Source organism: Bicyclus anynana, chromosome 24 (genome assembly GCF_947172395.1).
Source record: "Bicyclus anynana chromosome 24, ilBicAnyn1.1, whole genome shotgun sequence".
NCBI classification, from domain to species: domain Eukaryota; kingdom Metazoa; phylum Arthropoda; class Insecta; order Lepidoptera; family Nymphalidae; genus Bicyclus; species Bicyclus anynana.
Window position 1 is genome coordinate 3,400,579 of NC_069106.1, and position 123,843 is coordinate 3,524,421.

A 123,843-nucleotide genomic window follows, 5' to 3' on the forward strand; every position below is an offset into this window, starting at 1 on the left:
CCTAGGCGACGCCCCATGGTTTCACCCGTGTAGTACCCATTCCAGAAAGAATACAGGGATAAATAAGCCTATGACAATCACAAATTATGTGGCTTTCTACTAATGAAAAGAATTTTCAAAATCAGTTAAAAAGATCCCAAAATTAACCCCTCTATCAATAGGTACAAATGTTACCTCTTTATGATATATGTAAAGATAGATAGATATATATCATAGATAATTAATAGATATAAATATAAGAATAGACAACTCCTGAGGTTCGAGACTAAAAAATTAAAAAATATATTTTTAGGGTACCTCCCTTATAAGTAAAGTGAAAGATATGAGTCTTTTACAAACACTTTTCAAAATAGGGATCCGTTTGTAAAATATTAAGCTTTTAGAAATTACTATTTAAAGAGTCGACCAACTGCAGGTTGAAAAAAACGCAATTGAAAATCGATAATTGCATAGTAATTCCGTTGGTAATTAAAAAGATAAAGTCAGTAAGAAAACTCGTGTCAGCTTAGAAAGCTGAAATTTGGTATGGATATGTATATTATTTACGTCTACAAAATAAATGTAAGGAAAATTTAAAAAATAAAAAATTTCGTTCCGAAATGCAAAGTGAGGGTAAATTTTTTATCGTCTATCCAATGGTGTGGGGTATCGTTATCGATATTTTTATGCACTACTGATGGGATTAAGGTTCTAACTTAATCTACGGAACACTGTGCGTGGCCTGACACGCACTTGACCATTTTTTTTATATTACAGATTAATAATTACCATGTATTGGTTACTTACACCATAATGACACCAACACTTGCTTTTGCAAACCAGAAAATTTTAATAACATTATTATGAAAGAAATGTATAAAACCCACGAAAATTTTACAACACAACAACTATTAGTGCATTTTGTTTTATATATTTTAGTTACCGCTTGACTGATAAAGATTAAATTACAATATTTAACTGTGTGATAATAATAATTATGAATTCGTATCGCTTGTTTGGAGGGCGACGAACAATTGTTACTGTTGCTTTGTTTTGAGTAAATGGTGGGGGGGGGGCATCCACACGTGTTTAAATGTCATTATTTTCATCATTATCATTATCAGTATAATTAAGGCTGCCCCTCCACCTGAGCGGAGCGAGGGCACGCACCGCTTCCCCGCACGTGATTCCCCGCTCCGTTTACCGGTTTTCCACCAGAGCAAAGCGAGGGAGCGTAGCGGAGAAACAGACTAATGCGGAGCAAAGTGAGAAAGTAATGCGAAGCGGAGTTGGAGACTACCTTCTCCGCTTCCCCGCACGTGATTCCCCGCTCCGCTTACCGGTTTTCCACCAGAGCGAAGCGAGGGAGCGTAGCGGAGAAACAGACTAATGCAGAGCGAGGCTGCGGAGCAATGTGGGAAAGTAATGCGAAGCGGAGTTGCAGACTACCTTCTCCGCTTCCCCGCACGTGATTCCCCGGTTCCCTTACCGGTTTTCCACCAGAGCGAAGCGAGGGAGCGTAGCGGAGAAACAGACTAATGCGGAGCGAGGCTGCGGAGCAAAGTGAGAAAGTAATGCGAAGCGGAGTTGCAGACTATCTTCTCCGCTTCCCCGCACGTGATTCCCCGCTCCGCTTACTGGTTTTCCACCAGAGCGAAGCGAGGGAGCGTAGCGGAGAAACAGACTAATGCGGAGCGAGGCTGCGGAGCAAAGTGAGAAAGTAATGCGAAGCGGAGTTGCAGACTACCTTCTCCGCTTCCCCGCACGTGATTCCCCGGTTCCCTTACCGGTTTTCCACCAGAGCGAAGCGAGGGAGTGTAGCGGAGAAACTGACTTATGCGGAGCGGAGTTGCGTCACAGAAAACATATGTACAAGGTTCGTACTGTGTCTGTCTACCGAAGCGGAGCGAGGCTGCGGAGAAAGCAATGCGAAGCGGAGTTGCAGACTATCTTCTCCGCTTCCTCGCACGTGATTCCCCGCTCCGCTTACCGGTTTTATATAAATTTTTAAACTAGCTCGCAAGTACCTGTTTACTTAAGAGGAACAGAGATTTCAAAGGTGACTTACGGGCGAGTGTGCTTAGATATGTTTGATGAAAATCATTTGAGCCGTTTAAAAGTTGTGGGGGGTGAAAGTGGGGAAGAACAACCGAATGTCTGCAAATATACTCGAGTGGGGTTTAAATGAAAGCGCACTAAAGAATATTGATGACTTGATCGAGAGTGTAATTAATAATTTCATGACACACAGGGGTTTTTCAAAATATTTAATTTTGTATAAGTAAAACCTACACCTAACTTCCTAAATTATATAACTACCAATCGACGATCGACCAAGTAATGATTATTGCTAGCTCTTAACTAAAGTCAGCCATTGACGGTCAATTATTCTCACTTTTCTGCAGCGCAAACGGTAGCGAAGACGTTTCATAAGTCGAGCCGTCATGTACGCAGCGACCAATACACGATCAGTTATAGTCGTGGGTGCTGCAGAAACGTGAGAATAATTAATCGTCAATGGCGAGCATTAAGGAGAACCCGCGGATGACGTAATTCAATGTAGGCCGATGCTGACCTTGCGCCTCGTGCAGATGGTACCATGCGCGAGGTTTGTAGACCAACTTTTATACTGCAGCTTCAGAGTTATGGCTAAACGTAACAAATCTATAAATAAACTAGCTGACGCCGCGCGGTTTCACTCGCGTGAAACCGCGCGGCGTTTTCGCGTTCGCGCGTTCTCGTTCCCGTAGGAATACGGGGATAATATATAGCCTATTGCCTTCCTCGATAAATGGGCTATCTAACACTGAAAGAATTTTTCAAATCGGACCAGTAGTTCCTGAGATTAGCGCGTTCAATCAAACAAACAAACTCTTCAGCTTTATATTATTAGTATAGATTATTTAATGATTCACATGTAAATGCTTTGCAATTCGCCCAAAATTCCTCAGTGCCTGAAGACGAGTCTTCGAACAGTGCGTGTTGCCAGTGATGACTTACGGATCCGAAACCTGGTCGCTGTGGCCCTCATAAAAAGGCTTAAAGTCACTCAGCGGGTGATGGAGCGAGCTATGCTTGGAGTTTCTCTGCGTGATCGAATCAGAAATGAGGAGATCTGCAGACGAACCAAAGTCACTGATATAGCTCAGCGTTTCGCGAAGCTGAAGTGGCAATGGGCAGGCCATATAGTTCGTAGATACGATGGACGTTGGGGTCCCAAGGTGCTGGAATGGCGACCCCGCACCGGAAAACACAGTGTTGGTCGACCCCCCACTAGGATATCAAGGCGTTGCAGGGAGCCGCTGGATGCTGGCTGCTCGAGATCAATATGCTTGGAGGTCCATGGAAGAGGCATATGTCCAGCAGTGGACGTCTATCGGCGGATAAGGTAAGGTAATTTAATGTACCTAATTTGTAAGAAATAAGTATACCATTATAGAGAATAAAGCACATTACTATGCTGTGTATAAGTGGTCTACCATCCGTATTGAATGTAACAGAATAATTACCAAAGAATTTATATATTCTTATTCAGTAATAATTACATTAAATGGGTATTTTAAAATGTAAAAAATATAATATAATATGTATCTTATGAGAACCTGTTCTTTTTATATCTTGCAGGTAGGCATCGTATTCAATATATCATTTTACAAAGCAGACTTATTTTATTTTAATTTTTTTTTTAAGTCCTTGACTTACTTTTGTATCAACTCAATTAATGTTCTTCGAAATAATATTATAGGTATAGTCGCATGCAATCCTTATGATGTCTTCGAAATAAGGTGCGGGTGAAAAAAAAAATTTAACCGACTTCAAAGATGCAGAAAAAATTCTAGAAAGCTCTTCCTAATAGACAAACACTCTAGTTTTTGGTTGTCTATTAGGAAAATCTTAACGCTACAGAGGTAGACCATACTCTAGATGGAACGATGATATGAAAAAAAATGCAGGCCCACAATGGCTACAAATCGCTAATGACCGGAATAAATGGAAATCTTTGGATTTTATCTGAGGGGGGTTCCAGCAAAATAGAGGTTTTTCTAAATAAATACCAAAAAAATGCATACTAATTTTTTTTTTTTAATAAGTAGGTCATTCTCACAAAATTGTATTTATGTACTGGAAATAAAAGGCGTTTTTATTTTTTTTCTTTAAGAAAATCTTCATAAAATATAAAAACTATTAAAATCTACTTTTTAATTAGTTTTGTAAACTATATTTTTAAGTATTTTAAAAACTTAAGTAACATGTGCAGGTCAATAAATAAATGAGAGATTATCAACAAAACTAGTTTTATTTATTAAATAAATAAATAGGTACCAAAAATATTTTAACCCTAAGCAATATTACTTATTCAAACATTCCTGAATCTCCAACAAGCTTTTCCCTTTGGTTTCCAAAACGAAAAATATCGTAAAAACCATGGCGCCAAGGCACGTGGTACCGAATATCCAGAACGCTATGTAATCTATGGTGTCCAATACAGAGCCAAATGCCGTGGTGATTATAAACCCCGCTAACCATGAGCCTGTTAGCGCGGCGGCAGATCCTTTACTCCTGACGTTAGTAGTAAATAACTCCCCGATAAGAGTGTTGGGTATTATACCCAGGCCTGAAACATAAGTATAAAATAAGTCCTATTGACGCGTTTTCGACTGAATTTCCCTACTTAAGTCTATCTATCTATATCTATCATCATCATCATGATCATATCAGCCGATGGACGTCCACTGCAGGACATAGGCCTTTTGTAGGGACTTCCAAACATCACGAGATAGTTTATACCCTTTTTAATTCTAATAGGATTTAAAAAGAATACAAAGAATCAAAATATCGTACCTCACGTACGTACAATTATTTAGATTGTAGTCGTACAATGTTTCTAGTACCTAACTAATATATACATACTGGCCTTTCTGATGGTGCACGTCGATTCTCTTTCTACAAACGCTAACGCTTCGTAAACTAACAAAATGTATGGCAACGACATTCACTATCGACAGCTCAGCTATCGGATCAGCTGTCATTCCCATGCTGTTAGTTTTCGAAGCATTAGCGTTCGTAGAAAGAGAATCGACGTGCCACATGTCTACAAGGCCTGTCAACCTCACAAATTTACCACGGCTTAAACTTCATTATTGCCTTCATCATATCAGCCGATGGACGTCCACTGTAGGACATAGACCTTTTGTATGGACATTCAAACATCACGATACTGAGCCGCATGCATCCAGCGAATCCCTGCGACTCGCTTGATGTCGTCAGTCCACCTGTTGGGGGGTCGGCCAACACTGCGCTTACTAGTGCGGGGTCCCATTCCAGCACTTTGGGACCCCAATGTCCATCAGCTCTTCGAACTATGTGCCCCGCCCATTGCCACTTCAGCTTCGCAACTCGTTGAGCTATGTCGGTGACTTTGATTCTTCTGCGGATCTCCTCATTTCTGATTCGATCACGCAGTGATACTCCGAACATAACTCATTCCATCGCTCGCTGTGTGACTGAGCCTTCTTATGAGGCCCATAGTTAGCGACCAAGTCTCGGAACCATAGGTCATCACTGGCAACACGCATTGTTCGATGATTGATCTCAGGAACTACTGGTCCGATTTGAAAAATTATCTCAGTTTTAGATAGCCCATTTATCGAGGAAGGCTATAAGATATATATTATCCTCGTTTTCTTACGGGACTAACACTACGCTTTCTAGTGTGGGGATAACCCGCGTGCCCAGCGTGGTCAGTACCAGGCAAACCTTTTCCGATACATTGACTTTCTTTAATTTTCTCGTGGATAAAGTAACAGCGCTAGTATTTTTATTTATTGAACTAACTTACCAAAATCATATCCAATGAAAAACAATATAAGTGCTGCAAGCGGGAACCACTTTATACTACTCGCTACTATGTTCCCTGAACGGTGCAAATAGAAGTACAATCCAAGTAAATACTGTAACAAATTATACCATTCATTAGTAAATTTTTCCAAATTTTTAGCCAAACTTAGACGAAAAAAGCACAATCATGTAAAAAATTTCACTTAAAAATTGGCCAATTTTGCTTTGACAGTTTTAGAACTATTTGTAAAGAAATTTATACCTAAAGGCCTCTAAATATAGTCCCATCCAATATTCAATAAAATCTCAAATGTAGAGCAAATTCAACTTTAAGGATTGAATTTAAGGTTGAATTTGCAAATGTGACTACTTGAATAGAGTGCCAAGGAGTTGTGTTTGGCATTTATGGTTACGTAGGTCCACAAGGAACTCTTATAATTACTAATGTAATTTTTGTTAGAGTCAAGTGTCTAACCCCCCCCCCCCCCCCCATCTACTGGCTAAACGGTTGTTTACGTGAAAAAAATCATGCAAGTAGGATACATAATGAAATTCCAACGACCAACTTAAAAAACGAAATTGGAATCGAAAATTGCATACTAATTCCGTTGTTAATTAAAAAGATAAAGTTGTCAGGACGATAACTCAGAGTCTGTTTAAACTAGAAAGATGAGATTTGGTAAGGGTCTGTATATTAATTACGCCTATTAAACATTAAAAATAGAGTGGTATAAAGAAAATTAAGAAAAAAAAAATTTGGGGTTCCTTCCCTACATGCAAAGTGAGGATGAATTTTTTATCGTCTATCCTATAGTGTGGGGTATCGTTATCGGTATTTTTGTGCATTACATAAAGGATTAAAGTGCTAACTTTATCTACGGAACCCTACACTGCGCGTGGCCCGATAACACTTGGCCGGTTTTTTTTATCTTTCTAGTTTACTTAGAGCAAGTCCACACGGCGCGTTGCGTCGACGCAACGCTGACGCTCCGTCGTTTTACATACTAATAATCATAGTTGTCACACGATGCACTGCGTCGACGCAACGCTCACACAACTAAACTGCAATCGAGCGTAGCGACGACGCAACGCGCCCTGTAAACTGGCTTTTAGGTCTGTTTATTTTTTTATTTTTTTTTCTTTACAAGTTAGCCCTTGACTACAATCTCACCTGATGGTAAGTGATGATGCAGTCTAAGATGGAAGCGGGCTAACTTGTTAGGTGGATGAAAATCCACACTCCTTTCGGTTTCTACACGGCATTGTACTGGAACGCTAAATCGCTTGGCGGTACGTCTTTGTCGGTAGAGTGGTAGCCAGGGCCGAAGCCTCCCACCAGCCAGACCTGGACAAATCAAGAAAATCTCAATCTGCCCAGCCGAGGATCGAACCCAGGACCTTGTAAATCCACCGCGCATACCACTGCGCCACTGAGGCCGTCAAAACTTACCATTGCCAAAGAGCATATTGCACAAGATACAACCATCAAAGGCTTCCGTCCCGACCTTTCAACCAATGCAGGACTTATCAAACTCCCGGTTATTTGAAATGCTGTTATAATTAACATAGACAAATTTGACTCTGTGGTCGAGCCAGCCATTTCGAAAATGGTTCCAGCAAAGAATATAACCACCATAACGCCGCTGCAATGTTGTAATATGTTCATAATAAGAACAATTATCAAAGCCTTTCTATTCCCTCGTACTGTGAAAAGTTCGAGCCAATCTTTTGTTGCTGTGGTTTCTTGGAATAGTTTTTTGGATGCCATTATGGTTTCTATGTCCTCACTTCTGCCTAGTTCGTTTAATATTTTCGTTACAGCTTCATCTTTTCCTGAAATATACAATAAGTGTTTGTTAAGTTTTTGTATTTCATTAATACTTTTTATATAATTCTATCATCATTAAAATTAAATTGAATTACTTATGTATGTGTAGTATATGTCAACAGCCTAGACTGTCAATAGATGAGTCTATAAATACAAGCCTCGGACAAGAGAGGGAGTTAGTTGCACTTTGGTGCTACAGCAGTACGTACCACGAGGTACTAAGTAGATACAGTGTTCAACCAACTGGATGTGATAACCCGAGTGATCAACCGATCACCCAGAGAGTGTGTGCAAACACTACAGTATGTACTTCTTTATTTTGTTCTTAACTTTTCTTTCTATCATTTATTTATGTCCTTTTTAAAATTTTAACAATGTCAATTTAAATATAATACAAAACACGTTATTTTCACTTCATCATATCACGTGTCTCAAACGGCGAAGGAGAAAAAAAACGAGGAAACCTGAGAATTTTCTTAATTCTTTATGTGTGTAAAGTCTGACAATTCACATTGAGCCAGCGTGGTGGATTTAGCCCAACTACTCTCATTCTGAGTTTTGAAATGATAATTTATGTTTGATTAAAATGCCCCCTCCTCGGGTTGGCGGGTTTTTATTTTTTAAATTAGCAAAAGTTAATTAAAAAAGAAGAGTGTGTGTAATGTACACGCACACACTAGTTACTTACTTAATCACTAATTAGTTCACTCAATTAATTACTTTCACTTAATTTTGTACTGTCTCTACTTAGTGCCCTATTGCTATCGCTGTAATACTAGACTGAGTCCGGCTGTCACGAGAGGCTTGTATTTATAGACTAGTCAATGCAATAGTTGGTATATTGACATCGTGTTCGTCACGTGTCACAGACTGTATCCTGCTGATGGAATATTGATAACATCCGGTAACAATACTGAATTCTTTGAATGAATGACATGCAGTCCTATATACTGTCCTATGTGCTTTGGATTTTCCAAATTTTTCAAATTACTCTATTTAAATTACCGCAAAAACTTACGAATAACTCACGCACCTTTCAAAATGTAAAATATTGGAGATTCAGGTATAAAAAGTGTTGCCAGAGTAAATACGGCAGATAGTACCATAGCGACGTAGTTGGTGGCGGGATATAAAAGGAAATAACCAGCGGTGTACAGAATCACTGCACCGCACGTCTGAGTTAGACCCATCAACGTTAGCAGAATACCTCTGATGTTTGTTGACCTGTGAAAGAAAACATCGATGTTTATTTTTTTACTGTGTTACGTTAAATATTGTAAACTAGCGGACGCCCGCGACTTCGTCCGCGTGGAATTTAGTTTTTCACAAATCCCACGGAAACCATGCTTTATTCCGGGATAAAAAGTAGTCTATGTGTTAATCCAGACTATAATATATCTTAATACCAATTTTCAGCTAATTCGGTTCAGTAGTTGAGGCGTGAAAGAGTAACAAACATTCTTATCATGAAAAGCATCAGTTTTCACAAATCTCGGGAAACCATGGACTTTTTCGGGATAAAAAGTAGCTTGTGTGTTAATCCAGAGTAAAATTTATAATAGTATGGTCAATAATCACACAATATAGAACGCTCTAAAGCTAACTTTTTAGCAATAGTAAGCGTGTCCTCATATATGCAGATGTACGCTAATGTGTTTCCATTATAAGAAAATAGACTTTAATATCGGTTATATAAAGTAAACTTTAGTTTGTATATGTAGTTTCTATAGCACTAGCCTTGCCACTAAACAACTTCAAATTTTAGGTGATTCGGTTCAGTAGCCAAGGCATGAAAGAGTAACTAACATTTATACCATCAAAATCATCAAGTTTTTGCAAATCTCGGGAATCCGTGGATTTTTTCGGGACAAAAAGTAGTCTATGTGTTAATCTATATTATAATCTATTTCCCTTCTAAATTTCAGCCAAATCGCTTTAGTAGTAGCGGCGTTAAAGAGTAAAAAACATCCATACAAAGTTTCGCGTTTATAACACTCGCGGACGCTCGCGACTTCGTCCGCGTGGTATTTAGTTTTTCACAAATCCCTCGGAAACCATGGTTTATTCCGGGATAAAAAGTAGTCTATGTGTTAATCTATATTATAATCTATTTCCCTTCTAAATTTCAGCCAAATCGCTTTAGTAGTAGCGGCGTTAAAGAGTAACAAACATCCAAACAACTATCCAAATGTACATACATTAATACAAACTCACTACACAGCCTCAGTAGCTCAACGGTAAGAGTGGTTGGACTCATCACCGAGGGGTGGTGGTTCAATCCTCACCCCGTTGGCCTATTGTCGTAGCCACTCCTAATACAGTCTTTCCCGACTGGGAATATTGGTCATATTATAAAAAAAATAGCAAGTATTCTTTAAAAAAAAAAAGAAAATTAGTAGGATTACGATTATTAGGATACTAGCTGACGTCGCGCGGTTTCACCCGCGTGGTTCCCGTTCCCGTAGGAATACAGGGATAATATAGCCTATAGCCTTCCTCGATGAATGAGCTATCTAACACTGAAAGAATTTTTCAAATCGGACCAGTAGTTCCAGAGATTAGCGCGTTCAATCAAACAAACAAACTTTATAATATTAGTATAGATTACGATAAACAATGACATACTAACGCAATTTCTCCAATGTACACCACATTCATAACACCCACGATGCCTATCCCAAAGCCGCTCAGTATTCTACCGCATAGCAACATGGCGAGGTTATTGGTCGTCGCCAAAATTATATATGCTATGATGAGTATAACCCCGCCGGCAAACAGACATGGCTTCCGACCTTTGATGTTTGACAGCCATCCCACTACATACGGACCTGGAAAATCAGAAAATTCAATGTTTAATCACATGATGAAGAGAAAAAAAACGTCATCCGCATAAACAAATTTTTTATATTTTTTTTTATAATTTGTATTTCAAGATTTATACTAACAACAATTACGTAAATTGATATCAGACAGATCTTGATCACGTGATCTGTCGATAACAAATGTCATTCCCATACATTTTTCTAGTTTTCGAAGCGTTAGCGATCGTAGAAATAGAGTCGACGTGCCACTTGGTTACAGGGGCTGGTTGGTCCAATGGTTAGCAGATTTAAATCCCTTTATCTCCGAAACTATTGATCGCAGATCCTGTTACTTTTATAAAATTACTTTACTATTAGCATACTCCTAATTTAGCCTCAATAGCTCAACGGTTAGAGTCGTCGGACTTATAGTCGAGGGATGGTGGTTCGATCCCCGCCCCGTTGGTCTATTGTCGTACCCACTCCTAATAGTGTTTCCCGACTAGTTGGAGGGAAATAGGAATATTGGTCATATTTAAAAAAGATATGGCAAATATTCTTTAAAAAAAAACCTGTCATCATCCCTATTGTGCGTGATGGGTCTTTAACTCCATATACCCTCTCCTTTAAAAAAGAGGCCTGTCATTGTAGAGGGCCGTTAAGCTGATAATTATGATGAACCAGCGGACGCCCGCGACTTCATCCGCGGTTTAGTTTTTCACAAATCCCTCGGGAACCATGAAATTTTCCAGAATAAAAAGTAGTCTAAATGTTAATCCAGACTATAATCTATCTCTACTTCAAATTTCAGGTCATTCGGTTCAGTAGCCGAGGTGTGAAAGAGTAACAGACATTCATACCATCAAAATCATCAGGTTTTCGCAAATCTCGAGAATCCATTGTTTTTTTTCGGTATAAAAAGTAGCTTAGGCGTTAATCAGTAGTTGGGGCATTAAAGAGTAACAAACATCCAAACATACAACATTTCGCGTTTATAATATTAGTAGTATTACCTGGTATACATCCAACATATAACAAGGAAGCAATTAGAGAAAGCTGCGCATCTTTTAACGGTTCACTAAGTGGTGAGTGGTCACGATCTTGAAGCTTGGGTAGTGTGACGCCTGACCAGGCAACTGTGAAGCCTAAAACTAATTGTCCTATATACACTGAAAAAAAATTAAAATACTTTAATACTTTCTTTTTAAGGTTCAAAATAAATCAAAAATTTTATTTATAGTTGTTATTTCAACAGTCTTTTATTTATTAGCATTATTTGCCTCATAAACATTACATTGTCACATACATAGTCTACAGTCCCTTGAAGCTGTGAAAAAATATACAAGGGGTTAAAAAGACCCATTATATACGAGGTATTTTTAGGGCACGAGCCGTAAGGCGAGGGTCGCCTAAATAGAAACCGAGTTTATAATGGGTTTAGCCCCGCGTGTTACACTATACTTTTCACTACTATTGCGAGAAAATAAAATAATTCAATCCAGTATTTAATGTTAAAATTTTTTTAGCAAACGCAGCTAGCAACTCAATAAAAATCAAATAAACAAAAAATACGCATTATTTTAGTATGATTAAACTATTTAAGAATTAAACCTTTGTTAAGTTAATGCGCACGGGTTATACATCCCAAATTAAACGAGTTATCGCATGAAAAAAAACCTACTTGTATGTGAATAAAAGAAGTCGACCTTGTTGAATGTTGTACAACAACAACAACAGTGCAAAAATGTGTTCAAAACACATACATTATACACCTACGAGTATAAGTAATGATGACTAACTGACAACAATGCATTTTACTTATATTTTTATTGCGGCTAAGGGCTCCCACACACGGGCCACTGGCCACAACCACAAACGCCGCTACCGGCATATTTATTTAAATTTAAAAAACACAAGGATTTTATTTCAATTAAAATAATTGAACAAATCTAACTAAATAAAAAGAAATGAATAAAATTATAACCCAAATGTTTGAGTTAAATCAAGATGGTGCCCATATAGCAACTATGACATGACTATTGACAGCAAACGTCAAAACGACCACTGTGTTGAAAATGGCATAAATCTACCATTACTACCCATATCAGTGTTGCATTTCTAGGGAGAGAATGAATATATTTCAAAAGAATTAAAGTAAATTCGTATATCTGTATAATTGAAAACATTAAAAATTGTATTTTCTTTTATTTCTGCCAGGGTGCAATGATTGATCCTTCGATCGATCCTTACAATCGTTGCTGCTCGCTTCTTGTGGCCCTCACCGGCCCCTAAATGCCAACACAAAATACCGCCACACGCCACTCGCGCGATCATGATACTGCATGTAAGGCTTAAAACCGCAGCCACAAGTGTCGACCACCGGCCACAAGTGGCTGTCGCGCGCTTCAGCTACTTTTGTGGCCACTTCTTGCTTCCTGTAGCGGCGTTTGTGGCTGTGGCTCGTGTGCGGCGACTCTTACTTGTAATTTTTACTGCGACTAACACGTAATACCTAATTTATATTTCTGCGGATAATGTCTACCTAATACCTAATTGATATTTCTGCATATAATAGTTTCCTGTTACATTTGCATATGGCATTCATTTTCTTTGTTTTTTGGGATTACATATATAATTTATTAGATGCAATGAAATACATAAGAACAAAATAAACAAAAAGTCTTTACAAATTACTAAATTTTAATGTTTATAAAGAAAATATTTACAAAAAATACACGCAATCTAATAGTTCACTTATTAGTAGAGATGGGCCGAGTACTCGGTTGATACTCGGTACTCGGCGTACTCGGCGGATTTTTTGATACTCGTACTCGGCCGAATAACTCGGTGGGTGAATGCCGAGTAAACTTTGTTTAAGAAAAGCATTATTTAGGTAGATATAATTTAAATAAACAGTGTTAATCAAAAAGTATTTATTAGTAATTTAGAAAATCCTTTAAAATCTCGATTAAATTTAAATAAAATTAAAATGTTTTTTTCATTTAAAAGAGCAACTGTTGAGTTTTTCGCCCTCTCTTCTTAACAAGAGACTGCGCCTTCCTAGCTGGTGGTAGAGTCACTACAAATAGTCAAACTTGACGTTTCAAAAGTGCTCGTAAACTAAGCCTACTTGAAATAAACAATTTTTTACGCGCGAAATAGAAATTTGATTGAACCGAGCTACTCGGCCGAGTACTCGGTTGAAAAAAAATTTAACCGAGTAAAACTCGGTACTCGTTACTCGGCAAAAGTGTTACTCGGCGCATCTCTACTTATTAGTAAGATCCCAATTCACTGGCACTATTCGCCCTCTGGATTTCAAGGCTCCTATCACAGCATGTTAAGCTATTATAGAGTTTTAAGTATTGTGGCTTTGCCAGGTAACAGGTTTCGCGTAGGAAGAGTACCTATTCAAAAAATTCAAAATTCAAAATTCATTTATTTCAAGTAGGCTCAGTTTACAAGCACTTTTGACACGTCAGTTGACTATTTGTAAAGATTCTACCACCGGTTCGGAAGGCAGGTTCTGCTGAGAAGATACCGGCAAGAAACTCAACAGTTGCTCTTTTGAAAAAGTCATACAGTATTACAATTTACATTTGATAACAATTAAATTACAATTTCTTATAGTTTTATTTCCTGTGTGAAGGTGGAAGCTGATCCAATGGCCTCCAAGCACCTTTGTCTTTAAGGAACTCATCAATAGTGTAGTAACCTCGACTAAGTAAATGTTTTTTAACACATTGCTTAAAGTTGTGCATTGGCAAGTCCATCACAGTCTTGGGGATCTTGTTATAGAAGAGTACACCCAAACCCACAAAAGGTTTTTTAACTCTTTGGAGACGATATGCAGAAATAACTAACTTATGCCCGTGTCTAGTAAGACGTGGGTTTAAATCTCCTTTTCGTTTGTACAAATTAATATTTTGTCTTACATAAACTATATTGTTATATATATACTGACAGGCTACTGTTAAAATGCCTATATATCTACAGTATCGTGTTAGAAGGAGAGATATAGAGATTACTTTGATATTATACTCTATCAAGTTGCAAGAACTTCGTTAGAGAATAGCGTCATGATGATGATGATGATTATGATAATTATGATATAAATTACTTACAACATGTAACAATAAGCACCTGACGCTTCCATCCGGTTATTTTAATGAAATTAAGCTTCATAATATATCTGTAACAAGTATATTTATTAATTAACCTACGAATTATTTACAGACATGTTGTTAGTTTTGGGAACTCCATATGTGTTACTGTTTTGTTTTCATAAATAACTGAATGTACTGAATATTTGGAACCCACATAACTTTAAATTTTAGTTTATAACCATTAAATCATGACGTAACTTGACGTTTTAAAAGTACTTGTAAACGAAGCCTAATTTAAATAAATTAACTTTGATTTGATTTGATTATACTTTAGTGATTGTGTAAAAAGACGTATTGGAAAATGCAAAAAATTATGTACCATACTGAGATACAGATAATAATTCTATGGATCGACTGTGCAGATGCCGGGTCTATCTGAGAAAACTCCGAGACTTGTTACTTTGTTACTTGTTACATAACACTTTTTTTTTCTATTCTTTACAAGTTAGCCCTTGACTACAATCTCACCTGATGGTAAGTGATGATGTAATCTAAGATGGATGAAAATCCACACTCCTTTCGGTTTCGGTACGTCTTTGTCGGTAGAGTGGTAACTAGCCACGGCCAAAGCCTTCCACCAGACCTGGACCAATTAAGAAAACCTCAATCGGCCCAGCCGGGAATCGAACCCAGATAATACTTCCCCTTCCCTGTTCGTGTTGTTCTCCTGCCCAGCCAAGTTTGATACGGTGCTACTATTAAAGTTTTGGGATACCCTTTCTTATGAAGAACTTCTTGGTCAAGGCCTTCAAACAGATTATAGAAATATTTTGGTATGCCTTTCGCAACCACTTCTACCGAATACAAATTAAACACTCAGCCATTTTTCGTTAATTCATTTAGGTTACAGTATCCATGGACATGACCTCTGCCTCCGATTCCGGAGGGTGTGGGTCCGAATCCGGTTCGGGGCATGCACCTCCAACTTTTCAGTTGTGTGCATTTTAAGAAATTAAATATCACGTGTATCAAACGGTGAAGGAAAACATCGTGAGGAAACCTGCATACCAGAGAATTTTCTCAATTCTCTGCGTGTGTGAAGTCTGCCAATACGCATTGGGCCAGCGTGGTGGACTATTGGCCTAACCCTTCTCATTCTAAGAGGAGACTGGAACTCAGCAGTGACCGAATATGGGTTGATAACGACGAACGAATCCATGTATTGTTATTTTATTAAACAACTAGCAGAACCTCGCGGTTTCATCCGCGTAGTTCCCGTTCCCGTAGGAAAACGTGGATAAAATATAGCCTATATCACTCGGGGATAGTGTAGCTTCTCAACAGTGAAAGATTTATTCAAATCGGTTCAGTAGTTTCAGAGCCTATTCATTGCAAACTTTATAATATTAATATAGATAAAAAGACTCGTAAGGAGTAATGACAAATCCAAGTAATCCAGGTTACATCTCTAGGGCGGGCGGGCGGGCGGACTTAGTGATGGTGGCAACCAAAAACACAACAACCGAGTGTTACCGCACAACCAATCGCCAAAAGAGGAGAAACATCACATCTTGCATCGCATAGCAACCATGGACACTTCGCCAAGAGTGGAAATCAATGTAAACTTTCAAGCCCTATTTCACCACTTCAGGGGTTGAATTTTAAAAATTTTTGAATCCCATTTTATTTCGTATTTGTTTCATGACTTATGAACAAATTTTTAAAACTCTAACTCTAAAAATGAAGGACTTTCCATACAAACTTTCAACCCCTATTTCACCTCTTTTTCATTTTATTTTCGCAATAAAAAGTATCCTATAACCTTCTCCGTATTATGGTTGTAAACCGTGCCAAATTTCATTTGATTTCATTCAGCGTGATGCCCGAATAACAAAAAAACACGGACAGACAGACAGACAAAATCGAAAAAAAAATATTTTTAGCTTCAGTATCGATTATATAAACCCAACAAAAATTTTCAAATTATCTTCAATGTACAGAATGTACAGAATTCGTATTATAAGTATAGATTCTAGATGGTGCTGGCGTCTTTTATGTCACACTAAAGATTGTTGTTACAAATGGTATAAGTAAAATCTCAAATTGGAAATTAATGTATAGAATTTGACTAGTTTTATTATAAGTACAGATAATAATGTAAAGTCTTATTATTAGAGAAAGAACACGTGGAGCTTAAGCTAAGCTTATTTTTTGCGCAAAAGATTAGCCTGACTGTCCAGCGCGGAAATGCAGCCAGTATTATTACCACCATTCCACGAGAGCCTGATTTGTATAGCTTTTAGAATAAATTACCTTAATTTCCTTAATGTATTCTTTAGCTAACCAAGCCTAATAACTATACAAATCATGTCCACGTGGAATGGTGGCAAGAAGATTAGCTAGCTTTGGCATTGGACAGCCAGGCTTTTATTATTTTTTTTTTATTCTTTACTAGTAAGCCCTTAACTACAATCTCACCTGATGGTAAGTGATGATGCAGTCTAAGATGGAAGCGGGCTAACTTGTTAGGAGGAGGATGAAAATCCACACTCCTTTCGGTTTCTACACGACATCGTACTGGAACGCTAAATCGCTTGCCGGTACGTCTTTGTCGGTAGAGTAGTAACTAGCCACGGCCGAAGCCTCCCACCAGCCAGACCTGGACCAATTAAGAAAACCTCAATCGGCTCAGCCGGGGATCGAACCCAGGACCTCCGTCTTGTAAATCCACCGCGCATACCACTGCACCACGGAGGCTGATATATAGAATTAATACATACATTGACTCCTACAAGTGAGACAAAATCTAAAGACACACCACAGGAAATCCGTTAAATATATAGGTACCTACAAGAACGACCAAAAGCATTAAACCTACATTTATACACGGAAAACATATCCCTTGTCTGGGTATTTAATTATCCATACACAGCAGCGGCGAAGGGTCCAAACAAGCCGATTCCCGCAAGGTTCATCATCATCATCATCACATCAGCCAATGGACGTCCACTGCAGGACATAGGCCTTTTGTAGGGACTTCCAAACATCACGATACTGAGCCACCTGCATCCAGCGAATGTCTGCGACTCGCTTGATGTCGTCAGTCCACCTGGTGGGGGTCGACCAATACTGCGCTTATTAGTGCGGGGTCGCCATTCCAGCACTTTAGGACCCCAATGTCTATCGGCTCTTCGAACTATGTGCCCCAACGCCTATTGCCACTTCAGTTGAGCGTTGAGCTATGTCAGTGACTTTGGTTCTTCTGCGGATCTCCTCACTTCTGATTCGATCACGCAGAGATACTCCTAACATAGCTCATTCCATCGCCCGCTGTGTGACTCTGAGCTTCTTATGAGGCCCATAGTTAGCGACCAAGTCTCGGAACCACAGGTCATCACTGGCAACACGCACTGTTCAAAGACTTTTGTCTTCAGGCACTGAGGAATTTCCTATTTTGGATCAAAATGATTTCCTTTTCTTTAAATCGTTTATTAATCACGCAAAAAGGTATAACAATTTTCTGAAGGTCAAGAACTGGTTGTCCTAGCTAGATTTTATGGATCTGTGTTAGGAATAACCAGGCCTCTCCCCCGGATTAATTACAATTATAGCAAAAAAGTGTGAGAGAATTTTAAAGAAAAATAATAACAAAAAACAATGTCTTTGTGGCGGCTTACCTTCATCAAAATTCCATCCTTCGCCACTGACACAGACACGAATAGTATTTAAACAGAAAGAATCAACTCTTATGTAATGCCGTAGGTACTTAATAAGACTAAAAGAGGATATGGGTCTTACAATTATGATAACAGTATCTACGAGTAATACTTAATCTTTAGCTATTGTCAATAAGACTCGGTTTACATAGATAACGTGGCTAAATCTCGGTGATATTTGTACATGACTTTATGACCGAGTGGTCCAAGGTTTGATTCCTTCATGTCTAATTTATTTCATTATTATATATTTTAAAATGTTCATATTACATTTTGAGCCGTTTTGAGAGCCGTGATAGCCCAATGGATATGACCTCTGCCTCCGATTCCGGAGGGTTCGAATCCGGTCCGGGGCATGCACCTCCAACTTTTCAGTTGTGTGCATTTTAAGAAATTAAATATCACGTGTCTCAAACGGTGAAGGAAAACATCGTGAGGAAACCTGCACACCAGAGAATTTCTTAATTCTCTGCGTGTGTGAAGTCTGCCAATCCGCATTGGGCCAGCGTGGTGAACTATTGGCCTAACCCCTCTCATACTGATCCGATTTCAAAAATTCTTTCACCAGTAGAAAGCTACGTTATTGAGGAGTGCTATAGGTTATATTTTATATAGGTATCGTATAAATTAGCAGAGTTATCATAGTTTTTGTCATACAGGTCAGACCGAAATTCATCATAAACAGACTTATTCGCATGCGCTGCCTTATTCATTGTGTAAAATTGAAATCAATGTATGGAGGCTTTATGTACCTTTAAAAGTTCTACAAAAAAGTCCGCGACACCATATATCTATCTTCTATATTATAGCAGATATAGTACCTTTAGTGTTTTAAATAATATAAATTTTATATACTTAGGTTTACGTCATTATTTATACTACTAAACTGAAATACTTATCAAAATAAATTATTTAATAATTACAAGGATATTATGGAGTTAAGATTGGGCTGGGGGTAGGGTAGGGAAGGGGTAGGGTAGGGTAGGGTAGGGATAGTTGAAAGTTTACATCGAGTTTCACGCGGACGAAGTCGCGGGCGTCCGCTAGTTATTATATATTCATGATGAACTTCCGCAAAGTAACGCCTGCTTCTATCCAATACAAAAATAAATTTGAAAGTGATCATAAGGCAGCACATACGATATTATTTTTGACTTTTAAGTTTATTTTTGTGATTTTGAAGGAAGTTAAATATTTTTGTTAAACTGATTTTATTTTTCTGTTTTAAGTGTGTCCTAGTCTGTCTATAGTGAGCGAAAGCGACACAGTACGGGGAATATCATTATTTTCATTTTAGCACAAAATTACTTAACCGATTTTCATGAAAATGAAATGGGACCAATCTGGAAGTAACTTGGACTGGACTTTCAAACAAAAAAATATATTTTTTAAATTGGTTAGGAAATGACGAAGTTAAGAGGTAACAAACATTAAATTGAAAATTTAAAAAAAAAATACGTGTGCAAAAAACTTCGCAACTATAATTATTTATTTATTTTAGTTTTAGTTTTAGTATTTGTTGGAGTATTTCTGACTCAGTCCTGAACTCTTTCACCATAGCATACGACATTTTATTCAAATTAAGTACTTTTCGAAAAAAAATATTTAAATTTTTGGCTGGTGGCTTCGGCCGAGGCTAGTTAACACCTTACCGGCAAAGAAATGCCGCCAAGCGATTTAGCGTTCCGGTACGATGCCGTGTAGAAAACGAAAGGGGAAATTTTCATCCTCCTCCTAACAAGTTAGCCCGCTTCCGTCTTAGACTGCATCATCATTTACCATCAGGTGAGATTGTAGTCGTGATAGCCCAGTGGATATGACCTCTGCCTCCGATTCCGGAGGGTGTGGGTTCGAATCCAGTCCGGGGCATGCACCTCCAACTTTTCAGTTGTGTGCATTTTAAGAAATTAAATATCACGTGTCTCAATCGGTGAAGGAAAACATCGTGAGGAAACCTGCATACCAGAGAATTATCTTAATTCTCTGCGTGTGTGAAGTCTGTCAATCCGCATTGGGCCAGCGTGGTGGACTATTGGCCTAACCCCTCTCATTCTGAGAGGAGACTCGAGCTCAGCAGTGAGCCAAATATGGGTTGATGACGACGAGATTGTAGTCAAGGGCTAATTTGTAAAGAAAAAAAAGTCATAAACAGTGTGGGAAAAAATAAAATAATAGCAGGAAAAATGAGGCATTGGAGACCTCTATGACGCAGTTGGTAGTGCTGTGGTAATCAACAGACAACTTCTGGGTTCGATTCCCAGCTCGGGTCAGTTTTTTTTTTATTCTCTACAAGTTAGCAATTGCCTACAATCTCCCTTTTTTGAAGTCGGTTAAAAACTAAATTAAACAATGGCAAAACTTAATTACTAAACATCGTAAGAATGAGGATCCTACAGAAGTCCCTGTTGAATTGAATTAAATGCCCCCCCCCCCCCCCCCCAGCTACAGCTATCTTCTATATCTATATCTATATATATTTGTATCTATACTAATAATTAAACTGGTCGAATTTTGTACATTTATTCGCAATTTGAGATTTTACGTATACCATTTGTAACACCAAACGTTACCGTGGCATAGAGCACTACTAGCGCCATCTAGAATCTATACTTATAATACGAATTCTGCACATTTTGTACATTGAAGATATTTTGAATTTTTTTGTTGTGGGGCATCATGTAGTCGATACTGAAGCTAAAAATATTTTTTTTGATATTTTGTCTGTCTGTCCGTGTCTTTTTGTTATTCGGGCCTCACGCTGAAACTACTGAATAAATTTAAATGAAACTTGGCACGTTTTAGGACCATAATACGGAGATAAGATACTTTTTATTGCGAAAATAAAATTAGAAGGGGGTGAAATAAGGGTTGAAAGTTTGTATGGAAAGTCCTTCATTTATAGAATTACGGTTTAAAAAATTTGTTCGTAAATCATGAAACAAATACGAAATATAATGGGATTCAAAAATTTTTAAAATTCAAACTCTAAAGTGGTGAAATAGGGCTTGAAAATTTACATTGATATCCACGCGGACGAAGTCGCGGGTGTCCGCTAGTATAATAATATAATTAACTTATAACTTAAGAACCCCGTAAAGGTTCGAAACGTAAGTAAAGCCGTTTTTAACCGACTTCAAAAAGGAGGAGGTTCTCAATTCGGTCGGTATTTTTTTTTTTATGTATGTACACCGATTACTCAAAGACGCCTGGACCGATTTCAAAAGTTCTTTTTTTGTTTGAAACGGTATAGTCCCCATTTGGTCCCATTGCCATCATGTCAAGATCTGATGATGTAATCCTGGAGAAATTGAGGGGAACTTTAGAAAATTATATGAGTGTCTAGTGTGTTCGTAAACTTTTCCATTAAGTACTTTTAAGCACTACAATTTTATGAAGGTTTAAAATCGATCTGATGATGGAGCCATAAAACAGACGAGGGAACTCCTCGGCGATTTACAGCAGTGACCTTGTGTTTAGGATTGATTAATTTGTATTGATGAGAACTTTCACATAGATAGGTTGAATAGATAGGTAGATGAGTTGTGTCTTTTATTAGGGGTCTGATGTATTCGTTTGAAATGAAATTTTACACTAAAAAATGGAAAAATAATAAAAATTTTAATTAAAAAAATACAACCGATGCACATGAAAATGCTGATCAGCAGGTAGAACATATTATGATGTTATTTTTCGCTTTTTAGTTTAGTGGATACGTTTTTAGGTTTTCAAGTCGGTTGTATTTTTTTATTAAATTTTTTATTATTCTGTATCACTATAATGAAAAACACTCACTGTAGTTTAAATTACAAGCAATTATTACAAAAAACTACACAGAAAAAACTCACGTTTTTTAAGTCTGTTTAATCAAATTATTTTCAAAATTATTGAATCGTTAAAACACTATCAGCTTTGGTTTCTCATTACAACATACTGTATTATTTAATTACAACTCAAAAACACTTTCAATGTTAAATGTTATGTATTTTCCTCGCCATATTACCTACTTGCATATACAAGACACGTGCACTGACTGACATCATTTATGTAAGTATTATACTCCAAAATTACAGACTTCCTTCATAAAGGTGCTGATAGACTTGTACATTCACTTGTAATGAACATTCGTGCGAATGTTACATTACAGGGAAATACGAGAACATATTAGCGAACATTCTATCGAGCGATCTGGCGAGCATTCTAGCGAGCAGTGTGCCTAGTGGGAGTTATGTGGAATTGAAACAGTTGTGCAGTAGTGCCACTAGATGGCGCTGTTTCAATTTCTTAGAAATTCATATTTACGTTAACGTGAACGTCACAGTATCAAACTGCCACTAGGCCCTCAGATTTAGACGAAACAGATTAGATTGCCAACATCGTCTATTTTTCTTTTTCTTTTTTTTAACATAACCAATAAGTAAAATACCTTCATGAAGAATATCTTTTGACGAGCCTCGAAAAGAGTGTTCGCTAGAATTCTCAAGATGTTCGTAGCAATATTTGGCTCTATGCTTGGCTCGTCTTGTTGTTCAGTTCGACTAATATAATAAAAATTTTAATAAAAAAATACAACCGACTTCAAAACCTAAAAACGTACCTACTAAACTGAAAAGGGAAAATAACATCATAATATGTTTTACTTGCTGATCAGTATGAAGGCGGTGCTAAGCCGGTGATGTATTAATTCAAGCCATGTAAGAATAACTCATACATTTAGATTTTGCAGACAGTGTTGTCTTCCTCAGGTCCTGTCAGAAATGGCTTAAATTAAGAGAACACCGGCTAAGCACCGCCTTCATACTGATCAGCAAGTAAAAAATATTATGATGTTATTTTCCCTTTTTAGTTTAGTGGGTACGTTTTTAGGTTTTGAAGTCGGTTGTATTTTTTTATTAAAATTTTTATTATTTTTTCATTTTTAGTGTAAAATTTCATCTCAAACAAATACGTCAGACCCCTAATGACAGTCACAACCCATCTTGGTACAAAATTCTCAGAAATTCAAAAAATCAAGCCCAAGCACAAGGTAGCTACGGTAAACCGCTAAGGGGTTCCCTTAATTGACCTTGGTTTTCATCATCAGACCCCTAATAACAGACACAACTCATCTAGGTAGAAAGTTCTCAGCAATACGAATTAATCAAGGCCAAATACAAGGTAGTTACTGTAAACTGTTAAGGAGTTCCCTTAATTGTCCTTGGTCTTCATCACCAAACCCCTAAATGAGAGTCACGACCTATCTATGTGGAAAGTTCTCATTAATACAAATTAATCAAGCCCAAACACAAGGTAACTGCTGTAAATCGCCGAGGAGTTCCTTCGTCTGTTTTATGGCTTCATCATCAGATCGATTTTAAACCTTCATGAAATTGTAGTGCTTAAAAGTACTAAATGGAAAAATTTACGAACACACTAGACACCCATACAATTTTCGAAAGTTCTTCTCAATTTCTCCAGGATTCCATCATCAGATCTTGACATGATGGCAATGGGACCAAATGGGGACTATACCGTTTCAAACAATAAAAGAATTTTTGAAATCGGTCCAGGCGTCTTTGAGTAATCGGTGTACATACATAAAAAAAAAAAAAAAAACAAAACAAAAAAATACCGACCGAATTGAGAACCTCCTCCTTTTTGAAGTCGGTTAAAAACGGCGAATGCTCGATGTTCAATTACAAGTGAATGCTCAAGTCTGTCAGCACCTTTACATTCTGAGTGTTTTTAATTTAGCTGAATTATACTTATACTTGTGAGAGACGTGATATGTGTATGTGATTGGACGTACGTTCGAATCCGGGGCATGCACCTCCAACTGTGCAAGTGCATTTTTAGTAATTAAATATCACGTGTCTCAAACTTATAACTCACGTAATAACTGTTGGAGTATTCCAACTCAGTCACAAACTTTTTCAAGATAGAATATGACATTTAATTTAAAGTACTTTTGAAGAAAAAATATTTAAATTAATAATTTCATTGCGTCATACATTAGTTTAACATGTGTCAATCATACAGTGTGGGATAATTTAAATAATAGCAGGAAAGTTAAGGCATTGAAGACCTCTCTGACGCAGTTGGTAGTCCTGTGGTAATCAACAAAGAAGTACTAAGTTCGATTTCAAGCTCGGGGTAGTTTAAGATTACATCATTTCAAAATTGACTCATTTTTGTCATTGTCTGGTCTAGTGGTAGGCTTCGGCCGTGGCTAGTTACAGCCCTACCGCCAATGATGTACAGCCAAGCGATTTAATCCGGGTTAATCTCTGGAACGTATTAACCGGTTTTAATAAGCCATTCATTAGAAAATAGAGGGAGTTACTAACTAACATACTACTACACCTGATTCGTGAAAAAAGTGAATTATACGCGGACAAAGTCGTGGGCGTCCACTAGTCTTAATAAAACCTAAATTAAACTATAAAAAAAAGCAAATTCTCAAGATGTTCGTAGCAATATTTGGCTCTATGCTTGGCTCGGCTCGTTGTTCGGTTCGACAAATATAAAAACGGCGAATGCTCGATGTTCGTTTACAAGTGAATGCTCAAGTCTGTCAGCACCTTTACATCCTAAGTGTTTTTAATTTAGCTGAATTATACTTATACTTGTGAGAGACATGATAAGTGGATGTGATCGGGCGACGGGCGTACGTTCGAATCCGGGGCATGCACCTTCAACTTTTCATATGCATTTTAAGAAATTAAATACCACGTGTCTTAAACGGAGAAAAAAAACATCATGAGAACACCTGCATGTCTGAGAATTTTTTTAATTATATACGTGTGTGAAGTCCGCCAATCCGCATTTGGACAGCGTGGTGGACTAAGGCCTAACCCCTCTCATTCTGAGAAGAGACTCGTGCTCAATAATAAGCCGAATATGGGTTGTGATGTGGTCCAGTGGTAAGTCAATCAGTTATTTTGATTTTAACACAAAATGTGACAATTAAATGGGGCTAATGATACAAGATCCTCTATTATACAGATGGTATTAACATTCATTATTTATGTTATTGTCGAGGAGAGAGATCAGTGTCAGTTGGTATAAATAAGAGTGTATTTGATGACTGGAGCTTAATTGTTTGTTAGGCAGCGTAGACACCGTCACGCTGCCAGACGCGTTAGTGATTTTGTGCAATAATGTTTTGTGTTGTAATTATTGTTTATCATTAATTGTTTTATGTGGAATATGGGTTCTTAATGATGATGGTGATGAGATCCAGGATTCGTCATCGAGATACTATCTCGGGAAGAGAAAAATAGCGGTAGCGGAAAAAATTATAACGCAGTCTTTCGTTCTATCATAACGAGACAGAGACGATTTTTACGATTTCATCACGATTTTTTTACGATTATTTACGATTTACAGTCGACAATTATGTCTCTCTTGTCACGAGATACCTCGCTGCTGCATCCTGCTGCTTAAGATAATCAATAAATAAAAAAAAACAATCATCAAACTGTATTTATTCAATAAATAATAAATTATTATTAATAACTATCTACTTAACTTGAAAATATTGAACCTTGCTCACGAGATTACCGCCACGTGGAATGTTGAGTCAACTATCATTTATTATAAAAGTTGTTTCAGGCAATCAACAAACATCTTAACACGTTCGCTGCGGTACGAGGTCAATTGACCTCGTACTTTAAATTCTTAAAGTATTTAATAAATGAGATTTTAGCAAGTTCAAGAGTTACGAGGTCGATGGACCTCGTAGCGCACAAGGGGAAACTATAGAAAAATCAGTGCCGCAGCGAACGTATTAAGAAGATTTCACTTAACTGTTGGATCAAGAGTCGGATACAGAAGGCAGTGATTCTTGAGACGGTGCGTTTTGTGAGGAGGTTCCTCACTCTGGAGCCCTGACCACCGGTTGCTCTCTTGAGTGCCCACTCAAATGTCCCGCAGCGGGGGGTTTTTTATAAATTTTTAGATCACATTTGCTCGTAAAGTATCGCTTATTTCACCAATTTCAATATCGTAATGTATCACATTACGTAATGTAATACCTTTATCATCCGTCTAATAACGAACGGTAATTTTAAATCTTGGCAAAGAGTTTTTATGTCAGAAAAGTGCTCTATATTTTATGAATAAAATTATCTCTGTGAAATTAAATTATAATAAAAAAAAATTTAATTCTTTCATTTTAACAATTTTGACAATAAATGTCAACCATTTATCTCTAACAGAAACACGAATATATTAATTTACTTAATTAGTAATACTGGCTGTTTTTGGTGCATTTGTCTAAAAAAACAAACGCTGGTGGACGCACTTTGTTATTTGTGCAAAAATAACAAGCTTATCAAAATGTCATCATATGGAAAACAGGCAAAGATGCAAATAAAATTTCAGAAGGTGTGTTCAAAGTGTGTTTCCTCGCAAATGTGTTATAAAACGTCGTATGACATACGTGCGCTTAGATAATTACAGCCTCTGCTTCCTTACTAAAGCTCTTGCCAAGGCTCAAGCTTACAATATCGCCTCAGCTGTCATTTTCAACTTACAGCACTTAATAATTAAGTATTAATAATAGTGTTTTCACGGCTCATACGGCACGAGCCGTGATAGCCCAGTGGATATGACCTCTGCCTCTGATTCCGGAGGGTGTGGGTTCGAATCCGTTCGGGGCTTGCACCTCCAACTTTTCAGTTGTGTGCATTTTAATAAATTAAATATCACGTGTCTCAATCGGTGAAGGAAAACATCGTGAGGAAACCTGCATACCAGAGAATTATCTTAATTCTCTGCGTGTGTGAAGTCTGCCAATCCGCATTGGGCCAGCGTGGTGGACTATTGGCCTAACCCCTCTCATTCTGAGAGGAGACTCGAGCTCAGCAGTGAGCCGAATATGGGTTGATGACGTAATAGTGTTTTGTATTATATTTTGTACAAAATGACATATAAATAAATGATAGAAAAACTATCTACTTAAAAGTTCTTGAATCTCTAACAAACTCTTCCCCTTAGTTTCGGGGACATAGAATATAGTAAACACACATGCGCAAGCGCATACAATGGCGAAGAACCAGAAGGCAGAGTGTCCCCCAACGGTATCCAACACCATCCCGAAGACAGTGTTCACGATGAACCCGAAAACCCATGCGATACTAAACGAGAGGGTAGAACCGTTGCTTCTAACATTCGGCGTGAACAATTCACCGATTATTATGTGTGGGATTATGCCGTAACCTGAAATGAAATAACTATAAATGAATCTACTTAACTGTATTTCATTTCATTAAGTATTTAACACAGATTAATCAATAATATACATAGCGTACGGAATAGCGTACGGGGACGGTGTCGTACCCGTCACGGATACGAAATTCAAAAACGAATACGTTATCTTGTCAGTACGATACGAACCGTCGCATCAGCAATTTCTTATAATAATTAAGAAAAATGGCGTCATTTTAAATATTTTAAAAACTGTTCTCAAAAACTAAATAAATAAGATGGAGTATTTTTTATTTGTTATTATTGATAATTATATTAATTTACGTAATTGTTGTTATTGTTAATTTAAAAAAATAGAAATTATGAAAAAAATATGTATATGCAGATGTCACGGAGACGCGTGACATTTGTTTTTTTTTTTGTGAGTTGCACTGGCTTCAGCGCGCAGTTTTTAAAGACTCTCTGGTTACTCTGTGGTAATTAATTATCTATGTCCGATGATAACTAAAGTCACTGATATAGCTCAGCGAGTCGCGAAGCTGAAGTGTCAATGGGCCACATAGTTCGAAGAGCCGATGGACGTTGGAGTCCCAAGGTGCTGGAATGGCGACCCCGTACATGAAAACGCAGTGTTGGTCGACCCCCACTAGGTGGACCGAGGATATCAGGCGGGTTGCAGGGAGCCGCTGGATGCTGGCGGCTCGAGATCGTTGTGCTTGGAGGTCCATGCAAGAGGCCTATGTCCAGCAGTGGACATCTATCGGCGGATAAGGTAAGGTAAGGTACCAATTAAGAATCAAGGAACAATTTAACTTACCGAAGTTATAACTGATGAAATATACAACTAGGACAACAAGCGGCAACCATTTGAGATTGTCGATTACTGGACTTTCTAACTCGTTCAAATAAAAGTACAAGCCCAGAACAAACTGAAAGGGAAAGGAAGCAAATATTAACATTTTAAATGGAAGAACTTTTACTGAGAAAGTTCAGAGAAATATTTTATCCGAAATGTACTTAATTGTTGAAAATGATAAAAACAATTAATTAACATACTAATTACACTATGGCCTAAGCTAAGATCCCCAGCAAGGTCATTAATTACCCTTAAGAGTTATTCTAGTATTTCCACGGGCTTAATATTTAGGCTTCGTTTGTTTATTCAATAGAAAGCTAAATAAAGTAAAATAAATAATCGATCAGGATTTTAGGCAACTTTTTATCACGGAAAAGTCCATGGTTCCCGCAAGATTTGATTTTTGATTTGATTTGGCGTCCGCTATTAAATATAATCTTTTTAACTAAAAAATCTAAAAGCAAAAAGTAACATAGTTTAATATGTGAGAGCGGGTTCAAAAAACAAAATGAACTTTTAGATCCTGTTTGGCATAGCACCGCCCTCGAACAGATCAACAGACAGGATCGGTTCAAATCAAATTAAATCAAATTTAATTAATAGGTCCTATTATGTAAACAACCAATAGTATTAGCTTAAAATAATGATAAATAATAATAAATAAATAAAAATAAAATAAATAAATAAACGCTACATACCATACTAATACAACAAGCAACGCAAGATAGAGACAATATCCTTTTCCTCCCAGTCCTCTCAACAAAAAATGGGGTAATAATACTCCCCAATAACTGAAATCCCACAATAATAATCATAGATATATTCGATGGTATAGAAGATTCTGCCATTTCAAATATCGAAGCCGAAAAATAAACCACAGACAACAGTCCACTGCAGTTTTGTAATACATTAATAGTAGCAGCAATAAACAATGCTTTTCTGTTAGTTTTCATGTCAAAGAGTTCTTTCCAGTCTTGTTTATTACTTCTCTCTGTATATTCTTGTTTAGATTCTAATATTTTATCGACGTCATCTGCTCTGCCCAAGTCTTGCAATACTTCTGTTGCTTTGTCATCATTACCTGGAAGAATAATTTAAATTGTACTTTTTTTTTGAGAAAGAATACAATAAGGAACTTAAGCTAACTTATCCTAATAACTATACAAATCATGTCCACTGGAATGGTGGATATATTATATTCTGTGGATAATCTAAGCGATGTGTTTGTTAGTCTGTGTAAAAATTACACGTGTGTGTATTGTGTCAAATTTATAGTTGTGTGTTGTGTATGAACACATAATATATTTAATGGTATTAAATATTTTCTATGTATGAGTTTACCTCGTCCCCCTCAAAAAAGGACAGACTTTTTTGTTGATGAATTTGGGTGTGAAACAGGTCCATAGTCTAAACAGTCAAAGGTTGAGAATGATGATAATGAAAGAAAATTTCTATTTCTTACCTTTGATAATATAAAAAATAGGAGATTCCGGTAATAGCAAAGTACCCAACGCAAAGACTATTGATAAAACTAACCCAGCAGAAGTTGTATAGAAGTATGACAGAAAGGATCCTATGGAGAACAGAAGCAAAGAGCCCATGGTCATAAATATACCAATCGCTGTCAGAAGAACACCTCTTATGTGGGTAGAACTGTGGAAAAAAACAGTTTTAGTAATAACTAGCGGACGCCCGCGACTTCGTCCGCGTAGAACTCAATGTAAACGTGGAACTCCTATTTCACCACTTTGGGGTCGAATTTTAAAAATTCTTGAATCACAGTAGATTTTGTATTATTTTATATTATTTAAATAAATTTTTAAAACTGTAACTGTAAAAATTAAGAACTTTCTATACAAACTTTCAACCCCTATTTCACCTCCTTTTTTATTTTATTTTTGCAATAAAAAGTATCCTATAACCTTCTCTGCATTATCGTCTGAAACTGTGCCAAGTTTCATTTGAATTCATTCAGTAGTTTCAGCGTAATGCCCGGTCAGCAAAACTTCGTACAGACAGACAGACAAAAAATAAAAACATAAATATTGCCTTAAGTATCGATTATATAATGACCACCATTAAAAAAATTCAAAAATGTTCAATGTACAGAATTTGACCTGTTACAGCTTTTATATAAGTAGACTAGCTGACGCCGCGCGGTTTCACCCGCGTGGTTGCCGTTCCCGTAGGTATATGGGGATAATATATAGCCTACAGCCTTCCTGGATAAATGGGCTATCTAACACTGAAAGAATTTTTCAAATCGAACCAGTAGGTCCTGAGATTAGCGCGTTCAATCAAACAAACAAACTCTTCAGCTTTATAATATTAGTATAGATATATAGATTTTAAGCAGAATATGGTCAACCTTAGGCCCTTAAATATCAAGTAAGGTCGTATTTAGACTTTCCTCAATATCGTACTTGAAGGTGAAGAAACTTGAAAGACCATAATTATTTTTATAGTAAGACTAGCGGACGCCCGCGATTCGTGCGCGTGGAATTTAGTTTTTCACAAATCCCTCGGGAACCATGGATTTTTCCGGGATAAAAAGTATCCTATGAATTAATCCAAGCTTTATTATATCTTAATACCAAATTTCAGCTAATTCGGCTCAGTAGTTAAGGCGTGAAAGAGTAACAAACATTCATATCATCAAAATCATCAGTTTTCGCAAATCTCGGGAAACCATGGAATTTTTCGGGATAAAAAGCCTATGTGTTAATCCAGAGTGAAATCTATTTCCATTCCAAATTTCAGCTAAATCGCTTCAGTAGTAGCGGCGTTAAAGAGTAACAAACATCCAAACAAACTTTCTGGTTTATAATATTTGTAGGATACGATAGAATATGATATGAGATGAATAACGTAAAGGCCTTAGACCACATAAGTAGCTAAATCTAGTAAAACAGACGTTAAACGAATAGACTTTTGACGGCCTCCGTGGCGCAGTGGTATGCGCGGTGGATTTACAAGACGGAGGTCCTGGGTTCGATCCCCGGCTGGGCCGATTGAGGTTTTCTTAATTGGTCCAGGTCTGGCTGGTAGAAGGCAAAGACATACCGCCAAGCGATTTAGCGTTCCGGTACGATGTGTAGAAACCGAAAGTAGTGTGGATTTCATCCTACTCCTAACAAATTAGTCCGCTTACATCTAAGATTGCATCATCACTTACCATCAGGTGAGTAACTTGTAGAGAATAAAAAAAAAGAAACTTACGCAGGGTGAGATTATAGTGAAGGGCTAACTTGTATAGAATAAAAAATACCGAAAAACAATAAATCCGCCTCTCTGCTTATCTTATCTTATGTTATGTTAAGTTAAGTTAAGTTAAGTTTTACTTTATAGTTACAACACCCTCACAGGGTTCCATTTGTAATAATTATGACATTTTATTTATGACATGTGGAAATGTAACTTAAATGAATAAATAAATAAAAAACTTACGCAATTTCACCGATGTAAACGACAACCATAACGTTAATAATGCCCCCAGAGAAGCCCAGTAGCAATCTCCCACAGCACAGCATTGCTATGTTCTGTGCAGCAGTCAGCACAGCTGAACCCATTATCGCTAGAACGCCTCCAGCTATTAAGCATGGCTTCCTTCCTACTGAGTTCGATAACCAACCACATGCGTATGGACCTGAAAAAGACGTTTTTTTTTATTATCTACAAGTTAGCCCTTGACTACAATCTCACCTGATGGTAAGTGATGATGCAGTCTAAGATGGAAGCGGGCTAACTTGTTAGGAGGATGAAAATCCACACCCCTTTTCGGTTTCTATACATCGTACCGGAACGCTAAATCGCTTGGCGGTACGTCTTTGTCGGTAGAGTGGTAACTAGTCAGACCGTGAGCAATTAAGACAATCTCAATCGGCCCAGCCGGGGATCGAACCCAGGACCTCCGTTTTGTAAATGCACCGTGCATACCACTGCGCCACGGAGGCCGTCAAAATTATCGTTATTATTAACTGACTTATTAGTCGTTATTAACTGACTTCAAAGCGTATGTTTCTTTTTTGTTTGGTACCTCATAACTACGTCATTCATTAACCAACTAGCGGACGCCGGCGACTTCGTCAGCGTGGAATTCAGTTTTTCACAAATCCCGCGGGAACCACGGATTTTTCCGGGATGGAAAGTAGCCTATGTGTTGATTCAGAGTGAAATCAATTTCCATTCCAAATTTCAGCCAAATCGCTATAGTAGTAGCGGCTTTATAGAGTTACAAACATCCAAAATACATTCAAACATCCATACAACCTTCGCGTTTATAATATTAGTAGGATTGCTTTGTTGGTCCCGTTAAGCGGAAGACGGTGCTATACCAAATAGGTTTTTAAAGTTGATTTTGTGTTTATCCCGAAAAAATCCATGGATTCCCGAGATTGGCGAAAACTGATGATTTTGATGTTATGAATGTTTGTTACTCTTTCACGCCTCAACTACTGGACCGAATTAGCTGAAATTTGGTATTAAGATATATTATAGCCTGGATTAACACACAGACTACTTTTTATCCCGGCAAAATCCATGGCTCCCGAGGGATTTGTGAAAAACTAAAGTCGCGGGGGTCCGCTAGTTAGCAATAATTTGTACCTGGTATGAATCCCAGCAGTGAAAGCGTGGCAACGAATGACAATTCTGTTTCCGTCAACTTATACGGGACGGGGGACTGTTCAGGGTCCCGCAGTTTAGGTAGGATGGGCCCCGGCCAACCACCAGAAAAACCAACTATCGCCTGCCCAAGATACACTGTAATACAAAAAAGCGAATGTGAAAAGTGGATTTTCATCCTCCTCCTAACAAGTTAGCCCGCTTCCATCTGAGATTGCATCATCAGTTACCATCAGGTGAGATTGTAGTCAAGGACTAACTTGTAGAGAATAAAGTTAGCCCTTGACTACAATCTCACCTGATGGTTAGATGATGATTAGAGAATTAAAAAAAAAGGTTGGATACCTTTGTGGACTTGAGTAGACAAGAGGAGTGTTAACTACCTTTTAAAAGACACCCTTCACCTAATGTAAGCTTTCAACCCCTGAAACTGAACCATTAAAATGAATGACTTTCCATACAAACTTTGAACCCCTATTTTATCCCCTTCTCTTTTTATTTTATGGATAAAAAGTAGCCTATGTTCTGCTCCAAGGTCCAATTTATCATAATACCAAAATTCAGTCAGACAGACAGAAAGACAGACTTAGTTTCGCATTATTAGTAGATAAATAAATGTAGATTATCACAATAATACTTACATATACATGATATAAGAACTTGTCTTTTAATGCCAGTAATTTGAAACATCATTATTCCCTCCTTATTAACAGCTAACAAGACTGTAAAGATAATTAATTAATGCATTAAAATGCACCTGATACCTAAAACAATGCCTCAAAGTCACACAATTTGCATACATAACAAAAACACATATCTGTTACAAAAGATAATAACTTAAGTGATGTTATGTAGTTTTTTATTATTTATTTATTTATTTATTTATTATTCAACAAACAACACATTTAAATTAAGCCTAAACATAGTGCAACACAAACCACAGTTGGTTTTAGTGTGCACTGGTTATTATTATTGCATAATACAATATTTAGGAACAAACAGAACATTATTAACAAACAGAAGAGGATAAATACCAAGAATAAAAGATAGAGATATATATAGATATAAATATAGATATTTAGATTATTATAGAAAGTTAAAACTAAAAGGTTTATAAAATTATACCACACACCAAAAGCACTATTTTAGTGTCTGCCATATCTATACTAATATTATAAAGCTGAATAGTTTGTTTGATTGAACGCGCTAATCTCAGGAACTACTGGTCCGATTCGAAAAATTATTTCAGTGTTAGATATTCCATTTATCGAGGAAGGCTATGTCCTCTGCCTTCGATTCCGGAGGGTGTGGGTCCGGGACATGCACCTCCAACTTTTCAGTTGTGTGCATTTTAAGAAATTAAATATCACGTGACTCAAACGGTGAAGAAAACATCGTGAGAAAACCTGCAAATGATAATTTCTTAATTATCTGCGTGTGTGTAGTCTGCTAATCCGCATTGGGCCAGCTTGGTGGACTATTGGCCTAACCCCTCTCATTCTGAGAGGAGACTCGAGCTCAGCAGTGAGCCGAATATAGATTGATAACGAATGTCATATACTTACTGCTTTTTTACCCATATTCCACCACTTGCACGAGAATGTTGTAAAAAATAAATTATCTAAATACTTTTTGTAATGAAGTGTGCGTGTTACGAGCGAATAACAGACTGAATATCAAATCCATTCTATCTTTAATAGAAAGAGATGAGTAAATGCCTCTTTATAGTAGAGGAGCCCGGGATGCTAAAGTTGCAGTTACTTGCGCGTCATTGGGACCGATTACATTTGATAGATTAAATTATAGGAAGAATAAATGGTTATTTACTTTTTTCGCTTTTAGCGATGGAAAAAAAATAACTACAGACTTTAAAAGCAATTTTCATTACTTTGGCTTACTGAAATTGCCAGAAAAGTTTAGCGATTAATTAGAAGGTTATTTACCTCTAAATAAGTAAAAAATTAATCACGCTCGTAATTTGTGAACTAAAAAATAAGTATAAAAATATAATAAACTTTGGAACCCTCCCATTTCATTACGTTACGCTCAAATCGTCAGATTTTCGAAATGTGCAGTTTTTAGCTATCATCTCACCTTATTTTAATCTGAAGTGTTGGTTGAGTATTTTTGAAGTTAGTTTTTTTTTGTTACCCTAAACGTACCCACGTACAATATTAAGGGCTCATACTTGGTGGAGGTACTCAACGACGTGCAAGGTATACTCCCCTATGTTCATCTGCCGTGCTCGAGTAACTGCAAAAATCCCCTCTTCAGCTCCCCTACTATAATTTATATATGACAGATTAGATATGAGATAAAATTTGAATTCTTCTAATCTTATCAAACTTGCGTCTTAACAATAATAGTTTTTGTTAAAACCACGTTAAGCTATAATATACGACTCTTGCAACTTCATACGCGTCAAATTCTGATTTATGACATTTAGCCGCCATTCGCACGAGAGTTTTTTTTATAATAATCATTTATTTGCAAGAATTATTGTTCTTTACAATATTCAACTAAATTAATAGTTTGCAAGTATGAAAATCCGCAGCCCTTTTCGGTTTCTACACGACATCGCACCGGAACGCTAAATCGCTTGGCGGTACGTCTTTGCCTAAAAATAGCTACGGCCGAAGTCTCCAGCTAGCTGGTGACTATTGGCTAAATGGTCAAAATAGTGTGGTTTATTTTATTTATAAAAAATTTCAAAAAGCACTTTTCAACATTTCCACCTCCCTATCAAATGCTTATCTTGGAAAAACCTGTAACACATCATTTATTTATACTCGGTAGCTGAAATTCCAGTTTTCATATTAGTACCTTCAAAAACAAAAACATTCATGCAAAACAAACAAAAAGTATTAGGGTAACAAAGGAGTAATGGGGATGATGACTAGGTTTGAATATATTGATTTTATATGATACATTCGAGTAAATGAGGTCAATGTTAAATAATTTATACATAAAAAGCAAAGATTGTCTGGATATTTTCAAAATAAATAAGTTTATAAAATTTCATAATCTATTAAAAATCTTTTATCGTTATTAGATGAAAATTCATACAGTTTTAGCTTCCTTACATTAAATGTGACACTTTTTAATATGTGAACTATAAACATAAACGCACAAATAACAAAGATATTAGTAATTTTGTTTGAACACCCATACAAATCTAACGATCATTAATTGCTTACGACGTCATAAGTTCGTACCATTTTGTATGGAGCGGGTTTCAGGGATCCGCGGCAGCGCCGCAAATCTGACCCTTTAAATCCCCGTAGCTCCTAAAGTAATGATCGCAGATACCCTGTTACTTTTATAAAATTGCTTTACTATTAGCATACTCTTTAATTTATATACAATTTAAAAAAAACTGTTAGGAATGTTCCTATTAGGAAGGTTAAATATACAATGTTTTTATTTTTTATAAGTATAATTTATTAATCTATATTTAATTTTAAACAATAATTCCGTTTTTACGGAGATTCCCTGACCGCACAACTTTTAAACATTTTAAAGTTTAGTAGGTACTATGTTTTTTTAAGTTTTTATTAACGCTTTCTTCTTTCCAAGTAACCCAAATTATCTGCCCAATACTTCCTGTATTTCATTCAAGTTCTTGCCCTTAGTTTCCGGTACGTATCGGTACGTGAAGCAGAAGGCCGCCACGCATGACGCGGAGAAGGTCCAAAAAGTGACGTCACCACCCAGAAGTTTGACCATGCTCCCGAACCCGGTGGCTACGCCAAAACCGATGAGCCAAGCGGTCGTCATGGCAACGGCTGAGCCGGTACTCCTCGCGTTTCCTCTGAACATCTCCCCAACTAGCGCACTGGGCATTGTGCCGAAGCCTATAAGAAAGTAGAAGTAATTATTATTAACTAGCGGACGCCCGCGACTTCGTCTGCGTGGAAATTAGTTTTTCACAAATCCCGCGGGAACTATTGATTTTTTCGGGATTAAAAGTAGCCTATGTGTTATCCAGAGTAAAATCTATTTCCGTTCCAAATTTCAGTCAAATCGGTTCAGTAGTTGCAGCGTTAATGAGTAACAAACATCCAAACATACAAACTTTTGCGTTTAAAATATAAGTAGGACTAGCTTATTACGCCGCGAGGCTTCACCCGCGTTGTTTCCGTTCCCGTGGGAATATGAGGGTAATATATAGCCAATAGCCTTTTTTTTATTCTTTACAAGTTAGCTCTTGACTACAATCTCATTTGATGGTAAGTGATGATGTAATGAAGAGTAAGTAAGATAAAAGCGGGCTAACTTGGTAGGAGGAGGATGAAATTCCACACCCCTTTCAGTTTCTACACGACATCATACCGGAACGCTAAATCGCTTGGCGGTACGTCTTTGTCGGTAGGGTGGTAACTAGCCACGGCCGAAGCCTCCCATCTGGCTGGACCAACAAGGCTGAATAAACTTACCAATCTCGTAAAAGAAGAAGTACATAATAAGTGCTGCTAGAGGCAGCCATCCAACTTCAGATAGCACTTTGCTCTCGATTCTCGATAGATAAAAATATGTACCAAGCGTTGACTGAAACCAACATAATCATACAAAACTAGTATAATATAATAATAACATAAAATTGAAAATTTTGAAAAACCCCCGAATGTCATAAAATTATTGATTACACTCTCAATCAGGTCATCAATATTCTCTTTCAGTGCGCTTTCATTTGAAACTCCGCTCGAGTAAATTTGCAGACATTCGGTTATTTTTTACCCGACTGCGTAAGAAGGAGGGTAATGTTTTTCTAACGTATGTATGTGTGGGTGTATGTATGTCCATACAGCCCAAACGGCTGGACCGTTTATCATATGAGGTGTCATTGAGTTTGTCACATTATTGTGGTGGTGATGGAGCTATATAAATTTTCAAAATGGCGCCTATAAGTGGAAAAAGTGTGAGGGTGGGTAAGGTTTTTTTATCTTTTACTAACAATATGGTTATCAAATGAAAGGTCTCAAAAAGCCCATTTCAAAAATATATACATTATATTATGTATACATTGCTGTTTTAACAGAAATTATCAAAAAGTGTACCTATTATATTGGGCCCATCGAAGTACTAACAAAAATGTATTTTAGTCAGGAATGACATTGTCTGTACTTAAATATATTTAAAACTAGCGGACGCCCGCGACTTTGTCCGCGTGAAACTCGACGTAAACTTTCAACTACCCCTCCCTACCCCTATAATACTTTCTTACGGGCAAAGAATGAAATACCAATGTTTGTCACCGCATGCGGCAAACATAAAGAAATTAGTCAAGTTCTGACTAATTTCTTTATGTTTGCCGCATGCGTATTTCCAAGATCGTTTTAATCATTCTCCTTTATTTTCATTATACTTTCCACAAAAATCTTTATTAGATCCCATTTCTCACTTGATTCCAACATTATAGTAACTTGACACCTGGCTCGAATGATGTTTGTTCTGTGTGTTTTATTGTGTAGCCATGTGTCAAGTTAATACGCACGTGTTATAAATCTGTGTTGACTGGGATCGCACTCTCTAACTGTCACTCACCAAACTGACAGCACATAGAGCGGTTGACACGAGCAGAAGCATCTTCCTACCCGCTCTCTCAACGACAAACGGGGCCACGCAACTCGACAATAGTCTTGTAGTACCAATTATAATAGTTGCCAAGTCGGGTCTGAAAATTAAAGGTCAAAATCAAAAATCATTTATTTCAAGTAGGCTCAGTTTACAAGCACTTTTGACACGTCAGTTGACTATTTGTAAAGATTCTACCACCGGTTCGGAAGGCAGGTTCTGCTGAGAAGAAACCAGCAAGAAACTCAACAGTTGCTCTTTTTAAAAAATCATACAGTATTATAATTTACAATTTATGACAACATTACTTATAGTTTAACTTTTTGTGTGAAGGTGGAAGCTGATCCAATGGCCTCCAAGCGCTTTTATCTATATGGAACTTATTAATATTGTAATAATCTCGACTAAGTAAACGTTTTTTAACACATTGCTTAAAGCTATGCATTGGCAGGTCCATCACAGGTAAATTAATATCATCTATTCGCTACCGTAGCTAGCAAGGCAGGGGGGCAACTAACCCCCCTGCCCTAGCTACGCGACTATGTGTGTGTGTGCCCAGCATCTGAGCTCGTTTTCCTCAGAAAATGACAGATAACTTTGCTCGTGAATTTGGGTGCGATACTTTAGGGATGTTATTAAAATTTTATATAAATTAAGAGTATGCTAATAGTAAAGCAATTTTGTAAAAGGAACAGGGTATCTGCGACCATTACTTTCGGAGCTACAGGGATTTAAAGGATCAGATTTGCGGCGCTGCCGCGGATCCCTGAAAAACGCCCCATACAAAATGGCACGAACTAATGACGTCGTAGGTAATGTAATGATCGTTAGATTTGTATGTGCGTTCAAACAAAATTACTAATATCTTTGTTATTTGTGCGTTTATGTTTATAGTTCACATATTAAAAAGTGTCACATTTAATGTAAGGAAGCTAAAACTGTTTATATTTTCATCTAATTACGATAAAAGATTTTAATAGATTTTGAAATTTTATAAACTTATTTACTTTGCAAATATCCAGACAATCTTTGCTTTTTATGTATAAATTAGTTAACATTGACCTTATTTACCCGAATGTATCATAAAAATCAATATATTCAAACCTATTTATCATCCCCAATCTCCCATTAATGGCCTGGCCCTTTATTGGGCCGTTAAAATAGGCTGATGATGATGATAAATGATGATACCTGATAGAAGAACCAGCGATTTGAAAAATGGTAGTTGCAAAAAACAACACAGCTGCCACTCCACTGGTTTGTTGCAAAGTGCACAAAGTCAATGTTATAAACAAAGACTTTCTATTCGCCTTCACTGTAAATATCTTGATCCATGCCTTCCAACTGTTAGCCTCGGTAGGTTTGGTGCCTTTGACAGAGTCGAAAACGTTCTCCAAATCGTCCAGTCTTCCTAATAATCGCAACGTGTTTTTGGCTTCTGTTTGTTTCCCTAGGGAGGAAAGTTTACTTTTTAGAACAATAAATCAATGCCACATGGTGTTTTATTATATTTTTTTTTTTATTCTTTACAAGTTAGCCCTTGACTACAATCTCACCTTATGGTAAGTGATGATGCAGTCTAAGATGGAAGCAGGCTAACTTGTTAGGAGGAGGATGAAAATCCACACCCCTTTCGGTTTCTACACGGCATCGTACCGGAACGCTAAATCGCTTGGCGGTACGTCTTTGCCGGTATATATTGGGCCATTTAGTCGAAGTACAAAAAAAAACTCCGAATTATGTCATCCAACTGATGACGAAAAGGCTGCAAACATCACTTTTTGCACAAAGGATAAGTCTGGATACCCATCGCGGTATTGTCACACTAATATTATAAAGGCGAAAGTTTGTGTGTAAGTGTGTAAGTATGCTACTGAAGCGATTTGTCTGAAATTTGGAATGGAAATAGATTTTACTCTGGATTAACACAACATTACTTTTCATTACTTTTCATCACGGAAAAATGCATGGTTCCCGCAGGATTTGTGAAAAACTGAATTCCGCGCGGGCGAAGTCGCGAATTTCAACTTTGTATAGCTATTAGGACAAATAAACCCAAGTTTCTTATTGTATAAAAACTACTGTAGTTCAGTTATAGGTAATAAATCGTGGGCCTTACTTTTGGTAAATCATATTAAGAGCCGTGATAACCCAGTGGATATGACCTCTGCCTCCGATTCCGGAGGGTGTGATTTCGAATCCGGCCCGGGGCATGCACCTCCAACTTCTCAGTTGTGTAGGTACATTTTAAGAAATTAAATATCACATATCTAAGAAAATACATCGTAAGGAAACCTGTATACTAGAGAACTTTCTTAATTCTCTACGTCTGAAGTCTACCAATCCGCATTGGGCCAGCGTGGTGGACTATTGGTATAACCCCTCTCATTCTGAGAGGAGACTCGAGCTCAGTAGTTGTAGGATATATGTTGATAATGATAATGATGAAATTATATTAATTATAAACCAACCCTTAATAGCGTAATAAACTGGTGACTCTGGTATAAAATATATACCAATAACGTGAATAATGTTGATCATTAGTACTACGTAACCAGTGCCAGCATACGACAGTACGGAACCAGATATATAAGCCGCTAGAGTGCCAGTTATGCCCACAATCGACGTAGATGTCAAAAGTATGCCGCGAATGCGTGTTGATCTGTAAGCAAAAATAAAAAAAATACATAAAATTGAAAATTTTGAAAATCCCCCGAAGGTCATGAAATTATTAATAAGTCCCCGCCTCGTCTCAAGTTGTTGAGAATTTTCTTAATTCTCTACGTTGAGCTAGCGTGTTGGATATTAGCCAAACATCTCATTCTGTGAGGAGACTCGTGCTCAACACTGAGCCGAATATGGTTTGTTAATCATCATCATTATCATCAGCCTATGGACATCCACTATATAGGCCTTTTGTAGGGACATAACATAGCTCGTTCCATCGCCCGCTGTGTGACTCTGAGCCTTCTTATGAGGCCCATAGTTAGCGACCAAGTCTTATACGAAGCCCATAGTAAGAACCATAGGCATCACTGGCAACACGCACTGTTCGAAGACTTATTTGTCTTCAGGCACTGAGGAATTTCACGCGAAAAGATGTCGCGAAGTTTCCCTAATGTAGCCCAGTCGAGTTGGATTCGACGGTTTACCTCTTTCTCAAAATTGTACCTACCTGACTGGATCATATGTCCTAGGTATATGTATTCGTCTACAATTTAGAGAGTTCTCAACTATAACTGGGTGGAGCGATACATGAGCATTTCACATTATTTTTGTTTTGGCCTTGTTCATTTTCAGGCCCACCTGTTGAGAAACTCTGCTGAGGTCTGGGTCTGGGTCTGGGTTTGTTAATGATGATATTTTATTCAGTGTGAACACACCTTTACTTTGTAAGTACAGCTCCTGTAGTTTGAAATCAAGAAAAACTATTCCAATTCCGTATTTCAAAATTGGAACATGATTGTTCGTGATAGCCCTGGGGGTAGAAATGAATTGCGTTCAACAAAAGTTTTTGGAACTTATTTCCTACCGAATTTTTCCTCAATATTTCAAACTTGACTTGACTGTGAGATTAAAAAAGTTCCACTCGCGATGCCCTGCACGTTCGTAATGTTACTTGTATCGTGTTTGCTAAAGGTGGGGTTTCAATTGCAAGTACTTGATGACTTACGGTGGAATTGAAATAGTCGTAGTAGGGGGCCCCTAAGGGGATTATTCAGCCGCTATGTGTCGAATTCAACCCCTACGCGTTTCATAGACAAAAGAAACCCCTCATTTGACAGGAGCTGGCGGCTGACTGCTGAATTACCGATATTTGTCAGCCAAACCATCCCCTGGCATTTTTTTTGTTGTTATTCGTGATTTATTTATTAGAAAGTGGACGTTCGGATCGTTATAAGTGAAGTTATAAACAGCGAGTTATATCAGTGCCCAAGATATATATTCGCAATTGCGTAAACCCAGTATAATACTATGGCGATATGGAATGTACGAAAGATTCTCATAGTAGGCATAATATGCCTCTGTTTGATGAAGAATGAACTCAGAAGACCAAGAGAGGAATACCAATACCGCTAGTATTATACATTCTAGCAGCACTTCGATTCTATGAAACGGGATGTTATCAGGTACGTACCTTTCTTCATTATCAATAATTTTTTGTTCATGAAGACGCCGCGCGGTTTCACCCTGTGTGGTTCCCATTTCCGTAAGAATATGGGGATAAAATATAGCCTATAGAGCTCGGGGATAGTGTAGCTTCCCAACAGTGAAAGAATTTTTTAAATTGGTTCAGTAGTTCCAGAGCCTATTCAAAACATACAAACAAACAAATCTTTCCTGTTTCTATTATTAGTAAAGATAAATTAGGAGTAGATATAAAACCAATTAGCCCAGTGGGTATGACCTCTGCCTTTGATTATGATGGTGTAGGTTCCCAACAGTGATAGAATCTTTCAAATCAGTTCAGTAATTACAGATCCTATTCAAAACAAACAAACAAATTTTTCCTGTTTATAATATTAGTATAGATAAATTAGGAGTAGGTCAAAATCCATATAGCCCAGTAGATATGACCTCTGCCTTCTATTCGGAGGGTGTAGGTTCAAATGCTGTCTGAAACATGCACCTCCAAATCATTTCAGTTATGTGCATTTTATGAATTTAAATGTATATTACATGTCTCATACGGTGAAGGAAAAACATTGTCTCTACATGTGTGAAGTCTGCCAATTCACATTGTGCCAGCGTGGTGGACCTTATCCCTCTCATTCTGAGAGGAGACTCATGCTTAATATACTCATGATGAAGAATTTAATTAGTTTGTTTGTTTGTAATCTAACCTATATAAATGTTAGGTATACCTATCTAGTTTTGATTTAGGAAATATATAACCTACATAAATGTAACTAACATAATGTTTATTTTCAGACTGTAGGTGCAGTCCATCAAGCATTCTATGAAATAACAGAAATGCCAAAAGTCAAGCTGTATTGATGTCACGCATAGGTATACATATAAACAATCCCGGAGGACCCTATACACAGATTTAAAGAAACCGGCTATCATGGCAGGCAATAGTAGTGATGAGCTCTGAGAATACTGTTTTACCAAGAACACTGAGAATACTTTGGTCCTTGAAAATCTGAGTTTTCAGATCACCCTCATAATTGGAAGACCCTCATACCTTGAAAAGTCAGCAGCATTTAATATCGAAGTAGTAGGAGTGAGTGCAGTGTATTGTAAGGTTGTCACTCACTCTGAAGTCCATAACAATAGAAAATATATACAAATCTTAATTGAATGAATGATGGAAAATAAAAATTTATTGATTTACATCTTTAATAAAGATAATTATTAAATGTTTACTTCTGCATTTTTCATTTAAGTCTGGCCCTATAAAAATATACAATAATAACAATAAGTTATATGTAAATTATGTATTTATTGTTGTTATTAATTAAACTTTGTATCAAAAGGATATAGGTTTGATTTTAGAATTGCAATAAGTGTGTGTGGTTCATTATTATCAGCCCATTACCAGGCCCAGCTTACCTACTAAATACATATATAATATTATGTGATCTAAAGCTTTGTGAAACACAATTTTACCACTATTCCTAAGGATAAGCTACACTTATATTTATTTACTGCACTTACTATAAATTGTATAAAAAATACAGCATAATAGTACCTACTTGTAATTATTTCAGGTAATTATAGGTGGTTTTGAGTAAAATAAACAAATTTCTTCTGACAATATTTTTTTTATTTCAAGTAGGATTCCACATTACAAAAGTATGAAATATCAAACTACTTATATAGTAAATAGTATGCTTGAGATTTCTCTGCGTGATCGAATCACAAATGAGGATATCCGCAGACAAACCAAAGTCACTGACATAGGTAGCACAGCGAGTCGTGAAGCTGAAGTGGCAATGGGCAGGCCACATAGTTCGAAGAGCCGATGAAATCGCAGTGTTGGTTGAACCCCCACTAGGTGGACCGAGGGCATCAAGCGGGTTGCAGGGAGCCGCTGGACGCTGGCGGCTCAAGACCGTTGTGTTTGAAAGTCCATGCAAGACGGCTATGTCCAGCAGTGGACGTTCATCGGCTGATAATTTTGATTATGATTATGTTCGTCCACATATCTTCAATATTTTTCTAACAACTCCTTCTTGTGAGAAAGAAACTTTTTGATAAAATTGATCTATTGTACTCTTGAACGAATTAAATTTTACTATGATAAATAAAAACAAAAAATAAATGAAAATATTAGAAAATAGAAACTCAATTATTTTGTAAAATGTCAAAGAATTAACAAAATACGTCTCTCTGTGGTTCTGTCACAGAATTTTCAAAGATCTAATGTAAAATCATAGACAACATTTGCTTGAAACGCCAGTCACCTAGGGGCTCTCTAGTAGTTTGTTTATGAAATACAATGAAGGATGATTCAATAGTCAGCCCCTGGGTGAATACTGAATATTGGTTTGTGGGGGATTGTTCACTTCACGACTATGAATTCCACTGTTAGTTTTCTAAAAGTTCCACACTAGAGCGAAAGAGTAAGCTTCACGAAACATCACATTAAAGAGATCGCTACTAAGCGATAGCCTTTTGTGTTCTGCTTCTTCTTATATTTCTGTTTTACTTGTTTTTTTTTAATTATTGTGGTGTACACATACAGAGTATTAAATAAATAAATAAATAAAAAAAATACCTACTTTGTAAATAAAAATTATGTTAATTTTAAGGATTCTATACCTCACAAATAAAAACAACGGTACCCTCTTAGAATAATTTTGTTGTCCTTCTGTCTGTCTGTCCGAACGTTTGTCATGAACCCTGTATGAAACCTAGGGTAACGCATAATCGTATTTATTTTCTAATGACATATTAATTATAAATATTTAGTATTTTCTAATGATATTGTCACGTTCAACTATCGTCAGTAAACCGACTTTACAGACAATCGATTTTTTTTAAAGAATGTTTGCCATATCTTTTAACAAATTTTCCTGTTCCCCTTCAATTAGTCGGAAAAGACTGAGGTTAGGAGTGGATACAGCAATAGTCTAGCTCGCGGTGATCGAACCACGACCTCTCGGTTATATTTTAATAGTCTTTTCACTCTTTACAGACTTTTCGACTATTAGGTGAGAAACGGGAACATTGGTCGTACTCGTTTTAAAGAAAAAGATATGATACTCTTTTTAAAGAAAGAAAAGAGCTAAAAAAAAACTATTATTTTACGATCACGCAATTTCCCCAACGTGGGCAAGATTGCTAACTGTCACCATTCCCATCCCGATGTCACTTATGATGCGCAGCGCGTAAACAGTGGTCACGTTCGCGTCACTACGACGAGGATGATTGCCGTCAAATTGAGCAATCCTCCGAGGGACAATGGCTTCCTACCTTTTTATATGTATAAGCAGTAAGTAACTATACAGACAGACATAACTAAGCAACATTTTGCAAGGAACACGTCTCATAATTTAAATAACCGGAACGCAGCAATGCTTCTTGACAACAAAAATTAATAATTAATTAACTCTTTGTCAAGCCCTGTCACAAAGAGCTATGAAAACTATATTTCACACTCACGCAATTTCTCCAACGTAGACAAGATTGCTGACTGTCACCATTCCCATTCCGATGCCACTTATTATGCGGAGCGCGTAAACAGTGGTCACGTTCCGCGTCACCACGACGAGGATGATTGCTGTCAAATTGAGCAATCCTCCGAGGAACAAACATGGCTTCCTGCCTATGATATTGGAGAGGTAACTCGGTATGTATGGACCTAAAAAATTTAAATTATTTTTAACTGTCACCTAAACCCATTCATTTACTATGCTTGTGCGTTTTCAAAGCAAAAGTTGTGACGTCACACATATATATAGGGTGACAAATTGCGTTCAGTCACAAGTCCAGGTGACAAGTAAAAATTAATATTTAGGTGACACCAATATTTTTTACTAGAGATGCGGCACTAGCGCACCAAAATTGAGGCGGACAAATGTGGAAAATTGACTTCATTTCATTTAGTCGCTTAATAAACTATAATTTAAACACATAATACCTAAATATCATCTACAATGTTGGGTTGTGTGTTCATGAACCGTAAAAACTATATTATATACATAAATATATACCTAATGGAATTAAAGACAAAATTGTGCATAAGGTGTAGCTAAATTCGGATCACTTTGTTCGGTGATTTTGTAGGGACGTAACCTATCTATAGAATAAAATTATCATTGGGTGACACAGAATAGGATTTTAATAATACTATTTGAGAACCCTTACAATGCCTTATATTATATTTAAAAGGCTTTTAAATAATACTTATTTTCAATTCAGGTAAGACGACAAAAAGCTTTATTGCACACAAAACAAACGATTACAAATAGAAGAAAGCAAATAAGAAAAAGAAATACATGTGTACAATGTACATGCAAAGGCTGCCTTATCGCTTAAAACAATTGTTATTAAAATGAACTTAAGATGTCTTATTTTCTAAATTTTTAAAAGTATCTAAACACATTGTTTTGATGCAATTCATACAAAAGTCTATAATCAAAAAATATTTTTGTACCTTTAAATATAAGCAAATATTTTTCGAGTTAGTAAGTTAATGAGATCAAATTAACTTACCGATTATAGCACCTACATAGAGTAGTGAACCAATCCAGGAAGCTTCTAAATCTGTCACTACATTCGGCAAAGGCGTTTGGTGTGAATCTTGCAGCTTTGGTATGATGGGCGCTGACCATCCAACGCTGTATCCGTCGATAAATTGGCCAATATTCACTGAAATCACTCTTAATATCAAAAAGGCACAGATTGAAAAATAGCCAGATAGAGCCATTGCAAATACATACAAAAATGAATACATTCTGGAGTCATTACGACATCGCGTTGCATCAGTAATTTTCAATATTATTCACGAAAAATGGCTTGTTATGTTTTTAATAATTGTAAAAACGTTTACGAAATCTAAAAAATAAGATAGAGTACTTTTTATAGGTAATTATTGATTCATCATATCAGCCGATGGACGTCCACTGCAGGACATAGGCCTTTTGTAGCGACTTCCAAACATCACGATACTGAACCGTCTGCATCCAGCGAATCCCTGCTTGATGTCGTCAGTCCACCTGATGGGGGGTCGACCAACACTGCGTTTTCGAAAAAGATTGTTTGAACATCAATGTTGTTATTTAAAAAAATTATTACTCACCACAGGCTACAATAAGAATTTGCGCGCGTAAATTCATTATCAATTTTTAAAAATAAACACTACTCAGGGTAGATTATTTATAAGAGTTTTATTTTAAAAATAGAACGTAACTTTTTTTTTCAGACTTAGTTTAAAAATAGAATCAAGTACAAAAAGATACTATTTTGCTAGTAAAAGATACTATTGTATATCTAGTACAATGGCTTTCGATATCTTTTGTCAGTAAGTTTTAATTATTCGATACTTTTTTTTTATTTTACCAGAACGTACAATGGATAGTGGTCAAATGATGAAATGACCAGTATTTTTATTGTGCCTACTATAATATTGCTATAGACACCCCAATGGCGTAAACTTATCACGAATGACATAGGTTCCGTAGTATGTCAAAAGTGTAGTATTGATTAAGGTTTGAAACTCATTACAACGTCTTGGACACTCACGCGCTCCGTTTCGCCTCCAAGCGTTCACTATTGTATGTACAATTGTACAGTCCACAATAGGGATGATGACTAGGTTTCAATATATTGATTTTTATGATACATTTAGGTAAATAAGGTCAATGTTAATTAATTTATACATAAAAAGCAAAGATTATCTGGATGTTTGCAAAATAAATAAGATTAGAAATATAATTTTTTTTTTTTTAATTCTTTACAAGTTAGCCCTTGACTACAATCTCACCTAAGTGATGATGCAATCTAAGATGGAACCGGGCTAACTAGTTAGGAGGAGGATGAAAATTCACACTCCTTTCGGTTTCTACACGGCATCGTACCGGAACGCTAAATCGCTTGGCGGTACTTCTTTGGCGGTAGGGTGGTAACCTGCCACGGCCAAAGCCTCCCACCAGCGAGACCTGGACCAATAAAGTAAACCTCAATCGGCCCAGCCGGGGTTCGAACCCAGGACCTCCGTCTTGTAAATCCACCGCGCATTCCACTGCGCCACGGAGGTTGTCAAATAAATCTATTAAAAATTATTTATCTTAATTTGATGAAAATTCATACAGTTTTAGCTTCCCTAGATTAAATGTGACATTTTTCAATAAATGAACTATAAACATAAACAAACAAATAACAAAGATATTAGTAATTTTGTTTGACCGCCCATACAAATCTAAAGATCATTATGACCTACGACGTCATCAAATCGTACCATTTTGTATGGGGCGCTTTTCAGGGATCCGTGGCAGTGCCGCAAATCTGACCCTTTAAATCCCTGTAGCTCCGAAAGTAATGATCGCAGATACCCTGTTCCTTTTACAAAATAGCTTTACTATTAGCATACTCTTAATTTATATAAAATTTAAAAAACTGTCATCATCCCTAACGTTAACGTTCTTACGCCACTTCGTTTGTTCCGAGAGCTTGAAATCTTTTTAAGCAAAAAATATAATTGAGATTTTTTTTTTTCTAAACAACCTTTAGAAAATCTTTGCTCTTCTCTGCTATTTTGCAAAAAAAAATATTCCGACTGGCTTACCTAATTTTTTCTTAAATATGTAATTTAATATAAACTTTAAGTTATAAAAACTTCAAATTGTCTCAAGGTAAATATGCAAATCAAATTTTACTATTCCCTAGCCAGCTCTCCCTTTCTTAGGGTAGCATATAAGAGGTAAATAACAGGTTTTAACTTACTACATAAATACCTACCTAAACATTTCCACCAGCTATCTGGTGGGAGGCTTCGATTGTGGCTAGTTACCACCCTACCGGCAAAGACTTACCGCCAAGCAACTTAGCGTTCCGGTACGATGTCGTGAACAAACCGAAAGGGGTTTTCCTCCAACTCCTAACAAGTTAGCCCGCTTCCATCTTAGATTGCATCATCACTTACCATCAGGTAAGATAAAGGCCTAACTTGTAAAGAATAAAAAAAAATTGAGGAACTCTAAAAACGTGTTCAGTAATTATTTTGTGATAATAATCTAAAAACAATGCAAACCTGGCTAAAGTTATTATATTGACCTTTAATTTATATTCAGTTAAATTGTTTTTCTTTGCAAATGTTGTAAAATAACTAAGGATATTTTTAAATTTCTGACCTTTAGTCAGTAGGCAGTTCATTTATTAACAGCTAAAATACATAACGTCTACACAACGGTTGATACATAAGTATAAAATATAGATAAGTATAAGTATTAAATACGTATAGACACTAGAAGAATTTCACGTTCAGTACTCAACTTTTTGAAATCGGTTAAAAAATACGAATTAAAACACGAAGGAAAAACGAAACTCCTTCTTGAAAAATATGAGAAAATTGCAATACTTGAGAAAAAATAAAACAGCACATATTTTACATCAACTTTACTAACTCAAATATCCTGTATCTCTAGATAGAGAGTTTTTTAGTATTTTGGAGCCCCTTTCGTCTCCGGCACGTAGAAGAGTGTGAAGAGGACACAACGCACGAGCAGCCGAAGATCCAAAACATGACGTCATCGCCCAAGCTCTCCACCATGGTGGTGATGCCAAGGGGACACGATTTCTCATAATACGCCGTGACAAATTAAAAATTTATAAAATGTGCTGTAGACCACACAACTCAAGTAAAACTTCTTTCAAAAATAAAAAAACAAAGCGCTATCTATAAGCCCCAGGCATAACTGCATCGCTACAGGTTCTTGAAATGTACAAAAAGGGTTTGTTTCAAAGTTCTCTAAGAACGCCATCTACCGGTAGTTTAAAAAAACAAATACTGTGTCACTATGCCTGTAGATGGCACCATGCATCAAAGCCTTACCCGATCACACTTTTCGTAACGCATTCACTAACTCAAGTATGGGTAAAAAAGGTTTACTTCAAAGAAACCAGGATTAAAACACTACAGTTATCTAACGTACGACAAGCTTTCAGTAGAAGACAGATGATAAAATATTGAACCAATCAATTTGAACCTCCTCCTTATCTATACTTACAATAAATCTGCAGAAAGGGGAAATCTGTACATGAAATATATTTCTAAAATAACTATCAGGGAGTGATTAGTGATCGATACTGATGCCAAAAATGAAATCAGTAAATTTTTTGTCTGTCGGTCTGTCTGTATGTTCGTTATAGGAACAAAAACTACTCGACGGATTTTAACGAAACTTAGTACAATTATTCTTCATACTTGGCAGGTTATAGTATACTTTCCATCACGCTACTATAAATAGGAGTAGAGCAGTGAAGGGAAATGTTGGGAAAACGGGAAAAGTTACTCCATTTTATTGTAAGGGCTGGAGTAAGGAGGCTTAAGGGCGGACGAAGTCGCGGGCGTCCGCTAGTTGAAAATAAATAAAACAGCATACATTACATCAACTTTATTAACTCAACATATCCTGTATCTCTTTCAGTGTCATCCCCTTCGTCTCCGGCACGCAGAAGAGTGTGAAGAGAAAAGAGAAAACGCAAGAGCCGCCGAAGATCCAGAATGTTACGTCACCGCCCAAGTTCTCCACCATGGTGGTGAAGCTGGTGGTGAGAGCGAACCCAACGAGCCAAGTCAGGGTTATGGCGAGCGAAGAACCGTTCGAGCGAACGTTCGCTCGGAACATCTCGCCTACTATGGCGTTTGGTATTGTTCCGAAACCTGAAAAAAAATACATAATCAGCCATCGATATAAATCGTTAGATGGGCTCCTTCATACTAAAGAACGCACAATTTTATGTCATTATAAAGACGTGCACGCACATCTTATCTTAGTACGTAACAAGCGCATGCTGTGAGTGGACGTGGACTTAAAAAAATATTTACTGTTTTTTTGTATTTTAATCCCTTAATTATGCCTTCGTGTTCATTTTGGAAATGTAAAAACACAAGCTACAACATGAATAAAGAGAAATGTGTTACGAGTGATGACGTACTCAGTGTGCCAAACCAATGACAATTCGACGACGGATTCGACGATGGCGACGCTTTGAGGCCCATCTAACGATCTACGATCGATGGTATTTGACATGAGAGATAGAGAATAACGCCACGGATTATTAGTTTATAGGACGAGATCCGGCATAAGAAATATATACCCTCATCTGTTATTTAATTGGGATAGAAATAAATGATAGTAAATAATTCCATTGACACATTGCACATAGGTTGATAAATATCGGCCATTGCGCACACCACTTCACCCAGAGGCCGTCAAAACCGTCACTATGAAACCTAAGCCTAACTTTGCAGCTAACTAAGCCTAACTTTACAGCTAACTAAGCCTAACTTTGCAGCTAACTAAGCCTAACACAACAGTGTGGTAGGTAAATTAGATGGTCCACTTCAGGTCCACTCTTGTACCCCGTATCATTAAAATTTTAAAAATACAAGGATTTTATTAAATTTATTAAAGTGAATAAATCTAACTAAATAAACAGAATTAATTAAAATAAAAACCCAAGTTTTTGAGTTGTATCTAGATTGGCGCCATCTTAAAACAACTATGACATGACAATTGACAGGAAACGTCAAATCGATTACTGCATTCAAAACGTCATCTATCCGCCATTATTACCCATAGTATTGTTGCATTTCTTGGGAGATAATGAATATTATTTCGAAAGAATTAAAGTAAATTCGTAGATTTGTATAATCAAAAATAGTTTAAAAAAATATCTTCTTTTAGTTTCACCAGGGTACAATGACTGATCCTGGGCTCTATACAATTTTTGACCATCTCCTAGGTCTAAACCTCTTTTATATGAAAGAGAAGATCTGATTACTTACCAGCTTCATAACAGAAGAAGTATATAATAAGAGCGAAGAGAGGCAGCCATCCGATGTTCTCAAGTACGTCACTCTGTATCCTATCCAGGTAGAAATACAGGCCAAGGACTGCCTGAAAAAGAGATTGAAGAGAAATGATTGTCATAGAAAAGACTTTCACATTACAATTTTCTTTCATAAGACCGGAAATCTGAAGTAACTACTAGCTAGTGAAACTCGGACTCTTCAAAAGTCACTTTTTAAAATTTTTTGTATGTCTGTCTCTCTGTTTGTAAGCTCAGGAACGGTTGTCTTATTTTAATTAGGACTTTTATCCGGGAAAAGTCCATGGTTCCCGTGAAAAATTGAATTTTATGCAAACCTAATCGCGGATAACCGCTAGTTTTTATTGTGTTCTTTTGACCTTTTCAATTATAATACTTATTAATTAATAGGAAACAGTTTTTATAACGTTCAATTAACAACTAATTAATGGATTGATTTTGTTTAAGTGAAAATTGACATTGTACTCGTATAACCTTCGCACAATTTTTATGACTTATTTGCTGTTCTCATAAAGTTATCAATTTTATATAATTATAATTTATATTCTTTTAATTAAAAAAATGTAACAAATGTGTCTTTTTAGAAAGTATAATCTAATTTTAGGCAAACTCACACCATACTTTCTAAAAGCCCTAAATATTTGAGATAAGTTAAATTTGGAATGGAGATAAATTCTACCCTGAATTAACATTCAAGTTGGTTTTTATCCCAGATAATGTAAAATTTCCGCAGGATAATTAACCAAATTAGAGGAAAGAATTTTGGTTTCATCTGATGATTCTCTTTTCCAATTCGAAATAAGATTCCATCATAGAACACAGCAATATAATCTTCCTCCCAGATCTCTCAATAAACAATGGAGCAATAAGACTTGACACTAATCTGGTCACTCCAATAATTATTGTAGCAATATCCGATCTTATAGACGATCCAGCCAACTCAAATATCGTAGTTGCAAAGAACAATACAACCGAGTTGCTGCAATGCTCCTAATATAAATATTACAAACGCGAAAGTTTGTATGGGTGTCTATTACTCTCACGCAAATACTACTAAAAGGATTTGGCTGAAATTTGGAATGGAGATAAATTGTACCCTGAATTAACATTCAAGTTACTTTTTATTCCGGAAAATGCAAAATTTCCGCGATATTTGTGATAAATTTAATTTGACACGTAATCCCGAAGTGGACGCGTTAATCTTCCAAGTATTATTAACCAAATTCGAAGAAAGAATTTTGGTTTCATCTGATGATTCTCTGTTCCAATTCGAAATAAGATATCTTACCAAACTCAATGCACAAGCCATCATAGAGCACAGCAATAGAATCTTCCTCCCAGATCTCTCAATAAACAATGGAGCAATAAGACTTGACACTAATCTGGTCACTCCAATAATTATTGTAGCAATATCCGATCTTATAGACGATCCAGCCAACTCAAATATCGTAGTTGCAAAGAACAATACTACCGCAACACCACTGAGTTGCTGCAATGCACCCAACATAAATGTAATAAACAGAGACCATCTGTTAGATTTAATTGTGAATATTTCTATCCAGTCCTTCAGTGAAGATGCTTTCTTTTTGTTTGAATACGTTTCCAGAATTTTCTGCACGTCTGATGACCTTCCTAATAGGTGCAGTGTCTTTGCTGTTTTTACGTCTTCATCTGAAATAGATAAAATAGAGTCTATACACATTTTTTTTAATCTTTACAAGTTAGCCCATGACTACAATCTCACCTGATGGTAAGTGATGATGCAGTCTAAGATGGAAGCGGACTAACTTGTTGGGAGGAGGATGAAAATCCACACCCCTTTCGGTTTCTACATGGCTTCGTAACTAGCCACGGCCGAAGCCTCCCACCAGCCAGACCTGGACAAATTAAGAAAATCTCAATCTGCCCAGCCGGGGATCGAACCCAGGACCTCCGTTTTGTAAATCCACCGCGAACACCACTGCGCCACGGAGGCCGTCAAACACATTGGAAAACAAAAATCTTCGGCCTGGTATGTTCTCGACGAACTCAAAGACTACTAAATGGATTTTCATGCCGTTTTCGCCAGTCATTTAAGAGAACGGTTTCGGTATATAATTTGTCAACATTTTGTATGTGACAGAAAAAGTCAATCTGCTTAAGAGATTTCACCGAAAACGCTGCCAAACCCATTTCGAGATATAACAAAACTAGCGGACGCCAGCGATTTCGTTCGTCGTTAGATTTCCTTAATCCGGCCCTGTCGCAAAATCCGTAATGAACGGGCGTCTACCGACGATCCAATAAGCTCATTTGCCTGCAGTGCTAACGGCTTATCTGATCGAGTGTTGGTCGCCATGTGCATGACATGCCAATCGCGACCAACACACAATCAGTTTTATCAGACGTCAAACCATCTGCGCTGCAGACATGTGGGCTTATTGGTGAGTGGCTAGAATTTCCTAACCTATAATTTATTGTATTTCTTGCCTAACTTCCGAAGTATTGCATTATTTGATGGTCATCTGCATATCGTCTGATACAAAATTTATTTAACAAACTAGGTACATTATTATATTAATGTACCTAGTTTTACGTATGTCCGACTAGTTTCGAACCCGTACGGGGCCCTTAGTCATGAGCTGGTTTTTGCAACGCGCAAATTAGAAGATTTAAATTCTAAAATAGGTACATTATTGCATACAAAGACGCATCAAAAACTAGTACCTATATTAAAATTCTTTCATACATACAGAGGCAATGTGGCGGGACAATAGTTCGAAGATCATGGACGTTGGGGTCCCAAGGTGCTGGAATGGCGACCCCGCACTAGAAAGCGCAGTGTTGACCCCGCACCAGGTGGACTGACGTCATCAAGCAAGTCGCAGGGATCGCTGGATGCAGTTGGCTCAGTATCGTGATGTTTGGAAGTCCCTACAAAAGGCCTATGTCCTGCAGTGGACATCCATCGGCTGATATGATGATGATACATACTCTTCATAGCGTAGTACACCGGTGACTCTGGTATAAAGAACAGAGATACAATATGAAGAAGACAGATAGCTAGCGCTATCCATCCAGTCGCTACGTATGACACAAAGGGTACAACCGCATAAACTATGAGCGTGCCAGTTATACCGACGATTGATGTGGACGTTAGGAGAATCCCTCGAATGTGAGTGGACCTGAAAGCAAAAGTATTCATCATTATCAATTTATTAATAACTATTTATCTTTCATATGAATAAGCGAATTTTGAGACCTAACGTTTTCAAATTTTTCGGGTGGATTTAGACAGCTGTGATGAAAAGTCTTTAAATCCACTAAACGGTTTTTTCCACAGAGCATTTATTACGCCCGGTACCACTGATTTCAGATTTCGGACGTGTCAAAATATTTTCGTTTACAGCATATACGTTCCATATTCGGCTCACTGTTGAGCTCGAGTCTCCTCTCAGAATGAGAGGGGTTATGCCAATAGTCCACCACGTTGGGTCAATGCGGAGACTTCAGCAGAGAAAGGCAGATTTCACACACGCAGAGAATTGGAAAAAATATCGGGTATTCAGGTTTCCTCACGATGCTTTTCCTTCACCGTTTGAGACACGTGATTTTTAATTTCTTAAAATACACACAACTAAAATGTTGGAGGTGCATGCCCCGGACCAGATTCGAACCTACACCCTCCGGAATCGGAGGCAGAGGTCATATCTACTGGGCTATCACGGCTTTACTAATATTTTAACAATATTATAAAAGAATTTCACACATATGTAAAACTTCAACATCAGAGAAAGAATGAGGTCTGATGATGAAGACGTAGGATAGTTAAAGGAATTCCTCAATGGTTTACATAAGCTACCTTGTGATTGTGGCCGTGATAGCCCAGGGGATATGAACTCTGCCTCCGATTCCGGAGGGTGTGAGTTCGAATCCGGTCCGGGGCATGCACCTCCAACTTTTCAGTTGTGTGCATTTTAAGAAATTAAATATCACGCGTCTCAATCGGTGAAGGAAAACATCGTGAGGAAACCTGCATACCAGAGAATTATCTTAATTCTCTGCGTGTGTGAAGTCTGCCAATCCGCATTGGGCCAGCGTGGTGGACTATTGGCCTAACCCCTCTCATTCTGAGAGGAGACTCGAGCACAGCAGTGAGCCGAATATGGGTTGATGACGACGACCTTGTGATTGGGTTTGATCAATTTGTATTGATGAGGACTTTCCACCTAGATGGGTTGTGAGAGGTTTTACTCTAGCTAAACTAGACTCCTAGCAACTTAACTTTGGCAATTTTATTCTAGCCTAAATCTGTGTATAATTAGGTACCTACCTAGGTACACTAAAGATGGAGAAAAAAAAATATGAATAAAAAAAAATTCATCCGGTTTCAAAGATATAAATCGTACTATGAGCGTATAAACTTAATAGCGATAACTTAAACTTTTTGCGATAAATAACATAATATTTAGTTGTACCTGCTGATCATTTTGAAGGCGATACCAAACCAGTGTCGTGTTAATTTTTCCATCATTGGGTAAGTAAGCACCGCCTTCAAACTGATTAGCAGATAGAACAAAATTTTATGTTACTTATCGGTTTTTAGTTTAATCGATATGTTTTATATTTTTAAAATCGGTGGAATTCCTCCGATTCCGGAAGGTGTGGGTTCGTATCCGGTCCGGGGCATGCACCTCCAACTTTTCAGTTGTGTGCATTTTAAGAAATTAAATATTACGTGTCACGGTGAAGGAAAACATCGTGAGGAAACCTGCATACCAGAGAATTATCTTAATTCTCTGCGTCTGTGAAGTCTGGCACGCATTGGGCCAGCGTGGTGGACTATTGGCCTAACCCCTCTCATTCTGAGAGGAGACTCGAGCTCAGCAGTGAGCCGAATATGGGTTGATAACGAACGAACGAAGACACATACGCAATCTCACCAACGTAGACAATATTCCCAACGATTGTGATGCCCATCCCTAGACCACTGACTATCCTGATCGCGTAGATCATGGCCAGGTTGGTGGTGGTCACGACCAGGATGTACGCGACTATGTTGAGGACAGCACCGATCATCAGGCATGGCCTCCTGCCTATGTGGTTTGAGAGGAACCCCGTACCATACGGCCCTGTAAAAACATACATATCATAATAGGCTAATTGAAACTTTTTATAATTGGTCTTAAATAGTTCATTGTCGTTTTACCAGACTGAATTTTTTTTCATATTTTTTTGAGACGTCATTAAGTGAAAATTTTAGTTTTTAAATATGTTTTCTTTGTTATTGTTTTTGTTTTGTGCAATAAAGTATAAATAAATAAATAAATGTTTTCGACACTACGAGCTAAAACGCCTGTCGGCCATGACAGCAATGATAATTTTATACTATAGATCGGTTAGCTTCCTACAAAATCACAGTAACAAGTGATCCGAATAGGCTACAAAACTGAGCGCACACATGCACAATTTTGTCTTTAACTCCATTATTTATTTATGTATATATAGTTTTTACACTTCACAGAACTCGACATTGTAGACGATATTTAGGTATTATTTGTTTAAATAACGTTCGTTGTTGACCACAACTAACATTGAAATGTGGAAATTTATGCTTTTGAGCGCCTCATCTATCATGACCTAGTAACACATCTAACAGTATTTAACATCATTGGGCATGATTCAATATGGATTAACTCGATAGCTAATGAATCAAAGAATTAATAATGTTGAGTGAGGATTAGTATGTAGGTACGTTTTGCGCGGTAAGTGGAGATCTTTTGATATGCTGACTAGACACAAAAACCAAATTAACCTCCAAAACAGAAAAGTTATTTATTATTGAGAGATCCGGCTTAAGAAATGTTATACCCAAAGATTTCATACTATTAGATATGTCACTAACGTGTCGAAAGAAAGAAAGGCAAAGAAAGGCCATCTACATCTACCGACCACCTGTATAAATAATGCATGTATCTGCAAATAAATAAATTGATTGATTGATTGAAAAAGGTGGCTAATTGTCTTAATTTCTTTTAGGTCGCTTATTAAACAACGAAAGTTATTCATTAGTATTGTCTACAATGCCGAGTTATGTTCAGTAAGTGTAAAAACTATAGTATACATAAATATAATCTTTTATTTACATATAATAAATCTGTAGAGAGGTCATGAAACTGTACATGAAATATATTTCCAAATCAGGGGGTCGATACTGATGCCAAAAATGCAGTCAGTAAAATTTTTGTCTGACTGTCCGTATGTTCGTTATAGAAACAAAAACTACTCGACGGATTTTTACGAAACTTGGTACAATTATTCTTTATACTCCTGGGCAGGTTATGGTATACTTTTCATCACGCTACGGTCAATAGGAGCAGAGCAGTGAAGGGAAATGTTGGGAAAATGGGTACTCTATTTTTACAGCGATAAGTACTACTGTAAGGGCTGGATTAAAGAGGTAAAAAGACGGACGAAGTCGCGGGCGTCCGCTAGTCACTAATAAATAACAGATGAGGGTATATATTAATAGTGCCGGATCCTAGACTATTTATGTTTAGTGTAGTTTGATAAAACAAATGAACAGAATTATTTAATCTAAATCTTGGACTCGATGAGGATTTATGGATTAACGAGGTTGAATTACGCAACCTAATCGCTATGGGAATTGTTGGATAAACTAAATAAACCTATGCTTATATTATAAAGAGATAGTTTGTGGTATTGTAGGGGTAATCTCTGGATCCACTGCACCGATTTTAAAAATTCTTTTACCACTAGAAGGCTACATTATTTGTGAGTAATATTGTATCCCAGTATAACAACGGGAATGGGAAATATGGAGGTAAAATATAATCATCATCATCATTTTCAACCCATATTCGGCTCACTGTTGAGCTCGAGTCTCCTCTCAAAATGAGAGGGGTTAGGCCAATAGTCCACCACGCTGGCCCAATACGGATTGGCAGACTTCACACACTCACAGAATTAAGAAAATTCTCTAGTATGCAGGTCTCCTCACGATGTTTTTCCTTCACCGTTTGAGACACTTGATATTTAATATCTTAAAATGCACACAACTGAAAAGTTGGAGGTGCATGCCCCGGACCGGATTCGAACCCACACCCTCCGGAATCGGAGGCAGAGGTCATATCCACTGGGATATCACGGTTTAATATAATAGTTGATTGTTATATAAGGGGCTAAAAAGATGTTATATACGAGGTATTTTTAGTAATAACTAGTAGATGCCGCGCGGTTTCACCCGCGTGGTTCCCGTGCCCGTAGAAATACGGGATAAAATAGCCTATAGCCTTCCTCGATAAATGGGCTATCTAACACTGAAAGAATTTTTCAAATCGGACCAGTAGTTCCTGAGATTAGCGCGTTCAATCAAACAAACTCTTCAGATTTATAATATTAGAATAGATGACGTCACAGATTACTTTAAGGTTTTCCACTTACCCACCATGGCTCCTATGTATAGCAAGGAACCTATCCATGACGCTTGGAAGTCTGTGATGAGGTCCGGCAGTGGGGTCTGGTCCGGGTCCTGCAGCTTTGGTATGATGGGAGCCGACCAGCCGACGCTGTACCCGACGATTATCTGGCCAATGTTTACTAAAATAACAACAAATCTATTATTATATTAATTACTAGCGGACGCCCGCGACTTCGTCCGCCCTTAGACCTCTTTAATCCAGCCCTTACAGTAGTATCGCTGTAAAAATGGAGTAACTTCTCCCGTTTTCCCAACATTTCTCTTCACTGGTTTGTTCCTATACAGTATCATCATCATTATCATCATATCAGCCGATGGACGTCCACTGCAGGACATAGGCCTTTTGTAAGGACTTTCAAACATCACGATACTGAGCCATCTGCATCCAGCGATTGGTTCTTCTGCGGATCTACTCATTTCTGATTCGATCACGCAGAGATACTCCTAGCATAGCTCGTTCAATCGCCCGCTGTGTGTCTCTGAGCCTTCTTATGAGGCCCATAGTTAGCGACCAAGTCTCGGAACCATAGGTCATCACTGGCAACACGCGCTGTTCGAAGAGTTTTGTCTTCAGGCACTGAGGAATTTCGGACGAAAGGAAGGCGAAGTTTCCCGAATATATTTATTTGTTAAACGAAATAAAAAACGAAGCGTTTGCGATTGTAGAAAGAGAATCGTTGTGCCACTTGGCTATAGGGGCTGGGCTAACTTGTCAAAGAATAAAACACATAGATATTAGATATACCTACACATATAAAGATATCCATAACTTACTGCAAGCGACGATGAGTAACTGGAATTTTATGCTTCTACTATTACTGCTACTGTCCATTTTAACTTTGTCCTGTTCAACTATAGTGTAAGCGTATTTAGTTTCTTCAACTGACATAACGATTAAAATATTTTACGAACAACTTCTACAAAAATGAAATTATCGTCATTCTGCATTTGTTCGCTAATTTCAAATGACTAATTACATGTAGGTAAGATTTTGATAATGAAACGAAACTAAACAATGTACTATTAATTAATTTTAGGGTTCCTTGAAGACTTAAGTGAAACATTAAACATTCCTGATAAATCCTTGAGCTTTTGCTGTAGGAAATAAATAGAAGGGAAAAACATACGTCCATTGCGGATATTTCCAGAAGTGGATGTCCATATGCCGATGGACGTTAGGGTCCCAAGGTGCTGGAATGACGACCCCGCACCGGAAAGCGCAGTGTTGGTCGACCCCCCACTAATTGCACCGAGGACATCAAGCGGGTTGCAGGGAGCCGCTGGACGTCCATGCAAGAGGCCTATGTGGACGTCTATTGGCTGATCAGGTAAGGTAAGGATGTCCATCAATGATGATTTTAATCAATTTTAATCGGGATCATGGATGGTTACTGTCGACAGCGTGGAAACCGCTATTCCTTTCATTGTCACAAATAACACAGGAACAAGATAGTGTTTCGGTTTGCTTACAAGAAGACGAGTCTAATGAAGATGACATTAATGAACCGTCGAAGAGTGTAACGGTACCTTCACATCACTAAACTCCTCTCCCACCGCGCGATGCGAGCAGCTGCGCGCCGCGCCACCGCTTCGCAGCGCAGTATGTGTTCAAAACTAGTCGGGCATACTCCGACCTTATATCACGTGAGTTTTAGCCGTGTTTCATAATCAATTATGAATAACAACCACGATAGTTTAAATTTAGAATTTAAACTATCGTGGGTGTTATTCAACAATGATGATGATGATTATTTAAGTTACGTTATCACTAAGCCCATCAATCTGTATTCCGTATTGGAACAGCGTCGAGAGTCTTGACATATAAGCTACATACTATCCTCTTCTAAAGGCCTGGACCTGAGGGCAGTGCCGGATTTAGCAGGCGCGGGGCCTGTAGCAAATGTAAGCAGGGGGCCCTTTTAGGTTTAAAAAAAACAAATACAAAATTTCACCTTAATTGGTCCAGTAGATTCGGAGAAAATTTACTGTGACGCCGGACGAACTGAAACTGAAACGCCAGCGATCTTATAAGGATACTCATTTCTTATAGTTCGGAACCCTAAAAATGAGTCTAATAATTACAAATTTATGTCAGATTCTAAAGAACATGGTAGATTCTATAGGTAACTTACCTACTCTGGAACCCTCTTCGCATGAGTTGAGCTCGCATTTTTTCTTTTTTCTCGGGCGCGGGGCTCCTTTATTTATTTACTAGCGGACGTCCGCGACTTTGATTACTTAGACCTCCTTAATCCAGCCCCTACAGTAGTATCGCTGTAAAAATTGAGTAACTTCTCCTGATTTCCCAACATTTCACTTCACTGCTCTGCTCCTATTGATCCTAGCGTGATGAAAAGTATACTACAGCCTGCCCAGGAGTATAAAAAATAGGTAATTGTTCCAAGTTTCGTTAAAATCCGTCGAGTAGTATTTATTTCTATAACGAACAATACAGACAGACAGACAGGCAGACAAAAATTTTACTGATTGCATTTTTGGCATCAGAATCGATCACTAATCACCCCCTGATAGTTAATTTGGAAATATATTTCATGTACAGAATTGACCTCTCAACAGATTTATTATAAGTATAGATTTGTAATCACAGCGTACATGATTATTCGAATACATATAAACTTATAACTAAAGCCACAGAGATTACAGTAGGTATTGATTATATTGTAAGGTTACAATACAATACAGTTTCAAATGTAACAATAAAATGAAAATAGAAACAAAAAATACAATTATTGTTACATAAATTATAAATTACTAGTTAGCGTTATCATTATAATTAACTTATACTATTACGACTTACGAGTACCTACTTTATTTTAAAATTCACAATGTAAGTGCAATTATGCATGTGTGTAGATGTTTGTGTTTGTGTATGAGTTAGTGGGTGTGTGAATGCCTGCGTGTCTGGGCATAGATAATACACTTATTCTTACAGTCTGAGACAGAGTCTGCCTTTGCGCGCGGGGCCTGTAGGAAATGCCACCTACCGCTCTATGGCTAATCCAGCGCTGCCTGTGGGCCGATAATGATGACATAATATTGTTAACTTATCACTTACCCTGTCTACGTTGCTGTTACCTATAACAACATGTAGACATCATTAACATTATATTCTATTTTAAAGGTCATAAAACATTTTAAATGCCTGTCAGTCGTATGATAGCATTGATTCATAATACATTGATAATTGAAATGATAAATAAGTTATTAATCCGAATTATCTACATGTAATGACACATGAAAGACATACATACATCTCCGGCTGAGTGATCCATCGATGCAGAGACTAAACCTGATTAAGACTTTCAGAGCCGTTAGTTCTGACGTGAAAACCTTAATTAGGAGCAGGTATTTTCGCCCAAAGGCGACTCTAAACCCATCCAAGTCCATCAGAACCGCTTCATGCGTCAAGCCACGGGCGCTCCGTGGTTTGTACGCAATAACTACCTACATAGAGACCTAGATCTCCCCACAATAGGCCAATATATGAAACAGCTCTTGAATACTTATTGTGAGAGAGCCCCCACCCCAACCAACTAGTAGTTCAGGCTTGCAGCTACATCCCCGATCCCAGCGCCGATCGTAGGTCTAGACGCCCGAAAAACGTCCTTTACGATCCTGACGATGGCATAACGACCGACAATGCTTCCCAGGCATGAGGCAACACAAACAGAAGTTACACAGCGTCTTCGCCGGTAAAGACGAGGTCCCCAATATCTGACGTTACTCGGACATCGTTTTTAACCGACGATCAGGCGCTCGGACTGATATACCCAACCTAAATACCCTTCCAGAATGGTCCTCTAAATCGAGGTCCTAGTTTCAGAGGAGACGCGCTTAGACAGTCGTTCCGCCTACATCTGCTTCTGCCTTAGGGTTTCATCGGGCAGGGAGCGAATGGAGTTGGTAATTATTTTATGAATATCTCCTATCCCTCACTGCCTCGTTGGTATATGTTAAGCACGGACTAGTCTATAGGTAATCCACGCTGTTAAGTGATTTTTTTTGTGGCTCCATCTCGACGTCTTGGTTTCGAATCGAAGTCGGGCTATGAAATACTGGGCTTTTCCTTCTTCCCTTTAAGTTTGATCATTGGACTGTGGTTACACTCACCTTATACGTAAAAAAATAAAAAGAGAGAAAAGTTATATGTACCAAAAAATTAATACAACGCAAACGGAGTCGCGGCATTTGATAGAGAAGATTAAGCTAGACCACAGAAAACATAATATGTACGAGGCTAGACTTAATTTAGTTCTACCTACGTATAACGCAATACTGTACGCCTTATTAAAGTTAATAGCAATTACGTAAGTTTGCGATTGTTGTGTAACTTTTAACACGCTGAGCGTTATTCTAACAGACTACGCTTGTGAGCTTCCAAATTAGTGTTACAAAGGAATTATTTATTTAGTTTTAGTAACATTTGGTAGAAAATAACAAGGGTAATAAGCCTTAAAAACCGGACAAATGCAAGTTGAGTCGATATCATAAAGTAAGTAGATGTCATTTCTCAGTGGATTTGATGTTCATTTTATTAGTTTGATAATATAGACCAAATAATAGTGAATAGGCCAGCAGGTCGCGCAATTTAGCACACTTCATCCTTTATGAAACCTCAGCGGCGTCACCGGGGCTTTGAGCGAGCGCTGAAACTAGCCTGATGGTGATGGGGCCCGAAGGCAAACGCAGAAAAAGAGATAGGCGGAACGACTGTCTAAGCTTTAGACTCTAAGGGCTTAGAGGGTCGTTCTGAAATGGTGTTTTGACCTAAGTGTATCAGCGCCCCCGAGATCTGTGAGTTAAACACCCACGTTGTCAGATATCTCGGACATCATTTTCGCCGGACCGTGTCCGCACCTTGTGAGTTACAGACAGTACGAACCCTACCTTAATGACAGCAAGCCTGTCTGTAACCTGTATAAAGAAAAAGTATACAGCTCAGTATTAATATGCCGTGCATTCGCATGTGCATTACATAAAAGTATACATTTTCAGCTGTGACCAGCTTTGAGTTAATTGACTGTGACAGATTGACACGCAAAACGCGTGTAGTTTCCGTTCCCTTGAGAATATGAGGATAAAATTTGTCCTATGACACTCACAAATAACCAAATAACGTGGATTTACAGTGGTAAAAGAATTTTCAAAATCGGTTTAGTAGATACCCCCTACAACACCAAATTGAAATTTAATAAAACCAGAGTTTTCAGAACACTTTTAATGTTACTATTTAGATCCACAGCAGCAAGGAATTTTATCATTTATGCTCCGACATTGTTTGTTGCCACAATATTTGTTCTTTTTGGCAGGTCGTTTCATTTTGTTTGCCAGACAATTAATTTGTTTCTTCAATTGGCCAACAGTTTTGGACATTTCCTCGAGTACATTCAAAGATTCTGTGGAAGTGGAGCTTTGGATGTCTCCCGATGTCACAGACGAGTCGCTTTGTCCACATTTGCTGAAATCGCATCCATTTCCAAGGGCCTGTTCGTTTTGGTGCGGATACAACAACTGATAGGATGGACACGCAGAGTTCTGACACCTCGGCGTCTGTTTTGCCGGACAGCTTGGCAGGACACAGCTTGTGGACTTATCATTCGTGAATTCTTTCGGTGCCACGCTCTTACAATCCGGACATGGACATGTCACTGTGATGTAACCTTGCTTTATGTCCTTTATTTTCCCTGGGGTATAATTGAGACAGTTGAAGTGTATCCACGTTCTACAAGCACCCTGACATTGCACCCCGGTTTTAGTTGTCACCTGTTGGAAGCATATTTTGCAAGCGTTCTTGACTGGTTTGCATTTTGGCATAATCAAAATATTGGAAAGCGATCACAATGTATCGCACTTTACATGTATTTGTCCCTTTTCACTATTTAATTTACGATACGAGTATATCGCCCTGTTTCGTTTCGTTCTGTAACTGTTATGATTATTTCATGATAGTTAAGTATTTTTAGAATATTCTTATAGTAGAATATCGTTCATTTGTAAGGTTAGCATAGAACAATAGACGTGGTGGAAATTTGGACATTATTAGGACTCATAATGTACCATCGCGAGGCTGTTTTTATAAAGCTTTTGATGACAGAAGATTTAAAAACTCCCGAGATTTAAACACAAATAATAACTTTATATATTTTGAATTTGATTAAATATGATTATGACACTAGTAACTGAGACTCGATTGATGACAAACCTGTGACATGACATTACATTATTCTATCATCTAAATAAAGAGGAATTTAGCCTCTTAGAGGAGGTAGATAGAAGCTGCGCCATATGTACCTGTGTTTATTAAAACAGAAGGCTCCATACCTTAGGGTAAAAGGGAACCACGTTACAAACTCCGCTGACTCCGCTGTCCGTCCATCTGTCACCAGGCTGTATCTCTTGTACCCTGATAGCTAGACAGTTAAAATCTCCTCAGAAGATGTAAGTATTTATAGTTAAAAACAGAATACTAAAAATATATAATAATGTACTCGGCTTGCACGCCTATGAGGCAGATTGTGTATGAACATTAAAATGTAACAATATCTGTATATGACCACATTCTGGCAATAAATGATTTATGATTTATATATTTAAGGGGACTGTCATAAAAAATACGTTTCGCCGTCCGTTGTTAAAGATAATGGTACGGGAACCTTCGTGCGCATGTTCGACTCACACTTGACCGATTAAATTTATAATTTATCCTTAGATTAATAAACTACTGTATTCTGGGAATTTTTTTATTTAATTTTATTGATATGACTTGAAAATTATTCCATGCTATTCTCTCGTCCTCATTTTCCTAATTGTATGTAAAACTTATTGCTAAATCTATACTAATATTATAAAGCGGTAAAGTTTGTAACATTCTTTGTAAGGGGTAATCTTCGGAACTACTGATCCAATTTTAAAAAATCTTTCACCAATAGAATGCTACGTTTAATGTACAATAGACAAATTCTATCCACTCGTACATAAAGAGCATGTGCATCCGTCAGTCAGTAATGGAGTCTTCCTTCCCACAAAATATCAAGTAGGTATCAAGTATCAAGTAGCGCTCATTGATGGGTTGGGTTGCCATGAGAATGACAGTATCACCCTCATTTATTTTATCGTCTTGCTCAGTTTAAAGAATACAGGTTTAGAAAATATTAAATACTACAAAGAACCTGTTTAAAATTATCAAATTATAAAATAGTATTTAATTATTACCTAATATAGTTTTATAACTTAGTTGAAAAAATACAGTTTGGGACGACGCTAAACAACACTCTACAACTGACTTATATTTTTTATGTAGTTGTTTTGTGTAAATCAACGCTTCATATACTATTCCACTTGAGTTTATGATTGCAATGCTCGCAAGCAACGGGAATGTCTAAAACTGTGAACATGAGCGCGACCGTTGTGATCGCTTAGTGGAACGTACCATCACAGGCTCAAACGGGATAGATTCCAAAGCCGTAACACGAGTTATTAAAAAACAAAGTGTCAATATGGTGTCAATGTCTTATCATATGTCAAATTTGCATTGGTAAATTGTATGGATTGTAGAGGTTATTTTCTTTTGTAACAATAATAGTATCAAAAATAAACAAAAATGCCTTTCATGAAAGGAAGAGCTCCTATCCGGCGAACACTTAATTACCTAAACGCTGGCAAGTTAGTATTCAAGGATAAAATAAAAATTTTCTCCGTCGCATACAACATAATCGGTCAAAACAATACAGGCGCAAAAGAGTTCGTTTTCTGGTATCTTCCGCAAATACAGTACAAAAATCCAAACGTACAAGTGGCTACATTAAAGAACTTAACACCGACGCCGTTCATAAAGTGTTATTTTGAAGATGGAAGGCAAATTTTGGTGGACATAGACAACAAATCAAAGGAGGATATTCTAGACCATTTATTGAATACTGTTGGGAAGTCGAAGGAGGTTTTAGAGGCTGAGTCGATTGCTGCTGAAAAGAAAGACAATCCAGCTAACTTCGGCGTTGGTTGCGAAAGACCTTGCATCTGTGAAGTCTATGGACAAGTACCGTGTCCGGGAGTGATACCTTTACCAAAGGTTATGCGCGGCAAATACAAGAACCCAGCTAATTAATTGATATAATTATTGTAGTTAATTGTGTAGGTATGTAAATAATAATTACTTATTAATAAAGTATTGCCTTATGGAAATGAACTTTGAATTTTTTAAAGTGCACCTTAGCTATTTCTTATTTCTAATTCATATGTGCTAGTCTAGTAAGTTTGGGGTCGACCAACACTGAGCTTTCCAGAGTGGGGTTGCCATTTCACCACCTTGTGACCCCAACGTCCATTGGCTCTACAAACTATGTGCCCCGTCCATTGCCACTTCAGTTTCGCGATAACAACAAGCAGAAGGGCAGTGTTAATTGATTGTCAAGGAATTCCTTAACCCTATGTCCTTAGGTCACAAGTCCAGGACTCTGCTGGAAGTTTTTCTCTGTGCCAAGCGATGTACCCGGCATTTGCACCGTGAATCCATGGATAGCGAAGATATTTCATATTCTCTGCTCCATAACCTAATTTATCCAGTTATTATTAATCCAGTGAAAGTCCCATAAAGTAAATTTGATGAAGCCAGACAAACAGAAAAACAGGCAGAGAAAAATTTTAAAAAGACTTGATTATGTTCTAGTATTGTGTAAACAGCTATAAGCACTTGAAAAAATACAGCTATTTTGAAATTACAGACAGATTTTATTTATAGTTATGTGTTGAATGATTATTTCTCACAGCCTCTAAGCGATCAAAATTTGTAATCCTGAATAACATATGCCATCATGGCAGCGGCTATATAGTGAAAGTTTTCAAAGGCCTGGAAAGTTCTGGAGTTGCAATGTTCAAATAGGTTGTCATCGACTTCTTTGCCTCGGGGGCCGGTGTGGAAAAAAATCCAAGGTCTGCATGTCTTTGATTCTACATCCTGAAATAAAAAAAAATGTTTTTAATCAAATTTACAATAACTCATTTTATCCCCTACTTGGAATCTCCAGGTAGATGCTAAGAATGTTGCTTTACATTGGTGGAAGGTCCATTAATTCCAGAGTTTATTCAATGCAAATAAACATTAGTATCTTAGTAGCTTTAGTAGCTTGTTCTGTAAACCTTCTGTACTTTCTCATGAATAAATGAATTATTATTATTATTATCGATTTTCAGAGTTCATATTCAAAAAAAACCTTGAAATGTTCGAGATTTTATAAAAACTTTACCAGTTTATGTAGATAACACCAATAACAAATTTCTCATTACCTATTGGAATTATTTAAAATGTATTAAACCCTCAATTTTGTTAATTAATTTGTTTTATAATAGTGAAGGCTACGGCTATGAACATGCCTTGGTATAAAGCTTGGCAAATTGCGCGCGGGCTGGGGGCGTGTAGCGATGAATGAAAAACCCACGCCTGATGCACGTCACTTCCCCGCACGCACGATTTCACACCCGCGCAGTCTTTCCGCCCGTCGCCCGCATATCATGGGAGTGTTATCAACAAACTTGCCAGACTTTTTTTTAATATTTGCCATAAGTAAAGACAGATATTCCCATTGCTAGTCGAAAAGAATCTCTGTTAGAAGTGGTTGGGTATGACAATAGTAATACTTAGCAGCTTTTTTTTTAATTCTTTACAAGTTAGCCCTTGATTACAATCTCACCTAATGGTAAGTGATCATGCAATCTAAGATGAAAGCGGGCTAACTTGTTAGGAGGAGGATGAAAATCCACACCCCTATCAGTTTCTACACAACATCGTACTGGAACGGTACTTAGCAGCTATTGAGGCTTAAAAATCGGCCAGGTATTTTATTTTATTATCACCATCTCATTTATTTCAATAACTCTCTTATCTTTAATCATTTGTTACCTTAATGCAAAGTTTGAATTCATCAATTTTCTTTGGATTACTCGGGCCTGCTATGATGACATGGGCGTCTTGCAATGCTAAGCCTTTGCAAGAACACTCCATGAGGTGTGTATGATTCTGCTCTACTATTTCTTGGCTGGCTTTGTATAGAAGAGGGGTAACTGGACATTTCTGAAAAGTGCAATAATCATCATCATCATAATTATCAGCCGATGGACGTCTACTGCAGGACATGAGCCTGTTGTAGGGACTTCCGGCGGTCACGTTTTTGCCGGTAGGGTGGTAACTAGGCACGGCCGAAGCCTCCCACCAGCCAGACCTGGACCAATTAAGAAAATCTCAATCGACCCAGCCGGGGATCGAACCCAGGACCTCCGTCGTGTAAATCCACCGCGCATACCACTGCGTCACGGAGGCCGTCAAAAAATGTGTGTGATGCACATAAGCTGAAATTTGGCAGGGAGGTAGTTTATAGTTAGTAGGTATCCACAAAGAACGGATTTTGCCATAGGGCCGGATTAAAGAGGTGTCCGGACGAAGCCGCGGGCATCCGCAATGATGAAGATGATGACTTATGTATATCCGTGGACTTTTTAGAAGTTAGTCTTACCTCGCAACAGCATTTGAATTTAATGTTAGCTCCAAGCATGGGACACAACAAGAGGTAGGAATTCAATACCGGATGGGGCGATCCTACGTATGCCAAATTTACATCTCGCATAGTTCCAAATTGTTCCTGCGAATGATAGAGGCTATTTGTACTAGCTATGGAAGAGCGGAGTCTTCTACAGAGGTAGTTTTTTTTAAAAAAAAAAAGAATATTTGCCATATCTTGTTTTTAAATATGACCAATATTCCCAACTAGTCGGGAAAGACTGTATTAGGAGTGGGTGGTTGAGCTATTGAGGCTGGTATTCATGTAAACTTAGAAACAGAAATAGACGATTTTATAGAAATTATATTTGGGTAGGTATACTAACTAACGGGCGCCCGCGACTTGTCCGCGTGCAATTCAGTTTTTCATAATTGGAGGACTATATTATGTAACTACCTATATGTCGCTAGAACCTTGGATTTTTCCAGGATTACAGCCGCCTAAGTACCTATATGTTGCTCAATAACCTCCTCTATCTTTCAGTGAAAGTCCCATTAAAATAGGTTCAGCCATTTCAAAAATTAGACCGGACATGATGTTATGTGACTATGCGCAGTCTTAGATAAAAGGAACTTATCCTCTATACTCTAAGACTCCTAAGAGTAAGAGGTACAAGTTCATTCTACTCATACCTCTGACAATTTCTACGCAGCATCGTATCGGAACGCTAAATCGATTGGTGGTAAATCTTTGTAAATCAGGGTTGTAAAAAGCTATGGCCGATGCCTACTACCAAACCATATCTTAGCCAATTTAGAAAATATAATACCTAATTGACCAGAGCTGTGAATCCAATCTAGGACTTTTTTGATGAGAACCACAGCGTCTACTACAATTTGCGCCAGTGAGGTTGTCAAAAATCAAAATATAAATTGAATTTTAGAGAAACTACTGTGCATAGTCCAATTTACATGCCGCGACCTTTATCTAGGTAAAGTAAAACTAGTAAAACTCCGTCATTTACGAACCGATTTTGAAAATTCTTTTTTTGTTTTGAAAGATTTGATTCCAGGGTGTTCCCATTTTTTTCATGTCAGAATCTGATGATGGCATCCTGGAGAAATCGAGGGGAACTTTTGAAAATCGTAGAGTCGGCTAGTGCATCTGTTAGTGTTTCCATAAGGTATTTTAAATCACTACAATTTTATGAAGGTCTGGACTGATGATGGAGCCGAAACACAAATTATGGAACTCGTCAACGATTTACAGCAGCTTGATTATTTTATTACTAACAATAATAGCCATGACGGTAGCCAGCGCCTGTACAGTTGCGTGCGTCCGCGAACGCATGCACAGCACGGGCACAGACGACTGCGCCGCGAACCTCTGCGCGCACATGTGCGTCAGCGTCGACACGAATATCGCGTCCGCCATGAATGAGAACACCCTGTGTAGTTGGTATACGAGAAAATACTCTATAAACCTAACCTAACCTAAGTATAACCTAAGTATAACATCATGATTATCAAACTATTTCAAAAGCCCTCTATAGGTCTAGGCGTGCAGGAGATATTATAGGAGAGGGAATCTGGATAAGGGTATGCCCATCCACGGCCCTGGCTTACGCTAACCACCCGACAATTTACTTATATCTAGAAAAATCTTGATAATTAAACTTTAGTAAGGAAATCATTACTTTACCTACCAAAAAAAGTTTGCTACAACGTTTTATGAAATTTTTAATTCTTCATTTATCCCCAAAGGGACAAGCAAAGTTTGTTGACTAATACAGCCTGAGTTTTACAACATTTATAGACATACGATTGGTTTGATTTTTTCGTTGAGATAGTTGGTAGTAGAAAAAATAATACAGCTTCAAATGTTATTTCGCCGCTTTGGTACATCGGCGAACTTTTTCAGCAAGAAAAGTGATTTAAACGTTTTTTTTCTTCAAGAAACAAACTTTTAGTAGTTTTGAATCACGAGATCCTGGGTCGAGATGAGTTACTGAGACCTCCTTTCTTTTGAGAATTTTTCAGTTGTAATTCCCAGCCTGAATTTTGGAAGTTGGTGGTGTTACACTCCGTTCCTCGGAGAGCAAATTAAGCCCTCGTTCTCGGTTATTATATTTAATTAACATCTTTTATTGATCCATAATGAACTTAACATTATCACCCTAAACTCGTCAACCCGCTCTGTAACAGCGTGGTGGGTGGGTCTTAGCTCCAGTCCCTTTTCTATATTAGAAGCCTGGCTCTGTGTAATAAACTAGCTGATGCCGCGCGGTTTCACCCGCATGGTTCCCGGCCCCGTAGGAATACGAGGATAATATATAGCCTTCCTCGATAAATGGGCTATCGAACACGGAAAGAATTTTTCAAATCCTGAAATTAGCGCGTTCAATAAAACAAACAAACAAACTCTTCAGCTTTATAATACTAAGTATAGATATGATTCTGGCCATTGTAGTGCCCATAAAGTCTTAATGATGTAGAGTTTATTCCACCCCTAACCGAAGGTTACCTGCCCATATAATCGTATTCCCATACGAGCTTGTCTGTGATAGTGACGTCATACGCTCCCAGCATCGTCGCTGCCTTCGACACGGCTATGTTTAGAAACGGTTCGTTCACCTCTTGCAGTATCATCACCTTGGAGTTTGTTAATACATCCTACAAAACAGCAATTTTCTCTTTCAATCAATGACGCCCTACGGGGTCACAGCTTAGTGTCCCCGCACAAACGTCGCTACAAAAGTCACCGTCATAGCTCAACGAGTTGCGAAGCTGAAGTGGCAATGGGCGGGGCACGTAGTGCGAAGAGCCGATGGACGTTGGGGTCCCAAAGTGCTGGAATAGCGACCCCGCACTAGTAAGCGCAGTGTTGGCCGACCCCCCACCAGGTGGACTGACGACATCAAGCGAGTCGCAGGGATTCGCTGGATGCAGGTGGCTCAGTATCGTGATGTTTGGAAGTCCCTACAAAAGGCCTATGTCCTGCAGTGGACGTCCATCGACTGATATGATGATGATGATGATATGTGTCTAGTACCAACCATTCTTTGACAATGCGTATCACGCAGCCGACATTTCAAATGCAGCGCGCTCTCTATAACGTCCATTATAAGATTTACGCTCCAATTTTTGAAACAAATCAAATGTTTCGGTCCGCTTCTGTGGAATAAAATAAAATACAACTCCCTACCTTCTATTATACCCTAGTAGCTTGAATTTTAAGTTTTCGACTTTAATGATCACTATTAAATCATGACATATCTTGACGTTTCGAAGGTGCTTGTAAACTAAGCCTAATTCATCATCATCATCATTATCAGCCGATGGACGTCCACTGCTGGACATAGGCCTATTGCATGGACTTCCAAACACAACGGTCTCGAGCCGCCAGCATCCAGAAGCTCTCTGCAACCCGCTTGATGACATCGGTCCACCTAGTGGGGGCAAACTTGACACACGCAGAGAATTAAGAAAATTCTCAGATATGCAGGTTTCCTCACGATAGTTCGTCTCTGGTATGCATGCAGGTTTCCTCACGATAGTCCTTCACCGTTTGAGACACGTGATAGGTATTTAATTTCATAAAATGCACACAACTGAAAAGTTGGAGGTGCATGGCCCGGTCTGGATTCGAACCCACGCCCTCCAGAATCGGAGATAGGGGTCGTATCCACTGGGATATCACTGACACAATAGGTAGATACCTATTACAGCCCGGCATATCAACAGCCGAGAGCCGTGATAGCCCAGTGGATATGACCTCCGCCTCAGATTCCGGAGGGTCTGGGTTCGAATTGCATTTTATGAAATTAAATATCGCGTCTCAAACGCTGAAGGAAAACGTGAAGAAACCTGCGTACCAGAGAATTTTCTTGATTATTTGCGTGCGTGAAGTCTGTCTATTGGCCGTGGACTATCAGCCTAACCTCTCTCATTCTGAGAGGAGACTCGAGCTCAGCAGTGAGCCGAATATGGGTTGTTAATTATGACATCAACATTCTTTTCTTTATTTAAGTCAACGGCAGTTTATTCACATATACAAAAATGCACTGCCTACCCTCAAAACTTAACTCGTATCAAGTTTTGAAGGAGGTACTTCGAAATGAATTATGGCTTTTTTAAAACTGCTTATTATAAATATAATTTTATATTTAAACAAAATAACTTACGATAGCATCAAACATCTTGTCTGTTGTGTGTTTAACCTTAGAAAAGATTTCATTTAGAATTTTAAATAACTTAAACTAATTAATAAATAATATACTGATAGATTTCAAATGTCATTTTGACAGAAAAGATTATTATCCATTTTACTGTATTTGTACCGTAGACAAAGAAGAATAGTGAGTTCTGTGTCTATGCTTTGGAAATTCCCGATATATCGTAATAGTAATCTATGGATGTATCAGATAGTTTTCTCTAATTCTCACAATTCTCTTAATTATTCTATCTGTGGATTTACTTGTATTAGTATTTACTATTTATTTTTCTATTATTTATTATTTTATTATATTGCGTATTAGTCTGTACTTGTAACAAGGTAGCAAGGTCGACGTATTTATTAAAATTAAAAACGAAACAACACAATTAAAGTGTTTTTCACTTTCACAACTAAAGTGTTTTAGCATGGGTACCGTGACAGTCGCCTGTATGACGTTCACGTATATATAATACGTACTTTTATCGTGAATCGCAAACTTTCAAGAGTGAAATGAAACGAACTGTCACCCGCACCATCCTACATGAAACGAACTGTTAGACAATTTTGACGTCGACGAATAATAATTTTCGTGACGATGATGACTTTGATTTAATATTAAAATTTATTGTATTAATTCTACGCGTGGAAATAAAATCAAACCAGCATTTCAGATATAAAAATTTATATTATAGGAAATTGGATTCAACAACATCTCCGCTAAGGTTGCATTTCGACTGAAGCTACAACAAGGATCGCTGACCAATCACCTTACAGATAGATATCACGTCATCACCCAACATTTTGATTGGTCGATTGGCGCGCATCGCGTCATCGTTGCGACCCCTCATTGCTTCAATGGAATAAACAACCCATCGTCCGCGCCTTCGTCTTGACACATGGCACATTTTATACGTAATCACTTACTTTAACAGACAAAAAAAAAACAACCAAATTAAGACCATAATTCATGATAATGATACAATCGAAAAAACTTCATCAAAAAGTGCGAACTCAAAAAAAAAGTATACAAATATTATTCGAAAGTTTTTGCATACAAAATATTATATCATACAATTCTGACTTGACTTTTTATAAAGTACCTCCCGAAGTATACATCCCGCTTTCAATCTATTTAACCAATTCAAGGCTAACTGCACATAATATGAGCTCGTTTAAGTTAAGACTTAAGGCCATAACTCATTAGACCTCTCTCGCACCCAAACCGCATCGTCTCATGACATCTAGCGAAAGTCAATAAAGAAGTGCGCACGATGCAATTCAGCGCTGATCGGGTGCCGGTTGGCTCTTATGAGCTGCAAGCTTTAGTCAACTATTTAAAAATATTATTAATTTATACACTAAAACGACTACAACAGTTAAATCCATTTTTTAAGTAGACAGTATAATAATCGCACGAGCGATACGCAGGCCACTGTTGAGTTTATAAAACGACAAAATTAACCAAAAAACCATATGTGCAGTCAGCCATATTCCAAAATACAGTTCTATCACTGGTAAAAATAAATCAACGGTTAAAGAACGTTTACTATGATCTTAACAAGCTTCACCATTGTAATTTCCAAATCGATTTACAATTCTTCAAAACAAAAAGAAACAACATATTTTAACAATTTTCACAGGTGCGAAATATGACATGGTTATAACGCAAGTTTATGTAATAAAAACAAATTCACAAAATTTCGAATGGTATCATTATTTGTACGCTTTCTTTCCAAGACAGAACCTTAGACTTAATAACGAAAATATAAAATAAAACTATATACTAGCAAACTTCAAAGTTGTAGGTGCGATCGCATAATCAATCGACTCGGTCGATTAATCGCTTGCGATTTTTATAAACATCGATTAAGATTCAGACTTCAATTTTCTCCAAAGTAAAGTGAACTTTAAACAGTGGTGATTAGGTTCACTTTACTTTGAATAAAATTGAGGTTTAAAGCATGTTTATATTATGACAGTAGAAGTTAACCTTTCAATGGCTTGTTACCGACAAACTAACTTCTTATATTCGATCGCTGAAACGTTTAAAATACTTTTGTAAGCGCACTTTTTAACAGTCATTTAAACAAAAATATATACGTACGTATAAACGTATATCGGCGTATCGATATGTAATACATCGGTACGATGCTTAACAACAATGGTATTTTGTATAATATTTCCAGGTATTTTTACTAATTAATAAGCAAGATTAAAGACATAACATTGACAGGTCGTCAATTATAACGTTTGTTAGTCGACGTATTTAGTAGTTTAGATTGAATGCACAGAAGCAACAAATCGGTTCAGCGATCAATAAGTAAATTTAGCGACTAACACTATGAGCGATTATAATAATCAATCGTAACATCTTAAATTGTATAAAATCAGCACAAACACTGACAATCCAACTTTTTTTTTTTTAATAATTTGTCATCAAGGCAAAGGCGCGGGCACACGCCGGCGTAACACAATCATTTCGTTGTCAAACAATCGCATCGCGGCATCGTAAAACAAACACCTCTCTTAATGTCCCATCTTTATCACACAACGGCCATATCACAAAGCGACCTGTTGATCCCTCGATGCAGGAAAGAAAAAACTTGATTTTTTTTTTATTACTTAACCACTGTTTGCGTTCACAGTTTTTTTTTGCCTAACTATAACCTATAGATAACCTATAACTATAAATTACGCGCACACTTCAATCATTCACACGCACATTCAAACCTCTTTGCATTATACTACAGAGCTCATTTTTTTTACACATGTGGGGTCTTTGACTGGTATAGGCCTATCCAGCTCAAGTCCCATTTGCCCTAACTATTCCTTTTATGATTCAAATTCTCTTTATAAAGAGCATGTAATTTTTTTTATGACCATTTGGATCAATTAATTGTTTCATTCCCAAATTTCCCTGATGTTACAAGTAAACATTATCTCGCTCTAATGAACGATGTTTTCAAAACGTCAAAAAGGACATAGTTACGCAAAAACAGGAACACGGATGAATAGGTCTAGTTCAGCCGTTAGTCAATTCCAAACATTGCTTTCTAAGCAATAAGTAACTTAGCTGCAAGGCAAATTTTTCATCGATAAATATCACACATTTATCACTATAAAGATAAAGGTTGTCACTGACATCGTCGCACCGCACCAGCAAAGCACATAGCTCAATATTTAAATTAGGGTTTAAATTTCTTTTTTTTAAAGCATGATCGCGGAAGAAATATGGAATGCGTGGAACCCACCCATAAAAAACGCATAACTTTCAATTGAAACCAACATCATCTCAGTGATCCTATTAATTAGTTTATTTTCAACAGTCCATCCTTAGGAATCACCTAAAAAGGTGGGTTGGAAACATTAAGAACATCCGTTCCATTCATTTACAATTTCCCAAAACTCGCTATAAATGCAGTTTTTGTAAAAACAATTCAATCATTGCAAATAAGTATCACAAAATAGTACTCAATTCCTGTGTCATTTATTAAAAAAAAACTCTACAGTACCTACACAGCATTCAGCCAATACAAACAATGTGCAATACATGTGTGGTGCGGCGTTAAGTCAGTGCTGACCTTAAGGCTGCTTCACCATAAAGCATGAGAGAGGATACGGGATGTTTACGAAAACTACCAACCAGGCGAGGTAGTGGTCGCGTGCGAATCAGCTTTAATGAGCTGTGACCCTATAACACTGAACATAAGGGTCACTCGATGATAAATCTTAGTGGATTTCTTACAACCCTCAGTCATCCCCTCATACCGAATGGATTAACAGCTTACCACCAATCAGCCAATACAGTAGCGTTTAGCAGATATCGAGTTATTTTTATTGTGTTCGCTTAATCTAAATCGCGCGGTGAAATTGACCGGGCCCCGATTACGAAAAAAAAGAAAAGAAAAGTATTTAGATCCTATACAAAAATCGATCAACAAGTTTGTTCTTAATAGCTCAGGAGACGGTTACAAAATGGCGTACATGATTTATGCACGATTTCTTTTTTAAATTTCACATTTGTGCCATAAATTGTAAAATCATAAAAAAATATTATTTTTATAATACGAGTATAGCAGAACCTTTCCAATGAAAATTTCGTGATTATTGCTTCTCAATACTAACTTGTACAAAAAAAACCACGTACTTAAAAAAAATCACGTACAAAACACGCAGCCGTTTTGTCGACCGTCTCTCAAACTATATTTGTTGCGCTCAAGCGTAATATGAGTGCCTTATACAAGTTTCTAATTTTTACATTTTCTTCGTTAGAGGCTTTATATGAACTTCACATAATATCGCTTTTAACAACACTTAATTCACGTTTTACAAAAAAAAAAATAACATTTTTTTTTTATTACTATTCAATAGTTCGGTGAACATAATTAGTATTATTATTACCAAGCTTTACAAGTACAATTATATGTATATAAACTGTACAATAGTAATACATAATAATAGGTGGTGTAGAAGAAACCCAAGTTTCGTCACGACATAGAGATTTGAATTATTAAGATTTTTATGCAAAATGTTAGGTGAATAAACATTTTATGTTCTATTCCATGTATTTAAAACACATCTCATGTTATCTCGTACAAAATGAAAGTAAAGATCAAGTACCAGAATTGTCTTTTTTTAGCCCATTTTAAAAATTCTCAAAACAATGGAAAAATTATAAAATAAACAAAACTAAAGCATTTTTTTTAATTAGGTGCAATTTGACAAATGATAATGTGGCTAAAAAAAACATGTATAAAAACACATACGTTTTGTATACCGTCTCCTGAACTATAATAAATGCATTTAGGCAATTGTATTATTTTGTCCCGTGGCTTCACCTGCGTTTCTCCCTACACCACCTGTTCTTACGACGTTGTGACATTGTTAATCTATATTTATAACAGGCCTCCATTCGTTCGTTTATTTACATTTTTTTTTTCTCATCTCTCTCTCATTTCAATTAAAACATACTGCTCACATTTTCCTTATAAATACATACAATACACGAAACTAAAAAAATCACATCAAAAAAGACACGGATCGCTGTAAATGTTTATATGCCCAATTAATCCCTGAATATCATGACATATCACAACAAATTATGACATATGTCATATGACATCTATCTATTTTATTATGTAATGTGCATTTTTGACGTTAACATTCGATAAGGCTTAAGGCGAATACTCCATGCTACATTAAAAAAAATTATAATCAAAATTAAACGTGTTATTATTTTACATAATCTTAAGATATTATAAAAAAAAAAAAACTTTTTAACGATGGTTGCTTTGATTTTCTTCGTTGAGGTTTAAGGGGTGTGCTATAAAAATTATTCAGATTGTATGTAAATTGTTATTACCTGACACCTTAACATCACACACTACTGTTTATTGAAGATATTTTGAAAATGTTTGTTGCGGGGCAATATATAATCTATAATGAAGCCAATATTTTTTTTTTTTGTCTGTCTGTCTGTAGGTGTTTTTTTGTCAACTAAACCACTACCTGTTAGCAGGCTAAATCACTTTCTTTGACGTATGCTAGTTGACATATACAAAATTGATATTCTATGTAACAAATGTCATTCGGTGTCTACTGGTGGATATACATAGATAACATTTCTAAATTGATTTGATGTTTATTTTTATTTGTTGATAATAGAGACCAAAATAGTGAATAGGCCATCTGGGGAAGGCAAGACCATAACTCAAGTATCAGAAAACAAAATACCACACTCATGTATGGCACAACCTCGAAAAAGGCTCAGCCTTGTGCTGTCCAAACCAAGCAAATGCTAGATGCAGAAAGCATACAGTGGTGATTTCGAGACTAATAAAGCGGCAGACTTATATTTTTTTCAGTCTCTCTTCAGACTGAATTACTGTCACACTGAAAAGTGACTGAAAATTGCATTGTGCACTCACTCATAAATACACAACACAATGTGTGATTATGTAGAGTTGCCAATTAAAAACAATTTAAATATTTACGCAGCTAGTATCAAAAATCGTTATTAGAATAAGTGCGCCTTAAGTATATATAATCAATCTATTTCGAGAAGTCCGTTTAGCTTTACATGTAGTGGTAAGTCAACAGACATTTTACTCGTAATTACACTTTACTACAACCAGTTGCGTGCACTTCATGTATGTATTAATACACTGCATACTCTGAGGATTCATTCGAAACCAGTATTGGAGGAGTGGATTTTTAAAAGTTAACCCGATAGGAATCGGGTTGTTAGGTACCCTCGCCCCTGCTTAAAACCCCTGTGCACAAAACTGACTACTATATCCAAAGCCAAACAGCCTTCCAGGAATAGATTGATTATAATGAAATGAGCAAAAAGACTTTGTCTCAATTTAACGTATATTTTTTTTGGGAAGACTATAAATATCAGTTTAACTGACTATCTATTTCAAATTAAAAAAAAAATGTATTGTGTTGAAAAGTATTTATCAGGGTGTCATTTTCTGACCAAATAATTACATTTGAAACAATTAAAAATATTATTAATACCAAAAAAGACATTTTTTTGTAAATTTTTAGTGATTGGCAGATGGCAGATATTCGGCAGCAGGCTCTTAGCCTATGTACAATGAGCATCGGATAAACCCACAGACTAATTACCTATACATATAGGACCTGCCCCAATAGAGGTTACCCATCTGTAAAAACTATATGATCATGATCTAACGTATGGATGCAAACTGTGTCTAAAGGATCGATGTTTTATTGTTATAACGATTTAAAAATTATAGTTGTGTGTAGTATATGGATATATTTATTGATGTAAAATATTTTCGATGTGTGAGTTTATATCGTCCCCCTCAAAAACAACAACAATTTTGTTGGTAAATTGAAATGGGATAGAAGATTATTTAAAATTAGTCTGAGGATAAGGCAATCGGGCGTTTTTCTATTATGGGGAAACGAATTTCTAACACAAAGTCATCATTTTAACTGAATTGTTGACTGATGAGGGTTCATAAAATTTTACCATGTACTTGTGACATTTAGATGTGTTTTGATTTTTTTTTTCGATTTACAAAAACAAATTAATGTAACAACATGAGTCGTGTACATTTGAACAAGCAATAAGTATCTTATATGTCATAAATCTGTGTATTCATTCGATATCAAAAAAGGCTCACTAAATATGGGATTTACAATGTTGGTAGAACATGTGGTTAGAGTAAAATTGACCTAATTCCCTTGTGTTAAAGCTTAATGTCATTCTTTTTCAAAGCCAGCGGAGTTTTAACAAAATAAATAGTACAGCACTTACAATTTTAAGATAAGGAGCGTACAGTCCATTGTCACTTTACTCAAGACACTGGAGCAAATCTCATATAGACTATAGTCTAGGAGCAGTTACTGGTAATAATAATAAAAAAAATCTCATTGATGGGGTTAATCAAGCGACGAATCCTAAACTGTATTCTTCAACAATAAATACTTAATTATCATGTAGAACCTTAAGTATGAAAAGCGTATAAATTATATCAGTTTTGATTAACGGACTTAGCTAGCGATGCAACGGATTGTATGATAATTATTTTTCGATTCACTTAAATCACATAATTCGAAGAACCCGTGGATGCTGGGGTCCAAAAATGTTGCGATAGATTATAATATACCAAAAAATTACACGTTAAATTGTAAACAGTATTTTCAGTTCACAATATGACGGCAGATTATAATATCTAACGTATTTTACAATTTAACGGTAACATATACAAGGTGTTTGGTAAATACCCTATCAAGCCGTCAACCAAGACTTAGGGAGGAGTAATACACGCCTATAAAAAAATACGAGCTTCCTAGTCCTGAGAATCCTGAGGGAATGAATGAGGACTTTAAGAATTTGCTTAAAACCTCGAGGTGTCAACCCTAGCTAAACTTTTTGCATTGGACTCTTACATTATTATTGGTAAAACTTATGAATTCGCTATTCAAATACAGTTGGGTCATGAAACAAATTTTTTTGTTAAATTAATTCTTTTATACACAGAATTATGTTTAGAATATCAAAATATATGAGTACTTTTCGGGATGTTATACCATTTACCTAACACGTTGTATATCATATTGTTTAAGTCAAAATATATCTTTATAATGCGGTAAAAGGTACAGTTCGCGCGGTACAGTCGTTTCATTTACCTATATCATAACACGCAGATGTTAATAAACTAACGTATTTTACAATTTAACGGTAAAATATACAAGGTGTTTGGTAAATACCCTATCAAGCCGTCAAACAAGAGTTAGGGAGGAGTAATACATGCCTATAAAAAATACGACCTTCCTAGTCCTGAGGATCCTGAGGGAATTAATGAATTTATAAAGAGGACTTTAAGAAATTGCTTAAAACCTAGAGGTGTCAACCCTAGCTAAACTTTTTGCATTGGACTCTTACATTATTATTGGTAAAACTTATGAATTCGCTATTCAAATACAGTTAGGGTTATGCAGCAAATTTTTAAAATTATAAGTTTGTTAAATGAATTCTTTTATACACAGAATTGTGTTTAGAATATCAAATATATGAGTACTTTTAGGGATGTTATACCATTTACCTAACACGTTGTATATCATATTGTTTAAGTCAAAATATATCTTTATAATGCGGTAAAAGGTACAGTTCGCGCGGCCCAGTCGTTTCATTTGCCTATATCATAACGCGCAGATGTTGATATTGCTCGGCCAACGGCTTTTATTACTACAGCGGCCGGCAAAAGGCTTTGATGGACGAACATATGAATTTGGGCCGAGACGAAGCCGAGGCTCACATACGTAAGCCCATCAATGCCTAGTTGCGGCCAAGGCTTGTATAGTATTTTTTCTCAAATCATGCGCGGAAAATAAACTAAGTAGTAAAATTCAGAACATTTGAAAAATATATAAAATGTTAGTGATTATGAAACACGGCTCACGTGATATAGGTAAGGTAGGAGTAGTTTTGAACCCATACGGGGCCCTTAGACATGAGCTGATTCTTGCAACGCGGCACGATTTAAACTATTTGGATAATCAATTACTATGAATATCATTCACGATAGTTTAAATTCTAAAAAAAATGCTATGCTTTAACGGGTGACCATTTTTGTACATATGCATTTCTCTATTTTGATCTGAAATATTTTCTTGTTTCGTTCTTTTTAGACACCTTTTTACGTAGTCTGGTTGTAGTTTTTATGGAAAAAAGGCGTTTGACTGCCTAATGCTTTGTTTTAAGTATTTTTTTGTTGTTGCTTATTTTTAATAACTGTTGTTTGCGCTAGTGACGTCACCCTTTTAAAAAATAACTGAAAACCAGCGCTGCAACATTACGCTAAGTAGGAGTCCTTTATTTGGTCAATGCGCTTTTCTTTTTCTTTTTTTTTATTATATAAAAGCTTAGTTTTAAGTTTTTAATGACCAAAAAAAAAATTTTTTTCTTTCTTTCTTTCTTTAATGCAATGATGAGGCGTAAGATTGGACGCGCTTGCCTTTTTTGCCTTGTTTTAACGTGATATGTAAAAATCCTTTAAAATTTGAAATGTATCATTAGCTAGATTAATCAATTCTATTAACTATTTGGTATGTACGGTGGTATTTATGTGTGAATGGTTTCAACAGAAGGCAGTTTATCGTTTCTTTACTAAAATAACAACCATACAATCCGAAGAACCGTGTTTTTTTTTTTTAAACAATTAACAATTCTTATTATCATCATAGATGTAACTGTCAGTGATGATTCTACAATTTTACAAAATCAAAATGTGATGATGCATAAAACGTTGCCCTTAACAAAAAATAAAAGGTGTAAAAAAACATTTTACGATAAACTATCAAATACTGGCTGCATTAATTTCTTCGATAACAAAAAAAATATTTAAGGACAGCTGTATGCCTTGCACCGACGCCGTAAAAATAAAGAAAGCATGATTCTTTTATATTTATCGCCTGCGATAGGCAAAGGTCAATGACTATACAGCCTAACTAAAAAAAAAAATATATGAGATTGTTTTTGATGTATAGAAAAAAAACTAATCTCAACTGACAGCTACCCCTCTTTTTTGTAACATGACATGACTAAAACCTACCCCAAAACGCCAAAATACACACTAAGATATAACAAAGTTATTTTGTCTACATATCATTGCTATGGGAACGAAAGAGAACGATAAACAGACAAAATTAATTTATTATCTCATTGTGCATATTAGGCCATACAGGCAAAGAGGACATTTTTAACGAATTACTTCATCAGTATAGAACATAAATATTCTATACAGGGTGCTCGGGAGTGTTTCCCATAACTTCAAAGTGTTGACGAGTACACTTATAGGAGCCGAACTGCATAACTAATCTTTTTATGTTTTCATACAAAGTAATTCAAATAATTCCGACTATCCATGTAACACACGCGTTTATCTGTATATATTTAACGCGTGTTCAAACTTGGCTACGTCATAATTATAAGGATGCGTTTATGGGACACATTTTAAGATCTATTTACAAAAAAAATATTATTTGCCTCGAAAAAATAAATTTTATGTTCCTTGAACATTTTTAATTACTTTTCGGTAAAGAATATAACTTCAGAGTTATGGCAAATACTCCCGAACACCCTGTATATCGTTACATAAATTAAGTTCTTTCCTACACCATACACTTTGTATGGACAAATTCTGTATGGAAAAAATTGTTTTGTTGTGAAAAGAGTACCATTTTTATTAATTGAGCATTTTCATATATTCTCATGCTAACCGATTTAAATTAAAAAAAACCGATTTTTACAAAAAAAAAAAAAATTTTTGAAACATGTATCTATTTAGAACGCACAACATTTTCTATATACTATTTATAAAAATTTTGAAAGGCAAGCACAATAAAGTTTAATATTTTTTTTAATAATTGTTAACAATTTGCAACTGTCCAATAATTTCTTTACCACCAAAAATCTTTTTTCGGATCATTATTAGCTTAACAATGGTACTTTTTAGTCACAACTATTATAAAAAATCTCTAGTAACAATAGGCGCAGCAGAAAAAAAATATCAACCCTTTATTGAACATAGGGTCAGGGGTCGCATTTAAAAAGAGGCCCCAATCAAACAAAGCCTCTTGTAACTGTTTTTTTTGTATGATCGATAGTGTATGTAGATTAAAAATAGTCCCATTATAAAAAAAAAGCTCCAATGATTACATGAGAGACTGGGGCCCAACTTTAAAATGCGTCCCCTTACATGGGCCTTAGAGACCTGAGTCCGCTCAAGTAGATAAATGTAAATACTGTGGGCCTATTTTATATTCACCATGGTTGGAGGCCAATTTAAATAAGGCCCCTTAGAAATAGGGCCCAAGCTCCTAAAAACTAGAGACCTTATTTAGACCTTAGTTATATGTAAAATATTGTTTAACTATTATGTGGAAGTATGAAAGCGTGAGGATAAATTTTAAATGACGCCCCATTAGGGCCCATTAACCGTTGAGACATTTGTCAACATAACTGATATATTTGTTTAAGGACTTTTATTTGAAGCCCCTTACATGTAGGGCCCAAGCCCATATAAATCTTAATTAAACGCACATAACTGTTTTATATTTCGTTTCAAGTATGAAGGAAAGAGGCCAATTTTAAATGAGGGCCCTTACAAATAGGGCATAAGCCGCTAAACACTGGGAAACTAATTTAAAATACTCTATAACCAAAGATTTTCTACTATTAGCTATGTTACGAGCCAACAAAATCACCGCAAAAAGTGATCCGAATTTAGATACTCCACTGAATGCACATGCACAATTTTTGTTTACTTATAATACATATTTATACATAGTTTTTACACTTTTTTACTCAACATTGTAGACAATATTTAGGTATTATTTGTTTAAATAACTTTCGCTGTTCACAATGCGACCAAATGAAATTAAGACAATTTAAATTTGTCCGCCTCAGTGTCGACGCGCTAATGACATATCTATAGTATAAAATCTTTGCCTATAATTGTTGCATTTTCTGCTTATAGTGAATGAGTGGGGTCAATTTTAACCGAGGGCCCAAGCTCCTAGCAAATGGGGCCCAAGCTCCTAAGACGAGTGCCCTAGATCAGCCGCGCCTATACAATTACTATGTCCTCTCTCACCTAAGGCCGGGAAAGTGGGGGGCCCGCTAGAATTTGTCCTGGAATATGAAGAGGTTGTTCGTCGCCGCCACTGCTATGATGCTCTCGTGCGGATGCCACGCCGTGTGGAGGATTTTCTTGTTGAAGTCCAAACAGTCTACGCTTATTTCGTCCTGAAATGTGAGATATATAGATTAAAGGGGAAAGTCCAAAGGCCAATACGACGTCGGCAACGGGAACTCAGGTATACCCAGGTATACCCTCGTATACCTGGATTTTGCAGATCCATATAGAAGAAAGAAGAAAGAAAGAAAATATATTTATTACTACATTATGCCACACATCACAATTATTTAAGAATAATACGCTGCGATATGTGGCATAACCTAGAAAAAGGTCCCAGCTCAACATATTGCTATATGCTCCCCATAAAAGAAGAACATACAGTGCTGATTTTCAGCTAGGACCCAGTCCAAAGTGCCAACACGAAAACAGGCAACATAAACCATTCACATTCAAAGCTAAACAATAAAAATACAATGAAAAACGATGCAAAGTGTTTTTCAGATAGCATGGGCACGGTGACAGTTGCCTTATGACGTCCTAATTATATACTATTATCGCGAAACGCGGCCAACTTTCAAGAGCGAAACGAACTACGTCAACTACTTGAATGGTACACCGAGTTATATAATAACAATGCAGAGGGTCTAGTGGCAGCTTGATACTGTTACTATCGCGTTAACGTAATCGTTATACGCGAATCTCTAATGCCTTGATCACACGTACCGAGGAAACAGGCAAGACAGTGCCCTCGGCCGAGTACTCGGTACGTATAAACATATCGACGAGTGCTCGGCCGAGCACTCAGCCGAACGGAGCGCCGAGACAGTAGCTCGGCTCCCGTTCTATTTACTAGGCCGAGTGCCCACCCTCCCGCTTCCCCGCAGTGTCTCGCTCGTTCACTCGTCAGGTCTGAACATGTATTGTCTCGCTACTCGGCCGACGCACACATGATTATCGTCACATCGTCGCATACGGCTTTTCTTATGATAATTTTCGTTTAAAACAATTCCAAATAAAATAAAATACTAATGTCTGTCTGTTAGTAACAAATGGGATGTCGAAACAACTATTAAATTTATACAGTTACATAAACTATATAAAATGAACTATATCAACTAAATCCGACGTTGCTTTTTTTCCAACAATTCCTTTAATTCATCTACTAATAGTTGAATGAGTAACTTTGTATATAATAATCGTTTTGCGGTCCATCTTATCCGAATTATAGTCTCAATTTATCTGAACTGACTGTGCTAATTTCAAAACACGTGTGAACAACTACTCGCTTGCATTACTGTCTCGGCCGAGGAACATTTTACTCTCTCGCCCGTTTACTCGGTACGTGCGACCAAGGCATAATGAATTGAAACAGCGCCATCTAGTGGCACTACTGCAAAACTGTTTCAATTCCATATAAATTCGCGTTCACGTTAACGCGATAGTAACAGTATGAAAATTGAAAACTCCCACTAAGCACACGAGAGAGCCGTGATAGCCCAGTTGATATGACCTCTGCCTCCGATTCCAGAGGGTGTAGGTTCACCTCCAACTCACGCATTCACCTCCAACTTTTCAGTTGTTTGTATTTTAAGAAATTAAATATCACGTGTCTCAAACGGTGAAGGAAAAAATCGTGAGGAAACATGCACACCAGAAAATTTCTAAATTCTCTGCATGTGTGAAGTCTGCCAACCCGCATTGGGCCAGCGTGGTGGACTATTGCTGATAAAATTTACAAAATTTATAAAATTGGCTTAACCCCTCTCATTCTGAGAGGAGACTCGAGCTCAGCAGTGAGCCGTATATGAGTTGATAACGACGACTAAGCACAGTGCGTACCTTCTTCCTCTTGGCGGTGGCGGCGACGCGCCTCGCCCGCAGCGGCTGGCGGGGCCGCGCCGCCGCGTCCCGCGACGCCTCCAGCGTGAGCTCGCCGCGTCGCGCCGCGTTGCCGGCGCCCGCGCCCGCGCCGCCGCCGCCGCCGCCGCGCTCGAATATCCTGCAAACATCCCGTCACTTGTGTCAAAGTCAACATTCATATACAGTAGAACCCGCTTAATCCTAGATTCCTAAACTATCGTAAAAATTACGACGGCAAAATTATGATTCCTGGAAAAAACAAAGTTCGCGTCATTTTCTCGTCCCCCGCTTCACTGTACCTTCCTAATTTCATTTGTTAGTCTGCTACGCGCTGTCATTGTGGTCAGATGTGATTTCTGAATTGAGTTATAACTAACGTGTCGTAAAATTTACGAAAGATTAGTGTTTGTGTGAGTTTTGAGTTGTACTTGTTTTTATCACTTTTTACAATGATTTTTAAGCTATTGCATAGCTTCCATCGCGGGCCTTGAGCGCGGGAACCGAATCCAGAAATTCCGTAACGAAAAAACCTCACGCTCCCCACTCCGACGGTCACGGAGGTGTGGCTTGTAGGCCGTGCATCGTCTAACGTCGTTTCAGTTCAGCAGTCTTCGACACGGCGTTGTGTGCGAGCGATAAGACATTACATGTGGGTTTTATTATCTACTGTAAGATAATAACTCACATGTATTGTAAAATAATAAAAATATTTTAAACAATATTAACTTTTTATTTATTTAATAAAAGAAAAATTTGTTTTCTTCACCACGCTCAAAAAGTGTAACTTGAATTAATATCAAAGAAAAAGACATACTGCATGAATAAAATAAAAAATAAATAATTATAATTGCATAAGTTGATATAAAATGCTATGCAATATCTTTTCCCTCGGCAGTCCCCGAGTCCACATCCTTTTTTACTTTATTATAGTATATACATACACATATAATATATATGTCTTATATATACACTATATATATATAGTCCAGAAATTAAATATTACGTGTATCAGGTAGGGAAGAGGTGCAATAGAAGTTGGGTAGGGGTAAAGAAAAACTGCACATAAGTCAAAGCGAAGCTTGACTGGGTCCGCGTGTACATATATAAATAACGACTATAGTAGAACTAACAAACGTTTTTTTTTTTAATTTTTTTAGCTTAGTCTTTTTTTATTTATAGTATTAGTCTATATATTAAAAACAGCCAGTGTCAGTTGACCGCTACTCACCTAAAGAAGCCATTATAGGAGCCGGTCATCAGCCGCTGGTCGTCGCCGCTCCAGCAGCACTCAAACTTATCAAAGATACAATCGTTTTCGTACAACGAGCACAGCTTTGAGCGGAGATACTCGTGCACCTGAAAAACAAAACCCCGACTTTAAAATAAATTTATGTCCTGTAGGCGAAATCGAACATATTGCTCTCCCTCCCTCTCTCCTCCTCCCCACTCTCTCTCACTTCCCCTCCCTCCTCGCTCTCTCTCCTTCATTCTCTATCTCGCTCTCTCTCTCTCTCTTTTTCGTTGCAATGGTATAAAAGAGAGAGCGATATTACGAATTCGCTGGCAATATTGTCGTGAGAAAAATGTCAAATTAAATAATCCAATAAGCCGTGATAGACCAGTGGACATGACGTCTGCCCCCGATTCTGGAGGGTGTGGGTTCGAATCCAGTCCAGGGCATGCACTTCCAACTTTTAAGTTGTGTGCATTTTAAGAAATTAAATATCACGTGTCTCAAACGGTGAAGGGAAGCATCATGAGGAAACCTGTATACCAGAGAATTTTCATAATTCTCTGCGTGTGTGAAGTCTGCCAATCTGCATTGGGCCAGCGTGGTGGACTTATGGCCTAACCCCTCTCATTCTGAGAGGAGACTCAAGCTCAGCAGTGAGCCGAATATGAGTTGATAACTAGCCAATAACCTTTCTTGCAGTCAGGTAAAATAATCTATACTAATATTATAAAGAGGAAAACTTTGTTTGTATGTTTGTATGTTTGTTTGTTTGTTTGTTTGTTTGTTTGTTTGTTTGTTTGTTTGATTGTAATGAATAGGCTCAAAAACTACTGGACCGATTTTAAAAATTCTTTCACCGTTCGAAAGCTACATTATTCACAAGTAACATAGGCTAAATTTTATTTTGGAAAAATAAGGTTCCGTAAGATATTTGGGTTTTTCGGACACAAGGTGTAAAAAAATCAACCAGAAAAGTAGGCTAGGGGTAGGGTAGAGGTAGGGTGGGGTAGGGTAGGGGTAGGATAGGAGTAGTTGAAAGTTTACATCGAGTTTCACGCGGACGAAGTCGCGGGCGTCGGCTAGTATAATATAATTGATATTATAAGATAATACAAATTTGGTGGTGTATGTACCATCTGCGTTTTTTTTTTTTCATTAATTATGGGACTCCCTGTATATAAAAAACTTCATCAAAACTGTTAGAGAGAAGTATGGCATTAACAACTAACACAGTGACACAAGAAATGAAAACATACTTACTGGATATGTTTCTACAGGCTTTGTTTCCATTCTAAGATCCCATACTTTTAAACCTAAGTAGTCTCTTGACATCATATATCTGAAATGGAAAAACATAAAAATTGTATTTACATTGCGGAAAGTGACCTTGAAACAACATTTAGAATAAAAAGAAAGTAGAAAAGGGAAGAATAAGGGACAAAAGAAAAGTACCAGAAATAGTGAGAGAAATAATTTTGAAATATTTTTTTCTACAAAAAAATAAAAGAAAAATTTCGTAAAGCGTCACTTAAAAACTGGCCAATTTTGCTTTGGCAGTCTTAAAATTATTGGTAAAGATAATTATACCTAAAGGCCTTTAAATATAGTCCGATATTTAATAAAATCCCAAATTCAAAGCAAATTCAACCTTAAGGATTGAGTTTGAGGTTGAATTTGCAATGCGACTACTTCAACTGAGTGCCAAGAAGTTGTGTTTGGCACTCATTGAGTAAGGACGTTTTTTGGACGCTGATTGAAATGTATACAGGCTATTTGTCACCTAAAACCAATGGATACATGTATCCATCCACTTTTTAATGGAAGATCAATGTGAAACAATAAGGGTGGCCACTCACTGGCAATTTTTAGTTGGCCGACTATCGAACAACTAAGTTGCCAACGCTTACAACTTATTAGCTTTCTCGGTTAATAATCATATTACATACAGTTTGTAGACTAGTATATAAATTATAAAATAATTAGTTCAACTATAGAGTACAAAACGTTCATAATTAGGGCTCAGTGTTCAATTACTGTGGTACATTCCCAAATTTGGCAATCAAATTACTTTTTTTCATAACTTATCGGGAACTAGGACTTTTCCATTTCATTCTGTCAAATCTTGATTATGTATGGTATTATTTAGTAAACTCAATAAACGTCCATGAAATATTTGTTTTACAGGCATTCAAAGTTGACCAAAACGCTTAAACGTTCATCTTTTGGTACCACTACCCTAATCGAAAGTGAATCGAAAGTGAATCGAAAGTGAATCGCTACTCTGATACGATCGGCGTCCAATTTATTAGTTGCAACATTTTAGTTGCTGTAGATATGCGGGCTGTCATATATCGCTATACTCGGCAACTTAGTCGGCCAACTAAAAGTTGCCAGTGAGCGGGGGCTCTAAGTGAAAGATAAAACATAAATTAATGAGATGTGAGACACAATTGAACAAGTGAAACACACGTAATTTCAAGGTGTGTTTCAAGTGAGTGGAAGGTGAAAGTGACCCACCTGCCAGAGTTGCTCAGCTTCACGTCGCTGATGGAGGAGATGATCTCGGAGAAGAAGGACCTCGCGTGCGGGTCCTCAGGCTCCTCGAACAGCTTCGCGTGCCGGTCGCATAGCGCCGCCGCGCGCATATCGCATAGCCTTATTGTACCTGCGGATAAATTGTACATATACAGGGTGTTCCATAATTAATGGACAAAACGCAAATAGTAGATACACCACCTAATTATTTACAACTAATTTGAATGATTTTGAAAAATTCTCTAGGGTGACCTAGGTTATTGTAACTCACCCTTACTACTAGAATATACAAAGAGATTGCATTCAGTCGGGTGGAACTCAGCCGCGGTTATAACCTGTAACAGACATTTAAAAATTTATTAATTATTTATTAATTTTATCATCAGTATGATTTACTTTAAAAATACAAATGAGATATTGATAATATGATTACATGCCTTTAGCCCTTAAACCTAGACCTGAGGTCACAAGTCACTGTGTAGAAATTTTCTCTATAATAACTTAAGGATCAGAGACTTGGTCCTGCTAAGAAGGCTCCTCCTAGGCATGCTCTGCTTGGAGTTTTTCTGCTAGATCGAATCATAAATGAGGAGATCTGCAGAAAACCCAAAGTCACTGATATAACTCAGCGAGTCTCAAAGCTGAAGTGGCAATGAGCAGGGCACATAGTTCGAAGAGCCAATGGGGTTTGGGGTTCCAAGGTGCAAGGTGCAATGGACAAGGAGTGAATTGCAAACCCACATCCCCATCAAGAGAATTGCAGGAATGGATTCTGGCAGCTCAAAACCTTGTATACAATATTGAAGCTCTGGTCGGTGATCTCGAGGTGTCACAGATTGATGTGCAGATTGTCAGCTAACAGGTACGTGTCTCTTGGTCAGAGTTGAGCGAGATCGTGTTTATGTGGTACATGTAGGTTACCTCGGTGAGTTCCTCCATGTTGGCGGGCTTGATGTCGACAATATTGAAGCTCTGGTCGGTGATCTCGAGATGCCATAAGTTGATGCGCAGGTCGTCGGCCGACAGGTACGTCTCTTGGTCCGAGTTGAGCGAGATCGAGTTTATGTGGTAGGTGTGCGCGTTCGCGAATATTCGTCTGCAAACAAATTATATATAGTTCGTTTCATGTAGATTAGTGCGTGTGACAGTTCGTTTCACTCTTGAAAGTTTTCCGTGATAATAGTATGTTTTATAAACGTCATACAGGCGACTGTCTTTTTGACTCGTACTCTTTTTGTTCTTTCTATTAAGACTTTAGTAAATACAGAACTCACTGCAGTTTTAACGAGGCCAAGATCTTTTAGCATTTTATAGAGATATACAATAAATCCCACCCAGACCTCAATGTTTGATTGAAAAAAAATACATCCTTCCTTCAGTTATCAAAGTTTATAAAAATTCGAGAATCAAACAATTTTTCTACTACGAGTACATACATAAATAAAATGTCAAATAAACCCAATAAGAGGTTGATAATGGATTCAAGTGGATTAGCAAACAGAAGCGCATAATGAAATTAGCATAATATCTGACTATACTAACATACGGGAGGCACTCTGTCACTGCAAAGACAACACACCAACATTGCTCTGATTTATTCAATCACACTACTAGATAGTAATACCTATGATAAAGGCGAATGTTTGTGTATATGTTTGTTACTATCACGCTTTTTTTTTTTCTCCTGCCAGTACGGAGCCGCTAAGCATTTCTTCGTACTGACTCCTTGTTTTCTGCCCGTTCTCTTTCCTCTCTCCTGATCATAATTGCTCTGAGCATCTGAGAGTATTTCCTCCATTCTTCCACGTCTACTAGCATGCGTGCGATAAGGTTTTGCGCATCCACGCTGCCCCTTGGCCGCTGGGCCGCTGTTCTTAGGTCAGCGCAGCCCGCACACTCGAAGATTGTTGTCTCGAAGTGTCCTCCTCGCCGCAGAAGTAGCACTTTTCACTCGGTGCCTTGCCAATAGCATACAGGTAAGTATTGAACATCCCATGTCCACTTAGTGCTTGGGTTAGCCATCAATCTACTTCCCCGTGCTCCCGTTTGTGGGTGTTACTGTCACGCTGCAAGTACTTAACTGATTTGTCTGGAATTTGGCAAGGAAGTAGATTATATTCTGGATTAACGCATGTTGTAGCCCGTAACGCGTTTGTCACGCTCTGCCACCTGTCGCTGTACTGTACCTGGGCGACGCCTCCACCATGAGGTCCGCGGGCAGCACGGTGGCACGCGCAGCTGCGTGACGCGCGCCGGATCCCGCGGCCGCCCGCCCTCCTCGCGCGTGTTGTAGCCCGTCACGCGTTTGTCACGCTCTGCCACCTGTCGCTGTACTGTACCTGGGCGACGCCTCCACCATGAGGTCCGCGGGCAGCACGGTGGGCACGCGCAGCTGCGTGACGCGCGCCGGATCCCGCGGCCGCCCGCTCTCCTCGCGCGTGTTTTAGCCCGTCACGCGTTTGTCACGCTCTGCCACCTGTCGCTGTACTGTACCTGGGCGACGCCTCCACCATGAGGTCCGAGGGCAGCACGGTGGGCACGCGCAGCTGCGTGACGCGCGCCGGGTCCCGCGGCCGCCCGCCCTCCTCGCGCGTGTTGTAGCCCGTCACACGTTTGTCACGCTCTGCCACCTGTCGCTGTACTGTACCTGGGCGACGCCTCCACCATGAGGTCCGCGGGCAGCACGGTGGGCACGCGCAGCTGCGTGACGCGCGCCGGGTCCCGCGGCCGCCCGCCCTCCTCGCGCGTGTTGTAGCCCGTCACGCGTTTGTCACGCTCTGCCACCTGTCGCTGTACTGTACCTGGGCGACGCCTCCACCATGAGGTCCGCGGGCAGCACGGTGGGCACGCGCAGCTGCGTGACGCGCGCCGGGTCCCGCGGCCGCCCGCCCTCCTCGCGCGTGTTGTAGCCCGTCACGCGTTTGTCACGCTCTGACACCTGTTCATAGAAAGAAATGAGTTTTTAGAGTTTTGTTGACCAGATTGGTCACTTTATCGTCACATATAGAACTAAGATACGACATATCTCGAGAAGAGATAGACAAATATCGACCAATAGCGCCGAGCTCAAAAATATCGTCCTCTTTTACGTCCTATTATCGTAACAAAAGGGAACAACATTTTTCGGTTACACCGCTATTGGTTGACATTTGCCTTTTTCTTGCTTCATAATGTCTGAAAATCAAAGTATCATCAACGTTTGCTTGGTACATGGAGTACGTTAGGTTGTGCCAAATAAAACATTGTGGTGATGCTTAGACATACTTTTGATTTTTGACCTGCCTAAGTGGTCTGGGTTAAGTGTGGCACAATTTTTTGAATAAATGTTTGTTCTTTCTTTCTCTATTCTTTCTATGCACATTTTAGACCTACAGGAGTAGACGCAGTGATGAAACATTTGATTCGGAAAGATATCATCCTGTGAATAGAGAGTGGAGAGATAAGAGTTAAAAAGAGTAATGTCTCACCTTCCAAAGCTTAATAGTCTTGTCATTTGTGGACAGTAGAAAGTGAGCCTGGTTCTTTCTCTTGAGCCACCGTATCTTGTTTATCTTCTCCTCTATCTCCAGTGACTTGAGGTAGTCGAACTCTGGTTCGTGTGATTGGAAAGTGGAGTATACATTGTATTCGCCCTTCTTGGGGACACATTGCTTTGATGCTGGATCCCTCTGGAAAGATCAGATTTTAAAATGTAACTTCGTTTATTTAATGAGAATGTTCATATGCCAAACCAAATTTATAATAGAAAGATCATGGCTTCGAACCCCACCAAGCCTGCCATCCACTCCCTACAAATCAACCAGTTAAACAGACATGGAATACCATATTTATCGCTTTTAGTGCAGTCCATACTTGTGTTTTATGACGTTGCTTGATTTTATTTAAATATAAATCTATATATTACCACAGACCTAATTAACTAATACAACACTCCCTTCTGCTGTCATACCCTTATATAGTCTGTCTTTAGCAGGGATTATCAAGTGGGGTTAGCTTTTTGACAATAGGTGGTTCAACAAGATCAATGAAATGGTGTCTGAATAATTAAGATGAATAAAATGTCTGTTGGTGAAACTCTTCAATAGTTTGTCTTTCTTTGATTTTTCGGCAGTCAGCCACGAGGAATATCCCAAATTCTCACACAAAGCAGTGCATTTCCTGTTACCCTTCATTATATGAGTGTTTTTTTGGAGATTATTAGCTCTTTTAGCAGACTCAAAAGTGATTACAAAAATAAGAAAAGTAATGTCGAACAAAGGGTATGATTCACAACATTTGTCAGGACAACTTAATGAACAAATCAAACTCTAGAATGGCAGAGAATGACCTTGAGTGAAGTCACGCACTTGTGAACGTTGTTTGTAGGGTTAAAGGCGCCTTTGACTGTTAACAAACACTCCCCTTTTCCACTCAAGTCACTCTCCCCGAATAACCCAAGTACCATAAAGAATTACACAACAAGAGATGTGGGCGGCTCGAACGCCACGAGCACACTGAAGTCGTCCGTACCGCAAGTCGTTGCAACGCGATAACAGCTGTATTTCTTCATATCGCAATGTAAGAGATATCAACAAATATCGCTGTCTTTTATTATATGTAGTCAAAGTTTATGTAATCTTGTGGTGCTTTTGCTGACCTCCCTCCACATTCAAGAGGCTTTCCACAACGCTGCTCTATTGTGGGTTGGCGGGCACCTCAATAAATATAATAAATACATATACAATACCTGAAATATAACAACCCTGCCGCCTTTGTCGCCGGTGGCGAGTAGTTCGCCGTCGTGGTTGAACTCGACGCATGATATCAGGTCGGCCTCCGTCACGTCGTCCTCTAGGGTGCCTTTCACCTGACTGAAACACCATGTCGTCTCCCCACCATTGCCTGCAATCATCATCACCATCAACATCATCATCATCATCATCACTGGCCATTTTTAGTGCTATAGTCGTCATCATCATATCAGCCTATGGACGTCCACTGCAGTGAGTCTTTTAGTTTTGACGGCCTCCGTGGCGCAGTGGTATGCGCGGTGGATTTACAAGACGGGAGATCCTCGGTTCGATCCCCGGCTGGGTCGATTGAGGTTTTCTTAATTGGTCCAGGTGGGAGGCCGTGGCTAGTTACCACCCTACCGACTAAGACGTACCGCCAAGCGATTTAGCGTTCCGGTTCGATGTCGTGTAGAAACCGAAAGGAGTGTGGATTTTCATCCTCCCCCTAACAAGTTAGCCCGCTTCCATCTTAGATTGCATCATCACTTACCATCAGGTGAGATTGTAGTCAAGGGCTAACTTGAAGAGAATAAAAAAAATGTGCTTAAATCCACTCAAATACCATAAAACTAACTGACGGAACAACTACTCATATCAAAATATGGGTTGAGATTTAAACCCCAATTTTCTTCAAAATAAAGTGGATCACTACTGTTCAAAATTCTTTAAATAAATTAAAGGTATAAAAGCTAATCCATGTTTATAAATAAGGAGTTTAAGGAGCAGTAGAACTTTTTCATTATAATTTTAGAATATTCAAATATATTAAAAACTAAACTGAACTGAGCAAGAAGTAGAACCCAGGACCTCTATATTGAAAACCACAGTGTTACCAACTGTGTCAGAGAGGTCATCAAAAAACATGTAGATATAGAGATAAGTAGACAGATGTCTGGAACTAATGCTAACATATTATTAACACGGAATTTCTATGCAAATTGGGCGCCATGTCACTATGACGTCATCGTCACAGTACTAATTGACACTAATAAAATTCTTAACGATACAGTATGCCTTCATTTGTTAACGCCACTTTGAAATACTCTGAACCATACAAAATGTATGGTTTAAAGTTGGTGGGTTTATTTTTATTCTTTACAAGTTAGCCCTTGACTACATACTCACCTGATGGTAAATGATGATGCAGTCTAAGATGGAAGCGGGCTAACTTGTTAGGAGGAGGATGAAAATCCACACCCCTTTCGGTTTCAACACGGCATCGTACCAGAACGCTGAATCGCTTGGCGGTACGTCTTTGACGGTAGAGTGGTAACTAGCCACGGCCGAAGCCTCCCACCAGCCTGGACAAATTAAGAAAATCTCAATCTGCCCAGCCGGGGATCGAACCCAGGACCTCCGTTTTGTAAATCCACCGCGCATATCACTGCGCCACGGAGGCCGTCAAAAAAAGGGATAATTTGTATGGTAGGTGTCATCAGTCATACAAAATGGCAACATAACTCGTCGAAAATATTTTATGGTTATAAAAGAAAAGAAATTGATCATATAAATGTCTAAGTTAAAAAAAATCAACATACATTGGACTATTATCATATGCAATCCTGGAACAGGCAATAAATTGGCTTTGCAATATAATCTTAAGTTAAATTTATAATACAGTTTGTTTCATGTAGGATGGTGCGGGTGACAGTTCGTTTCACTATTGAAAACTGCATTCACGATAATAGTGCGTATTATGAACATCATACAGGCGACTGTCACTGTACCCATGCTATGTGAAAATCACTTTAGTTTGCCATTTGTATTTGTTTATTACACTGAAATGTGAATTTACAATCCAAACACAAGAACAACCTTCGGTTTAGGGATATATATCTTAAAGAATAAGTAAATATTAATCGTTATCAACCCTTATAAGACTCACTGCTGAGCTCGAGTCTCCTCTCAGAATGAGAGGGGTTAGGCCAATAGTCCACCACACTGGTCCAATACGGTTTGGCAGACTTCACACACGCAGAGAATTAAGAAATTCTCTGGTATGCAGGTTTCCGCACTATGTTTTCCTTCACTGTTTGAGACACGTAATATTTAATTTCTTAAAGCCGAGATAGCCCAGTGGAAGAGCCATGATAGCCCAGTGAATATGACCTCTGCCTCCGATTCCGGAGGGAGTGGGTTCGAATCCGGCCCAGGGCATGCACCTCCAACTTTTTAGTTGTGTGCATTTTAATAAATTAAGAAATATTATTACTAGTTTGTTATATACATAAGTCTTACAAACCAAACATAATATCTGTTAGTAACTAGAAGCAACAATAATAATTAAAGGTATTGTTTGTCAACTTGGGGAAGTCATGGCTTGGATGTAGAGGTTTATAGACAAAGATTTGACTGACACATTGTGTAGTAGAGGTTTATAGACAAAAATTTGACAGCTACATTGGTGGGTAAAACTGTAGCTACCTTATTATAAACATGGATTAATATTTTAACTGTCTAGTTTTAAATACTAATTCATGTTAGACCACCGTGGTGCAGTGGTATGTGTGGTGGATTTACAAGACAGAGGTCCTGGGTTTGATCCCCGGCTGGGCTGAATTAGGTCTTAATTGGTCCAAGTCTGGCTGGCTTCAGCTGCAGTACCAGCAAAGTTCCGGTATGATGTCATGTAGAAACCGAAATTGATGTGGATTTTCATCCTACTCCTAACAAGTTAACCTGCTTCCTTGTCAGATTGCATCAACACTTACCATCAGGTGAGATTGTAGTCAACTTGTAAATAAAAAAACAATTTCAAATTTCTTCAAAGTAAAGTGAACTTTAATCATTAATGATTAGGTTCACTTTACTTTGATGTCTTTTCAGTATGATACAATAAGCATAATGTCACTATATTAATGGCAAGTAAAAATAATTTACATAGTGTTAGTGGATAAGACAATACTAAATAGATTAGGTAAGAAAGATAGGGATCTGTAAATGCAATGTACTCTACAAATTATTATGCTATCACTACAAATAAAATATAAAAGTTCTCACAACAGTTTTGCCAAGGAGTAAAATAAATCTTTACCTTTTGTACACTCTTTTTCAACTTTGCTAATCTATATGTATTTCTATACTAGTAGTATAAAGAGGTAAAGTTTGTGTAGGTAGTAGGGGTAATCTCTGGATTGCCTAAGACAAGTTTTATTTCACGGAAACTACGCGAGTGAAACCGCGGGCATCAGCTATAGTGTTTTTCAGATAGCATGGGTACGGTGACAGTTCGTTTTACTGTCTTGTCTTTAAAATTTGCAGCGATTTGCGATAATAGTACGTATTATAAACGTCATAAGGCAACTGTTACTGTCCCATGTTATCCGAAAAACACAAGTGGTAAATTAATATATATAAAAAATGGTATACAAAAAAAATATTTTAGTTACACCATTTGTCTCCAGAAATTTTATCCAGATCTAGATATTTCTTTGGAAGGATTTAGTCTAAAATAGCATTATTATGGACTTATAGTCCTACAACTGGAAAATATTTGTGTGATGAGCATTGGTGTTGTCCAGTATGTAGATATTTTTAATACATTAGCTGTATTAGTATTATATACAGCCTTTCTTTACTGTTTACCAACAAACAAATTAAAAATGAGGCTATAAATCACTAGTCATTTCACACCAAATAATAATTATAATACCCTTGTACTTAAATTAAAGAAAATAAATTTGATTAATAAGCTGACAACAATTAGATATAGTTAAAATATTTTTTACAACATATAATTTAAAATAAATAAGTTATGAAATTACATGCATTTTCTACCTTCACTTCTAATTTCTTTGTTGGTAAACAGTACTCATCAAGAAAAGCTGTAGTATAGTATAAATGTTTTATGATAAAATTAACTTTCTTAGTACTGGCTACACTTATTTGGGGCTAGATAGTGAGGTGTTTATGGTCCTATTTTTTTTTTTATTTATCTCTATAGAGCTACAATTATACATACAATCACAGCTTGTGTTCCAATGCAAACGGCAAGCCTGCCTCCAAGCTGCAATGTTATCTCGACTCCTTATTCGTTGATTCGATGGCCAGAGACCTTCTTTCTTTTTTAACATCCTAGCTCGTCACATTGAATAAATGTTGTATACTAAATAAATGCCACAATACGTATGGAATAGTAGAAGTGATTACAATAAATTAATATTTACTCTATATATTGATTTATTAAAATGCTCGAACACCATAAAGGTAGTCAAAACTTAATTAATTTATCTTGTTTAGTTTAGGAATTAAGTTTTGGTTACTTGATGCAATTCTATTTCCAGAAGACAGTTTTCATATGGATGTGTTAATAACTCTATAGCACTAATACCTTTGTTAGTATAACAGAGATATCAATACAGCAGAAAAGTATTCTATTTTTACTCTATACCTAATAAACTTTTAAGTTACTGATAGCAGATAAAGCAGGAAAGTGAGTAAAAAAATTACACATGAGATTTATAATCACAAACGTCATAGCTTAACAAAAATACACCGTAGATCATAATACCAAATTACTGATCATTGTATGTATTTGGTTGTAAAACACTACATAAGTCAAAAACACACTAAATCACTTAAAATGAGTATTTAAAGTATCAAAACACATCGCCCCTTAAAATATTACTAAACTGAAAATGTACAATGCTTTTTGTAATCCAGTTTCTGAATCATAAAAGCTATTTAATACTCTTCAATGTTGGAGGAGTGTAATATAATATCCTTCTTTTGTCTCGTCGGTATTGTGGCGGCAACTTGTTCCTACAATAGGAAGTTACCTTGCATGTAGTTACATATGTAACAATTGATTATATAAATGGGCATGCAATGTCACTGGCCATTATTGTAACACTTTCATGATGCTGCTTATCTATGAATTACTAGCTCGCTTTTCGACGGCCTCCGTGGCGTAGTGGTATGCGCGGTGGATTTACAAGACGGAGGTGCTAGGTTCGATCCCCGGCTGGGCAGATTGAGATTTTCTTAATTTGTCCAGGTCTGGCTGCTGAGAGGCTTCGGCGTGGCTAGTTACCACCCTACCGGCAAAGACGTACCGCCAAGCGATTTAGCGTTCCGGTACGATGCCGTGTAGAAACCGAAAGGGGTGTGGATTTTCATCCTCCTCCTAACAAGTTAGCCCGCTTCCATCTTAGACTGCATCATCACATCAAAAAAAAAAAAAATTGCTCAATGGACTTTATATTACCAAAAAAAAACCAGATAAGTGCAACTATAAATCACAAACAGAGGGTTCTGTACAAATCATTCTTCAATCATAAACTGAAAATCATGAAATAATTCGTTATTTGTTTAAGCTAGCATACAATACCCTATAGTCTTTAATACAATACCCCACATGATACTATCACAATATTAGGACAAAAATTGTTTGTTTGTGATTTAAATACAGACAGGTAAAATACCCTTGATACCCTATAAGGGTTCCAATTTTCCTTTTGTATTACAGAGCCCTAAAAACTGTCATTATTAACATTCTATTTTAATGGCCTACTACAGAACTATGATATGTTCACTCATTTTTAATTTGGCTGTAGTATATATAGCTAGCTGTAATTTAGTATTTAAAAATATATATGATAAGTAAGATTTGATTATTCGCTTATTTGTTACAAATAAGCTCTAGAAAGTATGGGAAAAAATCTTTCAAGAAATAGAAACTATGTGGATGAAACCAAGGGTGGTCTGCTACTATAAGGTTAAGATACCTACCTCTCAGGTAGAATTTTTGACAATTTAAAAATTTTTAAAGGTTTTTTTTTTCCTCTGGGTTTATCTGCGATCAGTAAGAACTATAAGCAGATATGTTCTATGCTAACTTCGCTTTTCAAGTGTATTCCCCAGTGAGAACATCCCCTCATTGTTTTTATAATAATATGTCTAAATAATGTGCTTTCTTTTAAGCCTGCTCTGATATGTCCTGTGAATCAGTTTTTAAAGGTGACTACTATTTGATAACACCCCGGAACTTTGCACAAAACTTCTTTTTTTTTCTTGTAAATTATAAATTGTCCTTATAAATTAGAAGGTTCAAGAATTTCTCAAAAATAAAGTCTAAATAAAAAGTCTTTTTTCTATTTGACAACCAACCATACAATACATACACGATAGAAACGAGGATTACAAAATCAAGTCAATTTCATTGAGGTCACAAGGAAAAAGCCACACATATTTGGTACAAAGCCAACTATACTAAAACAGTTGTAGCCTAAACCTATTATTACCTCATAACACTGTATTTAAACTATACTAATATTATAAAGCTAAAGAGTTTGTTTGTTTGTTTGATTGATTGCGCTAATCTCAGGAACTACTGGTCCGAATTGAAAAATTCTTTCAGTGTTTGATAACCCATTTATCGAGGGCTATAGGCTATATTTTATTCCTGTATTCCTACGGGAACAGGAACCACGCGGGTGAAACCGCACGGTGTCAGTTAGTATATGGATAGTTCTCTTACAAATTTATGCATATATCAGATCAGATCTGGCAGGTTGTTATTAAAACTTTAGATTACCAAATGAACATGATATTCAAATTTGGCATTTAAAATATCCTATGCCTGTGTCTCATGAAGCACACTGAGGCATTTCAGTTGGTATCATCACCATTTTTAATGAAGGGGCCCAAAGTGCTCAAATAGTGACCCCTCACCAGAAAGCGCAGTGTTAGAGTGGTGAACTGATGACATTAAATGTGTCACAAGAGGTCCTGGTTAAAGGCAGTTCAGGACAGTTTGACAGACAGTCAGAACAGCCTATGTCCAGCAGTGAATGTCCATCAGCTGATAACATAAGTAACCTACAAGATCATTATCCATACTACTTACTGACACAGCCAATGGTTTTAAGAGCAACATGGGTAATTTGAAGTTGTATCTATCTATTAGATTGAGATAAGATAATTCAATTTCACATTTGAATTCAGGCGAAGATTAGTCCTGTTTTATTCTTAAAAATGACATAGACATTCTTTTTCATTTTAACAATAAGAGAAATATTTTAAACGACTGTAGTACATATTTTAGCTAAGTAAGTAATTATTTACTGAATTAGGCCTAATCTAGAGTGCCTTTTTAGAATTAAAAGAGTGAAACTCAATATAGTTTTTATACTATGATGAATCATACTAAGTCATTTTCTTTCTAAAAAACAAATATATTTGTCCCCTCCCCTGAAACTAGTCATAAAAGAATGTGTCAGGAGTGGATACAATAATAATCCATCTGGCGGGGATGAAACCACAACTTCTATGTGAAAGTATGGTCCCTTGGAGCTATTGAGTCAAATTATTCCGATATGTGACTGGAAATCAGAGGAAATCTATGACATAGTCGATAGTCAATAAAATATAAATAGCTTATAGATATCAATCCACAGATATATGTATGATATCAGTGTTTATTGCAATTTAACCTTTCAGTGAACTGTGCTTGCCGATACTTAAGCTGGGCATAGTATTATAAAAGCTTTTGTTTATTTTTATGTGATATGCAACCTGCAGTACCAACTCCCAATGGAAGTGTGATATCATGGTCTAATAAAAAAAAAATCAAATATCTAAGCATTTCATATATTCACTGTGTGGGAATCATGAGAAAAAAATGCTGAGCAGAACCTCGGACTTGTGACTTGACAGGAGGTGTCTTAGAAGTACAGGGGTGTACTATCACCAATTTCCGAATGAATGAATGAAAATTTTTATGAAAATTTCCGCTTAGTATATCTTAGCCCAGCATAGCTTGCTCCATTGCTCGCTGTGTAATAGAACAAGGTATGTTAGAGTATCTCTGCATGATTGAAATAGAAATCAGGATATCCATAGAAGAACTAGTGACCAACATAGCTTAACGAGTTGCAAAGCTGAAGTGGCATTGGGCGGGGCACTGTTCAATGAGCCGATGGATGTTGGGGTCCCAAGGAGCTGAAATGACGACATCACACTAAAAAGTGCAGTATTGGTCGAACAAGCAAATCCCTGCGACTCACTTGACAACATCAAGTTGATTTGCTGGATGCAGGCAGTTAAGGATTGTGATGTTTGAAAGTCCCTACAAAAGGCCTATATCCTGCAGTGGATGTTCATTGGCTGATCTGAATCCATGAGCTAATGATCTGAAGGCACCTGAGTTACCACTGGACAAAGAAAAGACAGGTTGTCCTACTAGTCTAACTTAACATGGTTTCACCGGCATAGTTTCCATTCTAGTGAGAAAACAGGGATAATGTATATCCTATGACATTCACAAATAATGTGGCTTTCTAGTGGCAAAAGAATTTTCAAAATTGGTTCAATTGATTGTGATTACCCCCATACAACACCACAAACTTTACCTCTTTATAATATTAGTATAGATAGAAGTATAGATTCAAATTTGAGCAGAAAACAGGGAAACTAACTTTAAAAATGCCTTACTTATGTAATACTTCTCTATAATAGCAAAATGCTTGCTTATAAAGTCAACTGAGTGATCATATTTATGAATTATCAAAATGAAAATTTAAAAAATAAAATAGGTGTATAATTTAAGTACCTAACTAATTTTTATAAATTGTTTATTAAATTTAATAAATTTTTACAAAAACAGAGTACCTATTTTAGATTGAACTTCATAGACTAAAGCCACAGGATTAAGGCGATCATTAATTGTATTGTTTGTAATGAAAGTCAGTACAAGCAATACAAGTGAATACCAGGGTATTAACTTATATCCTTATGATTCTATCGGCCAGTTTCTTCATCGCAAGTAACAGTCAAAGTAACATCATAAAGTGATGGTCTTATTCACTGAAAAATAAAGTCTTCTTTACTACTGACTATTTTTACTGTTACTTTAGCTTTACTTGAAGAAACTGGCTATATGCCTGTACGAGGGGTAGCACAAGAGATTAAGGAACATATAACTATATTTGTGACTCCAGAGTAAGCATAGCTATTTGTTTTCATAGACAATTACTAAATTTTCTATTCTTTTTTGCTCAATATTCATACCCGACGGTGACACTCATTCTATTCAATGCTTTACTGTAATTTACTTGTGTATCAATCGGTTATTCATTCACTCTTGTTAAAAAAGGCTTAAAGCTTATGCTCCACATGCAATACAGGTAAAGTTAAGGTAAAAAGCAATAAAGATTTTGAAATTTGATCTACTGTTACATCCTAATGAAAAAATACAATAGATAACACTAACATTTAAGTAAAGAATTTAAAATTTAAAATATAATGTTTGTTAAACTAAAAAATGGGATATTTACAATTTTGATATTTGTATAGAAAAAAAATTGCTAGACAATACCCAATATTTTTTGAAAATGAAATACTTACGAGTATTCGAGTATATAACACTCTCGATTATACTTGTAAACAGGTTATTTATGAACGTCGTTGATGATTATAATGAGCAATTATCAAAAACAGGTTCCATTTATGTGGGTACACAAAAAAGTACTCTCACCTGGTTGTAACCTCATTTCTTAGCGTAATCCCTTCGTATAGGTTACGGATATGGATAAAAGCCGCTTGGAAAAGTTTCAATGTTAGTCCTAATTGCAAAAATCTGTTGACGATCGCCGCCTGACCTTCGCTTCGCAATCAACAAACGCGGACATATGATCACACAAACAAATGATATTTTACGTGATTTTATACAACCGGCTCTTCGATAAACCGTGTAAAGCGAACACAAAACTGTTGCGAGAACCTTCTTTTCACTACATACTTAGCGTAACAGTGAAAAACAGAGCAAAATGTTAGAACTTTAGGCTTTAGTACAGTAACCAAACACTTCCCACTCAAAATATATCGTCACAACAGTGTAAACACTAAAAAACTAATATCCACACTAAGTTTAAAGAACATTGCATTTACCGTCGGAGTTCGAACGATAAAACATCTTCAACTTATTGCGATTTCTGATTCCGACTTCGCCCTTGTCTAGCGGGCGCTAAAAGTCATCACTTACCGGCCATGACAAAGCCCAGCACAAAACTTATAGAAGTTCGATAGTTTTAGTACACAATCACCTCAGTATTTTGCTAAAACATTACACAGAATTGCCGATGAAAACTGATTAAAATCATTTCAACGTTACATCGGTAAAAAGCAATGGCGCTCAGAAAATTCACAAATACATAAAATAATTACTGCAGAACTTAGTGTTGCCATGCCTAAACTTTAAGAATCTACTAGTTTTTCACTATAATCATATTGTAACGGTTTTATTTTTTAAATAATGACTTAATAGTTATGATATCTTGTATTATTTAATCACTTTCTTTACAATTACATTTTTTATATCTAATAAAAAGGTGAACTTTCCAACCTATGTTCGGTTTTGTATTTTAAAATTGTAGTTTTCGTTTCACGACAAGATATTCAAAATAAAAAAATGTATATTATCATGGAGCGTAACTGCTAAGAGAGTTCACTTTAAATCAAAGAGGTTTACGAAATATTAAATATGTTGTATCAATAGAAAATGTTTTAATAGTTTTACTTTTATAAAAAAGTATTTTTTTCTTAAGCTATCGTCATCAAAAATAATTTTATCAAACATTATTCTAGTGCCTTAGTTCATTATTCTACAAAACTTTCAGTTTGATTACTGTGTAACTAAAAATATTTCTACCATTTCAGATAGTCAGTTGTATTTTATGGCAACATTTTGCACAAAACGTCAAAATATCAAGTGATGGTCGTAAAACAGTCAGGCAATGGCGCGCATTCCTTGACGCTGCCCTCTATTGACATAAACTGAAACTGCGTTGTTTATTGTAACGTCTGGAAATTTAAAATTGAGTGTAAAGTTAAACAAGACTATTGTTTTTATAGCAAATCTTTACTATACCACTATACACTTGTATACAGACGAAGAGAAGAACGAAATTTTGTTTTGATATTCTTATTTTCATTTAGATATATAAAGATCAAGGAATTATCAACTCAAATTCCTCGGAGCCTTTTTTTAATTTTGTCTGTTATCAATGGCCTCTGAATGATTGATTGATTTACGAAAAAAAGCTTTAATTTTCTATATTGATACTTTAACAATTGGGTATCATATTACGTAATTTTCCAAGAATTTTACGTAATTTTCCAAGAATGGACACAGCGTTTAACCAGGTAACACTTCTAGCTATTATTGCCATTGTAAATTAAACTTACCGTTCTTGTTCCCATGGTCGAAAATCACGCTGAGCTTCTGCAAGCTGTTTTGACGCGCTTCGGCGAAGAGTCGACGTTTGGTCTTGGGCGAAGGTTGCGTCGCCAACGGCGACACCACCATGGTCGTTGTTGCCATTTTGTCAAACCATAAAACCTGGAAAATTACACCATTAAGTAGGTTGACCCCAACGACATTATATTGGTCGTTGGTTGACCTTGACCCAAATGGTTAACCGATGATTAACCACCTAGTTGGTGGTTAATCAGTGGTTAGCCTAGGTGGGTTAAAATTTTGTTTTTTCTTTTAAGTTCCGGCCCAGGCGGTTAGTATATTAACCGCCTGGCAATTTACTTATATCTAAAAAAATCTTGATAACTTTAATAATGAAATCATTACCTACTTTATGAAAAAAAGTTTGCTACAACATTTGACGACATTTTAAGCTAAGATCGATAATCATACAGCCTGAGTTTTACGTTTTTTTTTTTAAATTTTGTCCTACTAGGAGAGTGATCATTTTTTTTTTTTTTAAAACATACTTTTATTGAGCCAATTATTTAACCAGATTCTTATTTATGCATCATATTATCGTCTCCATATACTTTTATACAGGGGTGTATTTGGATATCCTTTCTGCCCGGAGTTGGGAGTTGGTGGTCTTATTAGAGTTGTGCCTCGATTACCTATCGGCCCTAGCCTACCCTAACCACCCGGCAATTTACATACATCTATAATATCTTGATTATTCTATTTTATGAATGAAATCATTACTATAACAAAACAAGTTTGCTACGACATTTTAAATTTTATATTTCATCTCTAATTGGTCTTCAATGGGGACAAGCAAAAATCGCTGACCAGCCTGAGTTTTGCGACATTTTTTTTTGACTTATGATTGATTTGTTTGTTCGTTTTTTGTACAAGGTAACAGAGAAAATAATGCAAAACGTATACATCTTAATATTATCTTCATATTTTTTTATGCGGGGATATACCTGGGTTACCGGCGGGCGACGTTGTATTGGCCGGTGGGCATTTCCCTTTACCACAGTCTAAACTCAATAGTTCCCTACCTTATTTACCTATAATAGGAACACGGGCTGACAAACTTTCGTAGCTCAATTACACTCGTGCCTCGTGCATTGTTTTGTACCTCCTCCCCTGGCAACGTACTGCCAAGTACCTAGGCGTTACCTTCGATAACCGCATGAGCTTCTCCATGCACGTTAACAAAGCGAGAAAAAAGGCCGCATACGTAATGCACCGCCTTTACGCTATGATAAATAAGAAAAGTAAATTGTCCCTCCGCTCAAAGCTAACGCTTTATAAAACTACGATCCGTCCGATCTTAACCTACGCTAGTGTAGTCTTTGCCCACCGTCCAAAAGCGACCCTTAGGCCGCTTCAAACCCTACAGAATCGTTTTCTGCGTCAAATCACGGGCGCGCCGTGGTTTTTACGCAATAATGACCTCCATAGAGATCTAGAATTACCGACAATAGCTAAGTACATGAAACAGCTCTCTCAAAACTATTTTGACAGAGCTGCCATCCATCCCAACCAACTAGTGGTTGAGGCCTGCAATTACACTCCCAACCTAAACGCTAACTGCAAGCAGAGGCGTCCCAAGAACGTCCTTTACGATCCAGACGATGACATAACAACCGACAATGCTTCCCAGGTAACACAATCACAAGCTACACAGCGTCTTCGCCGGCGAAGACGAGGTCCCCGATATCTAACGTCACCCGGACGTGGGTTTTCTAACTCACGATCTTGGGGGCGTCCGGACTGATTCACTCAGGTCACGGTTACCTCCTCCAGAATGGCCTTCTAAGCCGAGGTCCGAGTCTCATAGGAGACGCCCTTAGAGAGCCGTTCCGTCCTCTATCTTTCTTTCAGCCTTCGGGTCACATCAGGCGATGCTTCTGCGCTCGCCCAACCCCCCCGGTGACGCCGTAGTGGTTCCGCAGGGAGCTATCGGCACCTACTCAGACAGAAAAAAAAAAAAAAAAAAAAAAAAAAAAAAATTGTACCTCGACGCGTCCTCGCCTCGCGTGCCTTATCGCTCAACCGCCGAGCGCCGCGAGTGGCGAGACGAACTATGAGCGCAGTGTTTACACACTCGCCCCGTACTTCGCCTCGCGGCACGTCTCGCCGCTCGCGCGAGAGTGTGAACGAGGCATCAGCCTTTTATAAAATGACAAAAGTCTGGCATTGACAGCCTCTTTCCACTACTGGTACGTAGATGTACTCGTATTATTTAGATCGTGACAGTTTATTCGTTTAGCAGTTTGCTGCGAATTCGAGCAGGATTTCAAATAATGTTATGATTGCCAATTATGTTGTATGTTATTAACGGTTCACGATCATGTTCAAGGGCAGCGTCAGTACATTTGTCTAAGCCATAGGTTCTCAAAGTGAACGGTAACGCCCCATTGTGGGCCTGTGAAAATATCAAATCAGAAGGACAGTAAAATAATAATAATAATAATAATAATTGTTTATTTGCAAGAATACAACATTCCACTAAATTAATAGTGTGCAAATATAAAAAAATACAAATAGTCACAATTACCAAATTAAATGAAATGAGATTAAGAAAAATACAGTCACAATTACTAAATTAAATTAAATTAAATTACAAATTAGAGAACTCGGAGAAAGTTTGAGGGAATTGAAATGGCTATAATTTAAATATTTATCTAAACCATAGTTTCTCAAACATCCAGTTAGGTAGGTACAATAACGCTTTCCTTGTGAGCGTGTAAGATTTTCAGGGAGACAGTAACCAGAGAAAGAGAGCATTGAAATGGAAAGATATTTGTCAGTTTAAAGTCATATTATAGTCTAACAAAAAGACTTCCAAAGAAAATATATTATTTATGTGTGAAAAATCAAATAGGATTTTTAAAAAATACGGATCAGATCCGTAAAAATACATGTAGTCGAGTCCATTACAAAATTAAATTTATTAATCGATTTTCAAGAGCGGATCCCGCGCTTTGAAAGAAGAAATTATCTCAGTGAGGGCGTGGACAAAAAAGGTTGAGAACCTGTGATCTAAGCAATACATACCTATTTACCTGTATCTCTGTTTATACAAGCAATTTGAATGTTAGAATTTTAAAAATTTAAATACTTATAGTTTATGGAAAAGTTGGCTTGAGTTGGATTGGGTATCTTTATTAGGGCTTCTACTATTGAAGCCAAATACGATATGTCAGTTTTGAGTTTTTAAAGAGTTGAGTTCTCTGGTGATCATTCTGGTTGTAACATCGGGTCGAAGTTATAAATTAATTAAAATTGTGGAGCAAAAGGCTAGCTTGGTCATCATTATCTACCCATATTCGGCTCTCTGCTGAGCTCGAGTCTCCTCAGAATGAGAGGGGTTAGGCCAATAATCCACCACGCTGGCCCAATACGGATTGGCAGACCTCACACACGCAGAGAATTAAGAAAATTCTCTGGTATGCAGGTTTACTTGCGATGTATTCCCTTCACTGGTTTAGACCTACTCGTATTCATTACTTAGACCTTATACTCAACTTAATACTTATTAATTGGTACAATACAATGTCCACACGAAATGAAACTCAATGAGAACCGATTTGGACCGATTCGATGCAACTCTCAGCGGACGTAACAAGATGCGTTCACGAGCTGTACAAATTTGACACGAAATTTTAAAAACATTAAATTAGTTGACTGCAACTAATAGCCATATTCGGCTCACTGTTGAGCACGAGTCTCCTCTCAGAATGAGAGGGATTAGGCTTAGGTTATAGTCCACCACGCTGCCCCAATGCGGATTGGCAGACTTCACACACGTAGAGATTTAAGAAAATTCTCAGTTAAGGTTTTCTCACGATGTTTTTCCTTCACCATTTGAGACACGTGATATTTAAATTCTTAAAATGCACATAACTGTAATGGAGGTGTATGCCTAGACCGGATTCGAACCTACGTCCTCCGAGTCGAAGGCAGAGGTCCATCCAAGTCCGCTGCAGGACATAAGCCTTTTGTAGGAACTTCCAAACATAACGATCCGGAGATCCGCCGGCATCCAGCGAATCCCTACGTCTCGTTGGATTAATAATTATTTTAAATATTTCTCTCTTAGGATTCTCCTGATAACTTGGTCAAGCAACGTTGGAAGTGTTTACAAAGTAAGTAAGTAAGATCGTGTTTTGTTTTTTATGATAAGTTAGCCCTAGGATTTTTTTTTCGATTGTGTAAGTGCCGTAGGCTCCTTATGGGACCTCAGAAGCGTCACCGGGGGGTTTGGGCGAGCGCAGAAGCATCGAAGAAATTCGCGTTTACATTAACGCGATCGTCACAGTACATATCAAACTGCCACTAGGCCCTCTGATGTTAAGTGACGATGCCGCAATCACGGAAGCGGGCTTATTTGGAAGAAGTAGAAGCATAGAGTACATTGAATATGGTCTTCTATTACCCGTACGGTTTCTACGTGACATCGTATAGATTTTTCAAGTTTTCGAAGCGTTTGCGATTGTAGATAGAGAATTGACGTGGCACTTGGCTACAGTACAGATCTGAGCCAATTTAGACAATAATGTATATCCTAAACTGACTCGTGACTTGTTTAGATTAAGATCCGTATTAGAAACGATCTTCACCCATCTATTTGTTGGATCAAAAGTATTAAAAATCTACTTTATAAAATATATTGCGAGTAGGTTGCCTAAAAACTTCCTGGCCAATCTATTATTAACCTTTATTAACTATCATTAATGAAAGTTTGGTCAAGAATTTCATCCCATTTCATTTTTTAACATCCCAAAGGTTAAGTACCTTTGGGATGTTAAAAAATGTGTTACGAGTAGGTTGACTCAAAAATTCTTGACCAAACTTTCATTAATTATAGTTAATAAAGGTTAATACTAGATAGGTACCTAGTACACACATCCAAAAAATCGATGGGTGAATATCGTTCCTTATAAATACTCAGAGGCACAATTATCCGCCCTCTTTAATATGACGCGAGTATAAAGTGGGTGGATAATTGTGCCTCTGAGTATAGATGTTCTACTACTTCGTTTATTCCCAGATAACGAAAAAGTAAAGAAGATGCAAGGTCTACTAAAAAGCTGCGATGCTCGCGTGAAGTCAAAGTCGTACACCGCCGAGACCTGCAGCCAGGAGGTCATCGACCTCATGGAGGCTCTAGACCATTGTGTTGGCAATAGTGCCTTCAGGAACTTTGCTTAGCAAACTTCTTAACATGCGATGAAGAATAAAAAAATTACATTATCTTATAAAGAGAAATAAATTGTTACTAATAAACTTTTCTCATTCATCCATGGCAAATAACGTGACTTTCTAGTGGTAAAAGAATTTTCAAAATCGGTTCATGGTCTATGATCTGTTATTAGAAATATATACCCCGCATCTGTTATTTAATTGTGATCAAATGATAGATAATATTTACATTGACTCATTGAAAATAGGTTGCCTAATTCAATGGGGATGATGACTAGGTTTGAATATATTGATTTTGATGATACATTCGGGTAAATAAGGTCAATATTAACTAATTTATACATAAAATTTGCCTGGATATTTGTAAAATAAATGAGATTATAAAATTTCAAAATCTATTAAAAATCTTTTATCGTAATTAGATGAAAATTCATACAGTTTTAGCTTCCTTACATTAAATGTGACATTTTTTAATAGATATATTATAAAATAAACGCACAAATAACAAAGATATTAGAATCATCAGAATGAGAGCAGTTAGGCCAATAGTCCGCTGGCCCAATGCGGATTGGCAGACTTCACACACGCAGGTTCCCTCACTATGTTTTTCGTTCACCGTTTGAGACATATTTTAATATTTAATTTCTTAAAATACACACAACTGAAGAGTTGGAGGTGCATGCCCCGGATTGGATTCGAACCCACACCCTCCGGAATCGGAGGCAGAGGTCATATCCACTGGGCTGTCACGCTAGTCATAGTCATAATAACTAGGTTTTAAACTGATTTGTCCGTGAGATTTTTTAATTAGGTTTGTCAGTCATTATAGACTAACCCTACGATAGTCAGAAATACCTAATTTTATTAAAGCTGAAAAATTGACAGCGACGCGCGCAGCGACATCATTATCAACCCATTTTCGGCTCACTGATGAGCTCGAGTCTCTTCTCAGAATGAGAGGGATTAGGCTAATATAGTACAGTGAATGAAAGTTTTCACCTCCGTTTTCCTTGAACCTTCGTCGATTTTCATGAAAAAAAATGAGGAGGTGGGAGATACCTTAAGAAACAAAGGTGACATAGGGCCAACTTGCGCTATTACCCTGGGGGTGGATGACATCCCTTCTCGGGGGTAAAAATTATTTTAATAAAAATAACCTCAGAAATCGATAGAGAGATAAATTTTAAGCAAAATTTGTTATATAAAATTTTAAATGGTTTTTGAATGAACCTAATGTCTTGAAAATTAACGGAGTTATTGTAAAAAATACTAATTATATTATAATAAGGGGTTAATTTTTAAGGATTTAAATTTCACTGTCAATCAGAAATCATGTCATAATTATCAAACAAACTGCTTATGAATGTTTATATGCGTTTTTATACAAAAAAATATTTTTTCATGATTTTCGATTGAAAATTAACTAAAATCATGCATATAAATATTTAAAAAAACATGTAATTTATGTAATTAAACACAATTGCTTATGCTAGAATGGTTTAATCTGCATTTTTCCCATTTTTAACAAAAGGGGTGGATTTCACCCCTAAAATGCAAAAAGCGCAAGACGAGCATACGTCACTTTTGAAGTAGAGGATAAAGCATACTTAATCCCAAAATTTCATCCAAATCTACGGAGGTTCAACGAAATCGGAGGTTATAGCTGATTTTGGCAGACTATGACAGTACTCATAGTCCTACACGCTGGCCCAATGCGGATCGGCAGACTTCACACACGTAGCTCAGGTATGTAGGTTTCCTCACGATGTTTTTCCTTCACCGTTTGATACGTTTGACACGTGATATTTAATTAACACATAACTTATAAGTTAGAGGTGCATACCCCGGACCGGATTCGAACCTACGCCCTCCGGAATCGGAGGCAGAAGTGACATCCACTCGGCCATCACGGCTCTTATATTTTTTTTTTAAAAAATGAGAATACATAGCTGAAATTATTAATAGAAGTAATTATAGATAGATGAATAGGTATCATTAGTTACTGTCCTTATTAGCAGTTGACATTGAAAACTATAGTGATTGATTTAGTACAATTCATAGTAAACTACTGTGTTATTGTGGTGGCGTGAGAGTTAAGGTTACGAAACATGGCGTGACATGGCCCCACACGTACTATCGTGCAATTCATAGATTGTTAACCGAGGGTGGAAAGAATCAATTCCCGAGGTATTAAGACGCACGAGCGTAGCGAGGGCGGCTATTGTCCCAATGGGGATGATGACTAGGTTTAAATGTATTGATTTTTATGATAATGGGTAATTATGGCCAATGTTAACTAATTTATACATAAAAAGCAAAGATTGTCTGGATATTTGCAAAATAAATGAGATTGTAAAATTTCAAAATCTATAAAAAATCTTTTATCGTAATTAGATGGAAATTCATACAGTTTTAGCTTCCTTACATTAAATGTGACATTTTTTAATATGTGAACTATAAACATAAACGCAAAAATAACAAAGATATTAGTAATTTTGTTAGAACGCACATACAAATCTAACGATCATTACATTACCTACGACGTCATTAGTTCATGCCATTTTGTATGGGACGTTTTTCAGGGATTCGCGCCGCAAATCTGACCCTTTAAATCCCTGTAGCTCCGAAAGTAATGATCGCAGATACCCTGTTACTTTTACAAAATTGCTTTACTATTAGCTACTCTTAATTTATATACAATTTAAAAAACTGTCATCATCCCTATTCCCGAGGTATTTAGACGCACGAGCGTAGCGAGGGCGGCTATAGACCCAATTTCAAGAGACGTAAATTTTCCCAGTGTTTCCAATTTCCTTGACATTCTCTACGTCACAATATCTTAACACATTTCACTAGTCATCGAGCTTGCTTTGTTTATTTCAATGGTTATAAAAAGCCATAATACAAAAAGTGATAATAGGTGTTTAATGGATTTCCGTAACATTATCCTTCATTTTGACGATCTCCGTGGCGCAGTGGTATGCGCGGTGGATATACATGACAGAGGTCCTGGGTTCGATCCCCGGATGGGCCGATTGAGGTTTTTCTTAATTGGACCAGGTCTGGCTGGTGGGAGGCTTCGGCTGTGGCTAGTTACCACCCTACTGACAAAGACGTACCGCCAAGCAATTTAGCGTTCCGGTGCGATGTCGTGTAGAAACCGAGAGGGGTGTGGATTTTCATCCTCCTCCTAACAAGTTAGCCCGCTTCCATCTTAGATTGCATCATCATTTACCATCATTGTAATCAAGGGCTAACTTGTAAGGAATTAAAAAAAAAATTACCTCTGATGCAATAATATAAAAATGAACATTTTAAAAAACACCCGAAGGTCATGAAATTATTAATTACACTCTTGACCAAGTCGTCAATTTTCTCTTTCAGTGCGCTTTCAATTGAGACGTCCGTATTAACGAATTTTGCGACAGGGCCGGATTATGTTTTAATATAAATGGCGGACTAAGTTTTCATGCGTCCCTACAACATGGGTATTAAATGAAAGAGCTTGATGAGAATAATTTTAAAAAATAACGTGACGTCACTCTGAATCCAATATGGCGGACTTCATATAAAAGGCGGACTAAGTTTTTATGCGTCCCTACAACATGGGTATTGAATGAAAGAGCTTGCTGAGAATAATTTAAAAAAATAACGTGACGTCACTCTGAATCCAATATGGCGGACTTAATATAAAAGGCGGACTAAGTTTTTATGCGTCCCTACAATATGGGTATTGAATGGAAGGGTTTGCTGAGAGTAATTTGAAAAATAACGTGACGTCACTCTGTATCCAATATGGCGGACTTCATATAAATGGCGGACTAAGTTTTCATGCGTCCCTACAATATGGGTATTGAATGAAAGGGCTTGCTGAGAGTAACTCGAAAAATAACGTGACGTCACTCTGAATCCAATATGGCGGACTTCATATAAATGGCGGACTAAGTTTTTATGCGTCCCTACAATATAATATGGGTATTGAATGGAAGGGCTTGCTGAGAGTAACTCGAAAAATAACGTGACGTCACTCTAAATCCAATATGGCGGACTAAGTTTTCATGCGTCCCTACAACATGGGTATTGAATAAAAGAGCTTGCTGAGAGTAACTCGAAAAATAACGTGACGTCGACAGGGCCGGATTAAGGAGTTCAAAAGGCAGACGAAGTCGCGGGCGTCCTCAAGGAAGTACCTAGATGTATTTAGACATAAATAAGTAATTATATTTGTATCACGTATTCACTTGGAACGATTTTACGGAAATTATTCACATGAAGGAAAATGTCTTTTTTCTTCCGCCAACGTTATACGGATTGAGAATAGATTATTGGCAAACTAATAAAAACAACTTCAATATGGCCTTATCGATTCTGAGATGCCTTACTATAGGTACGACCCAGCGTCAATTCTTGAAAATAGCAGTGCATTGCTCTACTGGGATCGAACGATTATCACTGACAGGTATATTGTAGCCAATAGACCTGATATAGTGCTAGTCGATCGGTCAGTGCGTCGTGCAATAATTGTTGATATTACAGTTTCACTTGACGATAATCTGGTTAAAGCCGAAAAGGAAAAAGTATCAAAATACTTGGACCTTGCTCACGAGATTACCGCCATGTGGAATGTTGAGTCAACTATTATTGTTCCGATAGTTGTTTCAGTCAATGGTCTTATAGCGAAAAGCTTCGACCAACACCTTAAGAAGCTTTCGCTTAACTGTTGGATCAAGAGTCGGATACAAAAGGCAGTGATTCTTGAGACGGCGCGTATTGTGAGGAGGTTCCTCACTCTGGAGCCCTGACCACCGGTTGCTTGGACACTCAAATGTCCCGCAGCGGGAGGGTGAATATTTTTTTATTAATTTTTAATAATGTTTTGTATTTTATACTTATTGTTACAAATAGTACCTGCTTCCCGCCTATTTCGTATAGATACGTGTCGCCGCCTAGCGTATAATAGCGTCATTCCATTTCATACTTTTATGACTTCCGGTTATTATAGTTAAATTTAATTAATTAACAATGATTATCAATCCGAACAGTATAGAGGTTATTATTAATGATTTATATAAATATAATTATTTATTTTACATAATATAAATTCATCATTGGTTATTTTACTCTTAACAATTGTGACGTCACGTTATGATTTATATTGTATTTAATTTCTCAATTTTGTGTTTCGATATTTTAATATTATTTTACGATTGTTATAAATCTCCTCTAATTAATTAATGTGTTTTAGATAGAATTATAACGTTTGGTTTGTATAATAATACTCCGGAACTATTATTAAAACGTACTTTTATTGTTAACATATTCGTGTTACCAACAGTAGACACTAACTTTGCAAATATTATAAAATAGAGGGTTGTTTGGCAGATTTATTCTTATACTACCATCAGCGTGTAATATTAACATTATAGCGGAAGCTATGCTGAAATTGTTATCGAATAAATTTGTGTACAGTGAAAGTATTATTTTACTTCTCCCACCTTCTGTAACATCATATTGTTAAAAATTAAAAAAAAAAGAAGTAATAAATATAAATGAGAGATAAATTAAGAATAATAAAATACAGAAAATATTATAACTATTTATTAAGGTAGGTACTTTAAATGTAGAAAGAACAACAAGACTAGAACGAGGCTAAACTAAATACACTATACGTACGTCCAGAACTACGTATAGTCTATTTAGGCCATGAAAAGTGTCAGATAAAATACCATGAAAATTGAAATATAGACCTATATACAATTTACTACTTTAAAGTGAATGCAATAAGGTCCATTTTACTTTTGCGTATTGGGTTAACAAATATCCTAAGGGTAAGTACATACTATGGAGTGGTGACTAATCCATCATTTGGTAAACTTGACCCACTCTACCAACCTTCGTTTTTACTTGCAAAGAAAATAAATGTACTAAATACAGTTACGTATGATCATTAACCAAAGATTGTATACTATTAGATATGTCACTACAGTCTTGCAATTTCGTTGATAATGATTACACGCCAATGATATGCGGGCGACAGGGGGAAAGACTGCGCGTTTGTAAAATAATGCGTGCGGGGAAGTGACGTGCGTCAGTCGTGGGTTTTTCATTCATCGCTACATGCACAACATCGCGAGTGTTACGAATGAAGTTGCCAAGTGCGTCGAAACCGAGGCGAATAAAGGTGGCTAATTATTTTAATTTAATTTAGTCGTTTATCAATTTATTTTCCTAAAGTTATTTAAACAAATAATATTGTCTACAATGTCGAGTTGTGTAAAAACTATACATATAATGTACACGTAAATATATAATGTAAGTAAACAAAAAAATATGCATGTGTGCGCTCAGTGAAGTAGCACTACCAGCAAAGACGTACCGCCAAGCGATTTAGCGTTCCGGTACGATGTGTAGAAATCGAAAGTGTGTGCATTTTTATCCTCCTCCTAACAAGTTAGCCCGCTTCCATTTTTAGAATGCCCTTGACTACAATCGTCACTTACCATTAGGTGAGATTGTAGTCAAGGGCTAACTTGTAAAGAATAAAAAAAAATACCGGAACCGACTACTTAACGTGCGTGTAACACAACCAACTTCCCAACTCCAGAATTAGAATTAGGTATTCTATGTCCCGACCCAGGATTCGAACCCAGGACCTCCTGTATCGAAGCCACATAACCACCACTGGACCAAAGACACAATTAAATATAGATTTTCTATTTTCGGAAGACCATTTTTCTTTGGTTGTAATTCTAAGTTTTGGTATAAATCGGCTTTGTAGGAACGTGTTATATTTAAGACCTAAATCTCCTCTTCTACAGGGTGCTCGGGAGTATTTTCCATAACTCTGGGGTTATATACATACTAGCTGACGCCGCGCGGTTTCACTTGCGTGGTTCCCGTTCCCTTAGGAATACGTGGATAATATATAGCCTATAGCCTTCCTCGATAAATGGGCTATCTAACACTGAAAGAATTTTTCAAATCGGAACAGTAGTTCCTGAGATTAGCGCGTTCAATCAAACAAACAAACTCTTCAGCTTTATAATATTAGTATAGATTCTGTACCGAAAATTAATTTAAAATGTTTAAGGAACATTTGTGTTCTAAAGCTTATATTGACGGGGTAAATAATTTTTCATTTTTAAATAAATCTTGAAATGCATCCCATATAGGTACACATCCTTATAATTATGACGTAGCCTAGGTTTACTTCTTTTAAAATGCAAGGATAGATAAAGGCGTGTGTTACATGGATAGTCGGAATTATTTGAATTACTTTGTATGAAAACATAAAAAGTTTTAACTTTTAGTTTAAAAAAAACAAGATCTCCTCTTATGGCTCATAAGTGGACTTGTCAACACCTTGAAGTTATGTCAAATACTCCCAATTCCCGAACACCCTGTATACGGAGGGAGTCGTCTTGTACCAGAACTTGTACTTGTATCTGGAAATTACCATTTAATTAAGTAGGTAAGTATGGTAGGTAGTATTTACTGGATTTTCCATTAATTTTATTTTAAAGCAATCGGGTTTTCTGTAATTTTATAATTACTTATTATTGTCTCGATTATGTTTATTATTAGCTCTAAAGTTTTTATAACTGTTGAGTTATTAAATAGTTGATAAAAACAACGTAGGTAGGCATTCGTCAAACGTTAGGAATTTTGAATAATCACCGACAGTCTAAAGCAAGCTAAAAAATATTCATTTGAATTTTCATTAGCTCTATATATATAGCTCTTTATAGGAGAGCCGTGATAGCCCAGTGGATATGACCTCTGCCTCCGATTCCGGAGGGTGCGGATTCGAATCCAGTCCGGGGCATGCACCTCAAACTTCTCAGTTGTGTGCTTTTTAAGAAATTAAATGTCACGTGTCTCAAACGGTGAAGGAAAAATATCGTGAGGAAACCTGCATACCATAGAATTTTCTTACTAATTATGATACAGGGCCATCGGCTATTCGAGATTTCCCTGCACATTGCCTCTTCAATTTTACGACTTACTGAGCTATTCTCACTATAAGCTCTACAAATTGAAACTCAAAGAAACTAAAGCTTTTAAACAAAAAGAAACTCATCACAATCGATTCATTCAGCTACAGACACGTAAACATACAACACCCCACTTTCACGTAGGTTAAAACTGACCATAGATTACAGATCGATAGTCTATTGGACGCCTAGTACAAACGTTTACTTAAATGACACGTTCGCCTTGACTGGAGGTCAAGATATAAGGACATAGAGTTAGAATTACATCTACGCGAATCCTCCTAATAACATTGATCGATATAAAATATACTTAAAATTTAATTTTTGTAAGATCCGTCATAAGGAATATATACCCTCATCTGTTTTCTTTGGGATAGGATATAAATGATGGAAAACATTCACATTGCAAATAGGTTGCCTAGTTAAATTGCAGCCACACATTTTTTAACTTACTTCCAAAAAGGAGGAGGTTGTACGTTCGGCTGTATGTATGTTTTTTTATATATGTCCAGCGATATTTTCGTCATTAGTGGACCGATTTTGAAAATTATTTTTGTGTTTGAAAGGGTATATTTACAGGGTGGTCCCATTTTTTTTCCTGTCAGGACTTGATGATGGTTGATTTTTTTTATTAAAATTTTTCATACAAAATCTAGGAAACCATGAACTAGATTAAAGGCAACTTAATACAGAAAAAATAAGCATAAAATAAGCTTTCATTTGTCATATTAGACGACTAAATAACTGATGAGAGTATTGTTTATATCTGGCAACCCCACAGTCGCGCAACCTTTACGTTTTTAATTCTGTTGGGTATATTCTTTTAACTAGTGTACGTTTTTTTTAATTAAGCAAAAGGGTAAGTGGATTAAATAAATTATCATTTAATCCCACTCACCTGTCGCAATAATTTGCAATGTGTCAATATGAATATTTTCTATCATTTATTTCGTACTAGCGGACGCCCGCGACTTCGTCCGCGTGAAAGTCGTTGTAAACTTTCAACTACCCCTATCCTACCCTACCCTACCTCTACCCTACCCCTACCCTACCCTATCCCAACCCTACCCCTACCCTACCCTACCACTACCCTACCCCTACCCTACCCTACCACTGCCCTACCCCTACCCTACACTGCCGCTACCCTACCCCTACTCAACCCCTAATCTACCCCTACCCTACCCCTACCCTACTCATTAAGGCTGCACTTCTTTATTTATTCCTCCCACCGCGAGTCGCGTCGAGCGCTGCAACCGTTACACAAAAATAATCCTTAAAGTCCTTGAAGCATGAATTAGTATTCACGCGCAATGGCTTAGCGTATTTCATGTATAACTTTGGTGTTTCTTTACCGATTTTTATGATTCTTTTTTTATTGAATAGGTAATATTGTTAACTTTCTTATTAAGGATGAGTGATGAGTGTTATAAACATAAGAGTAGACAAATATAATCAGAATGCTCCAAACTGTTAAGTTATCGGGAGTTACACGTGTTATTGTGAGTCAACCATAAAAGATAGACATATATATGCTGTTGTGTTTTATAGATAATTTTAAGGAGAACATTTCCGTCATACATGATTTCTATGTAGCTTTAACCATTAAGGCTGTACACGCGAAGTAAGCTTAAAAAATTGAGTAACTTCTCCCGTTTTCTCAACATTTCTCTTCACTGCTCTGCTCCTATTGATCGTAGCGTAATGAAAAGTATACTATAACCTGCCCAGGAGTATGTTGAATAATTGTACCAAGTTTCGTTAAAATCCGTCCCGTAGTTTTTGTTTCTATAAAGAACATACAGACAGACAGACAGACAGACAGACAGACAGACAGACAGACAGACAGACAGACAGACAAAAAATTTACTGATTGCATTTTTGGCATCAGTATCGATCACTAATCACCCCCTGATAGTTATTTTGGAAATATATTTCATGTACAGAATTGACCTCTCTACAGATTTATTATAAGTATAGATTAGCGGACGCCCGCGACTTCGTCCACGTGGAATTTAGTTTTTCACAAATCCCTTGGTAACAATGGATTTTTCCGGGATAAAAAGTAGCCTATGTGTTAATCCAGGCTATAATATTTTAATACATCTAAAATTTCAGCTAATTCGGTTCAGTAGTTGAGGCGT

The 123,843-nt window shown here is 37.2% G+C and overlaps 9 protein-coding genes across 9 annotated transcripts; 2 read left to right on the forward strand and 7 right to left on the reverse strand.

The window, feature by feature from the left end:
* Positions 1-4,257: 4,257 nt before the first annotated feature.
* Positions 4,258-22,287, reverse strand: LOC112045408 (facilitated trehalose transporter Tret1). Its single transcript, XM_052888950.1, has 8 exons — positions 22,273-22,287; positions 14,571-14,638; positions 11,460-11,615; positions 10,275-10,473; positions 8,679-8,869; positions 7,268-7,650; positions 5,819-5,930; positions 4,258-4,594 (listed from the first exon to the last, which is right to left on the reverse strand). Exons 2-8 carry the CDS (start codon positions 14,629-14,631, stop codon positions 4,329-4,331), a joined length of 1,368 nt encoding a protein of 455 aa, XP_052744910.1. The 5' UTR covers positions 14,632-14,638; positions 22,273-22,287; the 3' UTR covers positions 4,258-4,328.
* Positions 22,288-27,144: 4,857 nt separating this feature from the next.
* LOC128199435 (facilitated trehalose transporter Tret1-like) lies at positions 27,145-31,949 on the reverse strand. The gene is made up of 5 exons (XM_052888877.1): positions 31,758-31,949; positions 29,926-29,963; positions 29,009-29,391; positions 28,272-28,383; positions 27,145-27,466 (listed from the first exon to the last, which is right to left on the reverse strand). The coding sequence occupies exons 1-5, from the start codon at positions 31,877-31,879 to the stop codon at positions 27,198-27,200; spliced, it is 924 nt and encodes a 307-aa protein (XP_052744837.1). The 5' UTR covers positions 31,880-31,949; the 3' UTR covers positions 27,145-27,197.
* A 4,378-nt stretch (positions 31,950-36,327) lies between these two features.
* Positions 36,328-47,385, reverse strand: LOC112045415 (facilitated trehalose transporter Tret1). Its single transcript, XM_052888878.1, has 7 exons — positions 47,172-47,385; positions 46,119-46,317; positions 40,979-41,169; positions 39,699-39,957; positions 38,478-38,607; positions 37,370-37,481; positions 36,328-36,787 (listed from the first exon to the last, which is right to left on the reverse strand). Exons 1-7 carry the CDS (start codon positions 47,383-47,385, stop codon positions 36,519-36,521), a joined length of 1,374 nt encoding a protein of 457 aa, XP_052744838.1. The 3' UTR covers positions 36,328-36,518.
* A 3,681-nt stretch (positions 47,386-51,066) lies between these two features.
* LOC112045414 (facilitated trehalose transporter Tret1-like) lies at positions 51,067-60,880 on the reverse strand. Its single transcript, XM_052888879.1, has 7 exons — positions 60,766-60,880; positions 59,955-60,110; positions 57,424-57,622; positions 55,485-55,675; positions 53,800-54,182; positions 52,468-52,579; positions 51,067-51,339 (listed from the first exon to the last, which is right to left on the reverse strand). Exons 1-7 carry the CDS (start codon positions 60,878-60,880, stop codon positions 51,074-51,076), a joined length of 1,422 nt encoding a protein of 473 aa, XP_052744839.1. The 3' UTR covers positions 51,067-51,073.
* A 4,358-nt stretch (positions 60,881-65,238) lies between these two features.
* Positions 65,239-65,826, reverse strand: LOC112045413 (uncharacterized). Its single transcript, XM_024081577.2, has one exon. The coding sequence runs from the start codon at positions 65,824-65,826 to the stop codon at positions 65,239-65,241; it is 588 nt and encodes a 195-aa protein (XP_023937345.1).
* A 1,711-nt stretch (positions 65,827-67,537) lies between these two features.
* Positions 67,538-68,197, forward strand: LOC112045395 (probable 28S ribosomal protein S25, mitochondrial). The gene has a single exon (XM_024081556.2). The coding sequence runs from the start codon at positions 67,613-67,615 to the stop codon at positions 68,114-68,116; it is 504 nt and encodes a 167-aa protein (XP_023937324.1). The 5' UTR covers positions 67,538-67,612; the 3' UTR covers positions 68,117-68,197.
* A 492-nt stretch (positions 68,198-68,689) lies between these two features.
* LOC112045412 (ornithine carbamoyltransferase-like) lies at positions 68,690-75,565 on the reverse strand. Its single transcript, XM_052888880.1, has 7 exons — positions 75,485-75,565; positions 73,558-73,719; positions 73,026-73,174; positions 71,796-71,949; positions 70,518-70,643; positions 69,908-70,078; positions 68,690-68,965 (listed from the first exon to the last, which is right to left on the reverse strand). Exons 1-7 carry the CDS (start codon positions 75,563-75,565, stop codon positions 68,789-68,791), a joined length of 1,020 nt encoding a protein of 339 aa, XP_052744840.1. The 3' UTR covers positions 68,690-68,788.
* On the reverse strand, positions 75,383-107,475 carry LOC112045423 (serine/threonine-protein phosphatase 2A 55 kDa regulatory subunit B alpha isoform). Its single transcript, XM_024081588.2, has 11 exons — positions 107,186-107,475; positions 97,252-97,406; positions 95,993-96,193; positions 95,327-95,463; positions 93,447-93,621; positions 92,797-92,860; positions 92,508-92,655; positions 91,251-91,329; positions 89,985-90,112; positions 88,736-88,895; positions 75,383-87,003 (listed from the first exon to the last, which is right to left on the reverse strand). Exons 1-11 carry the CDS (start codon positions 107,208-107,210, stop codon positions 86,878-86,880), a joined length of 1,398 nt encoding a protein of 465 aa, XP_023937356.2. The 5' UTR covers positions 107,211-107,475; the 3' UTR covers positions 75,383-86,877.
* A 653-nt stretch (positions 107,476-108,128) lies between these two features.
* LOC128199442 (cytochrome b-c1 complex subunit 6, mitochondrial-like) lies at positions 108,129-113,735 on the forward strand. The gene is made up of 3 exons (XM_052888952.1): positions 108,129-108,439; positions 112,606-112,651; positions 113,557-113,735. The coding sequence occupies exons 1-3, from the start codon at positions 108,419-108,421 to the stop codon at positions 113,715-113,717; spliced, it is 228 nt and encodes a 75-aa protein (XP_052744912.1). The 5' UTR covers positions 108,129-108,418; the 3' UTR covers positions 113,718-113,735.
* The last annotated feature ends 10,108 nt before the right edge of the window (positions 113,736-123,843 follow it).

What these genes read in the sequence shown, in the direction of transcription:
- LOC112045423 (XM_024081588.2), bottom strand. Translation starts at nt 107,210, where the DNA reads ATGTTTTATCGTTCGAACTCCGACG. An exon ending in AGCCTGTAGAAACATATCCA is followed by an intron (nt 90,113 to 91,250) that starts GTAAGTATGTTT and finishes TTTGTTTTTCAG; the next exon opens with GTGCACGAGTATCTCCGCTC. An exon ending in CCACCGCCAAGAGGAAGAAG is followed by an intron (nt 87,004 to 88,735) that starts GTACGCACTGTG and finishes CTCACATTTCAG; the next exon opens with GACGAAATAAGCGTAGACTG.
- LOC128199442 (XM_052888952.1), top strand. Translation starts at nt 108,419, where the DNA reads ATGGACACAGCGTTTAACCAG. An exon ending in TGGACACAGCGTTTAACCAG is followed by an intron (nt 108,440 to 112,605) that starts GTAACACTTCTA and finishes TTTCTCTCTTAG; the next exon opens with GATTCTCCTGATAACTTGGT. An exon ending in ACGTTGGAAGTGTTTACAAA is followed by an intron (nt 112,652 to 113,556) that starts GTAAGTAAGTAA and finishes GTTTATTCCCAG; the next exon opens with ATAACGAAAAAGTAAAGAAG.
- LOC112045395 (XM_024081556.2), top strand. Translation starts at nt 67,613, where the DNA reads ATGCCTTTCATGAAAGGAAGAGCTCCTATCCGGCGAACACTTAATTAC.
- LOC112045413 (XM_024081577.2), bottom strand. Translation starts at nt 65,826, where the DNA reads ATGCCAAAATGCAAACCAGTCAAGAACGCTTGCAAAATATGCTTCCAA.
- LOC112045408 (XM_052888950.1), bottom strand. Translation starts at nt 14,631, where the DNA reads ATGAAGCTTAATTTCATTAAAATAACCGGATGGAAGCGTCAGGTGCTT. An exon ending in GGTGCTTATTGTTACATGTT is followed by an intron (nt 11,616 to 14,570) that starts GTAAGTAATTTA and finishes ATTTTTTTTCAG; the next exon opens with TGTATATAGGACAATTAGTT. An exon ending in CAATATGCTCTTTGGCAATG is followed by an intron (nt 5,931 to 7,267) that starts GTAAGTTTTGAC and finishes AATTTGTTACAG; the next exon opens with TATTTACTTGGATTGTACTT.
- LOC112045414 (XM_052888879.1), bottom strand. Translation starts at nt 60,880, where the DNA reads ATGTCAGTTGAAGAAACTAAATACGCTTACACTATAGTTGAACAGGAC. An exon ending in GTTACTCATCGTCGCTTGCA is followed by an intron (nt 60,111 to 60,765) that starts GTAAGTTATGGA and finishes TTGTTATTTTAG; the next exon opens with TAAACATTGGCCAGATAATC. An exon ending in GGTGTACTACGCTATGAAGA is followed by an intron (nt 54,183 to 55,484) that starts GTATGTATCATC and finishes TATCTATTTCAG; the next exon opens with ATGAAGACGTAAAAACAGCA.
- LOC112045412 (XM_052888880.1), bottom strand. Translation starts at nt 75,565, where the DNA reads ATGAGGGGTCGCAACGATGACGCGATGCGCGCCAATCGACCAATCAAA. An exon ending in ATACGCATTGTCAAAGAATG is followed by an intron (nt 73,175 to 73,557) that starts GTTGGTACTAGA and finishes GCTGTTTTGTAG; the next exon opens with GATGTATTAACAAACTCCAA. An exon ending in CTACCGTCATGGCTATTATT is followed by an intron (nt 70,644 to 71,795) that starts GTTAGTAATAAA and finishes TATCATTCGCAG; the next exon opens with GAACAATTTGGAACTATGCG.
- LOC128199435 (XM_052888877.1), bottom strand. Translation starts at nt 31,879, where the DNA reads ATGGGTTCAGCTGTGCTGACTGCTGCACAGAACATAGCAATGCTGTGC. An exon ending in GTTTACATCGGTGAAATTGC is followed by an intron (nt 29,964 to 31,757) that starts GTAAGTTTTTTA and finishes TTTTTTCCACAG; the next exon opens with TTCTACCCACATAAGAGGTG. An exon ending in TTGCTTGTTGTATTAGTATG is followed by an intron (nt 28,384 to 29,008) that starts GTATGTAGCGTT and finishes TTTCCCTTTCAG; the next exon opens with TTTGTTCTGGGCTTGTACTT.
- LOC112045415 (XM_052888878.1), bottom strand. Translation starts at nt 47,385, where the DNA reads ATGGCTCTATCTGGCTATTTTTCAATCTGTGCCTTTTTGATATTAAGA. An exon ending in ATCGCTGGTTCTTCTATCAG is followed by an intron (nt 38,608 to 39,698) that starts GTATCATCATTT and finishes TTTAATTTTCAG; the next exon opens with ACCCGACTTGGCAACTATTA. An exon ending in CTTCTTCTTTTACGAGATTG is followed by an intron (nt 36,788 to 37,369) that starts GTAAGTTTATTC and finishes ACTTTCTTATAG; the next exon opens with GCTTCGGCACAATGCCCAGT.